The sequence below is a fragment of the Citrus clementina genome, unplaced genomic scaffold, assembly GCF_000493195.1.
Source record: "Citrus clementina cultivar Clemenules unplaced genomic scaffold, Citrus_clementina_v1.0 scaffold_1, whole genome shotgun sequence".
Lineage (NCBI taxonomy): Eukaryota > Viridiplantae > Streptophyta > Magnoliopsida > Sapindales > Rutaceae > Citrus > Citrus x clementina.
Window position 1 is genome coordinate 5,291,723 of NW_006263303.1, and position 144,179 is coordinate 5,435,901.

General features: G+C 33.1%; 12 protein-coding genes and 1 non-coding gene across 24 annotated transcripts in view; 5 read left to right on the forward strand and 8 right to left on the reverse strand.

The window, feature by feature from the left end:
• Positions 1-1,061: 1,061 nt before the first annotated feature.
• LOC112095458 lies at positions 1,062-1,907 on the forward strand. The gene has a single exon (XM_024177396.1). The coding sequence runs from the start codon at positions 1,062-1,064 to the stop codon at positions 1,905-1,907; it is 846 nt and encodes a 281-aa protein (XP_024033164.1).
• A 25,234-nt stretch (positions 1,908-27,141) lies between these two features.
• LOC18055655 lies at positions 27,142-35,312 on the reverse strand. Of its 4 annotated transcripts, XM_024178189.1 has the most exons (16): positions 35,246-35,312; positions 34,928-35,088; positions 34,737-34,814; positions 33,897-33,946; positions 33,735-33,788; positions 32,871-32,923; positions 32,100-32,172; positions 31,730-31,791; positions 31,100-31,168; positions 30,621-30,726; positions 29,710-29,780; positions 29,174-29,274; positions 28,850-28,945; positions 28,224-28,291; positions 28,037-28,082; positions 27,142-27,428 (listed from the first exon to the last, which is right to left on the reverse strand). In XM_024178189.1, the coding sequence occupies exons 2-16, from the start codon at positions 34,994-34,996 to the stop codon at positions 27,348-27,350; spliced, it is 1,077 nt and encodes a 358-aa protein (XP_024033957.1). In that variant the 5' UTR covers positions 34,997-35,088; positions 35,246-35,312; the 3' UTR covers positions 27,142-27,347. The 4 variants fall into 4 exon arrangements, 3 of the variants coding, with proteins under 3 accessions (XP_024033957.1, XP_006451060.1, XP_024033956.1); XM_006450997.2 differs by lacking the exon at positions 35,246-35,312 and having other exon boundaries at positions 34,928-35,238; XM_024178188.1 differs by lacking the exons at positions 28,850-28,945; positions 35,246-35,312 and having other exon boundaries at positions 34,928-35,238.
• Positions 35,313-36,510: 1,198 nt separating this feature from the next.
• LOC18055656 (nudix hydrolase 20, chloroplastic) lies at positions 36,511-42,565 on the forward strand. Its single transcript, XM_006451000.2, has 9 exons — positions 36,511-36,870; positions 36,978-37,042; positions 39,156-39,339; positions 39,508-39,588; positions 39,893-40,018; positions 40,962-41,041; positions 41,224-41,339; positions 41,549-41,669; positions 42,341-42,565. Exons 1-9 carry the CDS (start codon positions 36,553-36,555, stop codon positions 42,408-42,410), a joined length of 1,161 nt encoding a protein of 386 aa, XP_006451063.1. The 5' UTR covers positions 36,511-36,552; the 3' UTR covers positions 42,411-42,565.
• Positions 42,566-42,708: 143 nt separating this feature from the next.
• Positions 42,709-57,529, reverse strand: LOC112095461. Its single transcript, XM_024177409.1, is given in 11 exon segments — positions 42,709-42,841; positions 43,016-43,030; positions 43,864-43,969; positions 44,340-44,408; positions 44,992-45,053; positions 45,362-45,467; positions 45,911-45,924; positions 46,756-46,809; positions 46,918-46,967; positions 57,270-57,347; positions 57,461-57,529. Coding segments are annotated over 11 exon segments (756 nt in total).
• A 4,667-nt stretch (positions 57,530-62,196) lies between these two features.
• LOC18055657 (nudix hydrolase 20, chloroplastic) lies at positions 62,197-66,444 on the forward strand. The gene is made up of 9 exons (XM_006451007.2): positions 62,197-62,638; positions 62,739-62,803; positions 62,921-63,104; positions 63,266-63,346; positions 63,606-63,731; positions 64,893-64,972; positions 65,156-65,271; positions 65,480-65,600; positions 66,224-66,444. The coding sequence occupies exons 1-9, from the start codon at positions 62,321-62,323 to the stop codon at positions 66,291-66,293; spliced, it is 1,161 nt and encodes a 386-aa protein (XP_006451070.1). The 5' UTR covers positions 62,197-62,320; the 3' UTR covers positions 66,294-66,444.
• A 292-nt stretch (positions 66,445-66,736) lies between these two features.
• On the reverse strand, positions 66,737-73,142 carry LOC18055658 (3-hydroxyisobutyryl-CoA hydrolase-like protein 3, mitochondrial). 4 transcript variants are annotated; one of them, XM_024177566.1, is made up of 11 exons: positions 72,728-73,142; positions 71,338-71,439; positions 71,079-71,123; positions 70,781-70,833; positions 69,631-69,765; positions 69,431-69,527; positions 68,503-68,632; positions 67,931-68,109; positions 67,637-67,764; positions 67,418-67,519; positions 66,737-67,106 (listed from the first exon to the last, which is right to left on the reverse strand). In XM_024177566.1, exons 1-11 carry the CDS (start codon positions 73,005-73,007, stop codon positions 67,005-67,007), a joined length of 1,353 nt encoding a protein of 450 aa, XP_024033334.1. In that variant the 5' UTR covers positions 73,008-73,142; the 3' UTR covers positions 66,737-67,004. The 4 variants fall into 4 exon arrangements, with proteins under 4 accessions (XP_024033334.1, XP_024033332.1, XP_006451071.1 ...); XM_024177564.1 differs by lacking the exon at positions 71,079-71,123 and having other exon boundaries at positions 72,728-73,141; XM_006451008.2 differs by lacking the exon at positions 70,781-70,833 and having other exon boundaries at positions 71,059-71,123; positions 72,728-73,141.
• A 3,341-nt stretch (positions 73,143-76,483) lies between these two features.
• LOC18055659 (strigolactone esterase D14) lies at positions 76,484-78,360 on the reverse strand. The gene is made up of 2 exons (XM_006451009.2): positions 77,854-78,360; positions 76,484-77,053 (listed from the first exon to the last, which is right to left on the reverse strand). The coding sequence occupies exons 1-2, from the start codon at positions 78,243-78,245 to the stop codon at positions 76,624-76,626; spliced, it is 822 nt and encodes a 273-aa protein (XP_006451072.1). The 5' UTR covers positions 78,246-78,360; the 3' UTR covers positions 76,484-76,623.
• Positions 78,361-89,599: 11,239 nt separating this feature from the next.
• LOC18055773 (fe-S cluster assembly factor HCF101, chloroplastic) lies at positions 89,600-96,403 on the reverse strand. 2 transcript variants are annotated; one of them, XM_006451016.2, is made up of 15 exons: positions 96,217-96,403; positions 95,977-96,117; positions 94,957-95,099; positions 94,821-94,871; positions 94,358-94,513; positions 93,789-93,932; positions 93,565-93,707; positions 93,303-93,372; positions 92,819-92,914; positions 92,635-92,724; positions 92,454-92,507; positions 91,822-91,945; positions 91,381-91,505; positions 90,648-90,770; positions 89,600-89,964 (listed from the first exon to the last, which is right to left on the reverse strand). In XM_006451016.2, the coding sequence occupies exons 1-15, from the start codon at positions 96,284-96,286 to the stop codon at positions 89,896-89,898; spliced, it is 1,599 nt and encodes a 532-aa protein (XP_006451079.2). In that variant the 5' UTR covers positions 96,287-96,403; the 3' UTR covers positions 89,600-89,895. The 2 variants fall into 2 exon arrangements, with proteins under 2 accessions (XP_006451079.2, XP_024034384.1); XM_024178616.1 differs by lacking the exon at positions 90,648-90,770.
• A 376-nt stretch (positions 96,404-96,779) lies between these two features.
• Positions 96,780-105,511, reverse strand: LOC18055774 (VIN3-like protein 1). Of its 3 annotated transcripts, XM_024177959.1 has the most exons (6): positions 105,039-105,511; positions 104,406-104,495; positions 104,017-104,084; positions 99,000-99,636; positions 98,243-98,553; positions 96,780-98,147 (listed from the first exon to the last, which is right to left on the reverse strand). In XM_024177959.1, the coding sequence occupies exons 3-6, from the start codon at positions 104,045-104,047 to the stop codon at positions 96,943-96,945; spliced, it is 2,184 nt and encodes a 727-aa protein (XP_024033727.1). In that variant the 5' UTR covers positions 104,048-104,084; positions 104,406-104,495; positions 105,039-105,511; the 3' UTR covers positions 96,780-96,942. The 3 variants fall into 3 exon arrangements, with proteins under 3 accessions (XP_024033727.1, XP_024033726.1, XP_024033728.1); XM_024177958.1 differs by lacking the exon at positions 104,406-104,495; XM_024177960.1 differs by lacking the exons at positions 104,017-104,084; positions 104,406-104,495 and having other exon boundaries at positions 105,039-105,142.
• A 15,969-nt stretch (positions 105,512-121,480) lies between these two features.
• Positions 121,481-123,078, forward strand: LOC18055776 (UDP-glycosyltransferase 91C1). The gene has a single exon (XM_006451028.2). The coding sequence runs from the start codon at positions 121,592-121,594 to the stop codon at positions 122,993-122,995; it is 1,404 nt and encodes a 467-aa protein (XP_006451091.1). The 5' UTR covers positions 121,481-121,591; the 3' UTR covers positions 122,996-123,078.
• A 95-nt stretch (positions 123,079-123,173) lies between these two features.
• On the reverse strand, positions 123,174-125,095 carry LOC18055775. Of its 2 annotated transcripts, none has more exons than XM_006451027.2 (2): positions 124,411-125,095; positions 123,174-123,452 (listed from the first exon to the last, which is right to left on the reverse strand). In XM_006451027.2, exon 1 carries the CDS (start codon positions 124,856-124,858, stop codon positions 124,412-124,414), a length of 447 nt encoding a protein of 148 aa, XP_006451090.1. In that variant the 5' UTR covers positions 124,859-125,095; the 3' UTR covers positions 123,174-123,452; position 124,411. The 2 variants fall into 2 exon arrangements, with proteins under 2 accessions (XP_006451090.1, XP_006451089.1); XM_006451026.2 differs by having other exon boundaries at positions 123,213-123,452; positions 124,407-125,095.
• A 9,853-nt stretch (positions 125,096-134,948) lies between these two features.
• LOC112095973 lies at positions 134,949-135,052 on the forward strand. Its single transcript, XR_002904133.1, has one exon. It is a non-coding gene; the product is annotated as a small nucleolar RNA R71 (small nucleolar RNA).
• An 8,361-nt stretch (positions 135,053-143,413) lies between these two features.
• Positions 143,414-144,179, reverse strand: part of LOC18055777 (heavy metal-associated isoprenylated plant protein 45) — a 1,855-nt gene continuing 1,089 nt past the window's right edge. For both annotated transcript variants that reach the window (XM_024178289.1, XM_006451029.2), the window contains 2 exons: positions 144,111-144,179; positions 143,414-143,830 (listed from right to left, as the gene is read on the reverse strand). The exon at positions 144,111-144,179 is cut by the window's right edge and continues 7 nt beyond it. In XM_024178289.1, coding sequence (XP_024034057.1) covers positions 143,700-143,830; positions 144,111-144,179 — 200 coding nt within the window. In that variant the 3' untranslated portion in view covers positions 143,414-143,699. The remainder of the gene's footprint in view (positions 143,831-144,110) is intronic.

Consider the following 144,179-nt stretch of genomic DNA (forward strand, 5'->3'; position numbering starts at 1 on the left):
ATGAGGATGATTGTGAAGACAATATTCCTGTGAATAACAGAGGCAATAGAGCTATTCCTTCTATGATTCGATCGAGAAGGAGAATTGACTCCCTTACAAGTCTTGCTCCAACTTTGCCTTCGAACATGGTTGCTTCAAGTTTTGTTAGCAGTTGTGACTCAAATGATATCAGCGTGGGTAAGCTATTTGCTGAGAAGAATGAGCTTATATTACAACTACGCAAGGTGGCCTTTAGAGATAAGTTTGATTTCAAGATTGCACGGTCTACTACGACACGTTTCGAGGCTCACTGTTGTTCAGAATCATGTAAATGGCGTATTCGAGCAACTAGAAGTTCGAGCGAGCAAAATGTTCCTTGGGTGGTGAAGAGAATTGATAATGTACACACTTGTCATAATGAGGTATTGGTTTATGGACGTCATCAAGTAAGGAGCCGGGTTGTCGGTCATATTATCGCAGAAAAATATATTCAAGATAAGAGGATTTATACTCCCAATGACATAAGAGCAGATATGCAAGAAGAATACAATGTTCAGTTAACATACCAGCAGGCATATAGGGCGAGAGAAGTTGGTCTTGAAATAGTTCGCGGCAACCCTGCAGAGTCATACAACTTGCTCCCTAAATACTCTCACGTACTAACTACAGCGAATGAGGGTACAGTCACTCACCTTGAGCAGGATGGAGATGGTAATTTCCTGTACTATTTTGTAGCACTCGGATCTTCCATCAAGAGGTTTATGCAGTACATTCGGCCGGTCATTGCTGTAGATGGTACTCATTTGAAGGGACTATATCGTGGAAGCATGTTCGTGGCAACATGTCTTGATGGTAACAATCAATTATATCCGTTAGCCATTGGAATCATGGATTCAGAAAACAATGATGCTTGGGAATGATTTATGATGAAGTTACACGGAGTGATTGGTGATAGACTTGAGTTGGTAATTATCTCTGATCGATGCACTGCCATAAGGAGAGCTGTTTTTAAAGTATTTCACAATGCAACTCATGGCGTTTGTTTTTACCACGTCAAAGGTAACATTAAGTCAAAATTTAGAATGTCCAAAGCTCTTTGGGATGAATTTGAGCCTGCCTTTATTAATGCAGCAAAAGCATATGGCCACGAGGAATTTAAGAGACAACTTGAAGGGTTGTGGATGATCCACTCGAGTACGGCTGATTACCTAGAAAATAATGTTTGTACGTGTAATTGGGCAAGGTCTCAGTTTGAAGGTAAGAGGTACAACATTCTTACCACCAAGATCGCGGAGAGTGTTAATGCTTTCATGAGGGAACCTCGAAAATTTCTTGTTACTCATTTTGTTGATCACTTTAGGAAAACATTGCAGCAATGGTTTTATGATAGAAAAATTGTGGCTGAATCAATGACTACTCGGCTAACATCATGGGCGGATGAAATAGTCACTGAGATGAGAACTATAGCTGAAAGAATGATAGTTCGGCCGGTGTCTCCGTATCGCTTTCAAGTTATAGGCGGTGGGCTTAAGGAAGGGTTGGTTGACTTGCAAAAGAGAACTTGCTTCTGCAGAGTGTTTCAGCTTGATCAGCTTGTGTGTGCTCATGCAATTGCGGCGTGTCTAACACACCGGGTGGATTTTATTAACCTTCGCTCGGACTTTTACACTACAGAATCGTTGGCGATGGCTTATGTACAACCAGTGGAGCCAATTGGTGATGTGGCTGATTGGGAAGTTCTAGATGAAATTCAGGAGATGCAAGTATACCCACCAGTTGAGGCACCACCACCTGGCCGTTGTAAAGAGCTCAGAATACCCTCGGCTGGCGAGGACGTTGACCGGCGGACTATAAGATGCGGCCGGTGTCATGAACTATGCCATAATCGTAAGCGATGTAAGAATCCTATTGCGTCGACTCGAAGTTAGTTGTATTTTGTGTGTTATTCGTTGGTTAAAACTATTATTATTTTTGTGTTTCGTTGGTTAAAACTGTTATTGTTTTTTGTATTTCGTTGGTTAAAACTGTTATTGTTTTTTGTGTATTGTACATTTATATTTCATAAAACTTTATTTATTTTAAAGTTCAAAATGTGAGGCATTAAAATTATATAAACTTAAGTGCGCAAATTAAAAAAAAATCAAATTTCAACATTAAAATTACTACATAGGTCTACAATATAATATCGTCATTAAATATATCAACCGCAATCTTCTTTCTAAAGTACTCGACATGACTAGCGTTAAACTCCAATCTAAACCCGAACATTAAATACATCGTAACCATCAATACAAAGACACCGCAATCGCCAGTGCCTCTTTCTTGTTGCGGGGCGCTCTTAACTGCGATAACTTTCCACGGGTTTTCACTCCGTAACTCAGGTCGGATATTGTAGAAGCCAACATATTCCAACCATCGAGGGAATATAACTTCAAGTGGCTTGAATTTCAACTTGTACCTTTTGTTGTCGCGAAATGTGAGTAATGAGTCATAAATCCAGACTTTATTTTTCCGAAAGTCAACTCGGGCTAGTACCCAATACGCGCCGTCCAAGTTAACAGTGATAAGTAACTGCATATAAAAATTGAAAAACATGTTCGTTATATATGCAATTGAAATACAACAAAGAAAAAGCAACAACTCGAATATTTTCATTATAGAGCATGTGAAATGTAATAAGATACATACCATATCGACATCCGTCATTGATTTGGACATTGTGTGCTGTCACCCACAAAGATAACTATTCAAGCAGTCGTCGAATACTAATGAATCGACCGCACAATCCTCGTTGTTCCATAACTGATTCAAGAACACCTAGTACATAGATAACCAAGAAATGCATAAATGAACAAAACTTGAAGGCAATACTTAAAAATCAAATTAAATAGTATTTATAAGTTTTGTCGGCACGTTACCCAAAACAATGTGTCAGTATGTGTGACACGTTAGAGTAAGGCATTTGGATACTGCCGTTGTTTCTCGCTAATCAAGCGGAGATACTTGTGAATATGCTGTATAGAAACAGAAATATTACGATTTAAAAAAAATTTATACACAAATCCACAACAGAATACACCACGAGGAAAATATAAATACCTCATCGCCTAGCCATCCCATCGAAGATATATTCAAAATTATTTGAAAGAATGACCACGGGTGCTGGACTCTCCGACGGACTCTGCTATCACCAATGAACCATCGATCAAACTCAGCAAACAGACGAGAGTCCTCCAATCCTCTCAGTGGATTTACATCCACACTCGTACTCATGTCAATCGCATGCTCCATGATTTGGGATCGCGGTAAAGGCCGGACGTTCTGTCCTCGCCTGACTGGAGGAATCATGTAAGGACTGTTATAAACATACGACGGTATGTACGCGCGGCCGAACTTACTAACGCCCGGAGGCACCTCTGTGAACACCTGCACGCTCTCCCCACTAACATCCCCATAGAAACTATACAATGACGTGGGCGTAGACAAATTTTCATTGCCCACGTCAGTATACACTCCATAGTCATCCGGGGCCTGTACATTCGCCAAAAAGAACATATTAAATAACTATCAAATTAAAAGTTAAACGAACATAATTATTAAATTTAAATTAGCTTACCGCATACGAGCGTGCAGTGGGAGAATCCTTATTTGGACGCTTAGAAAATGTGTCGATGAAGCCAACAACGGTTTCTTTAAAATCTTTTAATTCTGACTTTATTTCATACACGTTACGATCAATCTTATCCAGCCGTCGTCGTACGTAATCATTAAATTGCTTTGTCCTCAACTATTACAAAAGGAAAAAATAAATTTAGAATAACAATAAAAAAATAATAATTTATAAAGGAAAAATATCATATATTATTTATAACCTCAGAATCCAGTGCGTCATCAGCGTTGTCTGTTTGCTGCTGGTGGTCATCAACAGCCACCTCATCATTAAAAGTGTCATGACCCACCTCATCCTCAAAAGTGTCATGATGCTGCTCTGGTATTGGGTTTGGTATGTCGTCATGATCGTCATGCTCGTCTGATTGCCTTGTAACTGACGGCATCGCGTTGATTGAGGGTTGGTGCTGTATAAAGTATCATTTAAAATTAGTAAATGAAAAGTCAAAAATTTCGATTAACAAAATTTTAGTACTTAGAGTATACCGACCTTATGAACCCAGTCTGGAATGCTTGGCAAATAATCTTTCACAGAGAGCCAATATTTTTTGCTACTCTCCTTTGAATTTGGCTCAAGAGTTTGTAAAATGTCCCCCTGCCATAAATTCAATTGAAAATTTTAAATAAGTATACATTTCTTAAATTTAGTAAAGTTAAACAAATAAGTAATATATATTACTTACAAGACGAGATTCGTCGTTGAAGAACGAATAAACCTTCGCAAAGTTGATTCTCGAAGATGCCATGGGCTTCCATTGCAGAATGCGGGGAATCTTATTCTTCGTTTTGACGACCCATGTTGATGGCAACCCTCCGATTGCTTCGTAAATCCAAGCCTACAACAACCAAAGTGAAAAATCAAATAAAACAACTATAAAATATTTAATACTATAAAACTTATTAATAAACAAAAAAAAGCACCTGAACCCCAGACGTAAAGCCGTAAGGATTGTATTTTTCAATATTATGATATGGATTTTTCAACCGAGTCTTCTTAAATTTCTCGTCTTTCTCGAACAGTGCATTGTCAAGACTCTCATAAATCATTTCCCACGACAATAGACCCCATGGACGCTTTCGGAAGTACTGGATATCATCAACTTGGTCAAGCCAATCAAAATGAATTTGACAGTGATTTTTCTTGCATTTAGTACTCTTTCCGCAAAATAAAACAACGCAATCTTTAATGCGTCCATATCGTCCATTTTCTCGAATTTTAACTCCTTAAATACTGCATCGAATTGCTTCACATTAATCTTACAATGCACCCCACCAAAATACGTATTCCGTAGCCTCTGCTCCATTTCATCATTTTCTTGATTGGTATCAACACCAAATGAAAGTCCAGTAACCAAGCACCATTCGATAATTGACAAGCGAATCAAATTCTTACCAATTGGAAACCATAACTGATCCTCATGGCTATCTTCTTCATGGGCCACTTGCCGCAGTAAAAGATTGTGCAAAATTACCCCACTAAATGGAAAACTTCGACACTCCAAGAAATGCCCAAATATATCATTTTTGAACATACTCAACTGCCGTTTTGTTAATTTTTTCTCGATGGCTTTTATGACCGAAGATAATATACACATGCTCGAAATTCGACCAGGAAAGTGATCAGCATAACGAAAATACATCTTGCCTACTTCAATATCCGGTGATTCTAATTTCGCCATGTATCTGTAATATTTATAAAATTATTACATTACATTTACAGAAAAAAAAATTGACTCGTTAAAAAAAAAAACTCTAATTTTTGGTGCGACAGCAAGCCGCGCATGGGCGCGCGCGTGCCCTGCCCCCCTCCCTCCCCACCCCCAAAATTAAGCGCAATCACTCCAAAATCGAAAACAATACTCCCAAACACCACCAACCACCACAAACATCATCACCACCACTATTATTCTCAAGCTATAACTATTATTATTCTAAAATCTCATTTTAAATTAATGAAAATAAGAAAAATAACTAACCTAGGTTTTGTTGAAGGTTGTAGATCATAAATCGGATGCCGGTGAGAGATGGAGCCGCCGCCGACGAGGGTTGATGTCGCCGCCAATGATGGGAGTTAGATCGGTTTGGGAGAGATGAGTGAAATGGAGTGTTGGGGGAGAGATGAGGGAGGGGTATTTTGGTCTCAAATGTTGTTTTATGGCTAATGTTGATAGAAATATTTTTGGGGGGTTAAGATGAAAAAAAGCAAAATTTTTTTGGTTATTACTGTAAATTTCCCATTATAATAAGTCAATTCCAAAGAAAGTTGTGATAGAATACGTGACCCTCCTATGTAAATTTTTTTCTATAAAGAAAATATTTATATTGGTTATATTCTATAACTGACCATAACTTTGATTATCAATCATGAGACTGATTAATGTGGATCTAATTATGTTGCAATGGTGGTATGATATCACACTATTTTGTTATTTTGTGACTCTATCTGTAGATTGCACTTTACGTAATCTAATGGCTGAAATTAGGAAGGGTAGATGGAATTAACCGATGGCTACTGCATTATTCAATCAGTTAATGATTATAGTAAAAATGAAAGATTCTTTCATTATTGGCTTCTCTTCTCTCTCGAAAAAACAAAAAAAAAAAAGAAAAGAAAAGAAAGAAAGAAAGTACCAAAAAAAAGAAAGACACTTATTCTAAAAAATAAAAAATAAATAAAAATAAAAATAACGTCTTTCCCGATCAAATTTCTCATAGAGCAATCATTTCGTAAGTTTATGCTATACATATCAGAGGGTTAACCCACTTGGAGCCTATGTTTTTACTGTCTTGTTTATCTCGTCAACACTATAAATATTGTCATTTTTTCATATTTTCTAATCCTTAATTCCCACTTGTTTGAGTTTGCTTGGCTAAGTGAATTTTTTTTGTCATTGAACTTACTTCTCTTTTACCAAATTGATAAGTGCTAAGTATTGAATTTTATTTGGCCATATCACATATATTTATGAAGCGTTTACCGATCGGTAATTAAAATGGTTGGAATCATAATGAAATATTACAAACTATTAAAATGACCTTAGTTGGTTTTTATTATTATTGTTGTTGTTGTTGTTGTTAATAATAATATCATCAACAACAACAATTATTTATCAAAGGGATAGTTTTAGGCACGAAATTGGCAAAAAAATATAAAATCCTTTTGAAAGCCAAATATTATATGTATAAAAAAAAGTATACAATTAGCCTTAAGGCTAGGCAAAATTGACCTCATTCCAAAAAAATCGATTCAGTTTGACTTTGTGGTTATGATTTGGTATTTTCTCCTTAAAACATGAACCGAATAGAAACAAAAAACTATTACATTTTTTATATTAAAATAGTGTCAATTGCCTTGATTGAAGAGGACATAAGAAAATAAAAAACTACAAAGGTTAAATATTTGAAGGACTTGACTGAAAATTTTGGTTTCGGTTTGATTCCTTTTTTTGGTTTTATTCTTATTAGTTTTTTTAGAATTCAGTATTGACCCCTTACCTATCCCTAATTAATAATAATAACAGTAATATTAATAGTAGTAGTAGTAATAGTACTACTACTACTACTAATGATGATAATAATAATAAAATTATTTATAATATATTAATCAACACACATGTTATGGATGATATGTCGTTTTATCGTCTTGTTAACAAAAGACATGTCATTCCTTGGATAATATAAGAGACGACATGCAATCCATGAAATTCATGCAACTGACATGCGTATCTAGTAGGCGTAACTAGTATGTGCCAGCGCATATTGTAAATGACTCATCGTTTGTGTTTTGATAAAAGCGATATGTTATTACCTTTATATATGTATTGATGACACGACATCTTCTCGCTTTATTCACAGATGACATGTCACTTGTGAAGTTGAATTTCAACTTATTTTAGTAAAATTAAAACATTTTTTTAATAGTTACATGAAATAATAATCATTACAATTGCAATTGAAAAAAATAAAGAGAAAAACAAAAAATACTAGTGATCACAACATTTGAGTTTCAATTTTAAATCCTAAGACTCATTTATTAGATGATAAATTTATAATTTATAAAATTATTTATTTACCATCCAACAGATGAATTACTCAATTTTAATAGTAATTATTAAAACAATTTCAATTAAAACTACAACTATTAATTACAAACTTTGGCTATATAAATATACCATAATATTGTAGATTTGAAATCCACAAACTTTATTTTTTCTTATATATTTGTTATATATGAAATTCTTGAAGAATACTCTAGATCTAAGAGAAAAATAAGTCATATGACACATGCTTTATTATTAAAAAATATGCTTATCGATTAATTGGGGATGGTTGAGGGCATGAAATGTGAAAAAAATTATGAAATCCTTATGAGATAGAAATATTATTTTAAAAAAGATACAATTAGTATTAAGGTTGAGTAAAATTGAACTCGTTTTTGAAAAATTGGTTCAGTTTGAATCTCAAGTAACATTTTGGCTTTTTTCTCTTAAAATTGGAACCAAATAAAACAAATTAACATTTTTTATATTAAAGTAGTGCGAGGTGGCATGATTTAATAGGACATAAGCAAATTAAAAAAATAAAAAGTTAAATTTTGTCAAAAAATTAAAAAAGTTATAAATATTTGAAGGATCCGATGAAAATTTTGATTTCAGTTAATTTTTTTGTTCTATTCTTATCAATTCTTTAGAATCCAGTATTAACCTGCTGCCTACCCTTAATTATTATTAGTAATAGTAGCCGTAATAGTAATACTAAAAGTATTTAAATCGACACATTGGTTATGCTCGGTCCGTCGTTTATTATTTCCTCACTGTAAGACATGTCATTTAACATTCGTTCAACTGATATAGAAATAAACAACATTTAGTCTAGTACATTCCTACAACCAACATACATAAATAGTAAATGACCTGGTGCACATTGTAGGTGACTCGACCTATTGCCAACCTTAATTAGCATTTTGCAATCAACATTATTTTTTAAAAAATTGTTGTAAAATTTTACTTCGAAAATGATAATCGTCTATTTGTCAAGGACATTACTCCAATACTTTAATGGTGCATTATCAATTAGTAGTTGGAATGGGCTGACAACAGAATGGTTTGGAATTGGAATCATAATAAGTTGTTTATTTTGACTGTAGGAATCAAATTTAAAATATGCTATATTTCTATTGGTTTGTTTACTTTGTCTAAAAATCAGAATGGAATGTTAGAAGTTGCCTTAATTATTGTTGTTGTTGTTGTTATTATTACTACTACTATTAATGACAATAAAAATATTTTAATTGGCACACAAGTTGTAGATGACTTGTCGTCTATCGTTTCATTCACAAAGGACATGCCATTCCAAAAATAAGCAAGCAGATAACATGTTGTCCAACACATTTAAAACAACTAACATGTGTAAAAAATATGCGTTGACGCATAATTTAGATGACTCATCGTTTATGTTTTAATCATAAACGACATGTCATTACCTTTATAAATGTACCATCAACTCGACGTCAGTACTTCTTAATAAATGATGCTTCATCTATATAGTTGAATTCCAAATGATTTTATGGTATGTTTACCAATAACTAATCAGAATGGACTGTAATTAGAATAATAAATAGAAATCAGAATAATTTATTTACTTTAACTTTAGAAATTGGAATCAAAATGAGTTGTTTTGCAATTGAAGTGTTTACTTTATTTTGGAATCAGAATAAATTGTTCCAAGTTATTAAAATGACCTTAGTTGATTATTTTCATTATTTATAATAATAATAATAATCATCATCATCATTATTATTATTATTAATTACAAGAATAAAAATAATAACACTAAAAATAATATAATAATATAACATTATTTTAATTTAGGACAAAGATGAATTGATTCTATCTCTTGAGAATGTAAAAATATCATTTATTTGCATTCATAGATTTTCATTTCAATTGCTGGTTAGTTAACATATTATTTATCAAACTCTTTATCAATAATATTTCCTTCAATTAAATGAAATTATCTTTGCTGGTTAACTATATTTGATTTATTGTTGTAATAATATTTTAATTAAAATTTTACGGTTGAATATATATTTTAAAAAATAAAATGGTGCCATCAATTTAAATTTCCACAGACAAAATAAAATTGTTATTGCCCGGCTCCATTTTCAAGCTCATGCTACAGGAGTCAATTACCCACATTTAGGTCCGCACCATGCCATAAATAGAGTAAACCGTTGGATTCAAACTAATTGAAAAGAAAAAATACTTAACACAAAACTAATGAAACTATAGGTGGAACATAGTAGCCATAAGCGCGAAAGTTAATAGAATAGTAGGAACAAATCAAACCTCTATCTAACCAATAATGTTGGAATGTTACATAGTAATTTACCTAAATATTAGGAACACTCAACACAAAATTAGTGAAACTATTAGGTGAAACATAATAGCTATACATTGAGAAAGTTTAACAAATTATAGGAACAAATCCAAAAATAGAATTTATAAATCATATTTGGTATCTAACCCAAAATACTAGAATGTTACCTATTTATTTAGAATACTGAATATAAAGATAATGAAACTATTAGGTGAAACATGAGAATCATTAAACGAGAATTTTAGCGAAGTATAAAAACAAATCAACCGAAAAAGAGAATATCAAAATATTACCTAACTACTTGGAATACAAAGCACAAAGGTAGTGAAATTATTAGGTGGAACATGATAACAATAAAATGAGAAAGTTGAACAAAATATAGGAACACATAAAATAAAAATAAAAACTAAAAAGCGTTTGCAATATTTAACCCATTGATTTGTAATATTTCCTATTTAGTCGGAACAGTCCACACCAAAATAGTGAAACTATTGGGTGATACATTTATAAAATTAAATTGAGAAAGTTTAACAAATTGTAGGAAAAAATCATGAAAAAAAGATCCTATAAATCATATTGGTATATTACCTATAATAACGAAATATTAACTAGTTAGATGAAATACTCAACACAAAATTATTGAAACTGTTAGGTGGAATAAGAGAACTATGAAATGAGAAAGTTAAACAAAATATAGGAACAAATCAAACAAAAAAAAAAGGAACCTAAAAAGCAAATGTGATATGTTCCAACCTAGTGAAACTATTAGTCAAAACATCAAAACCATAAATTGAATAAATTTAACGAATAGTAGGAACAAAATAAACCAAGAAAATAATCTATAAATCATATTTGGTATCTAACCTAGAGTATTGAAATTTTACCTAGTTAGTTGGAATGCATAACACAAAAGTAGTGAAATTATTAGATGGAACAACGGAACCATAAAATTGGAAAGCCTAACAAAATATAGGAATAAATCAAACCAAAAAAAAAAAAAGAACCTAAAAAGCATATGCAATGTTTATCCATAGTACTAGAATATGAACTATTTAATCGGAACACTCAACGCTAACCTAGTGAAACTTTTAGGTGAAACGTCAAAACCATAAATTAAAAAAGCTTAACAAATTGTAAGAACAAATCAAATAAAAAAAGAATCTATAAATCATGTTTGATATCCAAACTAGAAGATTGAAATATTACCTGTTTAGTTCAAATACACAACACAGAAGTAATAAAATAATTATGTGGAATAGGGGAACCATGAAACGAGAAAATTTATGGAACTATAGGAACAAATCAACCCCCCCCCCCCCCCCAAAAAAAACCAAAGAGCATATGTGGTAATTAATCCATGGTACTGGAATGTTACCTATTTAGTTAAGAAACTCAACACAAAGCTAGTAAAACTATTAAGTGAAACATCAAAACTATAAAATTGAGAAATCATAACGATTTTGCGTGTGTGTGTTTGTGTGTGTGTGTATCATATTTAGTATCTAACTCAGAATATTAAAATGTTACCTAGTTAGTTGGAATATACAACACAAAAATAGAGAAATTATTAAGTGGAACAAGAGAATCATGAAACGAGAAAGTTTAACGAAATATAGAAACAAATCAAACCCAAAAAAAAAATTTAAAAAGCATATGTGATAATTAACCTATTATACTGGAATATTACCTAGTTAGTCGACAAAGGTAGTGAAACTATTAGGTGAATAATAAAAATCATATATTTAGAAAGTATAATGAATTGTAGGAACAAATCTATATATATAGAATGTGACTAATTAGTTGGAATACTTACACGAATTTGGTGAAACTATTAGTTGAAATATTAGAACCATAAGATGAGAAAGGATAACGAAATATAGGAAGAAATCAAATAAAAAGAAAAGAACTTAATAGCATATTCGGTATTTAACCCATCATGGTGGGATGTTACCTATTTAGTTGGAATACTCAACCTAAATCTAGTGAATTTATTAGGTGAAAGTATAGAACCACAAAATAATAAAGTTTAATGAAATGTAGTAACTAATTTAAGCAGTTGTAAAAACCTATAATATGCGCTAGGGATCTAACCCATTTCATTAGAATTTGAGCATTTGACCTTGTTAATTGGAATATGTAACACAAAACTAGTTAAAAAAAATTAGTTGATGCATTAGAACCAATAATGGAGAAAGTTTTATCAAATTCGGAATTTATTGAATGGAAATAGAAGTTATAGAAGCTTAACTTGGAATTTAAGCCAAATTGTTGGAATGCAAAGATAAAAGTAGGAATTATAAACATAAAATTAGTGGAATAATAAGTTGAGATACATGACCTGGTAATTGAGAAAGCATAACCAAATTAAGAAACATAACAAATAAACTTGAAACTATTACCCTATGTATTGATATTTAACCAAATTATCTGGAATATAATTATTTAAGAGGTTTTTTTTTTACAATTCATTATTTTTTAAATTATTTTTTTCAAATATCTTACAGCATTCTACTGTTTATCTGATAATTATTTTTAATTTTTCTCTATTTTTAATATTCTTTCTTATACAAAATCAATTAAATAAATGTAAAAACTATTTACAACCTGTAGAATACAGGTTGTCCAAGTTGCCTTTTCACCGATCAACTAGTCGCGTGTCATACACTACTGTACTCTAGGATGACTCCTTATCAAAATGATGAGTCAACCTACCATGCAGCGTTGTATCTCATACAGCGCGTGCATGCAACCGGTACAACCGGTTTTTAACCGGATAATATAATGAAAATTATATTTTTATTTGTTTTTAATGTGAAAAAATTATGAAAAAATTTGAAAAAAAAGGATAAAATTGTAATTAAATGAGGAAAAAGATTGTAATAATTTTAAATTTAAAAATAGTACAAAAAAATAAAAAAATATAAACATGTCACAAAATGGTTACATTACTACTTATTTTGTTACATTCCAATATTTATAATACATATTTCAAGTTTACTTTTCAAATTCTTATTTTTCGTGGTTATTTATCTAAATTTTGGTACGTTGTTTCAACTCGTTTTCCCACTAGTTTTTGGTTCCATACATCCACTCTTTTCATTAACTTCCAGCTTTTTAGGTGTATATTTCAAGTTATTTTTATATCTCTGTAATGTATTAAACTTTATCTAGTTTTTGGTAAATTATTCAGATTTATTTTTCTACCACTTTTTTATTCTATATTCCTACTATTTTTATTGAATTTCAATATTTTGGGTAAATATATCAAGTTTAGTTTTTCAATCCTTATTTCTCATTTGAATTTATTAAATTCTTGGTAAATTATTTCAACTTTTGGGTTAATTTCTTCAACTCTTGTTCCTACCACTTTTTAGTTCTATATTCCTACTCTTTTTATTGAATTCCAAAATTTTGTTTGGATATTTCAATTTCAATTTCTAGATCCCTACTTTCTGTTGGAATTTATCAAATTCTTGGTAAGTTGTTTCAACTCATTTTTCCATCAGTTATTAGTTCTATATTTCTAGTTCTTTCATTAAATTTCCAGTTTTCAGTTTGATATTTCAAGTTTATTTTTTAATCTCAATATTCTATTAGACTTTATCTAGTTATTGCTAAGTGGTTCCAACTTATTTTTTCACTACTTTTGGTTCAATATTCCTACTATTTTTATGGAATTCCAATATTTTGGGTAAGTGTATCAAATTTTCTTTTTAGATCCCTACTTCGCGTTTAAATTTATCAAATTATTGTTAAGTTATTTCAATTTTTGGGTTAAGTTATTCCACTCTTATTTTCAGCACTTTTTAGTTCTATATTCCAACTATTTTCATTGAATTCTAACATTTTGCTTGGATATTTCAAGTCATTTTCTGGATCTCGACTACTTGTTAAACATTATCAGATTCTTGTTAAGTTCTTCAAACTTTTAGGTTATGCTCTTCAACTATTGTTTCCACCATTTTTTGATTCTATATTTCTACTCTTTTTATTGAATTCTAATATTTTTTGTGAATATTTCGAGTTTATTTTTTGATCCCTACTTGTTGTTGGATTTATCAGATTTTTGGTAATTCTTGCCGAGTTTCAGGTTAAGCTCTTCAACTATTTTTTTCCAGCACTTTTTGGTTTTATATTTCTACTCTTTTCATTAAATTCTAATATTTTACATAGATGTTTCAAGTTCATTTTTTAAATCTCTATTTATTGTTGAGGTTTATCAAGTTATTGGTAAGTACTTACAACTTTTGGGTTAAGCTCTTCAATTGTTATTTCCACTATTTTTTGGTATTAAATTTCTATTCTTTTTATTGAATTCCAATATTTTAGGTAAATATATCAAGTTCATTTTTTAGGTCTCTACTTTCCGTTAAAATTTATCAATTTTTTTGTAAGTTCTTCCAACCTTTGGGTTAACCTCTTCAACTTTTATTCCCATCAAATTTTGGTTCGATATTTCTACTCTTTTTATTGAATTCCAACATATAGGTGAATGTTTCAAGTTTATTTTTTAGATCTCTATTTTTTATTGGAATTTATCAAACTCTTGTTAAGTTGTTCCAACTTCTGGGTTATGCTTTTCAACTCCTTTTTCACAATTTATTGGTTTTATGTTCCTGTTCTTTTTATTGAATTCCAACATTTGGGTAAATATATCAAGTTCTGTTTTCAAATCCATGCTTTCCATTAAAATTTATCAAATTCTTTGTAAGTTGTCCCAACTTTTGGGTCAACGTTTTCAACTTATTTTCTTACCAAATTTTGGTCCTATATTCCTACTCTTTTTTATTGAATTCCAATATTTGAGTAAATGTTTCAAGTTTATTTTTTAGTTCTCTACTTTTCATTAGAATTTATTAAATTCTTGTCAAGTTGTTTCAATTTATGTGTTAAGCACTTCCACTCATTTTCCTTAATATATTGGTTTTATATTCCTACTCTTTTAATTGAATTTCAATATTTTATGTGGATGGTTCAAGTTTATTTTTTAGATCCCTATTCACTATTGGAATTTATCAAATTATTGGTAGATACTTACAACTTTTGAGTTAAGTTCTTCAACTATTATTACCACCACGATTTGGTTATATATTCCTACTTTTTTTCATACTAAATTCCAATATTCTGGGTTAATATTTCAAGTTCGTTTTTAAGATCTCTACTTCTCATTGGAATTCATCAAATTCTTTGTAAGTTATTCCAACTATTGTGTTAACCTTTTCAATTCTTTTTTTCACGATACTATATTTCTACTCTTTTTATTAAATTCTAACATTTAGGTGAATGTTTCAAGTTCAACTTTCAGATCTCTACTTTTCATTGGAATTTATCAAACTCTTATCAAGTTATTCCAACTTTTAAGTTCTGCTCTTCCACTTTTTTTCCACCATTTTTTGGTTTTATATTCCCACTCTTTATATTGAATTCCAATATTTTGATTAGATGTTTCAAGTTTATTTTTTGTATTCCTAATTTCTTTTAATCAATTTCAACTTTATTTTCAGGATTTTTTGGTTACATATTCTTACTCTTTTAAGTGTATTCTAATATTTTGGCTAATGATCCAAGTTTACTTCATAAATTCATTCTTTCCGTTATAATTTTTCAACTTTTTAGTAAATTATCTCACTTCTAGGTTAAGTTATTCCTACTCTTTTACACCTTACAATGGTTTTATGTTCATATTATTTTCATTATATTCCAACACTATAGATACATGTTACATGCCCTTTTTTCAACTAATAATAATATTAATTTTTTAAAATAACAACAATATCAATAAGGCCAATTATATATAACCCCTTATTATTTTAACAAATATCAATTTACTATACAATACTGAAATTTTTTTATTGCAACCCTTTATCATTTTCAACGTTTTGGGTCCTTAATTTAAGTCCTTTTTTTTAATCTTCGTTACTTCATGAGTTCTTCTAAACTTGAATTTATATATACTTAAGCTTTTAATCTTTATACATATTTATTATCATTTAATCATTTTAATTAATAGTATTTTGTTATATTTTAAAAAAATTATGCATTTATTTCCATCTTTCTCTTTACTTCTCAAACTAAATGCTTTAATTTTTCATAAATTCAACTGTAAATAAATAAATAACAATTGAGAATGATTGCAATTGTAAATGAAATTATCATGCCCTATTAAGTTATCCAGTGCACTAAAAAATTAATCAAATCAAAATTTTCATCCATTTGTATATAAGATTTTTTTACAAGCTTCTGGGAAAATAATTTTTTTATCAATTCATTTAAAATTGTTGTCATTCTATTTATTTTCAAATAATTAATTTCTTTGACTTCAACCAAAATTCATTTTAACAGCTTTGCACGCAATTGTTATACTCCTCAAACATTTTATTTTTCAAATTGTTATGATCAAATAAATTATATATTTATTATACGATTATTCCATGAACCATGAAAATTAATATGTTATATCAAAGTTTTAAAGGTTGGCAAAAATGTTTTGTTTGTACTTGAAAGAGAAAAAAAGATTAAAAAAATCTTTATTAATTATTTTGAGAGATTATTTTAATCAATTAATTTGATTATCCATACTTGACCTTTTGACCTCAACACAAACGTTTTTTCATTTATCATTTCTCATTTTACTATGAAAAATTTATAATTTGAAAAATAAAATTCTATTTAAAAAAAATGTCTAAATTCAAGTTTTAGATCATGATAATTTTAAATAAAAAATTAGAAAATTCTAATTCTTTTGAATCCATTTTAATTAATTTTAATTATTTACGTTTAAAATAACCTTATAAATTTATTTTCATCTTTCTCTTTACTTTTAAAAGAATTTCCTTCATTTGTTATAACTTAAACAATAATACCATATAAGGATGCAACCAATTGCTATGCTTCTCAAAAAATTTTATTTTTTAAAAAGTTAAGGCAAACGTAAGTTATAACTTACAAAATATTTTAAATTAATAAAATTGATGCTAATTTATTTGTATTAAAACATCATTTTTTTTCTATCAGTTCAACTTGATTAGATTTCTTTTTCTTGAACTTAATTTTGTATATACTTACTTTTGATGTTTTGATATGTTACACCAAAGTATACTTTTTTATCTTAAAAATAAATTATATTAAGTCAAGTTTTCAATTACATAATCAGTTCTTCAATTTTTCTGACTTGACTAAAATCATTTTTAAAAGTTTTTTACAGCTTAATTTGGTACTAAGAAAATATAACACTTTAACAACAACATTTATTGGTATGAATTTGGCATGTCTTGATTGGAATGGCAGGTATTCTTGATTTGTTGCCATTCCTTTACAAATAAAATAATAAATGCCCTATTAATTGTTTGTGATGCACTAAAAATTTAAGTATACTAAAATTTTCATTCATTTAAACAGATGTAATAAGACAATTAGAATTTTTCACAAGCTTGTGACCAAATAACTTCATAGAATTAAATCAAGTTTACAACACAACTTTCACAAACTAAACTCCAGCTGCTGCTCATTTTAGATTTCAAGTGTCTACACATAAAAAAGAAAAAAAAATGACATTAGCAAACACAATGCAACCATAAAATAATAACAATATTTAGAATTTCAAATGCATGATCCAAACTCTTAGCTAGGATCAAATAAATTTGATTTTCAATAGAAAAATTCAGACTTTTAATCTAAAATAAACACAAAAATATATTTTCACTAACATATATTTTTTAAGGGATTTATTAACAGCAATATTCAAAATATAAAAATTACTCTCTACTTGCATAATTATTCGATGCAACTTTTATGTCTACTTTCATTTAACGACCAAGTGATCTTTGGAATAAAGAGAAAGATAACAATACATCAACAATTAGTAAGATCAAATGGTCTTTTATTCTTAAATTTGTTGGCATTTATTTGCAAATAAAATTATAATGTCCTATTAATTTATCCGATATACTTAAAAATTAATGAAATAAAAATTCCCAATACACAAATGACAGCGTCTATCACTAAAGCAATTTGTGACAATAGTGAACTGACGTGAGGGCCACTAAAAAGTTAGAATTGCAGAAGGAAACGAGCCTAAAACCACTTCTGCTAAGAATTCTTTTTACAAGTTTGCGAGAAAATAGCTCTTTACGAATTTTTAACATCAACAGAACTAATACAAAATTAAATCAATTTATAGCTTCCAAAAGCTAAACTTCAGATGCGACTAATTTGAGATTTCGATTTCATGGATCTCTGCATACAAGGGAAAAAAACAAATGATACTAGAAAAAAAGGCCCCAAAAAAATATATATATTCAAATTTCAAATGCATGATCTAAACTCTTAGGCAGGATTAGATATATATTGTTTTCAACAGAAAATTTGAAACTTAAATATAAAATAAACACAAAACTACATTCTAATTATAACATTTTTTTGATGAATTTTTTAACAGCAATATTTAGAATATAAAAAATATTCTCAACTGGCGTACTCATTCTTTAAAACTTTTATGTTTACTTTCATTTAACGACAAACTGATCTCAGCGATAAAGATAGAAGAGAATACATTGAAATAAATAAGAATAAAATTTCAGTACAAATTTATGATTGCATGAATAATATACATCATGAAATAGCATCCTAATGAAAAGATCAAAAAACGCAAAAGAAACTAAGCACCTAAAAAGAACTGACAAAAATTGTAAGCATATAGATTCATTCGTGAGTAAAACTAAGCACCTAAAAATAACTGGCAAAAATTTATCAGCAAATAGATTTATTCTTATAAGTAAAATACAGTCTAAATCTAAACCTTGTTTATTTTGGATGTATTTTACTATTTGTTTACTCGTTTATAATAGTTTCCACAACTTTTATAATTTATTTTGGACATAATTTATTACATCCAAACACATTGTTCAGGTAACCAGAGCACTAATAAATCACTAGATTACTAATTACCATTGCATTTGAAAGAGTAGGAATATCTCTATTAATTTTATAGACTAATTTTAAATTTATCAATCAGGTAACAATGTAACTGCAAGTTTCCATGTGCACATAGCCCACTCGCGTCTAACCAAATCTATCTCTCCTTGGTGTAACTCTTTGTTCCATAAAATTATAAAGTGATGAATATATTAATTAGGCAGTTTCAAAATATAAAATAACTATTTCATAATAAATGACACTACATTTTCCAAAATAGAGACAACCAAAAAGCATTTAGCTACATCATTCATATGACATCCAATACCTATCCATCATACACTCGAAAATGAAAAAACTGAGGCCTAAAGTTTAGATTACTACCTCTTAATAAAAAAAAATAATAATAGCGTGCTTGGATACTACCTTGCAAAAATTGTACTTGCATATTACCAAAGAAAAAAAAAAAGATGAAGTATAGACATAAGAAAAAAGAACTAAAGAAGATTCAAAACAGCACCTGGAACTTTTCAGGTGCACTTTTAGCAGCAAAATTACAGCAAAACAGCATCTAAAATTTTCAAGTGTAGTTTCAATTACAAAAACAGTAGCAGAACAACCCTTGAAAAGTTCAAGGTGTTGTTTTTGCCATATAACAACAGCTAAACAGCACTAGAAAACTTTCAAGTATTGTTTTTCTTTATAAACAGTAGTAAAATGTCACCTACAAACTTCCAGGTGCCGTTTTTCTACATAAACAGCAGCTAAACTGCACCTGAAAGTTTCCAGGTGCTGTTTTCCTGCATAAACCACAGTAAAACAGTACCCAAAAACTTCCAAGTCAAGTTTTTACTGTATAACAGTAGTTAAATAGTACTTGGAAGTCAAACAATAATTAAGCAACACTAATACTTTCAGGAGCTTTGTTTCTACATAAAAAGCAGCAAAAACAACACCTGGAAGTTCCAAATGCTATTTTTACTATATAACAGCTGCTAAGCAGCGCCTGAAAACTTTGAGGTGTTGTGTTTCTGCAAAAAAAGCAGTAAAAACAGCACCTGCATAACAGAAATCAACCCATTGATAAAATTTTTTGCTCCACTTAATTCAGCATCAAAAACTTATATAATTGAAGCAATCTTATGCGAACTTCATCAAACATCATATGTGCATGAACACATCATTCCAATTCCAAACATAATCCAACTCTAAATCTATGAGATCAAATCCAAAACACACAATCTCTAATCAATCACACAATTACAATCACAAAAACATATTTTTTCTTAAAATTAATCTTCTAATAAAATATTTTATTGATTTAGTGAAAAAAATAAATAGAACATGCTTACCGTAGAGAGCTGCAAGCCTGCTATGCTGACATAAAGCCAGAAGGAAACAAAGACAGTCATTGTGCTTTTCATTTGTCTGCTCTACAAACTAGCCCCGTTACAAAAGTGCCAAAAAGAGAAGAAAAGAAAGTTTAATTACAATAGAATTGCAATGAAACGTGTTTATAATAATAGAAGTGTCAAGTTTTACAGCATTTTTAGGCCATAACAGCTTTAATAGTTAAAAATAAAAAGCAAGTAGTTCTTAAAACATAACATGCAGAGATCTTGTCATAACATCAAAATTCCCAAGAAAAAGAAAATGTACCAATCAGACGTCCCCAATATTTTTTACTGCTTGTCCATTCTTGTCACTTTTCCTGTAATAATCACCATTCTCCTAGTAAATGTCCAAGATAAACTATAATTCTAAATTTGAAAATCGCTGAGAAGTAGGAAAAGGGAATTAATTCGAAAGTGCTACCTCAGGAATATGCACCAACAATCTCTAATAATAAGTTGAGCAAGATCAAGTAGCTTAAAATGATGTGGTGAATCTGGCTATGATAAAGGGGGGGAAAATGCTGAAATTCAAAGATTTCTCGAATTTGGAACTGCATAATACCCAAATTCTTGTTCCAAAAAAGAAAAGTGCAAGAAATGAAGAGCATCCAAAAGAACCAACCAAACCACTAGCTTCGCCGGCACCCCTCCAAAATACGTGGACATTTTGCAATAAACTAAAGGAAAAAGACCCCCAAAAACTTTCAATGCCATTGAAGATTATAAGTCCTTTATATATTGCAGAATTGGAGACTTCTAAGTAAAAAAAATCACAAAGAATCACATGAAGCTTTTGTCTCAATACAATATGTAAAAGATCAAAGCAAAAAGACATGCAACTCCATTGAAAGGCTTATTTATTTTTTAATAACAAAACTAAAGAATCCATTAAAATTGATCTTAAAAATCAGCAGCTAATTGGTGCCCATAAAAACGAAGCAGCAATAATCTAATATCTAGTCATGTAATTATATATATTGACAGTAAGAAGAAAAATATCATCACTCACTACCGAAACAGTACTTCAAAACCTAACTCAAAATCATAAAATTAACCAAAATAAATAAATTTCTAAACATGCAAGCAACCTAAAATATCCAACAATAGCTATAAAATATAAAAAATGCCAAAACATAAGGTAATAAATTAAAAATCAAAATTAAAGCGAAACTTTAGCACAATACGGTAGTGTGCATAAATATACAGTGAAATTTGCAGAGTGCTAAAGTTGTTAGCCAACCAGATTAGAACGAAGTGGCAACAACAGCGACAGCAAAGAAAGAAGGAAGCAGCAGCTCACATTTATGCCAAAAGATCCGAGTGCTAAAGTTGTTAGCCAACCAGATCAGAAGGAAGTGGTAGTGGCAGCGGCAGCGGCTGCCAAGAAAGAAGGGAGCAGCAGCAGCAAAGGTTTTGTGCAGCGGCAGCGAAAAAATTGATTGTTGGGTAGAAACTAGAAATTAGGGTTCGAGGGTGGGGCTATTTATATTTTTTTATTTTTTAATGAAAAACTGATTTTGTTTTATATTTTTTAATATAAACTTTAACTTATAAATATGATTTACTTAAATTGAAAAAATTTAATATGCATAAATAGATTTTGCCAAAAACTTTAATATGCAAAACAAATTTCTTAAAGCATATATATAGACTACAGATTATGTACACATTTTAATAATAAATGTCTAATATTGATAACAAGTATCTCAGTTGAGTTCATTTTAATCAATTTAAATATTGGCCAACAAAGTAATAATGGTTACTAACAACATAAAAAAATAAGTTTTATTATAAATCATTAATTTTGATACTACTAAATTCAATCGATAAAAAATTAGCATTACATTTATGGTGCGTTTACTTCATGGAATGGAAATTGGGTGGAATGGGAATGAGTTGGGAATGAAAATGGGTCGAGAATGAGAATAGACTAGAATATGAATGAGAAATGAGAATGAGATTCTAATATTTACTTAGCTAAAATAAATGAGAATGTAAATGTGTTGGAATGTCATTGATCTATTTATTTGGCAAAATAAATAGGAATAAGAAATAAAAATGAGAATCAATTTACCAAAATACCCATAATATTAAATAATGTAATTTTCATTAACTAAATATAGTATAACCTCTATAAATTAATAATGTCGGGACCATAGAAATTTATTAATTTAGAGAGATATTAATTAATCTATAAATTAATAAATTATTAATTTACAGAGTGTGTTCACAGTACAAAGAACTAACATTTAATTAATTGAAAATTCATTGTATTTTACAAATATAATCAATAGAATTTAAATAAATTCATCAAATAAATAATGTATACTTGATTAAATAAATTCATGAATTTTACTAAATGTATTCAATGAACTAAACTAAATGTTAGTTATTAAATTGTATTAATTGAATTTGAACTAATTCATCTAATGTACCTATCTACTTGATTAACTAAATTCATGTATTTACATAAATTTATCTAAGTGTATTCAATGAACTAAAATAAATGTAATTTCATTAAACTGTATCAATTGAATTTGACTACTTATCTACGTAATTAAAGAGTATTCATATATTTACATAATTTAGCTAAGTCATATATCCAATGAACTAAATTAGAAATTAAATGTATTCAATGAATTAAGTTAAAATTATTGTCTATATAAACAAACACAAAGTATTCTTTTATTTCATAGTAACTTGTTAACTTGTTAAAAATTAAAGATGAGATTCAACTAGATTTAAATTTCAAGAAAAAACAAGTTAGAATAGACTCATATTTTAATAAATTGACATAGTCTGTCACATTTGTAATTTCAAAGTATTTATAATTTCTACAATTATTAATTTATGATATAAATGTGACCATAGAGTTATATAAGAGTTCTCTGAAAAATTATCTTATTAATTTATCGAAATTATTAATTTAGTTTCAGGGCCTAAGTTGGGACTGCAAAAAATTATTATATTATAGAGATTATTAATTTATCGAGTATTAATTTATAGAGGTTATACTGTATTTGTATAAATATTATTATAAAAATGATATTAATTAAAAAAATAAAATTAATAATAATAAATGTTAATAATGATAATACTAATAAAAATACTAATAACAATAATTAATAATAAAGTTAATAAAATTTAATAATAATAATAATGACATTTAAAATAATAAAACTATTTGTGCTTGAACGAGGATAATTTGGAAAATATGAAAAAATTATAGAGATACAAAATTTTGTGGGACCCACACATTTTATTTATATTCTCAAATTACATTTTACTAAGTAAATATGTGTTTCATTTACATTTCTTCATTCTCATTTCCTAAATACTCAAGTAAACACACCATTAATGTATGGACATGTCTATTATAAGTATTTAAGAAAATATTATGTCTATTATAAGTATTTAAGAAAATATTATCATTTGAAAATAGTGAATCAATATAACCATCAAAATAATGCAGTATAAAAGAATAAATTAATTTCACATAGGTTTGTATGAATTAATTTGCATAAGAGATTGAGATACATTAAATCTGCCTATATATATTATATAATAATATTGGCCACTAGCAATAAATTAATAATAAAAAAATAATATTTAATTGATAATTATAATGTTTGGTATAATTAACAAGATAATTAATTTAAAAAAAACAAGATACTTTTTTGATAATTATCCAAAAGTTAGACAAAAATTATTCTCGTATTAGTGGGTAGAGGTTTGAATCACTTTATATGTATTATCGGATTGATTTCTTTCAATTATTTGAAAATAAATCTGATTAATTAGTGATCTAAATGTTTAGATTGCATTGACCTATACAAAATTAATAAAATATTATGATAAATTTTTATGCAAAAAATTACTAAATTTATAAATGTATTAAAATATTTAATAATTTACAATTATATTTATTTATTTATATTTCAATAATATTTGCAGTAGTAATGTCACATATTTTGAGGAAAAAAAAATATAAGTTTCATTTTTTAAATATATTTTCATGTAAAGTTGAGGGAGTATTTGGTAGTTTTATAATTTAAATTGATAACCTTGTTATATACTTAAAATAACGGTAGCTGTATGATATTTACCTTTAATTTTTTCACACTAATCGATTACAATAAGAGATAACCGGTGGCCGGTTATAAAATTAATTAAAAAAATAATAAAAATTGGCTGTACCAGATACAGCGATGTATTGCAGGCCGACCCCAAAATGATTGACCTCTTAGAAAGTACTTAACGTTGCACACGTGTACAAAAGTTGTTTAGTAATTATTCTGTATGAAATTGCGAAATTGCGAAATTGCGAAATTGAAACACTCATTGGTTAGCAACCACGTGATTCATACTCTATCCCGGTCTCATTCCTCAGGTTGAATAAATTAGATATGAAACATGAATAATGGGGTTAACCTAATGCTAAATATCTAAAATAAATAAGAATAAATTATTTTCAGAATGTCTTTTAAAATGATTTATTGCATTATTTTATAGGAACATGATTCTCTCCTTATCTGAGCAGTGCTTTTAATGATCTTTTAACATGTATTTTTTTAGTAGTAGTGTATGGGTAAAATTTAACTTCTTTTACTTTTTTATTTATTAATAACCAATCAGTGATTGAGTTATTTACTCAGAATATGATCAGATTATCAAAGAATCCTGATCCTATTTTATAACCCGCGTAGTGATAAGCACCACTTTTGATGAATCTTTTGGTTAATGTGACGCTTCTAAATTCAACGGCCATAAAGATTGCAGCAAAGTTACTTATTTCACTGCGAAAGCACCCAATTGCAACCATTTTGGATCTTGCAGTTAGAAATTCACTGTTACATCCATCCATCCAATGAAAACACAAATCAAGAAGAAATAAGAGTTAATTTTGTATCCTTCTATTGGATTCAATATTTTACATATTTATAATACATTTTACATAGACCAAATAATGTTGTACGCGCCACTACACAAATTTCAGAGAGAAAAACTGGATTACCAAGTAATCAATAATTCTTTTCCCGAGAAAATTAAGAGCCACCATTTTCCCCAAGCCATGAGGATTGAAGAAAGTGGCATGTAAGATTGTAAGGTAATAATGATTGGCCTGCAAATCCAGCAATATATATATATATTTGGTTTAATATAATAACACTACCGATGAATTAATCTCACGGGATAAAATCACCCAAAATTGTTAAATTATACTCCCATTATATCAAATCTCATCATCGATCTAAATCAACCCCTCTATATTTACATGATCAGAAAAACTTTCACGCGTCGGTTCCGTTCCCCTCCCCTCCCCTCTTGAAGTTAAGAAACTAATTTTTATGGAGAGCTCTGATTCCGCCACGTGTTATTAACACCCCGTCCGTCACGCAACTCGCTCTTTGATGATCAGAAGAGCAATAATTAATCAGACATATCGTGATCGTGCCAGCAGAGGAGCATAGATATGCAGCGTCCGAGGATGTAGAATCGGGTCTTCTGTTGCTTCACCATACGCGCACAGCGCTTTCGAATCTCAGTTTTCTTGCTGTGGCTTTTATGACGGCGGGATTCGGAGGTCAGGTAAATGTAAGGAACGGACATGCTGCTGCTGGCGGTGGTGGAAGATGTTGTCGTGGGCAAATTTGATTAGCGAGAGCTTCTTCCTACAAGCGGCCTCTGCTGCCGCTGCTGTTTTTCGTTTGTGGCGGTTATATAGACGGGACGCCTGATGGGGGAGGCTATGGACGGCGTGGTCCCATGTTTGAAGTTTAATGTCAATTGCATGGAAACTTACACTTTCACGATTTGACATTACTATCCCCATTTAAAATACCTTCATTTCCTATTTTTCACCCTCCAATTTTCTTGTGGTTGAGAATTTAATTACTATCTTTTTTTCGCCTTTCTAAAATTAAGATATCTTAAATGTGAGCCTCCAAATTTTGATTTCGGAAATTTATAAAAGCTTAAAAACTAATTACAATGTAATTTTTATTTAATTTAAATAGTTTTTTGGATAAACTAATTTTGAATATACTAATTTTTTAAAATAATGGTATACATAAACAAATTTCCTCATATAAAATCCACATCTCATCATTAAATTATTTCATATCATAAATCTTTATATGCTCACCCATTGCCACTTTGAAGTTACAATAACATATGTATTATATGGGATTCTATACACGTGATATTGTTGATTGTAATTTTTAACTGCTCATTTTTATTATAAACTAATCAAATTTAGAAGCTTCTTTTAAAAAAAAAAAAAGGAAGATTGATCAGCAAAATAAATTCCGGGTTATTTTGGTCATTTAAAAAAATAAATTTATGTCGGTCAAAGCTTTGTGGGGCTCGCTCAAAAGGAAAAAGACCTGAAGGACGAAAAGGAGCAAATGTATAGTATAGCCCACAGGCCACAGCCCCACACCACTTTCAACATCAAGCTTCGCATGTATGACAACGCACTCTTGTCGTTATTTAACCACGTTTTCCTTTTCGGCACAAGCTTCTAGGTTGGCTGCCCGACTGCTCAAATTCGACTTATCTTCCTCTCGTCGTTGTCTCACTCACCAAATTAAAAAAATAAAAAGAATTGCTAACACTGTACTTGAACTTAGTGGCGAGTTTTAAAGTCGCCAAACTGACACGTTTTTGTAATTACGTAGAGATCCTTACTTCTTCAGAGTTTTTAAATCATTCTTATCCGTTGCAGTTTGCGAGAAAGATTACGTTCAGAGCCGACATTCTAGTAGCAAATGGTAAGCATATGGGAGCCAGGTTTGGTACCAATGAATAGCGTCGACAATATATTACAATACAATTAATATACAAGTAAAAAGTTCAACAATTGTCAACTTATACAGTAGGATTAGGTCTTATCCCGCTAATCAGCTGCAGATGAACTGCTACGTGAGTTTTGCCTAACCGTTATAAGAAATATTTATTTACCATTGTTATCTATTATTAACCCCTCGTTTTTATTCAGAAATCGCATCTTGTTTACGTTTTAAGGTGGTAATATTTGTCGAGTAGCCTCTCAGTGTATTCTCCAAATGTAAGAGCACCATTTGATGGTATCACCTGAAATGAGTCACAGGAATATGGTTAGTTAAATTACAACCACATTCACCTAACACATTCATACTACATTGATAGTCATTGAGGCCTTGACCTACTGGTGGGCTTTTTTCCTCAACAAAGCTGAGTTTAGAGACTCAAAATATTTTTCTTATTACACATGTGATTAGCAATAGATATCTCTCTAAATATTAGTACGGGTAGATGTAGACCTCTAAGTTATAAAACAATTTTTATGGTAATATATCTAAATACAAATGTGAGTAGTAGTAGATATCTCTCTAAATATTAGTAGGAGTAGATGAGGACCTCCAAGCAATAATACATTCATATGGTAATATATCTAAATTGGTTATATTATTGTAGATCATAACCAATCGAAAATATATATATACATTCATAGGTCTTATTAGCAAAAATGAAGCTAGCTACACCATTTTCTTTTAAATGAATGGGGAGGACTCAATAATGGAGGAAGAACAGAGGGAGGGGAGGGGGATGACAGATGAACTACTTCTATCACCTCAGTATATTTCTATAGAGTTTTCAGATAGCAAAGACGGGCCAAACATTCTCAGACCGTCATAAAGGTATAGGGTTTTGACACATACCTCTTTATGAATATGTGCATCCTCTGGAAAATTAAGCTTTTCGTCCCTGTAAAACGAAAGTCTCAAAAATGAGAATTTTAAAAGAAAATACAATCTATAATGCTGTTTTCTCCCATAAAAATTATACTGGCATAAGTGAGGCTAAAAAAATATGTATTATACAAATCAACTTTGTGAATAAACCTACCAGTCAGGTTGCATAAATAATGCAAATGTTGATCGGTCAATACCAGAGGCCTCCTCTCCTCTTGGCGCCTACCAGAAAGCAAGAAATATTATCACAGAATATGGCAATGGAAACGGGATCTAAAATTTAGAACATAAGAAATTTATAGGTGTATCATGATTGTGCCCATAGAAGTTAAACCATTGGCAAAACTTAGATTATGCCTACACACTCTGTAATGAACTTAACTTTGTTGAAGCTATCATTTTGGAAAACATAGTTAAACCTGAGAATATGCAACCTCCCTAAACAGTAAATCAAGTCTGTCTTAAGTCAAAGCACCGGTCCACTGAAAAGAATCAAAGTTCAATACCTTAGAGATAGACTGGTTTATATAAGCTTCAATGTATCAATTCAAGAAAGAAAGGACTCCATAAAACATCTTACATATTATTGGCCTGCTAATTATAAAAATTTTGACATGACAAATATCACATCTACATCAAGAGTGGATTTGAGGACAAAATAAGACCTTACAAGACAAACCAAATTTACATTGTTTGAGTCAGTTTTATGACAGTATATGCATGGTATGGTGAAAATTTTCCAAAATCTTCCCGAAACACAAAATGAATTATAGAAAGTACCCGGACACAGTGAGGTGTTGCACAAAGATAACTTCTTGACAGTATTTCAGTGGTTTCCCCAATTTGGTATGCTATCTCATCTTCTCTAAAGACAACCTTACGGGCAAACAGAACACAAGTTACAATGAAATAGCAAATATATACTTCTAAAGCATATAGCAAAAAAATATTTGAGTTCAATAACTGATAAGAAGGTTGCAATCAACTTATTACAGAGCATCATTCATTTGCTATGAAGAAAACTATGAAACAAGCCAAAGGCGATGTCGATTATCATTAATCCTTTTTATGCATTATTCGAATATCATGATCAAGAATGTATACTTTGACAATTTGATCAGTCCGAGTTCTTATATATAGGCCAGCAGCACTATCAGGGCAAGGTATTACTGTACCGTCTTTCGTAAACATGCCACAGGTCAGACCTGCATATTGAATTGGAAAGATAGATACAAATTGTAAGAAAAGGCAATCTTAAAATTGATATTTCAATACAAAATGAAATTTAAAATTAAAGGCTAGACAAAATCAATGAACTGATTTCTGTGCTGGAGTGGGGAAAACAATACTTTGAGAAATTGCACATTCCTAACTACACATCAATATTGACACAAATTTTGCCAAGATAAATTGCAGGGAGAAATATTAAGTGACATATAAAGGACATGTTTTTAGTGACATTATTATGTTTATGCAATGGAAACCAGTAAATACAGCATCATCATCAAAACCATGAACATTGTAACTTTTGCAAGTACGCAGGGGGTCAGGAAGTTAGAATTCCACAAAAAAATTATCATCGAGCTTGCCCGTGCACTGAGGCAAGAAAGAATGATTAGGGGACCAGAAAAATTCATTACCTGTCAGTGAAGCATGGTCTGTGTGCCATCCACACCAAGAGGACATCGAGTCACCATCTCGGATACAATTGCTGCAAGTCACAGAACTCGTTATAATCATCTGTGGATGCCATAAAAAATTGATTAAATATTGAGAAACAAATACAAAAATACTTTGCTATGTACAGTTGCTTTTTCTTTTTCTTTTGGCAGCTAATAACAAAAAATGTCTTTTATCCTAAACAATAAGTATAGGTCATAGTTATGACAAAAATAAAGGGCTGGAATTCACATGAATCATGCTTAATTACCATGGCTGCTAACTAGGCCAAAATTATCATGACAAGATCAACAGAAAGATAAACGTAGAAGAACTGTCAGATGCGCAATGTTATATGTGTCATTCCATATACCTGAAAGATGATTGCTTATTCATAAAAAATTGTCCAAATAGAAAATGCAAAAATTGAAGAATCCCAACCTAATCTGGTATTAGCCATTGTGCCCACCAATTAGACTTACATCTGAATGATGCTCAGATTTATCACTATAAATACCAAAGCTTGCAGAATCTTGAATGCTTAAGTGATAACCAGTAGGCTTTTTCTTTTTTTTTTACTCTTTTTAATAAGAATTACCATATGTTTGCTTTATATATTGCCTTGGGATGATAATGTCCATCAACAAATTGATATCCAGTTCCATCCATATAGACATGTAGATCTTCTTACTCTGTACCAGAATATCTGTGGAAAGTAAGTAGAATAAATTCAAGACCCAAAGTTTTACACTCTAGGCTCTGGTTTGGTTAAGTCATATAATTTTCGGAGAATACCACATGTACCAAAAGCAACCCTGTCAAGTAAACTCCTCTATTTACATTTCAATTAAACCACATAATTGATCTATACAGGGAAAACTGATAGAATTACCTCTGCTGTGCAGGAAAATAATAAAGAAGACGGCCTTTGTGACACCGGGAGTGAAGAAGTATTTGTTCAAGGCCCTCATTCTCTTTCATTTTCATTCCTTTAGATACTGCTCAAGTGCTCATAAAAAAATATTGTAAGGGTCTTATTCAGCCACATATACATAAATAATTCTAGACTCCGAAAAAGTTGAAACTATTTACTTTTAAGGAATGAAGCATGCATCAACAATATAGTTAGTTGAGACTCATGAATCCTCATTCTAAATCCAGTGAGAAACATTTCCCAAAACTAAGAAAATTATTTTTCTACTTCCAAGAAATCCTTTGAATACTTCTGCAGAATGGTAAGTACTTTTCAGGGCAAAAAGACATGTACCCATAGTCAGCTGTTAGTATAACATATCTAAAATAGAGTCTAGAAATCACAATAATCATTTCCAAAGTATGTAAAAGCCAGAGTGTCATGCCTAAGGAATTTACCATATTGGTCGCAGTGATATGCCAACATCAACCCAACATCTACAATCAGCTTTCCAAGGGCTTTGAAAGCTAGACACCAACAATTAACCTTCAGTAAATGTAGAAAATAATTGAAAAGTGAACTTGAAAAATAAATAAATGAATAAAAAATCCAAAATAGATGAAAACTGTGAAAGGAACACAAGAAGATGGGAGCGGAAAACAAGTGTAGCACCAAACAATAATTACACTCCCACTTATAGCTTCATTTTCAAAAAAATTGGCAGAGACTCATACCAAAAGATTAGATTACTCTGAAAATATGCTCATTTATCTGCTTCAAAAATTGGCTGAACCTACTGTCAGTTTAAAACAACTATTCCGATATAGAATAGAAGTTGACAACATGAAAAAAGTGTAGACTGCATACAAAGAAGTTTCTTCCCTGCAGTACACACTTGCGCTCACACAAAGACACAAAAATAGAGAATCATAAATTTGTATAACTGTTTAAATACAAGCTCTCAGATCATGAATCCAAGAAATCACATAACTATGATAAACAAACCTCTCAAAAGACAATTTCCAGCAAGCAGAATAAGTCTCTCTTAAAAGCCAATAAAGGAATATAGTAATATTTTGTGAGCATACCCACTTCAAGTTCTGGTAGTGCACTATGAGGCCATATATTCGAACCACAATATGATGGATACCTAAAAGACAGAGAACGGGAAATAAATAAAGCAACAAACCACATCAAGATTTTGCATATCTAATCTAAATATGCGCAAATGAACATAAGATGCATATAACACAGATCTTTCAAAAGTAAAAAAATCATCCCAGCAAATGTATTATTGTCTTCCACAGACTGTATCATATGAAGATAGATATAATAAAAAATTTTGTTATCCACTTTATCCACACACTAACAATCAATTTTGCCATCCATAAAATCTCCAGGAACAAGGGAATGACAGTCAACACTACAAGCACTTGAAATGCTGTTAATATCTCTTACCTTTCGATTAAATGAGTCTCTGTTGTAGGCACATCTAACAATGGATTCGCATAGAAGGAGCCCTTCAACATATCTGCACAAGATTAGAATTAAAGAGGTTAAGACCCTACTTGCAGGCATAAGCTGACATCATGAGAAATATAAAAACTAATCATAGTAAGGCATAGAACACCAACACTTCCTAATAATATGTATCAACATGAACCACATCCAAAGGCAGGGGCAGAACAAGCCAATCTTGGCTGGAGGGGCCAAAGAATTTTTTCAAGCCTATAAAATAGGTATTTTATTAATATATGTTTATTTTAATATAAAATATTGAGTATTAAACTTTTTTTTTTTTTTACAGGGGCCATGGCCCATGCCAGTCCCTTAATAGATCCGCCCGGACCGCCCCTGTCCAAAGGTAAACAAAGCCGATGTGTCATTATAACTGCAATCACGTCTAGCTGCCAGTGTTCAATCCATTTTATGTTTCAAATTCCTCAAAACTTCAAATGACTCCATCCCTCCATGTCCAAACTTAGGAACTCCCACTCTATTCAATCATTTACATAAATATCATGGGAACATGAATCCTGAAAAATATACAGACTGCTCATATTATGCTGTATTTTATTGATTGCAATAATCATGCATCACAACAGGTGAAATATCTCAAGATTGAAATCAGCTTGGCCTGTGTTAGAACAAGATGACCAAACTCAAGAACCTGCATTCAAAAATTTCCATTAGAAATAATAGGGTCTTCTTTATAACATGAAAGCATACCAGGGTTCCCGGATTCAAGCTTCTCTTTACCATGACTCCATCCGAAGTTGTACCTACAAACAGAGAGTGAAAAGAAGAAACAAAGAGTTAGAGCACCTCATATACTGTGAGATTATGAACTTGGAAATATATTTCAATTCCAATGCAAGAATACCAAGCCTTCCACAAACAAAATCACCAGAAAAAAGGTTCTAGTTATTCATGATAAACACAGCATTTCCATGGGCTGCAGGCCATGCTAAGTATTGCTGTTAACAGCTTTAGGTAGGATTTAAGGAAAATATACTGTTCTTTTTTCATCAAATAGTAAATACGGGACATGACCAAAAATAAATAAAATGAGGAAAGAGATACTTAGGTAGGACCATGCTAATCATCTACACCATCAAAAGACCTAATGATCGCAGAGGATAAATGGGTAAACTCCATCACCTGAGTTATGTAGCATATGATGCACTCATGAGGACATAACCATGTGAAGACAGCATTATTCTATTAGTGAGTAGAACTCTGAATGGCATTATCATATGTGTCAGGACCTTCTGGAATCAATGAAGAGTTCAACTGACATAATACCCTTCGAGTATGAAATGAAACCGTTAAGTACCAATAAGGTGAAAGTTTATCTTTTCCAAACAAGCCTAAGGAACCCAATCAGTATAAAGGGAATAGAGGTATAATAAGATCCTTCCCACATAAGTTTAGAGCTACCCAGAGCAATTTAACAAACCTCTATGCTAAGTGGAGGCCAAATACACATCCAAAGCAACCAAAATAAGCCATCAAAGGGAATAAAGTAAATAAAAGAAGATGAACAGTGAAATCAAACAACAATACAGGAGTTATTGGAAAGTAGAATCAGACCTACTGTGATGATCTTCAAGATCCTTTTTCACATCTTCGGGAAGGTTAGCTAATCTGATAAAACAGAATCTTGTGAACAACTTATGTAAAGTTTCTTAGTCCTAAATAATATCTACCCGCAAGCTCAACCTGAGCATTGAAAATCTAGTTTGAATCTTATACCTAGGTGCAAGATGCAGGAGATTTTGACGCAGTGAAGAAAATCCAGGAACCTAAAACAAAAACAGGTCAACTTCAAACAGGTAATACGAGCATATTGAAAGCAAAATGACTGACTAATTCCTGAGCAAAGACACTAGTTGTCCAAATTTCAAATGCAAAGACACATACAAAATACATAAATATAGAGGGGGAAAAAAAGAGTTTCAAAAATGGGAACGGGACTTCATCAAGCTTGCTACTTCATTTTTTGTTACACATTGCCACAGGTTTCATCATATTCAAAAGTTCTATTCGTTATACCATACTTGGCAATGAAACCATACAAAGCCAATGGGCATCTTAGTTCCAATTATGTACTTAAAGTTCACATGTCCACAAAAACTTGGGCATTGTGGATGGTTGTTCGCCAATCATAGCTTTTGAAGTTGGGTAAAGACAAATTGGTAATATAAAATTTTCATCAAACAGCTGTGGGTTAAAATCAACTTAGCTTTCAAAAGTCAAAATGAAATTAAAATGTTTACCAGACACTAAAGCTACTTTGCTTTGAAAGCACAGCTGTTAAACGACAATACCAAATGGAGCCTTAAATGACCTATTAATCTTCCAACATTTTTTTACAAGTTAACACAGAGTGACAGTAATTCTCAGGATATATCAAATTCAGTTATCGCTATAATGATATCTCCTAAAATTTCAGTATCACTTATTTGTCAGCCAAACAGAACATTGAAAGACTAAAATATGATCAGGTATATACATATGTGCAAGTGCAACAAAATGGACAAATATATATGAAAAGAAAAAATAGAAAATTCAACTGCAAAAATTATTTCATACGTCTGTAACAGATAGAATTCCGAGACCGTTGGGTCCAAACCCTTGTTCAATCTTCATCGACAAGTCAGCATTCTTGTCCTGTTTCAATCAATTCAAACAACCGCCAGTAAATTTCAAACACGTGTGTTTCACACTCGTATACGCAACGAGAACTAAGGTCTGAAGGTGAGCGAGGGACACAGAGACTTTACCTTGAGCTCCGAGTACGAAATTGTGACGGTTCTGAGAGTGGGGGAAACGGCTGCGGACGAGCAAGTCATCTTCTGACACGTAATCCGGTGGGAAGCACTGCGATTGGAGGGCGGGCCAAGGATGAATTGAGTGCCGAAATGAGTTTTATAGACAAGCGACCCTGAGAGAATCGGATTCATGCGCGAAGTGAGTGTGATGGTCAATTCAAATGAGATGAAAACAAAAGGAAAAACACAAGCAAAAGGAATAAAATAGCAAGCGGTGTGGTTTTGGCTCTTCGCGTTTGTTCTTTAAATTGATTATCGGCCGGCCCAAACCTTTTACGTGAGTTGCGTAAGTCGTTCCTATTCGCCGTCGTTCCCGCTAAACATTACAAATTTATAATTCCCCGCAATTAAAATTACAAAAAAAATTCACAAAAAGACAAGGAAAAAGTGATTTATACAGTTAAAGCTATTATTTTAATATAAAAACTATCATCTAATTCCCTAACTTTTCTTCTTTTAGTGTGATACCAAAAAAATAATAAATAAATTTCGGATTATCCTTAATTATCTATAAGTTACCTTTTATTTTTAAAAGCTTTAAATTATTTTACTTTTTGTTTTAAAAATAAAGAGCAAATAATTGTATATTGACAAAAATTATTTTGTCTTCTTAACAAAAAGTATGCCATATTTAAATTTAAAAAGTAAATAAGTGAATTAAAAATAGCCAATTTCAATATAATAATTCTTTTATTCATTATACGAGAGAAATTTCAACTTGGTTCCTCGTGTTTTTTATACCAATTTACAATCTTTACCAATTGAATTAATAAGTAGAATGACATATGTGTCACGATATAAAAATGAAATAATTTTTTTTATGATTGGATTGACATATTCTGACTTATTAATAATCTTATATTTAATATTTTTTATGTTGAACTATTTATTAGTGTCATATATGTTTTCTCAATTCATTTATGACCAATTTAACAACAATTTCATTATATTTATTATGTATTAAATCCATCTTTATTTTTTTCGGTAGAAAAATGACTGAACAACTTTTTAACCTCTTTTTACTTAGCTTTTAATTATTTAATTCCTAAAAAAATAGACATAATTTCTTATTAAGTTAAGTATATATTGCAGGTCGAATTCGAATCTAAGACTCAAGACTTTTTTTTTTTTTTTTTGATAAGTAAAACTCAAGACTTTAAAGTTTAAATCTTATGAAAACCGCTTTTTATTTTCTGCTAAAACTAAACAATAACTCCTACTCAACATTACATTTTAAAAAATACAAGTACACACATTAGAAAAAAAAAAAAAAAAAAGAACCATGAATGCTAAATCTCAATCACATCAAGGAAGAAAAATGATGAGATGTGATTATATGAACGGTTGAACATGCTCGCAATTCACATAATTTATGTAATTTATTTATTTTTTATTGCTTTTTATTATAATATACTACAGACGTGGACACTTAAAGTGATGGTTGCCTTATATTTTATTATTTGAATATGTAGTTTATCCAAGTATTTATTTCAATTGAAAAATAATATTATTTCGAAACGGTTTTAGTTCTCAAGTTTTGTTCTAAATTCACACCCCTCTCTCTTGCTGAAAACTCAATGGCGTGCAACTTTCACCACCTCACCCAAACTATCCGACTCTCTTTCCCACCTCTTCACAATTTCAAAGCTTCTGATGCTTTTACGAATAAGAGTTTAATCACCACATTTCCAGTACGTTTCTCTTTTCACAGCTCAGCAAAATTAACTACTTCTATTCGCTCTTTACGAGTCGATACCCCTAGCATTAGCTACAGAAGCAGCTGTACCTTCACTTGGGACGACGTCTTTCGAGTTTCTCAACCAGAATATTCCCCTGACGATTCTTCCGATCTCCGTGGCTACTTCGAGAAAATCAAAATCTGCAATCGTGGCTCAGTTACTATCTCAAATTCCTCATTAAACAAATAAATTTTGTAACCTTTATTTTGCTCCACTTATTTCACTTTCTTATCTTTTTAATTATTATTATTATTTTGTTTTAGGAAATGCAATCCGAGTTTTTTCCTTTTATCATCGAGGACCAAGTTGCTGGTTACACACATAATCGGTACAATTTCTCTATCCTCATAATACAAAGTAGATTATGTCTATTTATTGTTAGGACTTAGTTACGGTGTAATTGTGGTACCGTATAATAATTATTTTCATTCATTAAATATAATTATTATATTTAAAAGTAAGAGATTAAATGGCCGAAAATAACTGTGGTATGATATTACAGTTGCACCATAGCTGCTGTTAAGGATTTTAAATTCTGAATAATTTTTTTTTAAAGAAATTATCATTACATCATCTTTATTTTACAATATATTCATTCAACTATTACAAAATTTTAATATATTTTCTATACCACCTTTCTTTTTAAAATTTGTATCAATTAGTCATTTTTGTATTAACACCGTTAAATAATTTTAATAAAATGACAAGTTTATCCCTAAATAAATTTTAAAAAATATTTTATTTTATAAAAACTTTGAAAAATAAAAAAATTGTAATTATAGAAATACCCTAATTTAATAAAAATAAATTCTAAAATTAGAATTTTTACTTTTTATAAAAATTATTTTAATATAAAATAATTGCAAAAGTTTGGAATTTAATAAAAATATCCTAAATTTTTAAAATTTTGGGATTTATTTTTTAATAAGTAAATTCAGTTATTATAATAAAATTTTGTAACGTTATAATTTTTAATAAATAAATTTAATTTTTTATTAAAATTTTATAAAATCTAAATTTAATAAAAATCAACTGAGTACCTTTATTTGAGATTTATTTTTATTAAATTTAGAGGTATTTTTATAATTATAAAATTTTTTATTTTTCAAAGTTTTATAAAATAAAATAATTTTTTAATTTATTTAAAAATAAAATTATTTAACGGTATTAGTACAAAAATAACTAATTGATGCTATTTAAAAAAAAAAGATAATGCAGAAAACATTAGACTTAGCAAAACCCTCGATCCGGTCCGGGTTTGGTACTGCCCAGGGCCAGATCGGATGAGTAAAACAGCTGCCCGGACACGGGTTTAAGCCCGATTTTTATGTGCGGGCTAGGTTCAAGCCGGAACCTCCAAGGCCCTGGTTTTTTATCTGGTCTTCTAAGCCTGCATGTGAATTAACATATAATATATACTAATGTAAATACAAATTTTACAAAAATAATAAATAAAATTTACTTCAATCTACTTTCTACTACCTACATTCATTTAATTTCTAAGCTGAACTCATTTAATATATATAAAAAAAAATTAAATTCAACAACACAATAATCACTAAATAAATTTAAATAACATTCAATATATCATAAGTTCATAATTATGATATCAATTACCAATACAACATATAAAAATCTTAAAATATTTAACATCTCAAAAAATAGTTCATAAAAAAATCAAAATACTAACAACTCAAAAAATAGTTCATAAAACAGTCAAAATACTCTCATGTGAAATACTCGAGCATAGCATATTAACATTCAAAAAAAAATGATAAATACCAAATAATCATAATAATTTCATCATTTTTTTAACTAAATCGGAAAATTATATGAAAGGCAAAATTAAGAAGCAAAAAATCAATAGCCGGGGTTGTGGCTGATCAGCTGATGGTAAGAGTGATGGTGGTTGTGACGACCAACGGGCTGACGACGGTGGAGGTCGAACAACTCACTGTTGTTGGAGATGGAGCAACCGAACAAAGCCGCGTGCCAAGCCAAGTCGGCGACCGAGAAGAGATGATCCCGACGGGTGACGGTGGGTGGTGGTTATTGTTGGGTTGGAGTGTTGGAGGCGTGAGCTACGTGGCAGCACTGCTGCTTAAGCTTTTCAAACTGTCGATGGGGATTAGGGAATTAGGGATTTGGCAATTTGGATTGGGTACTTGGGTATCTAGGCTTTTGGTATTGAGCCCGGAACCGTGCTCGGAAATGTTCTAGTTTGAGAATTTCATGCCCGAATTCGTTTTTTTTTAGTGTATGCGGTTTGGGTTTTGTTTGGACCGGATTAGCTGAGTCTGGTCTGAATCCAGCCTGAGTGGATTTTTTTGACACTTTTAAAAAATATGTTAAAATTTTATGGTGATTAAATGAATATAAGGTAAAATAAAGTTGGTACAATGATAATTATACTTTTTTTTCCCGTTTTTGAATCTGAGCAGTTTCGCTAGTCACCTAAGGAAATACGACGACGTATTCATTTACTCTGGGAACAACGGAGGTCGATTTGGCAGTCACGTGAAGTTAAACTCAAAGCTGAAAACAGCCGATGAGAGGACGAGAGTTGTTGGAGAAGTGATTAAATGCTTGGCCGAAGAAGAATTGATTCCAGATATACAAAATGAGGTACTGCTAGCTTTACTTTTGATGCTTATATAGGAATTGAATAGATTTTCTTTCACTTTTGAATACATGCTTTGTGCTTCTGACTATGTCCGTATAATGTGTAATTTCTAACTGATATTTGATTTTTTTGAGATTGATTCATTTTGGATTTCATTGGTTTATAATCAGCTCTATCCTGTAGCGTCAACCTTTGGTTCTCCGATCTTCTTCTCGCTGGATCGTGCCGCTGCTCCTTACTTTGGGATAAAGGTGAGTTCATGACTTTTGCTTTGCATCAATGATCTTGTATTATTTTTTGTGGAAAAGAAGCTTAGACACGTTGTGCATAAAGTTTGAGATACAATAAGTTATTGATTATGAGATGTTTATTGTGGATATGATCACACGAAACAGTTGTCTTATTGAGTGTCTATGATTGGATCTAGTCACTGTCATACTTTGTCTATTTTATTACTTTGTATATTACTTTGCTTTCTGGTAAATGAATGAATAATAATTTATTTGGCTATTGATGGTTATATGGCTGATCCTTTCTTCCTGAATTTGAAAATAGGCTTATGCAGTTCCCTTGAATGGTTATGTTGAAAAAGATGGGCAAAAATTTCTGTGGATTGGAAAACGAAGTCAAGTCAAATCTACTTATCCAGGAATGCTTGATATTCTAGCTGGTGGAGGATTGGTTTGTAATAGTAACCTTTCATTGCTTTTCTTAGGTTTATAGTATTGGATTCTTCTTTTGAATTGTATTGAGTTTATTTTAGTTTTGAAAAACACTAAAGTTGTCAGCTGATTCTCCCAAGTCCTTTTTGTGATCGGACAAAAGTGCCAAACATGTATTGCATTGGTAGGGCACAGCTGGATCCTCATATACTTGAAATTCACTGATGACCTTCATTTGAAATTGGAATAGGTTGCTTACTAAGAAATAGATTAATAAGGTTTTTCTTCGGCAGATGACTCCAATATGACTGCAGTTGATTATTGTAACAAGATTGGCTTCTGAAGTGCTACTAAGGCTTAAAAATCAATTAGTTCTTAGAAATTCTCAAAATAGTAGGAAGAAGGCACGACATTACCCAATGGCTGTTTGTCATTCTGATTTAGCTTTATGCTTTGCTTCTAGAATAAGAGGGAAGAGGCAAAAGGTCATTCTGAAAAATGCCATTTCTATGGTGCCATTTATAAAGCATGCAAGCAAAAACGTAGGGGGCAAGAGAAACTTTGCGGACATTTGTTTCTTGGTTATTTTTCGGTTGGACTGATTTATCTCTTTACTAGCTATATATGTTTTAAAGTTTAAACTGAGTGGTTTGGGCAGCTTGGAAATATTTGTCCATGTTAGTCTGTAATGAGAAAATGATCTTGAAAAGCCTTTAGTGAACATGGAAACTTGAGCCCAGAACAAATATCACATGGGCAGCAAACCCTGTGCAATTGGAAAACATTAGGCGTTCCTCCTTGTTGCAATACTTGGAGATTCCAGTTCAGTTGCTGCAATTGGACAATAGAATTTATAATAGTGAAAACCAAGGATTCATTTCATTTAAAAATGTGTTCTCTAATCTTTATGCTCAGTTATCCGAGCCAACTCTTCATCTATATAATTGTGATGGTGATTGCAGCCCCATGGTATTGCTTGTGGGGAGAATATTATCAAGGAATGTGAAGAGGAAGCGGGAATCCCTAGATCCATATCCAATAGGTAAGCTTTCCTCATGCCACATTGATTCTAAATTTTAGGATTAATTGCATTAACTATATTATATTGGCTAAAAATGTGAACTTTGCTAAAGTTCCACTCCACATGTCAACATTCTGATTAAACCATGGTTCTTTTGTGGATGATTGGTTGTACTAATGGGTCCAGATATACATCTTTCACAGAGCTAGACCAGTGGGAGCTGTTTCCTATACGGACATTAATGGGTTTAGTTACAAAAGAGATGTTATATTTTGTTACGATTTGAAGCTACCTGAAGATTTTGTTCCTATGAATCAAGGTAACTGTATTAAAGCTTGATCACACTGACGCTCATTTTCTTCCTTCGTGAGAATAAGGTATAAAAGCAATGTTTCTTGATCTACAAACTAATTTTAGCATTCCTACTGTTAAATATTTGTACATTTCAATCTATAACATTCATCTGCTGCAGTTTTAGAAGAGAATTATATCTATTCATTGTAATAGCTTTTATTAAACATGTTGCAGACGGAGAGGTAGAAAGCTTCCAGTTGATGCCTGTGGCACATGTTGCAAATGTCATACGGAGAACAGAGTTCTTCAAGCCAAATTGCTCCCTAGCCATCATTGATTTCTTGTTTCGACATGGGTATTAGCACTTTTCTTGATTGCTTCTTGTATCTCTCTCAGTTTGAGACTTTCAGTAATCAGTTAAAAAGATTAAAATAAATAAAGAAAGAAATAAAACTAGCATATGTGACAGCCGTATGAAAAATAAATAAATAAATAGAAAGCATAATCACTTCTTTCTTTCTTTTTTTATTAACTGTCAAGTTGTGGCAATGGTTGCTGCTTTTCTTATGATAGTGGACTCTTCTGCCCTGTAGAAATGATAAAAGCAATGGTGTGTAATTGTAATGAATCTTAAATGTTTGCTCTCCACTACTGATATTCCCATGTGTTTCTCTTTAGTTTTAGGAATCTTTTAGATGTCTTTGGGTTTTCTTTTTCATGATTTCATACATTTATCATTTATGCTGATTAAAATTGTTACATATTAGGCTTGGCAAATTGCTCCAGGATTTTATTTCTGACACTCATATGCACTTCCAACTATTTCAATGAATCTCGAGATATGTCTTTGATTTTTCTTGTAATGTCCATACATTGATGCTGGTTGATATTAGATATATTTGATGGGATTCATGCTCAAAAGGCGTTGTTGTAGTTCCTTCTTTGCTATTATGAAAAATTCAGCTATAGCATATCAGTCCATCCCAGTTTGATTCTAATCTTTTACCATAATGCTGCAACTTGTAGGTACATTCGTCCTGAATATTTTGGATACTTGGATCTACTACAGAGTTTGAGAAGGGGAGACTTCTCCTAATTATTTGTCTTCGTGCCTGTCTTTTTTCTTTTTCTTTTTTAATCCTCCAAATATATTGGATTGACTGAATGACAACTGGTGTTAATTAAAGGCGTTATTTTCCTGTCGCGAAAGAGATAGTTTGGGCATTATACGATGTGAAATCATAGTTCTTAAAATGAGACTTCTGAATGAAACTAAACACATAATATGTAATTTAGGGTTTAAAAAAAAAAATGGAATTTACCCCGGTTATACCCGGAATCTTGGCTATTAATCTAGTTATGCCCTCGTATTTCGAAATTATCATAATATGCCTTTAGAGATGAGTAATGTCTAAATTACCCTCAAATATCTCCACTTTGTCATTGAATTTCTTCTCCGTTGGCCGCAATAGCTCCATCGAGATTACCCTTATCAAGCAGAATGATTTATCTCTTGTTGGTGGTGACCTAAACAATAAGTATAGGTCATTGTTATGACGAAAATAAAGGGCCAGAATTCACATGAATAATGCTTAATTACCATGGCTGCTAACTAGGCCAAAACGTCATGACAAGATCAACAGAAAGATAAACATAGAAGAACTGTCGGATGCGCAATACTATAAGTGTCATTCCATGTACCTGAAAGATGATTGCCTATTCATCAAAAATCGTCCAAATAGAAAATGCAAAAATTGAAGAATCCCAACCTAATCTGGTATTAGCCATTGTGCCCACCAATTAGACTTACATCTGAATGATGCTCAGATTTATCACTATAAATACCAAAGCTTACAGAATCTTGGATGCTTAAGTGATAACCAGTAGGCTCTTTTTTTTTTTTTTTTTTTTTTTAATAAGAATTACTAAATGTTTGCTTTACATATTGCCATGGGATGATAATATCCATCAACAAACTGATATCCAGTTCCATCCATATGGACATGTAGATCTTCTTACTCTGTACCAGAATATCTGTGTAAAGTGAGTAGAATAAATTCAAGACCCAAAGTTTTACTCTCTAGGCTCTGGTTTGGGATTTTTTTTTTTTAATATTGTTATACAGGACTATAGGTATTATAATTAATATTTACAAACAGATTTTACAATTGGGACCTTCTTCGTGGCATGTACTCCTCTGAAGCGCTGCCCAAATTCTTCAAATCCTCTCAAATATTCGAGGATTGTTCACTCTACTCACATTTCGTGAGGAATAGACTGGCTCCACTCAATTATTTGATAATTGAGGAAGGATTGTAAATAAGCTTCATAAATGCTTTTATGGAGGCTCGAACCCTTGCACTCATTATTCTAGGTGCAAAGGTTCTCCCACTGAACCAAAGGCCCATTGGTAGGCTCTGGTTTGGTTAAGTCATATAATTTCGGAGAATACCACATGTACCAAAAGCAACACTGTCAAGTAAACTCCTCTATTTACATTTCAATTAAACCACATAATTGATCTACACAGGGACAATTGATAGAATTACCTCTGCTGTGCAGGAAAATAATAAAGAAGACGGCCTTTGTGACACCGAGAGCGAAGAAGTATTTGTTCAAGGCCCTCATTCTCTTTCATTTTCATTCCTTTACATACTGCTCAAGTGCTCATAAAAAATATTGTAAGGGTCTTATTCAGCCACATATACATGAATAATTCTAGATTGTGAAAAAGTTGAAACTATTTACTTTTAAGGAATGAAGCATGCATCAACAATATAGTTAGTTGAGACTCATGAATCCTCATTCTAAATCCAGTGAGAAACATTTCCCAAAACTAAGAAAATTATTTTTCTACTTCCAAGAAATCTTGTGAATACTTCTACAGAATGATAAGTATTTTTCAGGGCAAAAAGGCATGCACCCATAGTCAGCTGTTAGTATAACATATCTAAAATAGAGCCTAGAAATCACAATAATCATTTCCAATGTATGTAAAAGCCAGTGTCATGCCAAAGGAATTCACCATATTGGTCGCAGTAATATGCCAACATCAACCCGACATCTACAATCAGCTTTCCAAGGGCTTTGAAAGCTAGACACCAACAATTAACCTTCAGTAAATGTAGAAAATAATTGAAAAGTGAATTTGAAAAATAAATAAGTGAATAAAAAATCCAACATAGACGAAAACTGTGAAAGGAACACAAGAAGATGAGAGTGGAAGACAAGTGTAGCACCAAACAAGAATTTCACTCCCACTTATAGCTTCATTTTCAAGAAAATTGGCAGAGACTCGTACCAAAAGATTAGATTACTCTGAAAATATGCTCATATAAAGGAAAAATAACGAAACCAATATCTGCTTCAAAAATCGGCTGAAACTACTCAGTTTAAAACAACTATTCCGATATAGAATAGAAGTTGACAATGTAAAAAAAAGTGTAGACTGCATACAAAGAAGTTTCTTCCCTGCAGTACACACTTGCGCTCACACAAAGACACGAAAATAGAGAAGCATAAATTTGTTTAACTGTTTAAATACAAGCTCTCAGATCATGAATCCAAGAAATCACATAACTATGATAAACAAACCTCTCAAGAGACAATTTCCAGCAAGCAGAATAAGTCTCTCTTAAAAGCCAATAAAGGAGTATAGTAATATTTTGTTAGCATACCCACTTCAAGTTCTGGCAGTGCACTATGAGGCCATATATTCGAACCACAATATGATGGATACCTAAAAGACAGAGAACCGGAAATAAGTAAAGCAACTAACCACATCCAGATTTTGCATATCTAATCTAAATATGCGCAAATGAACATAAGATGTATATAAAACATATCTTTCAAAAGTAAAAAAATCATCCCAGCAAATATATTATAGTCTTCCAAACAATGTATCATATGAAGATAGATATAACACAAATTTTTGTTATCCACTTTATCCACACACTAACAATCAATTTTGCCAGCCATAAAATCTCCAGGAACAAGGGAATGACAGTCAACACTACGAGCACTTGGAATGCTGTTAATATCTTTTACCTTTGGATTAAATGGGTCTCTGTTGTAGGCACGTCTAACAATGGATTCGCATAGAAGGAGCCCTTCAACATATCTGCACAAGATTAGAATTAAAAAGGTTAAGACCCTACTTTCAGGCATAAACTGACATCATGAGAAATATAAAAAATAATCATACTAAGGCATAGAACACCAACACTTCCTAATAATATGTATCAACATGAACCATATCCGAAGGTAAACAAAGATAATATTGCATTATAACTGCAGTCATGTCTAGCTGCCAGTGGTCAATCCATTTTATGTTTCAAAATTCCTCAAAACTTCAAATGACTCCATCCCTCCATGTCCAAACATAGGAACTCCCACTCTATTCAATCATTTACATAAATATCATGGGAACGTGAATTCTGAAAAATAGGAACGTGAATTCTGAAAAATATACAGACTGCTCATATTATGCCGTATTTTATTGATTGCAATAATCATGCATCACAACAGGTGAAATATCTCAAAATTGAAATCAGCTTGGCCTGTGTTAGAACAAGATGACCAAACTCAAGAACCTACATCCGAAGTTGTACCTACAGACAGAGAGTGAGCGGAAGAAACAAAGAGTTAAAGCACCTCATATACTGTGAGATTATGAACTTGGAAATATATTTCAAATCCAATGCAAGAATACCACGCCTTCCACAAACAAAATCACCAGAAAAAAGGTTCTAGTTATTCATGATAAACACACTACTTCCACGGGCTGCAGGCCATGCTAAGTATTGCTGTTAACAGCTTTAGGTAGGATTTAAGGAAAATATACTGTTTACTTTTTTCATCAGATAGAAAATACGGGACAGGACCAAAAATAAATAAAATGAGGAAAGAGATACTTAGGTAAGACCATGCTAATCATCTATGCCATCAAAAGACCTAACGATCACAGAGGATAAATGGGTAAACTCCATCACCTGAGTTAAGTAGCATATGATGCACTCACGAGGACATAACCATGTGAAGACAGCATTATTCTACTGGTAAGGCTGTCAAGGTTGGTGAGTAGAACTCTGAATGGCATTATCATATGTGTCAGGACCTTCTGGAATCAATGAAGAGTTCAACTGACATAATACCTTTCGAGTAAGAAATGAAATCGTTAAGTACCGATAAGGTGAAAGTTTATCTTTTCAAAACAAGTCTAAGGAACCCAATTGGTATAAAGGGAATATAGATATAATAAGATCCTTCCCACATAAGCCTAGAGCTATCCAGAGCAATTTAACAAACCTCTATGCTAAGTGGAGGCCAAAGACACATCCAAAGCAACCAAAATAAGCCATCAAAGGGAATAAAGTAAATAAAAGAAGATGAACAGTGAAATCAAACAACAATACAGGAGCTAGTGGAAAGTAGAATCAGACCTACTGTGATGATCTTCAAGATCCTTCTTTACAACTTCAGGAAGGTTAGCTAATCTGATAAAACAGAATCTTGTGAACAACTTATGTAAAAGTTACTTGTCCTAAATAATATCTACCCGCAAGCTCAACCTGAGCATTGAAAATCTAGTTCGAATCTTATACCTAGGTGCAAGATGCAGGAGATTTTGACGCAGTGAAGAAAATCCAGGAACCTAAAACAAAAACAGGTCAACTTCAAACAGGTAATTCAAGCATATTGAAAGCAAAATGACTGAATAATTCCTGAACAAAGACACTAGTTGTCCGAATTTCAAATGTAAAGACACATACAAAATACATAAATATAGAGGGGGAACAAGAAGAGTTTCAAAAATGGGAAGGGGACTTCATCAAAGTTGCTACTTCATTTTGTGTTACACATTGCCACAGGTTTCATCATATTCAAAAGTTATACTCGTTGAAAGAAAACTTGAGCTGTTTGTTTTGAAAGAAAAGTTGCAGACAAAATTTTTATTTCCTTGAATCTGGACAATTATCAAAGTCACTTTACAACTGAATTAATCACAGCTTATATACTCACAAGTTAGTTATACACACAAGAATTATTAATAACAGACTTTAACACCTTGTGCTGACTTGTTATTTCATAACTAACTCTAATGACTTAGCATTGCTGAGCTGGCATGATTGACTAACTTCACTTGCTGAAACTAACGGCTTCTTCACCTTTCTATTCTTCATAAGCTCAGCACAATGAGCTTCCTTAACAGCCCCCCTCAAACTCAAGGGACACGTCTACACATTGAGTTTGTCTCTAAAGTAGTTAAAATGAATAGATGAGAGAGGCTTGGTCATGATATCAGCTATCTGTTCTGCACTAGGAATGTACTGAATTTGCAGCTCTCCAGCAATCACTTTGTCTCTGATGAAGTGTAAATCAATCTCAATATGTTTAGTTCTTGAATGGATAACAGGATTGCGAGCTAATTCAGTGGCACTAATGTTGTCACACCAGACAGTAGGAGTTTCTGTACAGCTTAAACCAATTTCAGAAAAAAGAGATTGTAACCAGCTTATCTCTGCACTAGCTGAAGCTAAGGCTCTATATTCACTTTCAGCACTTGATCTGGCAATGACTGACTGCTTTTTAGATGACCATGATATTAGATTGTTTCCCAAGTAAATGCAGTAAGCACCCACAGACTTTCTGTCATCAAGATCCCAGGCCCAATCTGCATCAGTGAATCCTGTGATCTTCATCTCTCCATGCTGAACAAATTTAAATCTATAATCTTGAGTAGACTTCAAGTATCTAAGCACTCTCTTACAAGCTACCAAATGCTGCAATGTAGGAGTGGAAACATACTGGCTTAACTTGTTGACAGAAAATGCAATTTCTGGTCTTGTTAGGATCAGATACTGCATTCCCCCCACAATGCTTCTATAATGTGTAGGATCAGTGATATACTGACCAAGATGACCTGGAGTTTCCTTTTGTAGCTTTATTCCAATGCTCATAGGTGTATCAATTCCTTTGCATTCAAGTAGCTGAACTTTGGATAATAAGTCTCTTATGTATTTTCTTTGTGACAAATAGATGCAACATGCATCATACAAAACTTCAATGCCCAGAAAATAAGACAAATTACCCAAATCTTTCAAGGCAAAGACTCTGTTCAGTTCAGTTATAAAGGTTTCCAATGCTGCACTATCTGGTCCTGTAATTAAGATATCATCCACATAAATCAACACCATTATCATGAAGTTGATTGTTTTCTTTATGAATAAAGAAGAGTCTGCTCTTGAGTTTATAAAACCCCACTGTAATAAGCAGCTTTTTAACTTCTCATACCAAACCCTTGGAGCTTGTTTAAGGCCATAGAGAGACTTGTGGAGTTTGCACACAAAATCTGGTTTCTGATTATTGACAAAGCCTGCTGGTTGATCCATAAACACCTCTTCTGTCAACTCTCCATTAAGAAAAGCATTATTTACATCGACCTGCCTTATCTCTCATTGTTTCATGACAGCTAGACTAATCACCACTCTGACAGTAGCTGACTTTACTACAGGGCTAAATGTCTCAAAATAATTAACCTCTTCAATCTGCTGAAACCCCTTAGCTACTAGCCTAGCTTTATACTTGGCCAAACTTCCATCTGAATTTTGTTTGACTCTAAATACCCACTTGTTGCCAACAATTTTTTGACCAGCTGATCTAGGAACCAGAGACCATGTTTTGTTACTCATTAGAGCGTTGTATTCATCCTTCATGCTGCAAGCCATTTAAGATTCTCCATAGCTTCTTTGATAGATTCTAGTTCTTTATGAACAAGTGTGACATTGTAGAGTTTTGGTTTAAAAATCCCAGCTTTGCTTCTAATTATCATGGAATGTGTGTTTACTGGTGTAGTAATGTGTTGTGTATGTTCTGGGGCTGAGATAGATGGAATAGTGTTTAGTGATATTTGATCATGAGGAGAAATATAAGGCTCTGGCTCTGTATGTGGTTGAACTGTTTGTGATGAAGAGTGAGGATCAATGTTGTATGCAGAATTACCTGAGTGATGAGAAGTGCTACTGGTAGGTCTTGCAGAATCATGATTATAGTAGTTGTTGTCATCTGATATTGGAGATATTAACAAAGTGGATATATGATACACTTGTTGAGGAGTAAATGGTAGGTTTGAACATAAATTTGATGAGTTTGAAGTGAAAGCAAAATCTGATGAGTAAGCAAACAAATTCTCATAAAAAATAACATGTCTAGCTATATAGGTTTGACCAGATGGATGTAAACACTCGTACCCTTTATGAGAAGGGCTATAACCTATGAAAATACATTTACGAGAATGATATGCAAACTTATGCTTGTTGTGATCTCTCAAATAAGGATAGCATGCACAGCCAAAACATTTGAGCATCTTGTAATTTGGTTTATGACTGAAAAGCTTTTCATATGGTGTAAGAAATTTCAAAGTTGCAGAAGGCAACCTGTTAATATGATAAACAGCAGTTTGGAAAGCTTCCCACCAAAATTGTAAGGGTAACTTAGCTTGAGCTAAAAGTGTGAGACCTAACTCAACTACATGCCTATGCTTTCTCTCAACTACCCCATTTTGATGATGTGTATAGGGACATGAGTGCCTGAAAATAATGTCATTTTGATTCAAGAATTCAGTAAATGCTCGGTACTCTCCCCCCCGGTCAGATTGCAACTTCTTAATTGGACATTGAACCTGTTTTTCAACTTGCAATCTGAATAATTTAAAAATTTGTAAGGCTTCTGATTTCAACTTTAATGGGTAAATCCAAGTGTATCGGCTAAAATCATCAACAAAGCTGATATAATAGATATGACCAACTCTAGAAGGTGTAGGTGATGGTCCCCACAAATCAGTATAAATGAGTTTAAGTATGTGAGAAGTTTTGGTTTCAATAATAGGAAAATGCAATCTATAAACCTTGCCCATTTGACATGCCTCACATATTTGCTGTGCAGATTGTTTGATAAGATTGGTAGAGAGATTGATAGTTTTATCATTCTTAAGCAAATGTATTAGTACATCATGATGAGGATGACCAAATCTTCTATGAAACAAATTAATTTTATTAACTGATGCATTACAATGAGAGACAACAGTTTGATAACAAGACATAGAAGTTGAATGATTATTTTGAGCACCAGTTGTAACAGGAAATGAAAGATGACAAGTAGATAGCATAGACAAAGGCTTATTTGAAGAAACTTGACTCAAGAAATAAGAGGGTGATGTCTGAGATGACTTTAACAGCAACTTGTATAATCCTTTTTTAGCAAGACCTTGCAAAAGCACCCGTCCCTTCAGTGAATCCTTTACATAACACACATTGCCAACAAATTCAATGGAAATGTTATTATCAGTTGTCAACTTAGATATACTTATTAAGTTCTTAGTAATTGAAGGAACTAATAAGATATCTTTAAGTGTTATAGATGTGTGCTGGCAGGCAGTATGAAGACATTTATAGTTAAAGCAAGCATCACCAATATGAGTAATGATCAAACCTTGTCCATTTTCAATAGTAAGCTGGTCTAAACCTTTGAATTCTTCTCGTACATGCATGTTTGCCATGTTATTGGTAATGTGATGTGTGGCACCATTGTCCAGATACCACCATTCATCTAATGAATCTTCCAGATTTACAACATAAGCTTCAGGCAGAGTAAATGCTTCTGATGAATAAGAAGAAACATGGGAGTAATGGACTGGTTAACAGCTGGAGTTGACACCAGACAATTCATAAGGATCTTCAATAGCTGACTGGTGGTATGAGAATGGCTCAAAATTAGTCATATATGCTGCTTTAGGTCCCATCATTTTTCCTCTACCAAATTGTTTTGGAGAATGAGAGTAATTATCACCATATTTATACCAGCAAGCATCAACAGTATGACCTTGTTTGTGACATATTTGACACACAAGTATTGACTCATTAGATTCACCAGTAAAAATGCTTGAGTTCATTCAAGGTAAAAATATATTCCTCACATGTGGTGACCTAGGAGGATGTGTAAACTGTTGATTCCTTCCAAAGCTTGCAGCATGTCCTCTGCCAAAACCACCAGCAGTACTACTACCAGCTGGAAAACCTCTGGGATAAAAGTTAAAGAACATGCCTCGACCAAAATTTTGACTTCTTCCTCCAAATTGACCAAAGGATCCATTACCATAAGTATTTCTCCTAGGAATTCCCCTCATATGTGAATAGTTTGCATTCATCATACTGTGATTAGCATTAAACATGGCCTGAGAATTATGAGAATTCTGATTTTGTTCAAATCTAGCCTCATGAGTCAACAAAAGTGTATATGCATCATCATAACTCATTTTATTTGCTGTAATTATTGAAGCTAAATCCAGATAACCAGATCCTAATCCATTAAGAGTTCTTATTAGCATATCTTTTTCAGTTATATTATCACCAGCACAGGCAAGCTTATTAGCAAGTATCTTCATTTTTTAGCAACATATTCTTCAATCGACATTGATTCTTTTATTAAGGTATCTAATTCATATCGAAGTTGCATTACCTTTGCTTCAGATTGGACTCCAAATTGCTTTTCAATCGATTTCCAGACATCAAATGAAGTATTATAATTGAGAACTAAGCTTAGAATACCTTCACTTATAGTTTAAAAGAGCCAGCTCAGCAAAGTCTGATCCTAAGCTCTTCAATTGACATATGCTGGATTCTCAGTTCTCTCCACATATCCATTAGTTCGAGCTTGAGACAAATACTGTTCTGGAATATTTTGATTTTCTGAGATAAATCCTTTAAGTCTATTTCCTTTGATCAAAGTCAGAACTTGCTTACACTAGAGAAGAAAATTAGATCGATCAAGCTTGACGGTTGTAGCAAAATTAAATGAAATTTGATGAGATTGAGTTTGATGAACAATCAAATGATTTTGATTGGTTGTACTGGAACTAGCCATTGTGGCTCTGATACCATGAGAGAAAACTTGAGCTGTTTGTTTTGAAAGAAAAGTTGCAGAGAAAAATTTTATTTCATTGAATCTGGACAATTATCAAAGTCAATTTACAACTGAATTAATCACAACTTATATACTCACAAGTTAGTTATACACACAAGAATTATTAATAACAGACTTTAACACCTTGTGCTGACTTGTTATTTCATAACTAACTCTGATGACTTAGCATTGCTGAGCTGGCATGATTGACTAACTTCACTTGCTGAAACTAACGGCTTCTTCACCTTTCTATTCTTCATAAGCTCAGCACAATGAGCTTCATTAACACTCGTTATACCATACTTGGCAATGAAACTATACAAAGCCAATGGGCATCTCAGTTCCAATTATGTACTTAAAGTTCACATGTCCATAAAAACTTGGCCATTGTGGATGGTTGTTCGCCAATCATAACTTTGAAGTTGGGTAAAGACAAACTGGTAAGAGTAATATAAATTTTTCATCAAACAGTTGTGGGTTAAAATCAACTTAGCTTTCAAAAGGCAAAAGAAAATTGAAATGTTTACCAGACACTAAAGCTACTTTGCTTTGAAAGCACAACTGTTAAACAACAATACCAAACGGGGCCTTAAATGACCTATTAACCTTCCAATGTTCTTTCACACGTTAACACAGAGTGACAATAATTGTCGGGATATATCAAATTCAGGCATCGCTATAATGATATTCCGCTTAAATTTCAGTATCAGTTATTTGTCAGCCAAACAGAACATTGAAAGACTAAAATATGATCAAGTATATACATATGTGCAAGTGCAACAAAATGGACAAATATATATTGTTAAGACTATTAAGTCTTCAATCTCTACAAAACTCACAAATCTTGGTGAGTAGAAACACCAAGAACACAATCGAAATGAATTACTAGAACAAAGAAACAAGATAAGAACCAAAAACAGGGGCACAAACCAACACACTTGAAGGAAAAGTTACTCGTTGTTATTGATCAAGAACTAATCCAATCATTAGTGGATTTACAGAAGACTTTACACATATCACAATGAAACATATCTTGTGAAAAATGATGAACTAATGAATACGAAAAGGACTGTTAAACATGCACCATCCATTAGCTTTATATATACTGATGTACTGGACTTGTTATAACAGATGATAACGAATTCATGCCACGTCAACAGACAATATCTAATAGACCCATCAACTGAAGTCAATATGCACAATAGCTCTCAGCTTTTCTATTTTCTTCATTTCAGTCCACACATACATATCTTCACATTCTCCACCTTGCAGTTGATTTAGTTGATCCTTTCAATAACACAGCACCTAAAAAACTTTCATTCAACTACAATTCACACCTGAATTTAGTTAGGTTGGGCGAGATGCCCATCAGATTCACACAGAATTCAAATTTTGCAATGGGAAGAGCTTTTGTAAGAGCATCATCTGGATTCACACCAGTATGAATCTTGAACACAATTACAGTTCCTTTTCCAACATCATCTCTGATGAACTGGAGCTTCACATCAATGTGCTTGGTTCTTTTATGATACATATGATTCTTTATCAAGTGTATGGCACTTTGGTTATCACAGAAAACCTTAACAGTTTTCTGACTTAACCATAACTCATTAAGCAAACCTCTTAACCACATGACCTCTTTTATTGCCTCCGTAGTTGCAATAAACTCAACTTCAATTGAGGATAAAGCAACTACAGACTGAAGTGATGACTTCCAGTTAATCATGCAACTGTTTAACACAAACATATACCCTAAGGTTGACTTTCTTCTGTCAAGATCTATAGGAAAGTCAGAGTCTACAAACCCCATGACTTCACTTATGTCACTCTTAGTCTTCCCATACAGCAAACCACAAGTAGAATAGCCCTTGAGATATCTCATTATTCATTTGACAGCATTCCAGTGAACCTTGCCTGGTTAACTGAGAAATCTGCTGATAACATTTACTGCATAGGCTATATCTGACCTGGTGCATACCATTACATACATCAGTCTCCCTACAGCCTGTGCATATGGGAATTAATTCACCTGAGACTCATCTTTTGATGATTGACCTGCTGTCAACTTGAATTAGGGATCAAGTGGTGTCTAGACAGGTTTACAGTCTTGCATCTCAAACCTCTCCAGACCTTCTTAATATATTTCTCTTGACTCAAGAATAAAGTGCCAGCAGATCTGTCCCTTGTAATGTCCATCCTAAGGATTCTTTTGGCATTGCCGAGATCCTTCATTTCAAACTCAGCCTTCAACAGATTTTTCAACCTCTTTATCTCCAACTTGTATTTGCTTGCGATTAACATATCATTAACGTACAGAAGCAAATAAGCAACTCCACTTTGATCTGATCCACCAAAGTAAACACAATTTTCATATTTGCTTATGTGATAGCCTTTTAAGACCATAAAATCATCATATCTTCTGTACCACTGTCGTGGGGATGGGTTGAGTCCATACAAAGACTTATACAGTAAACAAACATAATCCTCCTTTCCCTTACACTCAAAACTTTCAGGTTGTACCATCAATATATGTTTTTCAAGATTACCATGAAAGAAGGTTGTTTTTACATCCATTTGCTCAAGCTTCGAGTCAAGTAAGGTTACCATGGCTAATAAGATTTTTATTGAACTGTGCTTAATAACAGAGGAGAAAATTTCATTGAAATCTACACCCTCTCTCTGTGTAAACCCCCTAGCCACTAGCCTTACTTTATATTTGGGAGGTTTAACATTTGGAATTCCTTCTTTTTTCTTGAAGATCCACTTACAACTGATCAACCTTTTATTACCTGGATTTAGAACAAGTGTCCAGGTCTGATTTCTTTGAAGGGACTCTATTTCATCTTGCATTGCCTCAAGCCACTTATCACAATGCACACTTCCAATAGCTTCAGAGAAATTAGTAGGCTCTTCAATTGACACATCATCAGCACACAACAGTGCATAAGCAATTAAGTCAGCATAGCCATACCTCACTGGTGCTCTGACTTCCCTTTTAACTCTATCTCTTGCTAACTGAAAAGTCTGCAAGTCAGCTTGTGGTAATTCTGATGACTCATGTTCCTCAGCTTCAGCTGTAGTCTTCTCTTCATAGTCAGCTGCCTCTTTTCTACTGTCTTTATCTCCAAACAGCTCCACCTTAACCTTGGAAGTTCCAAATTATTTGATATTTGTTGAATCATCTTGTAGTCCAGTATCATTCTCTGCATTTTCTTTCAGTAATGCAGATTCATGAAACACAACATCCCTGCTGACTATACACTTCCCTTGCCCTCTACACGAGATTCTGTACCCCTTAACCCCATCAGGATATCCAACAAAGACTCATTTCAAGGCCCTAGCTTCCAGCTTGCCTTGATTGATGTAGAGATAAGCAGGGCATCCAAACACCCTGAGATTTTGGTAATTTGCAGGTTTTCCCTTTCACAGTTCTTCTAGTGTTTTAAAGCCAATTGCAGAAGATGGGCTTCTGTTAATTAAATAACTTGCTGTATTGGCAGCTTCTACCCAGAAGCTTCTTGGAAGCTTTGAATTTATCAACATACATCTGGTCTTATCTACCAAGGTCTTGTTCATCCTCTTAGCTAAGTCATTCTACTGGGGGGTGAACCTGACTGTTTTATGGCTTTTTATGCCATGTTTTTGGCAATATTCCTCAAATTGTTTGCTATAAAATTCCAAGCCATTATCAGTTCTCAAGCATTTGAGCTTGAATCTAGACTTATTTTCTACTAAAGATTTCCATACCTTAAACTTTTCCAAGGCTTGATCTCTAGTCTTGAGTATGTAGATCCATACCTTCCTTAAGTAGTCATCAATTAGTGACATGAAATACCTACCACCACTCAAGGATGGAATTTGAGCAGGCCCCCAAAGGTCAGCATGTGCATAGTCCAGAACTTGCTTAGACATATGCTCCCCCTTGTGAAACTTAGACCTGTGAGCTTTGCCAAAAATTCAGTTTTCACAGAATTCCAGCTGTTGGATTCTATCTCCACCAAGTAGCCCTTGTTTGTTGAGCTCTTGCATCCCTTTGACACTCATATGACCAAGTCTAAGATGCCACAACTTGGTTCTATCTTCCTTAGAAACGGCAGAAATTCCCTATTGATCAGGCACTGATGAGCCTTGCAATACATATAAGTCATTCTCTTTAACCTCATTCATCACTATCTCAGTCCTCTTTCTTATCTCTAAACCACCACTTTCTGATTTAAAGAAATACCCTAAGCTATCTAGCATGCCTAAAGAAATTAAATTTCTCTTTAGCCTAAGAGCATGCCTCACCTCATGTAGGGCTTTTACAGTTCTATTAAACATCTTGATCTTTACAGAACCAATACCAATAATATTACACACATTATTGTTTCCTATTAAGACTCTCCCACCATCAATAGCTTCATATTCGTAAAATAGGGTTTTATCAGGACATAAGTGAAAAGAGCACACAGAGTCTATGACCCATTGACGTTTAGTATTGCTGTTTGAGGCCACAAGTAAATCAGCACTACGATATCCATCAGAGGCATCATCAGAAGCTGCAGCTGTATCCCCTGACTTTTCTTGACTTTCTTTCTTTTTCTTCTCAAGACAATCCCTGATGTAATGCCCATCATTCCTGCAATAGAAGCATTTTCTCTTCTTTTTCTTTTTGTCTGCATTTTCTTGATTCTTTCCATATTCTTTTCCCTGATTTTTGTTCTTCTAATCTTTCTTCTTTTCTGATCTGGCAATCAGCCCATCACCATTACTTGTTTCAAGCCCATTATTCTTCTGAATCTCTTTTGAACTCAGAGATGCTTCAACATCTTCAAGTCTCAATGTTGTTCTGCAATAAAGCATTGTATCTACAAAGCCTTCATAAGACTTTGGAAAGGAACTCAGCAAGAAGAATGCTTTATCTTCATAACTTATTTTCACATTTTCCACCCCTTCAAGATTAAGAATATATATGAAAAGAAAAATAGAAAATTCAACTATAAAATTTATTTCATACATCTGTATCAGATAGAATTCCGAGACTGTTGGGTCCAAACCCTTGTTCAATCTTCATCGACAAGTCAGAATTCTTGTCCTGTTTCAATCAATTCAAACAACCGCCAGTAAATTTCAAACACGTGTGTTTCACACTAGCATACGCAACGAGAACTAAGGTCTGAAGATGAGCGAGGGACACAGAGACTTTACCTTGAGCTCCGAGTACGAAATTGTGATGGTTCTGAGAGTGGGGGAAACGGCTGCGGGCGAGCAAGCCATCTTCTGACACGTAATCTGGTGGGAAGCACTGCGATTGGAGGGCAGGGCAAGGATGAATTGAGTGCCGAAATGAGTTTTATAGACAAGCGACCCTGAGAGAATCGGATTCATGCGCGAAGTGAGTGTGATGGTCAATTCAAATGAGATGAAAACAAAAGGAAAAACACAATCAAAAGGAATAAAATAGCAAGCGGTGTGGTTTCGGCTCTTCGCGTTTGTTCTTTAAATTGATTATCGGTCGGCCCAAACCTTTTACGTGAGTTGCGTAAGTCGTTCTTATTTGCCGTCGTTCCCACTAAACATTGCAAATTTATAATTCCCCGCAACTAAAATTTTTAAAAAAATCACAAAAACAGAAGAAAAAAGTGATTTATACATTTAAAGCTATTATTTTAATATAAAATCTATCATCTAATTCCCTAACTTTTCTTCTTTTAGTGTAATACCAAAAAATATATATATATAAATTTCAGATTATCCTTGATTATCTTTAAGTTACCTTTTACATTTAAAATCTTTAAATTATTTTACTTTTTGTTTTAAAAATAAAGAGCAAATAATTGTATATTGACAAAAATTATTTTGTCTTCTTAACAAAAAGTATGCCATATTTAGATTTAAAAGTAAATAAGTGATTTAAAATAGCAATTTTAATATAATAATTCTTTTATCCATTATATGAGAGAAATTTCAGCTTGATTTCTAGTGTCTGTTATGCTAATTTACCATCTTTACTAGTTGAACTAATTAGTAGAATGGCAATGTGTGTCACGATATAAAAATGAAATAAATTTTTGGGTTATGATCATTTTACTACTTCAAAAATTGTCAAACATCAAATGAATATAACAAATATTGTCTCCTATCATTTTCCTATTATATCTTTATAAAAATATCATTTTACTATTTTTTCGTTACAACAAATATCATTTTACTACTTTTCCATTACAATCGTTAATTGACTCATTAATAACCAATTAGTTGACTAAAAAAATACCAATTTTACCCTTCATGATTAAAAAAATAATAAGATAAATTTGTAATCCATATATCATAATTCCAACAAAAAAAATTATGTTGGTATTATATATCCATTTTAATAAATATATTACAAATTTATTTTGTAAATAAGTTTCAAGTATTTTTTTTTTAATCATGAAAGGTGACATTGGTATTTTGTTAGTCAACTAACAGTTATAACGAAAAATATAGTAAAATTATATTTTTATAAAGATATAGTAGGAAAATGATAGAAGATAATACTTGTTTTAGTCATTTGATATTTGATAATTTTTGAAGTAGTAAAATGATAATAACTCTAAATTTTTTTATGATTGAATTGATATAATCTTACTTATTAATAATCTTATATTTAATATTATTTGTGTTGAATTGTTTATTGGTGTCATATATGTTTTCTCAATTCATTTTATAACCAATTTAACAATAATTTTGATATATTTATTATGTATTAAATTCATCTTTATTTTTTAGTAGAAAAATAACTGAACAACTTTTTAGCCTCTTTTTACTTAGCTTTTAGTTATTTGATTCCTAAAAAAATAGGCGTAAATGTTATATTTTGATTCTACCCATCCCTAGGTTTTTCTTTCTTATTAAGGGGCAAAACTATCTTACCCCTAATGTACCGAACACCATTTTGGTATTTTCTTTAGCAGCCCCTATAGTTTTCTGTAAATAATAAAAACTATAAGTTTTAAAAATTTTATACAATAAGCCCCAATTAAAATATAATAATTTCAAAATTCTAAAAAATTTATTTGGCATTTTCTTTAACAATCCCTATTGTTTTATGTAAATAATAAAAACTATAAGTTTTAATAATTTTATGTAATAAACCCAATTAAAATATAATAACTTTAAAATTCTAAAAAAAATAACCTCTCTATATCCTTCTCAATCAATTTTAAATTTAAGTTTCATTCTTTATAATTTTAAATTTAAGTAATAGAATAAATATTATATAATTTATTTATTTTTATATTAAATAAACAATTGATCGGTTTCATACGTGGGATAAAGTATAAGTAATTTTACATAATCTCAAATTTACTCATAGAAATTTATTATTTTGAAAATATTATTTATAAACTCTATAATGAATTTAAATGACTATCCAAGCATTTATTTAATATTTATTTATTTTTCATTTTAATATTGTCAAAATTTATATAAATCTTTTCTAATTTTATGTTACACTAAACACAAAATAGTATTGTTAAAATATAATTGGTATTTTAAGTAAATGGAAGTGGAGAGTATTTTAGCAAGTTAAAATAATCCATCCATATTTTTAATATATAAATATGTTTGTTTGCTGAATTACTTTTGATAATAAAATATTTAACGGATCAATGTGTCAAAATTTTAAAATTTAAACTTTTCTTATTCTTTTAGTAAACATAAGGGACCACATCGTTAATAACCAAATGATAACATCTTAGCCATTAGAATAGCCTTTGCTGGGTTGGATCCAATAATTGGATCACAAAAAGACAAAAAAAAAAGGTATGAAACAATAGTTGTACTATAGCCGGACCCTAACTTTAGCATATATTGAAAGTCGAATTCAATTATAAGACTAAGATTTTTTTTTTAAGAGAATTATTACTCATGATATCTACAACTATATAAATTATTGAGACCAGTTTTATATCAATTTTGATATGACACCGCTCAGATTTTCTTAACCCTCTTAAATATTTGAGAGACGATAAACTCCCCTCCTGAAAAAAAAAAAAAAAACTATCTTCACTCAAGCTCTGGAATTTTAAGGAATGATATTTAAATTAAACTCCTTCAATACGTCTGCGGGGGCTCGAGAGTGGGTCTAACCACTTGGGCCAAGCGCTGGTGGTTCTAAGACTAAGGCTCCGTTTGATACAGCTTATTAAATAGAGCTTATAGTAGTAAAACTTATAAAAGTAGAGCTTATACAGATAGAGCTTTTGGACAAAAAGTCATTGGGTGTTTGGTTGTCAATTAGAAAAGCATTTTTGATAGGGATGGCAATGGGGTGGGGTGGGGGTGGGGATGCCTACCCCATTCCCCACCCCATTAAAAATTTTTTGCCTCTATTTCCCACCCCATTCCCAAATAAATTTAGTGGGTTGGGGATGAGGAATCCTCATGTGAGGAATGATTCCTCTATCCCCACCCCATTCCTCATTTACTTATTTTATAATAGATATAAAAATATAATTTTAGTAAATTAAAAATTAGAGACTTAAAATAAAATCATCACCATATTATAAAGTATTTAAATTTTTTTAAAAATCTCTAAAAGTTTGAAACAATATCTTAAACTGATATTAAAAGTGAAAAATATTTAAAGAAAGCAACACCTTAAGAAAAAAAAGAAAATATAATAATATTTTAAAGTTAAAAAATATTGTAGGGTTTTCTTTTACTCATATCATGTTTATATTACATAAAAATTAAAAACTTATTAATTGACATTGTAGTTGATAAAATAAAAATTATTAAATAAAAATTAAAAACATATTTATATATAATGAGGATTGGGGTGGGGTGAGGTGGGGAGTGCAATACCAAACCCCACCCCGCTAATAATTTAGGAATTACTTTTCTCCCACTCCCCACTTCATTCCCCAAAAATTATTAAAAATTTTCCTCATTTGGGGTGGGGCTCCATGGAACCCAAACCCGTAGAGGATTTTGTCATCCCTAATTTTTTAACATTAAACTGTTTGGTTGTGTAAAACTAAAAGTATTTTTGTGTAATTAAATTACCAAAAAGGATATGTATTCATAATTATATAACATGTAATATAATGCATCCAAGCTATCAATTAATAAGAAAAAACCAGTTCAATCATTTCTTTAATTTTCAAAATTAAAAATTTCATAATTGATATATTCTTTTAAACAAATAATATTATCCAAATTAAAATGATAATCGATAATATAACTGAAATGTTAACGGAACATGAGAAGTGTCGCATTACCTGACATCCTCCTCACAAAAAACGTTGGTTATGACTATGATTGCTCTTTCAAGTGTTAGTTATGTATTAGGGATTGCAAAATTAAAGTGTTGGTTATTTTAAAAAAACAAAAATAAATAAAGTGAAGTGGCGGCAGGAATATATTTATATAGCGGCAACAATTTTCGTTGGGTAAGCTTTATATAAAAGGTATTATGTAATTAATTAAATATGTTAAGGATATTTTATATATATATATATTTTAGAAAATCTCTCTAATCTCTACTCTCAAAAACTCAAATTTTAGACTTTTACTAGCAGAGGTAAATTAACTTATTTAAGCTAAAAAAATTCTACTAAAAAAATAACCAAACACTATTAAAAAATTTTAAAAATACTTATGAAATTAAATAAGCACTTATGACTCTTAAATAAACCATACCAAACAGGCACTAAGATATTAAAAAAACAGCTTTTTTATGCGCATAATCAACCCTACATTTTAAAAAACACAACTATACACATTTAAAAAAAAAAACATTAGCCATTTATACTAAATCTCAGTGACATATACGATCAAGGAAGAAAAATGATGGGATGTGATTATATGAACAGTTGAACATGTTCGTAATTGACACGATCTGTGTCATTCATTTATATTTTATTGCTTTCTACTGTAATATACTACAAATGTGAAGACTTGAAGTGATGGTTGCCTTATATTTTATTATTTCAATATGTAGTTTATTCAAGTTTTCAAGTTTTGTTTTTAAATTCACACCCCTCTCTCATTCTTCTCTGTCTGTGTGTTGCTGAACTCTCAATGGCGAGCAACGTTCAGCACCTCACCCAAACAATCCGACTCTCTTTCCCATCTCTTCACAATTTCAAAGCTTCTGATGCTTTTACGAATAAGAGTTTAATTACCACATTTCCAGTACGTTTCTCTTTTCACAGCTCAGCAAAATTAACTACTTCTATTCGCTCTTTACCAGTCGCTACCGCTAGCATTAGCTACAGAAGCAGCTGTGCCTTCACTTGGGACGACGTCGTTCGAGTTTCTCAACCAGAATATTCCCCTGACGATTCTTCCGATCTCCATGGCTACTTCGAAAAAATCAAAATCTGCAATCGTGGCTCAGTTACTATTTCAAGTTCCTCATCAAACAAATAAATTTTGCAACCTTTATTTTGCTGCACTTAATTCATTTTCTTATCTTTTAATTATTATTATTTTTAAGGAAATCCAATCCGAGTTTTTTCCTTTTATCATCGAGGACCAAGTTGTTGGTTACACACATAATCGGTACAATTTCTTTATCCTCATAATAGAAAATAGATTATGTCTATTTATTCCTGTTAGGGATTTTAAATTCTGAACAATTCTTTTTTTCTTTTTTGATTCATTTTTTAATATGAGCAGTTTCGCTAGCCACCTGAGGAAATACGACGACGTATTCATATACTCTGAAAACAACGGAGGTCGATTTGGCAGTCACCTGAAGTTAAATTCAAAGCTGAAAACAGCCGATGAGAGGACGAGAGTTGTCGGAGAAGTGATTAAATGCTTGGGCGAAGAAGATTTGATTCCAGGTATACGGAATGAGGTACTGCTAGCTTTACTTTTGATGTTTATATAGGAACTGAATCGATTCTCTTTCACTTTTGAATATATGCTTCGTGCTTGTGACTATGTCCATATGATGTGTAATTTGTAATTGATTTTTTTGAGATTGATTCATTTTGGATTTCATTGGTTTATAATCAGCTCTATCCTGTAACATCAACCTTTGGTTCTCCGATCTTTTTCTCGCTGGAACGCGCCGCTGCTCCTTACTTTGGAATAAAGGTGAGTTCATGACTTTTGCTTTGGATCAAGGATACTTGTGCATAAAGTTAGAGATACAATAAGTTAGTGATCATGAGATGTTTATTGCAGATATGATCACATGAAACAGTTGTGTCTTGTTAAGTGTCTATGTTTGGATCTACTCACCGTCGAACTTTGTCTATTTTATTACTTTGCTTTCTGGTAATAGACTGAATGATAATTTACTTGGCTATTGATGGTTATATTGCTGTTCCCTTCTTCCTGAATTTGAAAATAGGCTTATGGAGTTCACATGAATGGTTATGTTGAAAAAGACGGGCAAAAATTTCTATGGATTGGAAAACGAACTCAAGTCAAACCTACTTATCCAGGAATGCTTGATCATCTAGTTGCTGGAGGATTGGTATGTAATAATAACCTTTCATTGCTTTTCTTTGGTTGATAGTATTGGATTCTTCTTTTGAATTGCATTGAGTTTACTTTTGTTTTGAAAAAAGGACAGTCGTCAGCTGATTCTCCTAAGTCCTTTTTGTGATCGGAAAAAGTGCCAAACATGTATTGCATGAGTAGGGCATAGCTGGATCCTCATATACTTGAAGTTCACTGATGACCTTCATTTGAAATTGGAATAGGTTGCTTACTAAAAAATAGATTAATAAGGTTTTTCTTCAGCAGTGGACTCCAATATGACTGCAGTTGATTAAGATTGACTTCTGAAGTGCTACTAAGGCTTAAGAATCAATTAGTCCTTAGAAATTCTCAAAATAGTAGGAAGAAGGCACAACATTATCCAAGGGCTGTTTGTCATTCTGATGTAGCATAAAAGAATAAGAGGGAAGAGGCAAAAGGTCATTCTGAAAAATGCCATTTCTATGGTGCCATTTGTAAAACATGCAAGCAAAAATGTAGGGGGCAAGAGAAACTTTGCAGGCATTTGTTTCTGTTATTTTTCAGTTGGACTGATTTATCTCTTTACTAGTTATATATGTTTTCAAGTTTAAACTGAGTGGTTTGGGCAGCTGGCAAATATTTGTCCATGTTAGTCTATAATGAGAAAATGATCTTGAAAAGCCTTTAGTGAACCATGGAAACTTGAGCTCAGAACAAATATCACGTGGGCAACAAACCTTGTGCAATTGGAAAACATTAGGTGTTCTTCCTTGTTGCAAGATCATTTGTTTCTGTTATTTTTCGGTTGGACTGATTTATCTCTTTACTAGTTATATATGTTTTCAAGTTTAAACTGAGTGGTTTGGGCAGCTGGCAAATATTTGTCCATGTTAGTCTGTAATGAGAAAATGATCTTGACTAGCCTTTAATGAACCATGGAAACTTGAGCTCAGAACAAATATCACGTGGGCAACAAACCTTGTGCAATTGGAAAACATTAGGTGTTCTTCCTTGTTGCAATACTTGGAGATTCCAGTTCAGTTACTGCAATTGGATAAAGAATTTATAATAATGAAAACTATGGATTCATTTCATTTAAAAATGTTTTCTCTAATCTTTATGCTCAGTTATCTGAACCAACTCTTCATCTATATAATCATGATGGTGATTGCAGCCCCATGGTATTGCTTGTGGGGAGAATATTATCAAGGAATGTGAAGAGGAAGCGGGAATACCTAGATCCATATCCAATAGGTAAGCTGTCCCCATGCCACATTGATTCTAAATTTGAGTACTAATTGTATTTAACTATATTATATTGGCTAAAAATGTGAGCCTTGCTAAAGTTCCACTCCACATGTTAAAATTCTGATTAAACCATGCTTCTTTTATGGATGATTGGTTGTACTAATGGGTCCAGATATACATCTTTCACAGAGCTAGACCAGTGGGAGCTGTTTCCTATATGGACATTAATGGGTTTAGTTACAAAAGAGACGTTCTGTTTTGCTACGATTTGAAGCTACCTGAAGATTTTGTTCCTAAGAATCAAGGTAACTGTATTAAAGCTTGATCTCATTGATGCCCATTTTCTTCCCTAGTGAGAATAAGGTATAAAAGCAATATTTCTTGAGCTGCAAACTAGTATTAGCATTCCTACTGTTAAATATTTATACATTTCAATCTATAACATACAGCTGCTGCAGTTTTAGAAGAGAATTATAACTATTCATTGTAATAGCTTTATTGAACATGTTGCAGACGGAGAGGTAGAAAGCTTCCAGTTGATCCCTGTGGCACATGTTGCAAATGTCATAAGGAGGACAGAGTTCTTCAAGCCAAATTGCTCCCTAGTCATCATTGATTTCTTGTTTCGACATGGGTATTAGCACTTTTCTTGATTGCTTCTTGTAACTCTCTCAGTTTGACACTTTCAGTAATCAGTTAAAAAGATTAAAATAAATAAATAAATAGAAAGCATAATCACTTCTTTTTAAAAAAATTTTTTATTACCTGTCAATTTGTGGAATGGGTTCTGTTTTTCTTATGATAGTGGACTCTTCTGCCCTGTAGAAATGATAAAAGCAACGGTGTGTAATTGTAATGAATCTTAAATGCTTGCTCTCTACTACTAATATTCCCGTGTGCTTCTCTTTAGTTTTAGGAATCTTTTAGATGTCTTTGGGTTTTCTTTTTCATGATGTCATACATTTATCGTTTATGCTGATTAAAATTGTTACATATTAGGCTTGGCAAATTGCTCCAGGATTTTATTTTTGACACTCATATGCACTTCCAACGATTTCAATGAATCTCGAGATATGTCCTTGATTTTTCTTGTAATGTCCATACATTGATGCTGGTTGATATTAGATAGATTTGAAGGGATTCATGCTCAAAGGCCTTGTTGTAGTTCCTCCTTTACCATTATGAAAAACTCAGCTGTAGCATATCAATCCATCCCAGTTTGATTCTAATCTTTTACCATAATGCTGCAACTTGCAGGTACATTTGTCCGGAATATTTTGGATACTTGGATCTACTACAGAGTTTGAGAAGCGGGGACTGCTCCTAATTATTTGTCTCCGTGCCTATCTTCTTTTTCTATTTGTTTTAATCCTCCAAATAAATTGGATTGTCTGAATGACGACTGGTGTTAATGAAAAGCTTTATTTTCCTGTCGCGAAAGAGATAATTTGGGTATTACATCAATTGGTTTTAAGATACAGGTTCCTGCGTAAAGATTGAGATATGGTGAAATCACAGTTCTTAAAATGAGACTTCTGAAGGAAACTAAACATATAATTTGCAATTAAGGGTTTAAAAAGAAGGAAAAAGAAAAAGGATTGGGCGGCGCTCTCATTAGTTTCCCATCACCCACGATTTGGGCCCTATTTGATATTCAGGTTGAGCTTTAAAGGCCGAAACACTAAGGGCAGGCCGGCCCGCCCAGCCCACTTGCCATACCTGTGGTGCTATTGAGAGAAAAGAAAATCGGTTATCAAGAACAAAAGGCCGCGCAATTAACTGGTGGAATTTTATTTTTACCCAATATTCTTCTGCACTTCAAGACGAATCGAGAGAAAACTAGACAAGAAAACAGTAGGATACCTTAACCGTGCCAAATGGATAAGCATTTGTCTAATGCATAATTATTATATTTCTTGAAGACGTAATTTTTTTTTTCCAGTAATAGATATCTAGGATCCACTTGCTTAAGATGTAAATATTGATCGATAGATATCTATGTTCCAGGCGCGTACTAGGACTGCTCTGTATTAGAGCCTCACACTTTCAATTCTTCAACTCCTGTGCCCAGTGGTTCAAATAAAGCTTCAACTTCACTTTGGTTGACTTCCTCCAAGCTTGCTGGGTTCCACTTAGGATTCTGCCAAAAACATGATAATCCACTGAGAAAACTCCATGCGCATTACCATTATGGGCCTCAACAAGTTTATCCCCTACTATGCATTACCATTACAGGCCTCCATAAATTTATGGACTACTATGTGTTTATGTAATTTAGTTAACACCTATTTAATGATATTTGGAACTTGTTAACCTTTAGAACGGGAGAAGCATTCTATAAAGGGAAAGATTATTTGCACCATTAGCTAGTATCCTCCTAATTTCATCGATGGAAAGGGATGCAGAATCAGTTCAAAAATTTTATTCAAGTTTTAATTGACTAAAGAGAACCTGATCCTTGTCCACCAAGACTGCTCGAACACCTTCAGCAAAATCACTTCGCAAAGAAGATCTTAAGGCAACTCGATATTCATATTTCATTACCCCGCTTAGCTGAATGGGAACCAAGTGCAGAAGGAAATATATGTTACTTTTGACTGTTTCACCTTTATAGGAGGAAATCATGGAGTAGAACAAACCAAAAAGATGAAAAATAGAATTCCAACTTACCTTTGATAATTCATTGTCAGTTTTTCCATGTGCTGATGCAACTTTAGAGAAGTACTTTTGTGTTAAGCAAAGAGAAAATGGAGCACCTTTCCCCATTCCTTGAAGGGCCTCATCAGCCCATTGTGCCACTGAAGGAAGACAAATGGAATCAGAACTGTGGTGAACATCAACACAAACCTAATCAACCCAGTATAATCAATGCCACTTTAACATCGACCAAAAAATTTCTGAGGACACCAATGTCACTTATTACATTGTTCTCATTTCCATAGACAAAACGGCTAAATAGCTTACCTGAAGTCTCGGCACTTGATTGATGTTTCTTTAGCTCTTCAATTATCTGCCTAACTGACTTTTCTGAACTGAAGCATGAAGTAATTTGAGGCAAAAGAAGCTTCAGTGGGGCTTCACCCTCAGGGTCACTGCTATATTTTGCCAAAAGTGCTACAATATCCTGATGCGGATCTTCGGAACTGTAACACCAATAATCATTTTGACCTTTTAGTGGCAGATGGAAATCTAAAAATTGCAACAATACGCAGATGTTTTGATAAAAAAACATGAATATATCCCAGATCCAGAAAGTAAATACATTACAAAATTCACTTTGTTAGAACAATTTAGCTTTATACAATAGAGAAACAATGTTCTAGACCTACCACCTACCATGAGAACACTCAGCAAGAACAATACAAAACTAAAAACTTCACAGAGTGATGGATCTCTTATTACCTCACCATTGCTAAAATAAAGGATATCAATAACTGGAATTTGTTTTAATTTAAGCAATCCAAGCACTAAATGTGGATTGATTTCCATTGAAACAAAAGATGGAATATAAGATAGAAAGATAATTGAAGACATACAAGGTAACTGCCAAAAGGGCCTCCTTCAGTGAACCTAAATTCCCCGATGGCACATAATCCGTTCCAAGTCCAGCAAAGAGTGCATCAGAAGGTGTGGAAATTCTCTTTCCCGTCATACCAAGATAAGCACCTGCAATATTTTAGGATTTCAAGTGACTGAACATTCAACAACAGAGCATCAACTAGAGTCACTAGACAATCAGTTTTCTGGAAGAAAGACGAGAAAGAAATCCAGCATGAATGGAGAGGTCCTAATAAATTCACAGAGGCCAAGGTCTCACCCAAACAAGCCAAAATCCCACCCCATTTTTTAGAGCAATTTTTGAAAAAAAGGGAGAAAAGCTAATTAAAACGACTTGCTCACTAGCTAGATATTATCCACTTTGGGCGTCACACATTTGTCCTTCACCCTCATATTTTTGTTCTTGGTATGGGTCCAATCCCACCTGAAAGACCGCTTTCTAGTTTAAGGAAGGTCACCCCTTCTAAGCTCGTTACTCAGATCCACCCAAGCAATGTGGGATGAAACAGTTATGTCAAATGAATTATTAAGGCAACAAAGATATAAGTTTGAAATATTTAGATGAGATGGTCAGATAACAGGTTGGAAGGTAGGAATACATTTAACGTGATGGAAATGCAAAATTGATTTTCAAACTGAGAAAGAATTAGGGGGTTCAAGGAAATTAGAATAGAGGCAATCCCTATGTTAGTCCCCGACCAAAAAAAAAAGGACAGTTTACGACAAATAGAGAAAAAAATATCACATTGTTAGGAGAAGAAAATCTTAATGAAGAAAGATTCGAAAGTAGCTCGCCTATGATCCCACATCCAATCTAAATGACTAAGAAACCATACGATACATGCAAATTCAATATCAGGCAACAAAAGAAATCTATATGCACCATTCAGATAAGAATAACCATACCAACAGATCCTCCTCCAGGACCTTTTGCTGCTATGTATGAAAATCCAACATCCGGGAACAAGCCAATTCCATTTTCTGGCATGGCTAGAAGAGTTTTCTGAGAAGTATTTATTTAAAAAAAAAGAGCTAAAATGAAAAACTAGTACAGCTTTTAAAACATGAAATTGACACCACTGTCGACATGTCAACACCATTCATACCTCTGTTACAATTCTGTAGCGACCATGACCGGATATGCCGATTCCAAAACCCATTGTTACACCATCCATTAAGCTTATGTATGGTTTCTTGTACTCAGAAATTTTGAATATTAGAGAATACTCTGCAGTGAACACCTGAGAGAAAATGCACCACAATGAGGCGTATTAAGTTAATTTAATGGAACATATTAAAAAAAAGAGGTTAACATAACATAACAAACTAATTAAGGAGACAGAATAGCAAGCAAACAGAAGCCTAAAAAGTCAATTTATGCAAAACCACACACAATATAAAATGAAACTTGATAAACAATGAGATTGAATCCACGTATTAAGAATGAAATGCATGCATCAAAAATATAAATCTATTAAACTGGTAGACACAAATTGCCTGAAACAAGTCAATGATCCGAATATAACATTTATGCATATGCATGTCAAATTTCAAATAGTCTTATTATCTCATTGAAGAAGAAAAAATACATTAATTCAATGTAAAACTTTAAATCAACAAAAAACATAAAACCATATTTTGATCCTCCTACAAAAACCCAATATTCATCCGAGAGTCTAAAAAGCATGTTACATCAGTCTTATGTTATACATAAATGATAAAAAAATAAATAAAAATTCTGCCATTCAAAATTCGAATATAATTATGTCAGGTATCATCAAATAAATTTCTCTTAAAAGAATTTCCACATCTTATTTTAGGAATACACCTAGGGATACGACATTAAGAGCTGATAATGACTGATTGCAACTGTAAGTGGTTCAAGGGAGATTGACTGCAGGTAACAGTGTTATTTGGAAAAGATGAGATATTGGAATCGAAGCAACAATGATAGGAAAAATAGTTATTTTGAACTTGACTATATTTTTAACAAAGCAAAAATGTGTTAATGGGTTGATGATTTATGGTTAGAAGGACTCTAGAAGACCTCAATCATTTCTGACAGTTGATTTTGGGTTGTGGACTGTAAGTGGTTCAAGGGAGATTGACCACAGATAACGGCGTTATTTGGAAAAGACGAGATATTGGAATCGAAGCAAATATGAAAAATAGTTATTTTGAACTTGACCATATTTTCAACAAAGCAAAAATGTGTTAATGGTTTGATGATTTATAGTTAGAAGGACGCTAGAAGACCTCAATCATTTCTGACAGTTGATTTTGGGTTGAGATCTCCTTCACATCACCACCTGCAGATAAACTAAGATCTAGGTTATGAACTAGACAGGCATTGAACGAGTCAAGTTATAACAGTAGCATAATAAAAAGAACAGCAAAGCAACATTAAAAAAGAATGAAAAGAAGATAAAAAATAAAAAAAAAGAATGGTGAGCAACAGTTCATTTAAAACAATCAACAACTGTATCTAGCAAGCAAGGGATATTCATAACAAAAGACATGCATTTTAAGGGAACCTTTGGTACAAGAGGTGTGTTCCTGTCTTTTTGAATTTCAGCAACAACCCCCTTGATGTCCATTCCTGCATTTGCCATTAATGGTTACCTTCAAAACCTGCCGTAGCTCTGAATAGCAGATAGCCCAAAAAAATGTATATGTATGCATGCGGACCAATTCACATGCATTTGTAGAATAGCATCAAGCTAACTGAAGCTTAGAAAAGTCCTTTAATAGAAAATGATTAAATAAATGACTGAAAGAAGCTGTCTAAAAGGAAACTTATTTTCGCTAATTACCAGCACAGAAGGCACGGGGCCCACTGCCCTCAATGAGCACACACTTTACCCTTGGATCTGATTCCCATTCGTCAAGAAAACTTTTGTATTTTATGTCCATATCTGCATCACCGAAAGCCTACAAGTTAAAGTAAACAACTAGAGAAAAGCATCAAAGAACACAAGCTAAGTACATAATTAAACAAAAAAGAGTTACAAATTAGCATACAGTCTGAAATATTTCTGAAATCCAAAAAATTCGCAAGAAGCTTTAATTTTCTACAGAAGATTTTGCGTGAATAACGTAAAGTTGTTCAAAACCTCACATCAAAAATTGGTTTCATCCAAAGTCCAACTCAGATAATAAAAAAAGTTAGGAAATTCAACCAAAACTCTTCAACTGAAAATTACCAGCCCTACTAAAGAGTAACAAAAATACAGTCAGTCTTATCATTCTTCTAATGATCTACATTATTCACACTTTTCATTTCAGAACAGAATGACCAGTCTTACCCAGGAGCCCGGGGGGGGGGGGAGAGGGGAATGAATCTCGCCTCAGTTAACACATGCATTTAATTAAATCACCGCTTGAAAAATCGAATCATATTCCATATTTGGAAACACATCATTCTTTTCACCCAGTAAATAAGAACCAGCACCGGTCAACATAGTAGAGTAGCAACAGAGAGTTAAAAAAGAAAATTTAAAAAAAAAAAAGAATATCACCACAGTTAACACATGCATTGGAATAAACCATTGGTTGAAAAAATGAATCACACTTTCATTTTCGGAAACACATCATTGATTTCACTCAATAAATAAGAACTAGCACCAGTCCACATAGTAGACTTAAAACTTTTTTCCTGTGGCACTTTAAAGAATCTCTTCATTCTTGAAATTATTCATTTATTTTACCCAGTAAATATATTATCAAGTAACAAATACATATAGTATATCACACAATTTTTCACAAGTCACATTTGTATCCAAGTTTAAATTCTAGTGTTTAAAAACTAGAATTTTGCCACATGGAAAAATCTCTCTTATTTTCTTTTCAACAATTTTCAGCGCGTACCTTAATTATGTACTAATGGAAATTATTAATTTAGCCTATTATTCTAAGTCGGACCTAAAAATGTTATCTTATAGAGCATTAATTTATATAGGTTATATTGTACGGATAAATAAATAATACTCTAATTTCAAAAAATTTTAAAAGCTTAAGTTACTACATAGTATTGATCGCCCTTAACATACTAAGAAAATCAGTAATTACAATTAATTAAAGTATTGATGATTGATTACACACGGCATCGCAAAGTAAAGCACGCCATTTTACGAATTAAAAAAAAAAAGCGACAACGTAGAAATGACCACTGAGCAAATCTTATAAAAGGAAAAAAGGAATGACCTAGATTCATGGCGTTGAGAGCTTTGGGACGATCAAGAGTGATGACAGCGACGCCGTTTGGATGAACATTTCCTTTGACGAACTCTTCGGCGCCGGCTGCAGCCATGGTCGCAAACGTTCTGGAATTACCAGAGGTTTGTGGATTGCAGAAAGATAATCTGATGAAACGACAAGTTGATTGGTGTCGTTGAGAGCGAGTGATTGTCGTTTGGTTAAAGAGTAGAGTTGATGATTTGGTAAAGATTTGGGAGACTGAGAGTGAGAGTGATAAGCTTCGCATGTTAAATTTTGTGAAACTGTTACTCCCCGAGTAAATGATAGTTTCGGTTGCCGTTGACTGTTGATTGCCCGTCAGATTCTTTTTCCTGTTAAAATTCGTATAAAATCCTTATTTATTTGAGGGTGAGGCGTTATTTAAATTCATTATAATATTTATTAAATTTTATTCCTCAATAAATTGATCTACAAAATTTTAAGATTTATCTTTCACTGAATAAAACATCTCTATGCTAAATATAAAATATTCCTTTTATATATGCTTGAAAAGTGAAAATCTATTGTTCACGCTTGTTTTTCACTAATTAAAAAAAATTAAATAAATGGGACAATATAAAGAATAAAAAACATAGAATTTATATGATCTAGCGCTTGCCTTACATCCACCGGATTTAAAAAAAAATCTTCACTATTTAATAATAATTACAATGAAATTTTTTTTTAGCTATTTGCCTCTAAATTTTTGCTTGCCCATTATGCATTAAGGACTTTCTATTTACAATACAAATTTTCAATATTCTAAGTCGTTGATATTCCTTATTGTAATTTGCTTCCACTAATTAATTAGAGTTTAATTCAGAGTCTATATTTATTTCATTCTCAAAGTTAGTCTGTACAGCTTCTAGTTTTTTTTTTTTTTTTGGTTCACCATCACTTTATCTTGTACGCTCATACTCTATTTTAATTAATTATTTTAACTTTTCATATTCCATATTCCATGGCCATCAATTGGTAAAACAATTGAAATCGTTGGAATCATGAGGCCAGGAAGGTTTCTTTGTTTCCAAAGAATATACATGCCTATCATGGCACGAATCAAGCTCAATAGAAAAGGAATACATTTAAAATTGCTAAGTATATACCTAAGAAAATAGTGGAAAGAAAAGTCTGACACCATGCGTAAAAAAATTATGATGCATGGTGACAACTTCTAGAGGAGGATGACTAGGTTTGTCGTTTCCTCTATCCCTTTCCAAAGAAATGGAACGAGGTATACCATAAGAGATCCGAAGAGATTTGAGTGACATTTCACCCATACGATTAACCTCTTCATCTATGCTCCACCCAATAAAAATTGGAGGAAGAAAATAAAAAGAAGTGGGGGCAAAATTTACAACGAATGGTTGAGTAGCTACAGGCCGATTATCATCTCTTCTGTAGGATATTCACAAAGTTCAACTTGAGAGAAATCCTAAGAATATGAAGACATTATTGATATAGTGATTAAGGATTAAAAAAAACAACAACAAATACTCACCAAAGATTTGAGTAACCTAACTTTAAGAAGAAATAGAAAGAAAGTTGGTTGTTGAATATGAGAAAAAAATGACCAATTTATATAAGTGAGAATTAGCTTGATTGGTGGGTATAAGAGGTAGCAACCAATATATATAACTAAAGAGATAGCTCTTTTAAGCTTTGAAATCAAGCTCCAAGAGAGTTAAGGAGCAACTGTTATCGAGAAAAGTGAAATATGTAGAGCCATGCAAAGAAGTGAAGCATACAGAGCCATGCACAGAAGTGAACCATACAGAGTCATGCACAAGAGTGAAGCATGCAAAGCTAGGGGTGGGCAAAATAACCGATCCGAAATAAATCGGGTTCGGATTGGTTCAGATTGACCATAATACCCGATCGGATGAAATGTTGCCAACCCGATCGGATCATAATCGGATCGGGTGAAATCCGATTCGATCCGACAACCCGAACGAGTTGGCTTAAAGAAGAAAGTAAACAACCCTCACTGATTATAGCACACATGCATCAAGCAACAAGCAGTCAAGCACCAGTGACGCCACAGAGCACAGGGCAACAGACCACACGCTACACAGCCTCACACACCACACAAGTATACGGCACACATCACAGAGATGGATGCACAAAACCAGTAGAGATAGAGGCACAAAAATAGTAGACCACACACTCAACGCACCCAGTCGCACCCAGCAGCCTCACTCCCCTCCTTCACGCCTCACGGCCTCCCCCTCAAGCTTCAACGAGAGACCACACAACACACACCAACCTTTGCTCCCCTCCCTCACGCCTCATGGGTCACTGCCCCACCCTCAAGTCAACACTCAACACCGCCAACGCCAAGTAGAAACACACACACACACACACACAACCACAGCCAACACATGCTTGCCACAATCACCGCCGACGCCAACCGCGACCAGATCTGCTGCTCCGCGAGGACCGCGACCAGATTTGCTGCTACCGCCTACCGATCTGCTATCTCCGCGCCTCCACACACTTCATCACAAAGTTTCTCCTACAAGTTCCATTCGAAATCCAGCAAGCGGCAGCCCGAATTTTTGTTTTAAGTTTGGATTTTTGAGTTTAGTTCAAATACGAACAGTTGTAATGTGTAATAAATTATATAACATATATTAAATCATTGATTAGGAATTGTTAACCGAACCCGATCCGAACCAAATTAAACCCAATTTTTTGATTCGATCCAATAATTTGAATCGGATCGGGTCGGGTTGTCAATTCGGGTTAAATTCGAATGAGTTTTTGTTCGCGAAATTCGATCGGGTTGATCCGAACCCGATTTTGCCCAACCCTATGCAAAGCCATGCGCAAAGGTGAAGCTGGTGAAGCTTGCAGAGCCATGCATAAAAGTGAAGTATGTATAGCCATGCACAAGAGTGAAGCACAGAAAGGCATGCACAAGAGTGAATCGTGCAAAGTCATGCACAAAAGTGGAGTATGGAGCATGAAAGAAAAAATGAAGCATGCAAAGTCATGCATAAAAGTGGAGTATAGAGCATGAAGCATGAAAAATTAAATAATTAATTGAAATGAAGTTTGCGTCTACAAGATAAAGTGACGGTGAACAAAAAAAGAAAAGAAAAAAATCTAGAAGCTTCAAAGACCAATTTTGAGAAGAAGATAAATATAGGTTCCGAATCAAACTATAATTAAGTGGTGGAAACATATCATAATAAAGAGATGTCAACAACTTAAAATATTGAAAAATTGCATTATAAATAAAAAGTCCTTAATGCATAATGGACAAGCAAAAATCAAGAGGCAAATAGCTAAAAAAAAGTTATTGTAATTACTATTGAATAATGAAGGTTGCTTTCTTAACTCTCGTGGCTATAGGCCAAGTGTTGAACCTTGTAAAGTTTTTCTTAGATGTTAGAATAATCGAAGGTAGCAAAATTATTTTAATTAGTAGCACTAATCCGGTAATAATGATTGGCTTCAACTTTGGAATGTGAAGCTCCCTCATTAATGACATGCGACTGAGTTACATTACCTCATGGGGCCCTGGTTTTTATCTTCTTAAGCCGGCCGAATATACGTATAAGATTTTGATTATATGGACGATGACTGAGAGTTTTATCACTTGGGACTTGGCTCTTCATAAAGAAGCAATGTTGCTGTGATCAGCTCTCTCTCTCTCACACACACACACATAGAATGAATCATATCAGTTTATAATTCTAGAATCAACTCAAAAAAGGATTGCAAATCACGACTACTTAATTTAATCACAACAAAATAATTACAAACAACAAACAAACACTCAAAAGGCCATCCAGACAAGCACGATTGGTGGCCTTGCAATTATTTGTATATCTTAGTAATTAATAATTCATTAAACATCAAAAGCCTAACACTTTATTCAACACATCAATAAGCTGAAGATGAGCAGTAAGCTGTGGGAAATGTCCATCGGCCTCTATGATCTCCACCGTTGATTTTCCCTTCATCTTCTCCTGCATGTAGTAAGCAACTGAGTTCGGCACAACAGCATCGTTACTGGGTTGGACAATAGTGCATGGTGTCTCGACCTTGTCGAGAATCTCTCTTTCGTCGCTATAAAACACAGTTTTGGCCAAAGGAAGAGCAAATTCATGTCTCATTCTTTTCAAGCAGTTTTCAAATTTCTCGACCGAGGGAGCATCTTTAGTATCCACAACAAGACGTGGGAAGCTTGAAGCCCAGCTAGCATAATTGGTTTCTACATTTGAGATGAGATTTTCAATATCCGAAGGTTTGAACCCACCTTCATAATCATCTGTGTTGATGTACCTACACATAAATTTGCAAGATAAATTTATAAGATCTCGTTTGCAGCAAATAAACATGAAAAAAAAATGGACCAAATAGTTATATAATAATTAAGAGATAGATTATTATTTTTCACAATCACAAATAAGCTTAAGCTAAGAAGCAAAAGAACCAGTCCAAAAATTAAGGAACTTGTTTGCTAATATTAAGCTTGCTAATGATTGAGGACACTAATACTTGAACCATGCGTTTAGAACTTCCATTGTCCACACAATTGAAGCAGAAGATAGAGAAGCCGGCAATATCTTTAACTAGATCTCTTGCGACCACATGTTTGTCTCGAGATCGAAGGCAAATGGATAACACCAAACGACAACTTTCCGTAGTCAAAGCAGTTATGTTAGGTAAAATATCAAAAACATGGGGGAAAAATAAACTAAAATGAAAAACAATCTGAAAATATTCTTCTTCTTTCCATTAAAGCCGCAGCAAAGTTACCACAGAATTTACAAAACATGTTTGTTTTAGTTTTATTTAGCCATGAGTCAATAGTTCACAAAAGAAGCTTTGTGCATCCAGTCACCTGAATTCGGATTCAAATGTTAACAAAAAGTTATAAAGATTACTATTTAGTGGATGAAGTTTCTTATTTTCATCCAAATTTAAAAAAATATATATAAAAAAAGAAAAGTAAAAGAATCGCCCTGAAAATAGAAGTCTTAGCATATGCGCAAGTATAGGGAAAAAAATAAATGTTTTTTTTTTGGTTTTATTTATTTATTTTTTGATGGCTCTCTAGAGAGAAAGGTATGAGTATGTACCTAGGAGAAGTTCCAATGAGTATGAGCCTTTTAAAGAGTTCAGGTTTCTTAACAGAAGCAATGCAACCAATCATACCAGACATGGAGTGGCCAATGAACAGGGTTGATTTCAAGTCATTTTCTTCTAAAAGAGTTATCAAATCATCGGCAAAAGCTTCGTATGAAGAATACTTGACAGGATTATAAAGGCTTTGATGATCTTTATTTAGTATCGCTCCAGAGAAAAGCCAGTCAAAAGCTAAAACCCTGTAATGCTGAGACAAAACGGGTGTGATTTTGTCCCAAATAGACTGGTCTCCTCCAAACCCGTGTGCAAGAACCAGAGTTTCCTTGCCTGAGCCTATGATTTTTGCGTTCATGGCAGCCGATAGACCTTGTTCTCGTATCACCATCTTTACTTCCGGGAAAACCAAAAGCTAGAAGCAAGAAAAGAAATAATATACGAACTGCTAAGCGTTGAAGGAGAGAGCTAAAGATATAGAGCAGTATTTGGTACCTTTTTCTGCTGTTGGTTTGGCCTCTATTATATAGAGAGAAAGAGAGGGAGAGGGAGAGAGAGAGATGGGGGCTTAGGCTTATTAGTAAATACTAATTAATTAAACACAAAAATGATATTCATTTATTTGATTTCTGTTGTAATAATAAACCCAAATAGGTAATAACCAGAAACCCTTTGATAGAATGGTTTTCACATATTTTCTGCCCTTTCTTTTGTCTCTTTCGTTTTCGCTACAATTATATCTCTTTTATTTCAGGAAATCAATCCTACCCTGTTCATAAATTAATTAATTAACCCTAAAGTTTGTGGGTGCTAGTTATTCTAGTTTAATCGGTCGAATCTCTTAAAATTATAAGATAAGTAGGAATTCGAACCGTGGTAATGTGAGTAAAAAGAATATTAAATTGGCATTTGGCTTGCTATGATTAAATGAAACAAAAAAAGAACTTAATGCTTACACTTTGTTAAATTTCATAAGAAAGTATAGGATAATCGATAAATAAAGCAATTAAGAATTTCATTAAAAAATAAAAATATTAGACTTGACCATCCAGTATTCTATTAAGTGTTATCTGAAAATTCAATTTAGACATATTAACATCATGGATAAAATATGTACTCTCATGATCTGATCATATCTGAATTGTTAAAGATTTTTTGACACACACATGTATAATATGTGTGTGTGTATATATTCGGATCAAGAGAAAATCTGAATCCTAACATTATATATATATATATATATATATATATATATATATATATGATAAGTTAGTTTGGTCAGTTAAGTATTAAAAAAAAGTTTGAATGTGATAAATTTCAACTTTTTTTTTCCTTCTTAATGACGATTTATTATTATATTATAGCCAAAAGAAGTGAAATCAAACCAATGACAAAAACAGATGAAAAAGGAGTTAAAAGATTTACTAAAATTGCAATGAATTACACATGGCAATAATTAGAAGAGACAATCTCGGCACTATACAAGCAAATGATGATCAACAAGTCAATTGGAATCAGAATTAATACTGTAGCCAGGGACCGATCAGATCAAATTAATTGTGGGCAGTTGGGAATTGGGATCATTTAGTGACTTTGCCATTTGAGTCTTGAGATATGGCAATAAGGAGCCCCACACGTTACCATACTCTTAGCTACTGGCCTAGTAGCTACGCTAGCTCCCTCCAGAAAGATCATCAATCATTTTTTTTTTTACACAAATAAGAATGCGCAGCAACGGAAAAGTGCAGTTGTTAATGTTGAAGTTAATGTTAATTGCTCAATTAAAGCGATTTTGAATCTCGTCCTTTCTATTTACGTTTGTGATTTGTAAATAATACGGGTTAGTAAAAATCTTATTGATTATTTAAACAAGGGCCGGTGCTACGTTACGTTTAACGTAACGTACGCCACACACAACAATAGTTGTGGGCTCCACTACGAGAACTGTTGCTGTGTGTGGATAGACGTTAAACGTAACGTAGCGGAATCCTTAAACAAGTTCCCAAAATCTCAAATGTAAAACATTTATTACGAGTTATAAAAGAAAGTGCTACCCCACTGTGAGTGTGCATTTTATATATATGTATGGTAAACAAACAAAACAAACTCATGATTCTGTTAGTTTTTTTTTATTCAAGTTTGAGTTATTTTCAGTTTTGAAATTAAAATTTTAGTGTATACAAAGATTTAGAACCGCGTTCAGTGTTAAATTTAAGGGTAAAAATAATTTTCCTCTACCTGTTTTGTGTTTCCTTCTAACCAATACAGTTTTTACAATAATTCCTTATCTCTTTTAAAAAAAAAGGGTGGGAAATGGTTGTTTCATGGTTGTGAAGCATTTTTCTTTAATAATTTTGACAGCAAAAATTAAAGTAACAGAGTATTATGAAGACAGTAGAAGTAAGATGAAAATGCTAAAACCTATAAGAAGAAAAGTGTCATGCATCTCCTTCTACATTTGAAAATTTGAGTAATTAAATATTTTTAATCTAAATTTCATTTTAAATAATGTGTAATTTATTGAATAGTAAGTAATTTTATAAAAAAATTAGGTGAATTAATTATATTATTTTATTAATTAATTGATGAATGTTAAATCATTTAAAATATTTTTTACGATAAAAAATTTAAGATATTTAGTACTATATTTTAAATTTTACAATATACCAAAGTTTACAGTTTATCGTATTTAAATGTCTGTTTGATTCGGAGAAAAAAAGAAAGAAAGAAATGTGTTTTAGCATAGTAAAGAGTAGCCAATTATTGAAAATTAATAGAGGGTTGGAAGGAATGCCAATGAAGGACGAGAGAGTCGAGGAAGGCGTGCCGCCTAGTGGGGGCCCATAAGAAGACAGCACAACGATGGGAAAAGGACTTCAATGGCCGGATGTGTTCAGACGCAAAAGGCTCCTTTTGTCTTGTTGTGCCTATTTGTTTTGGCTTTTTTATTTTATTTTATTACTCGTTGAGATAAGTCCAAGCCCAACCTTTTCCGCTCATCAATGTTTCTCTTGCCCCCACCGTGGTCTGGTCCTATCACAAAAATATTTTATTTCTACTTTATTTATTATTTGTTATTTCATAGGTTCCTACGCATCCACTTTTTTTTTTTATTATTATTCTTAATTTAATGATATATGATTGCCGCATGGCTTGTATAGCACAATGCTATAGGCTATAGCCTCAACATTATTGAGGCACTGATTCAAGCTTTGATGAGGCTCCTTTATTTTTTTATTTTTTGTAAAAAAAAAAAAGAAATTATGGAATAGAAGTTGATTTCTCATGGGAAGTAATTTTTTGAGTTAATTTAGGTAAAAAAATTTATTATGATGTAAATATATATTTTTATTTATAGTCCCATCAAATCTCAAATTCTAATTTATTTATAAATTATAGTCATTAAAAAAAACATTATATGTCTTCTTTTTTAATATTACATTATAAATTTACTGATAATACTGTCATTGGCCTCAAAGACCAGCACAATATGGTAAATGTGATAAATATATTAGAAGAAATGACTCTATGACTCAAACCTCTGCAAATACTTAAAAAGACTTGTGATCTATTAAAATTGAAGTCTAACTAGAAAAATCCCTAAAGTCCATTTCAAACAAAATATGTATAGTAGGAAGAAAAATATACCCCCACACAAGTAAGACGAGACACCAATATATGTGCCTATTACTTAATTATGAAGTGGTTCGCTGCTACATGTTATAAAATATTCATGTCATTAAATTATATTTAATTACAACGTTACTTTTTTTTTTTTTTTGTTGGAGGTGGGGGCTAATGGAATTGCCTGCGCAATCAAATTCAGTTTCAGAGGAAGCTATCCAATAACAAAATAATGAATCGCTCTCTTTTTTGTATAAATAATCAAGAAGAAATTTGAGTCTCGTATGTATGAGTAGATTTTAATTTCATTTAAAAAAATTATTAATTGAATTTAAATTGTTTTAAGTTCAAATTTTTTGACTATGCAACCACAAATTTTATTCTTAATATATATATATTGGAATCACTATGCTACCGCAAAATTGATTTAACGAATTCCAATAACTTTCTGAATAACTATCAATAAATTGTTTTACATAATATTGAAAAAAAAAATCAGCTTTGGAGCTTTTTTGGACAGCTAGCAGAGAACTTGAAACGCACAACCGGAGAGTAGAAAAGAGATGGCGGTCGACTAGTTTACGTGAACGTTTATCATTTCAAATCTATGGTCACAATCAGCGGACAAAGAAGTTTCACAACCGAAGATAACTTGTTTCATTTTGGTCCAACCAGAAGGTGAGTCAAATTAAAACACCTTTAAGATTTTTCCTTTTCCGTTCATATTGAAAAAAAAACGACGGCACGTGTACATCGCGTGATGTAGTGTCGAGTGTCAGACTGTTGATGTTGCCCCATCAATTGCGTGTGGACGGCGTAGATATATAGAAGCGCGATTCGATGAGCCTCACAAAGCTTTGGTGAGCCCAGTCCGCGCTCGTTGTAGGTCACTCCACGTCAACTGGGTGAGCCAAAAGTCGGTTACTGCTACATCAAAGATGATGTACTAAAATAGAAGGCAATCTCTATCTTACATGCACGTAAGATATATTCTCCTCATATAAATAGTGTATGTGTGAGACCTACATATTATTCATGTGAGGATAGTGTATCTTACATGCATGTAAGATAGAGAGACCCAAAATAGAAAGCTCAGAATTAGTAGAGTCCTTCACGCAAATGGTGAAATTTTAACCGAGTTATAAATGTTTATTTATCGGTTACCTCCCCTTAGGTTTATGTATTATCACTTACTTAACAATTTTCATTTTAATGAGTATTTACCTCATTTTCTAACCGTTATTTATCAGATTCAAAAGTTTTAATCAGATTAAGATTGTTTAACGACCTAATTAAGCTTCTCTTGAAGAACATTCACGTGAGCAATTAGTGGTTAATAAATAAAAATATAACAGTACTTGAACTTTAATAATACTTGATCATTAGTATTTAATAGACGCATTGTACGTGATCATTAAAAACATAGGACAGCTTCATTTGAACCATTTACGTTATTGGTTAAATAATAGACATATAGAGCACTATTTCTTTTAAATAGAGGGAAGAGTTCAAGACTTTATGCAAGCTCAAAATTTATAGATTGTGATAAATCTCGGCCCTATTTGATATATAATTCTAATTTATGCTCAGCAAACCCTTAAATTATATTATAATTGAATGAATTTAAACTTTTAGTGAACCTTTGATTGTAATATGTATATATAAAATAAAGGTCTAAGCCCTTTTTGCGTGGTATGTATTATCATTTATCACTTTAATAGCTAGTTAACGGGAAGGGAGGTGAAGGCCTATTACGTGAAACCCGTGGTCTAATTCATAATACAATAAAAATCATGGGAAGTAAGTGATAAGTGGCCATAATTCAGTCTTCGCTCGTGATAGATTCTATCCTTTTTGAGCTATTATTATCACAACGAGATTCTTCAATCGAAAATCACCACAAAAAAATAAAATAATAATAATAATAATAACAAACGAACGAATCCTGAAAAACAGATTTTTTTTAAGGGTTCCCCACCTCAACTTTGATATTGTAGTGATGCATTTTTAAATCGAAGTTTGTTATGAAATAAAAATTATAATTGTAAAATAAAATTTGATATTAGTGTTTAATAAATATAACCAGGTAGATAAGTTAATAGTAAATGTAATATAAATTTTTATTAAACAATAATGGTAAATGTTATCAGATATTTTACATCAGTAGTTTAAAAGCTACAGAAACACTTAAATGATCATAATAAATCGTGACCTAAATTTTTTTTTTTTTTAAATCTCAAATCTTATCTCGATCAAAAACTATAATAATATAAAAGAATGTCCGACGAACTCCGAAGAGAAATTCATTCCTTCAATATACTTTTTATAATAAATGCCGACATCAGATATGGAATATTGATAACAAATTCTTCCGGATGATGCTTACAGAGTATAGACAAACCAGAGCAGCCAAATTTTGGATTTTACAAACATGTCCTTCAACTTAGAAAATCTAATAAGAGCGTAATATTATATTACGTGAGAAGGACAGCATCAAAAGTGAATTTTTGGCTCATCTATTGGGGTTTTTTATGTTGTGTGCATTAGATTAACAGATACGTATCTTAGAGTACTCATTTTCAATTCTTCCAATTATAAAGAAATCTCAAGTGGGTTTTACTTATAAAGTTTAAAAATGCATCCACACCATGGATTATTCTTTGGTAATGAGTACATTAAATTAATTACCATGTCTATCTCTTTCTCTCAGCTAAATTTCCAAGAAACAGGCCTCTTAAAGTAAGCATGTGAAAGTGTCTTGTTTTGCCTAGCAGTACATGTTCAAACAAAACATGCTTAGCTAGCATCTTGCAACTTGTCGCCTTAAAAGGCCGACAAAAGAATGAGACACTGCGTTCTTTCATCTTTGGACCAAAATTGGAGCAGAATCCTCTGAAAGATTTTGTTGACCAGTTCTCGGCTGAAACACTGCAACAATATAACATCAATGAATGCTGCCGTGGCTCTTTTTAATTTTGAGCAAGATTAATGACTCTTATGTTTTGTACACATTCAAGAACAAAAATATTGACTTCTTTTACCAATTATTATCTTTGCTTTTTGGACTTACTGCTCTCAAGTCTAGATAACTCCTCAAACAAGTCCAATTAATCTTTAATAATAGGGGAAAAGGATGTATGCATAAGACGACGACAACAAATAATCATCAATGAAACGTGGGGAGTGAAATAATGTTAAGGCTATACATGTCGTATGTGACATTTACTGGTTATATATTATGATCATATATAGTCGGAGCAAATTAAAAAATGCTTGAAGATTATTTATTGAGCACTGTCAAAAAAACTTTTAGAGGAATATAATAAGACATATTTGGATGATTACATAGGTTGATCAAGAGAGGATTCAATTTCTATTTACATAATACTTTTAAAAGAATTTATTAACTAGATGGATTTGCAGAGGACATAATACACCTCTCATACCTAAGTGCATGTATGAAATTATTGGGTAAATTTTTTAAATGTAGGTGTGGGCAGATCCTAATATAATTTTAAACTACTTATCTTCTTAAGAGTTGAACTTGAGCGACTAACCAAAAAAAGATGTTAAAAGCCACAAAGTTGTTCGGAGACTGAATTTCAAAATAATCACTCATTTGAAAGTTTACTATTAGATTGTGGTCATATTTGAGATTGAGATGTTGTATTTTTTAAGTTGCAGTTATTGTAGAAAAAAAACTATAATTAAGAAACATAAATTAATAATATGTAGTGAATATAAATTTTAAATAATAATTTTGACAAACTTATTAAAAATATAATAAATTTTTCATTATACAAGTGAAAAATCATATTAATATAACTTTCAAACTACAGCAGTAAATGTTTACTAAATACTTCAGTGCTTTAACTTGTAAGTTACAGCTACTCAACCTCAATTCTAAATATACCATATATTGATATTATTTATTTAATAATTAATAGTGTATTGTGTCCGCATGGTGATAAGAACATCCCACGTCAATTATGCTTTGTTAAAAAAAAAAGATAATTTAAAATTGGACTACTTGACAATCATAACATAAATTCCAAATCTCCTCCGAGATTTTCTTCCCAAAAAAGAAAAATCAAAAAGAAAATATATATAGTTCAATTAGGTTAATTTTTATCTTCAACATCACTGAATGGACCGAATAACCACTATGAAAAAGACTCCACAATATTGCTATGATTACGTTTTTGTAACAACTTTTTAATGAGTGGATTGGTTGGCGTATCGATAACAGTAACCACCTTTTTACATTAATTACGGTCATTAATTGTCCGAATAGCAACAAAGTCAAGGCCCACCAACTCCAACTACGTGCGCCTAACCGTGACTCCTACCTAAATCCTCACAAGTTAATACAAAAACGGAAAAAGTTGTTTGAAAGTTAAATTTATTCGATGCCAATCGAACAACTCAACTGGCGCTAACGTTATATCTTTAGAACTGCCTGAGCAAGTGGTCCGACCACCGACGATGCTATATTCTCGTGAACTTACCATGCATAATTGATTAATTATACAAAGTCTTAATTTGATTTGATGACCCCTACGTTGTTTTTTTTATTTTTTAAATCACCAAAAGTGGGTTTCACAATTCTAAGCTATATTTCATATACCTTACATCTATTTACATGAATAATGAGTGGACTCCACACCACACATTATTCGTGTGAGTGGATGTAAGGTATATGAAATGTAATTTAAGAAATCTTTCAAATAATTGTATGAGAACTACAGTTGAAAATGATTATATTTTTTTGGTAGTTGTTTTTTTTTAAAAAAATTTTTCATTTAAGAGGTTGAGAGGTGGATAAAATTTAAATTATTTTCTTTTTTTCAAACCATTGTCTCGATCTCCAAGATTCAAACTTAGAGACTTCTATTGTCTTAGAATTCAAACTTGGTGCTACTATTTTCACCAGAATTCGAATTCGATGGCCAACTAAATTAAACCTCTTAAAAATTTCTCAGTCAAGCCCTGTAGATATGTTGAAAAGCAACATTAAAACATTATAAGTACATAGCTTATACATAAACAAGAATATACAAATTAAAATCCCTTGAACAAATCTGCTGCGTGTATGCATTACCACCAATGCGGATTTGATTTTCTTGTAGACACACACACACACACACATGAGAACGGAGAACGTCACTGCCAATTTGATTGCTTTAATTGTCTTGTATGAAAACTTTCCCACCACATTATTATCAGGGGCGGAGCTAGTATAAGGCTAGAGGGTGCCATGGCCACTGTAGAATTTTAAAAAATTTTAGAGTTTCTAAAGAAAATGTGAAAAATTAGTGTAAAATATCTGTATTGACCCCTGTAGAATTAGAATTTTACATATATAATGGCATCAAAATTAAAATTTTAAATTGGACCCCTATAGAATTTTTCCCCTAACTCCGCCCCTGATTATTATCATCATCTACGATAGACGGTGCTATGAAATCCGATACGATGATGGTCAATGCCATAAATTTATACGTGCGGTTCAGTGAACCCGAACCTTATGGAGTGAGATCAATAAATAAGTTAGTTTGAATGTTTGAAGAAGGCCCGGCAATGTATTGAATAATGGGACAAAACTAATAGGTAGTTTTGAAGTATTTAAAGCTAAAAGGTGTGAAAGAAAGCAAAAGGCAGCTGCCATGCCACCAGTGGCCTAACCCTATTGGTCTCCAGCCATGCCATGGACAATCAAAGAAAATGACACTGTCTTCAAGCATTCATAACTGCGTTTCTTCAATCATGAATATCGAATTCGAAAATGAAGATTAATGCAAAGAGTTGTGTCAAAATTTAGTTTCTTTCGAAATTAAAGAGGACGGTTCCTAACGTTATAAATAAATAATAAATAAATGATAGGAACCGGCAGATCTTTATATATGTGTGTGAGGCTACTGTTAATTTGTTCAAATAGAAACGACTGCACGGACCGTACAAACAGATCAGACGAGCTTTCAAGTCAGCTAAAGCAAGCTAGCTTCCAGGTTTAGTTGGTGCTTGTAAAAACTGCTTTCAGATTGGCACGACTTTTCTCGTCGTTTTCCTTTTACATGGCCTGCAAATTAAGTCTCGAGGGGAGTAGTTTGCTCACCTACTAGCTAATGATCAATTTATTACAAACATAAAGCATATAAGGTTAATGCTAAGTTACATGCATGTACCTTACAATCCTCTCACATGAATAGTGAATAATGTGGGTCCACTCACTATTCATGTGAGAGGGTTGTAAGGTACGTGCATGTAACTTAGAGGGATCCAGCATATAAATGTTGGAGGGCCGGAGAATATCTAACATTTGCTGTGTCTATTCCTTGGACTAAGAATATAATTAAGGTTGTGATGTAGGAAGGTTTTAGAATATTTTAGAATATTGTTATTTTAGTCCCTTTTTTTTTGTTATTTTTTACATTTTAATTAGAGTTTCATTAGTTATATGTTTTAATCTTTTATTTTTAATATAATTATGATTTAGTTTTCCTATTTGAGTTAACTTATCCTATTATAAATAGGGAGGTCTTGTTATTATTATCATCATCATCATCAATTCATTTATTTAATAAAATTATCCCCCTTTGTTTTTTTAATAAAAAATCTCACAATTGTTGAGTCATTTAGATTAAAATAATATCTAAAATCATTTTAATTAGACCATTATCTAGTCACGTTTGCCTACAATAACATCTAATTTCAGCTCTAAACAACCAGTGTCAGCTTGACAATGTGGTTTTTTTTATCCTATCAATTCGTTACTTCTTTAGTGTCAGGTTAAGTCAACTCTCAAGTATTCTTGGATTAACTTTTGAGTATGAGTTAGACCAACCGACTTCTATATGGTTCACACTATCTTTTCGCATGATAAGTATTAGTAAAAAAGACCAGTCAAAGAGAATATCTCACATCCACTAAGAACACAGACAACACTCAACTCTTTAGTTAACTCATGATCTGTATGGACATTACCTGTAGGCTTCAAAATTTACAAGTTCAAAATTTGCAGCCATTATAATTTTAATCAACTTTCTACTTTCCTACTTTTTGTTTAAGCGCGCTAATTTACTTGACTTGATGTGCACAACAAGGCCGTCCAACTTCTTGCATGTGTCAAGTGTGTTATTGTACTGTACGTACATTGGGTATTTGGGTCCTCGATAAATCATAAGAGTATACTTGTAACTTAGCTCAACTAGTAATGTTTTACAATAATACAATAAATTTGAATTTGAATCAGCTTAAATGAGTGAAGAGTTGGTTTGATTTCTGTTCATGACAAAAGAAAAGAAAATGACATAGTTTGGGGCAATAAATATCCTAACTTCTACAATGTCCACATTCCCACAATAACTACTAAAAAAGTGACATTCAATGCTTAATTAGGAGCAAACTATAATGACATTTGAGACATGATTGAGCTATAAATAAAAATTTTGATGCAATAGATTAAAGGAAAATACTCATGTGAGACAATTTTTTGCCTTGTCACCATGTTTCTTTATTTATTTATTTTTTTAATTTTCATCAACAACTAATTACAACATGTACGTATATATAATCCAACATTTCTCTTAAAAATAGGATTAAAAAATTTAAAAAAGTATCTTGTTATTTGTTAACAAGAAAGTGAAGGAAGATAATAAGTGAAATATAAGCTAGAAAAACGCAACGCTCAGTTTTTTTATGCCACCTACTTATTTCCGGATTTATTGATGAGTTACGGTTACGAATTTAAATTCAATGCTGAACGAGCTTTGTGCTAATTTTTTTTATAAAATTAGATTGGTAATTATTTGGATAAAATTATAAATATAATTATAAAAATAACTAGCAAAACCACATTTGTACAACGATTATAAATATAATTTGTACATATGGGTGACAAAAATGTCTTGCTAGGCCTACTCAGGACGGTGGTGGCAATGGTACCAATGCTAGTTTAATTCACTTGTGATCGTGACAACTATGTAAAGCCCCATGTTGCATGTTAACTTGTCTGTAACATGTCCTGTTCTTTTTCTTTTTCTTATTTTAACCTGATGAATAAGTTTCCTATTGTTGCAGGCTCAGGTTTGCAAATGGCAAAATGATGATGAATATGGGCAAAAACGAAATTGCATTCATCTATTAGAATTTCCACTATTGTGTTTCTGATACATGATGTTTCAAAATAAAAAAAGATGAGGAAAGCAAAGCAGAAAAAGGGAAACAATACCACTAAATTTTCTTGTCAATTTAGGAAGCTATCATAAGGTACTATCAGACTCCAGTTTCTGTCCATTAAGAGCCGCTTGATGTGATAAATCCTTGGTAGTAGAGTCAACATTACTAGCTAGGGGGCTCAAAACTCTTCCATTCCCATCCACACAATAGTAAACTGAGTAATGGCAACAGAATCATGCCTACACAGGCGTTGGTTGAGGGACATCGACCAACCGCTCCATTGTCTGCAGTTGATCATAGGGTGCTATCTGTACCATAACCAAACAAAAGAATCAAATGAGTGTAGAGGATAAATGTAATGCTTAAATGAGCTAAGTACTGCACATGCCTCAGCTCAATATCCGAAGAAGACAGTAATATGAATTTAGACAGCATTTTTGAAGGGTAAAACTTAAATATTTAAGTAAAATATATATATATATATAGAATCTGAATTTGTAATGTTAAAAAAAAAATGCAAACTTCAAGAAATTACTTTAAGTCACTATTTTAAAGCTAATTCCCCGCCATCAGGCCAATTTTAAAGTTGATAACAGAGTCAACTTCACCTAATATTCACTTGCTCAGTGTTGAGCCAAATGCAATAAGGCATATTTCCATATTAGCCAGTGCAACTGTTTGGTTGGCCGTAATTGTATAACAGTATTTGAATTTTATATTAGTAATTGCCCATTACGACTGGCAATAAAAGCATTACATGATGGTCAGCGATCTAGAACCCTCTGCCCACAGGCATAGAGTTCCCATAGCATCACTATGTAATGCATTTGGTCAAAGGGAGGTTTTCAATTTCATAAATGAAACTTCACCACTGTCCTTGCATAACTGTAGTTCCTTTCAGAAATCCCACTCTTTGAACAGTAAAGATGCCATACCTATGCATCATAGAAATTTCTTAACTTTTGCTATGAAACAAAATAAGACAAACCACCTGGCTAAATCCATCCGGCCATGTAATTGACACGGCATAGTTTCCCATAGGCCGAATTTCTTCGGGTTCAATATCTTCTGGAACATCAGTGTACTGAAGCTTTTGGTCACCTGTCCATTCATCCTGTAGTGAATCCAGACCAAAGAGAAGGGAGGGGTATGTGAAAAAGTCAAGCACATGTTGGAGAAAAATAATATCCAAACTTGGGGAGAATCAAAGCTTATGACAACAATCACTATATTAAATTCTTTCTTCCAATAAAATATCATTTTGTTTGCTACCTAATCCATCAATAGTTCATTACTTTCTCTTAGAAGTTTTCAATTACAAGTTTTCAACTTCAACCTTATCTCTCAAATTTATTCAGGGTGTGTGATATCAGGATTGCTTACAACTCGTTCGTGATCATTTTCCAAGTTATCTGAAGAAATTAAAGCCTAGGAAATAAATGTCAACAAAGAAAAGCACCATATGGAAGAGTGTATGTTTTATACCCAAGTGAGAAATCTGTAGGTTCTCTACCATTTCCAAGAAAAGAGAACGCATAGCTTATGCTATCTATAACATTCTTGGAAAACACATTGTGCTTGTCTGCAAGTCCCAGGCCACAATTAAGTTTAGGTAGTATCAAATTTATCGCTTAGGGCCTAGGTTTCAGATGCCAATATATTACATCTCTACATATATGTAACCAAACTGTTTTTTTTTTAAAAAAAAAAAAATCCCCACATACCACACTTTGGGCAGAACGGTCATTCCTTCTCACAGTTGCAGGATGCAGAAAGAATTCTTCATCTGATTGTGGTACCTTAACTTTGATTGCTTTGATTGATTTATCATAGATGACAGCAGTTGATACTAGAATGAAAAAGAGAATAGAAACAAAATTATTTCCTCAAAAGTAGGTTGAAGGTTTTGCATCATAATCCACAAAATCTAAACATTCTATCTCAATTTCAAAGCTTATATTCTTGCACATGATTACGAATTTTGGAGAATTGATGAAAATTCTTTGTAGTAACGGTGCTGCATTGCAGGTCCAGATGTAATTCCAAATTTGAAATTTAAAATTATTGGTAAGATGTGCATAAATAGAGGCAGGTTTATTTCAAGTACCTCACTAGATTATGGTTTAACAAGTTCACGAGACTACATGTGGACAGGAGATACATACCTTGTTGGCGAATCTTCGCGCACTGCTGTACAACACATACTCCAAGATCCTGAAAGGTATTGGCAACTTCACCGCAGGGATCAGCCGCGACTTCAGGCATTCCACTATCTCCAGAAGCAGATAACTGCCAAAGTAAATGATACAAGAACTTTAAAAGTGGCAATGCTTTCCCACCACAATATAATTTTCAAAGTATTATTGATTCATAAAATTACAAGGGCAGCAGTGCTTAAGAAAAGATAGACATGCATGATTAATATTTGTTTAGAATGCCAAGCCAATTTACTTGATTTGCATAAAAGGATTCCATGTGAATCTGAGACAATACTTTAAATGAATTGCCGAAAGAAATAGATGAATACTGCACAGGAGAAACTCTTCCATTGCTAAAAAAGAGTTCTTTGGGAGAAGAATGAAGTCAAGTTTACATCCTTGACCAATGGGTACTTGATTCATACAAAAGTTGCAAATTGCACACCATGAAGATTAGAAGGGGGAAAAAAAAGAAAACAAAAGAACAGACAAATAATTTTGACGAATAATTCAGAACAAGTCATAGCAGAGTAGCTTAATCACCCAGATACGTCTCAAAGTAATAGCTTTTATAAGCAAACTTATATCATATAACTCACAGTTGGTCTGATGGGAAGATCAAAGAGATGAGGAATTCCAAACTGTTGGACAACCTGCAAACGTATGGGCCGAATTTTCAAAGTAAACAGATAGTAGCGACAACACCTGAATTGCCATCAATAAAATATTTCCTTTTTTTTTTTCAAATCAAGAAAACTAACAGTTGGATAACGTGCATACCTGAGAACCAGAACCTCTGCCAAATGGATAATAGCGTTTCCCATCAGCATCAAAGTGGCACATGTTCTCAACTACAGCTATACAAGGTACCTATATGAATGAATAGATGGCATTTATTCTTATAGATTTGATATGTAATATTAATGTTGAATCGAACAGATGATCACATAGTAGAATATCACACCTTAAGCTTTGAAAACATGCGAACTCCTTTCGCAACATCAATGAATGCAAGCTTTTGAGGGGTGGTCACAATAACAGCAGCTGTTAATGGAACAACCTGAAATTTCCATTATATATACCTCAAAATCTACAAGTAAAAATTTAAAAAACTATTTAAACAAGAACCTGTGCAAAAAGCAATGTGAAAAATAAATAACCTATGCAAACATGCTTATCAGAAGCACAAAAATACTAATTGACAGACACCGACCAAGGAAAATTTAAGAATTCGAACTACACTATCAGATATATATAATAGTTTTCTGGTCCAGGATTTTAAAGTGCGGAAAGTTGAGCAAACCTTTAAAACCATGGGATTTAAGAGGCCTAAAACTTAAAGCGCATAAACCGCACGGTTTATACGTTTTCCTGGACTTTCCCACACTTTAAAATCCTGGATTGGAACACAGATATATATTCATAACGAGTGCAAGAAAAACCAGAACCTGACATAAAGTAAGTTGGATGTCACCAGTTCCAGGAGGCATGTCAATAACAAGGTAGTCCAGCTCTCCCCTGCATATCCAGGATATATTATTTAGCCATAGAATTCATGAGCAGCACTTGAAGTTAACCATTTGTTTTTTATCACGGAGATGCATACACAATGCGTAAGAGGGGAAAAAAAAAAGAAAGATTTACTCCAGAACTGTAACTCTTACAAAGATCCAAACTAGTTCATGTTTAAGTATTAATAGAAACACATACCACTCAGTTGTTGTCAGAAGTTGGTTGATGACCCCAGAAACCATTGGACCTCGCATTATTGCACGACCTTGCCCGGAAAATCCAAAAGACACCAACTTGACTCCCAGGTATTCAGTTGGAATAATTGTTCTCTTCTCTGGATTCTGCAACAAGTTTTCATATTGTCACAATTGATCACTTCGCTATACCACATCTACAAATATGTTAGAATTTTCAAGGTCTACCATCTCTAGCAGTCGATTTTCTGGAGAGACCATTGTTGGTAAACTCGGACCATAGACATCAGCATCAAAGATACCAACCCTTGCACCCATACCTGCTAAAGTGTAAGCAAGATTTACAGCTACTGTGGATTTCCCTACACCTCCCTGCACAATTTCATTAAGTATATTCATGGAAATGCAGGAAATGCGATATTGCAACAGTAAGTTAAATTACGTATTCTCATAGAAAACTACAGGGCCATTATATAAACACGCTAATGCTGTATTTCATCTGAAACATTTCTAATAAGTAAAAAGTCTCGTGGTAAAAAGGTAAAATAAATCACAAAAATAATAGAAACTTGTCAACTTTGCCTTCACAGTTAAAGGCCATGAGAAACTTGGGAGTTCTTTTCCAATAAAATCCCAGGGATAAACAATAATTCTTTGAAGATAATCAAATAAGCTAGAAAGCAATAATGCATAGATAAAATTGGCTCCACACAATTAACTAGTGGATAGCCACCCTGTCCAACATGTTAATGCACATATTGAGGAAAGAAATAAGAACGGTAAGCAGGCATGTCTACCTTGCAACTTGAAACAGCCACAATATTTGAAATTTTCTGTAAACCTTCTGGAAGTTGCTCTGCAAAAATAGGTCTGGCTGGTTGTGCTGACATAGTCACATTAACTTTGTTGACCCAAGGAATTGCAAGCACCACCTCATTTGCCCTTTGCTCAAACTGACATGCAATCATAACTTATTACACTCTTTATATCATAAGGGGCTCATACTGTCAACTTAATCAATCTAAGCTAAAACACAATCAAGTTATACCCATAAAAATTTGTAGATACAGCCAAGAAAATTTTTCCACAAGAAGGATGAGGAAAAAAGAAAGTTAAATGCAATTTGCATTTTATAATAATCCCCAAGTTTTTTTTTTTTTAAAAAGCTAAATAATCTTCAGCAAATTCATGAAACAAATAGTCTACCATTCCAAACACACGTCACTTCTTGATCAAAACAATGATGATTGTGTCATTTACCATGTCCTTGATTGGACATGCTGGAGTTGTGAGCTCTAACCGAAAGGAAACCTGACATTCAGAGTAAAAATGTTGAAGTAAGGATACTATCCTTGAAATGTATGTTATTAAAACTCACACTTATGCTCTAAATGACCTCTCCCAGAGCTTCGTTGATTTGCATATCTTTCACAAAACCACATGAGACAATATCTGTTCCAAAGTCTGGATCAATAATTTGCGACAAGGCTTTCAGTACATCATTCTCAGCTGTTCCAGTAGATACTGCAGAAACACCAGCTAAAGATAAGGAGGAAAAGGAAACGTGTAGAAAATGAAAATGATAAAAGTCAGAAGAAGCAAATTGCTAATAGAAAGAATAGAAATGATGACGTCAACATTACAAGAAGCATAAATTCATCATCACACGACTAGAATGCAACGTATTAGCCTTTTCAAAGTTTAGCACGTTAGAGATTAATACTCTTATTGGGTGCTAGAACTTGATACTCTTATTGGGCCCTTGGGTCTATTTGTCAAATCCAAAAGACTAGCATATTAGTTGGAATCATCTATCCTGTGGATTTTCCATTTACTAGCTAATGTGGAACTGTCAACCTCCATCTCAGACAAAAAGTCCACCAGTCCAGCACTGAGACCAACACAATCTGGCTAGGAATCTAGCTTTGGTTATCATGGTTAAGTTACAGCTTGACCTAAAAACCTTAAGCCGGTAGCTAACAGCCCAAACAGTAGTTTTAAGCTCTAACATGAATCAGTTTCTTAGAAAAAGAGAAAGAAGATAAAGGTATCAAACTTATCAGATAACAGTCATATGAAATCAAAAATAATATTGACTTTAATAAGAATTTCTAAATTTAAAATAACCCTATGCGTCCTACATCAAAGCGGCATATCTTACTTGGGGTATGTTAGTAGGTAAAGTGTTAAGTAAACACTCACACTTCCGATTGGCACATAATGTGTACCAACTGGGTACCCACTTATACTTGAATGCTAGTCTGCTAGTGATTCCAATTCATAGCACAGCACATCACTTCAGTCTCAAGCATACCCTTTAATTCAGCGAACAACGTAATATTTTTACACGGATATGGAACTTATCAAAACAAAGTAAAGAGCTTTATGGTTTGTCTTGGATAAGGAAAAAGACTACCTTCAACAGAAGTAGCATTAGTTGAGCCACAGCCAAAAATGGACGGTCTATGTGATACCCAAATGGACTTTTCCAACTTTGAGGGGTGCAAAGAGAAGTTGATAGCTGATAACTGAAGAAATCTGTCCGGTGGAACTAAAGCTATAGAGGAACCGAATTTCAAAGGGGGAAAAATTAATACAGTGAGAGAGTATTAAATTAGCAACAAAGAAACAAAAGAAAGAAAGCGTAGGAAATTACCAAGTATTGATGGTGATTTACAGCCTTGAAAAGGGAGATGAGGCCAACATGGAGCATGAAGCAGTTGCATTTTAAGATAGATAGATAGAGAGAGAGAGAGAGAGAGAGTGAGAAGTGGTGTTGCAAGAACTGGGAGCTGGGAAGTGGAACGTTGATGATGGATTGCAAGAACTATGTGAACCTCAGGTTTCAATATTCCAGTGAGATCATACCAGCTAAAATTTCCAATCCTTTTAAACCAAAACGGCGCGTTTTGATGAGTTGCCTTTATTTGCACGTCATTATTCAAACAGTTCAATCTGTATTATGTAATTTATGTTAAAAAAACGCCCGTATTTACTTTTTTTTTTAATACCCAAGTTTTATTTCATATTGATTTATATATATAATGATAATTTTCAAAATTTAAAATATAATATAAGTTTCCATATTTAAATATGATTTTGATGCATTGCACAGATTTTAAATTAATTATTAGAATTAAATTAAAATTTGTATAGTTTTTAAAGATTCCTATCTCAAATAAATGGCACAAATACTAAATTCTCTTTTCAAAAGGCACATGCTCCAACTGATCTCTTTATAGATCAGTCAATGTGAAAAAATGCTTGTACAAAGAAGAGTGAAACAATCAGAGGTAATCCTCTTTTTGAAAGGAAAGAATAATCATAAATCATGAAGCAAATAGCAACCCTGTATCCTTAGAATTGCTTTCCCTGCCCTAATCTAATGCCACAGCTTACTACAGAATCCATTCCGTGCCCTCTTGTTTGATACAATATCTGAAAATGAGTCAACCAATTGTCCTGCTAAGCTACTTGGATCATCAATCAGTGTTTGAATAAAAGTATTCACCACCCTACGTTCCTGCTCAGTCGATCTTAAGCTAAACCATGTCAGCAATTTCAATCTAAAATCCTGGTTAATGTGGCCCTCACATTCTAGCCACCGAATTATCTTCACACAATACTCAAAATTCTCATCTAGGCTACCTGAAGAACCATTTGAAATGTGGAATGGTGAACCATCATTAATCAAAGTGCTATCACATTCATGTGGCTCTTCGTTTGGATGTGCTCTTCTTTTCCCGCATAAATCTGCACGGGAATCAACAGCAGGCACTTCTCCAGCTGGCCCATGGTTCCAGGTTTGGGAGTCACCACTACCATGTGATCTTGCTAAACGGTTCTTCTCTATGTCATGGGAAGCAGCATCATCATCTGCCTCAACAGCCTGTTCAAAAGTGCATCCATTATCTTCATCTCTTGAGGACTCAAATGGTGGGGTTAGTTCTTCATTCAAGTCGGGAACAGATACAACATTTAAGTCCAGTCCACGAGAAACAGATGGCAACCTTTCTTCTTCTGCATTTTCAGGCTTGACCATTTTCTTTGCTTCACCTCCACAGCACTTTTCTAAATCAGCACTGCAAAACCCTTCAAGACAGCCTTCTTGTTGAGCCCAAGCCAGTCGCAAAAACTTTCCAAGGTCTCGAACCTTGAATCCAGAAGAATTCGACCCCATCATACTTCTGGATTCCCTTTCAGCAAAAGAACCACCCTCAACATGTGTATTTGATTTCTTACGATTCAAGGCCACCGTAGAATTAGGATTCCTGTGAATTATCTCCACACTCTTGGTGAAACACTTAGCCTCAGAGTGACCAAAATCACCTGCCTCTGTATAAGAAACAATCCGAAAACTGTACTCCGTGCATGGCTGCAAATTTGATATCAAAATCCTTCTCTGAGCCCTCGGAAAGACACAAATAGGCTCTTTTGTGTGCATCTCTTCTCTACTCTTGCAATACCACAGCTTATACCCCTTAATGTCGTTAGCTGATACGGTAGACAATTCAATTAAAATAATTACAACGGAGGAAGATGTCACTTCTTCAAATAGGAACCTGCAAGCAGCAGGAAGTGAATCCTCTGCCAAGGAAAGAGTAAAATTTAATTATTGATTAAAATAAATTTCATATCTATCATTTACAAATCAGGTGAAAAAGAGTTATTATGGGTGCTACCTCTGCATTTTGGATTCACATTAGAGACAGTTGCTAGCCATTCATCAGCTTTCTCGATGGCAAGCAAACAAAGTTTCAGCACATCACCAGCAACAGAGAGTCTGCTGACAATCCCACGCGCCATCTTTGCAGACACTCCATTCACTGGACCCACTTCTGTTTCTAGTTTGGACTTTGCATCTTTTATGATATCATGCAATTCTTTGAATCGTGAAGTCCCATCTAGGAGCCTATAGCTTAAGTAAATCCTATAGCAGAGTACATCAACACGACGGGCATCTTTAGCTACAATTAGCTGCTTCTTCCAACATCTGCCAGTAACAATCAAATCAGACCACAACATTCCCATCAGTCCAAGGGTGGAAAATCCTATTACAGGAAAACAAAGAGCAGTGCACAGATCTCATTTTTCTTCATGTTTTGGTTCAATCTCATAACAGGACAAACAAGAACTCTCCATACTCAACAACAATTTAGTTCACTCACCCTACATCTAAATTGCGATGCAGCAGTGTTTGATAATGCAAATGATTTTTTCATGCCAATCAAATCAGTAGAATGGCTTTGCCTCAAATATGTAATGGAATAACTTTATACAATAGAACAAACAGCATGTTTTGTGAAGAAAACTAATTCTAAGTTATCAATCACATCACTCCAATGTTATCATGATTTATAAGGCACCGAAATGGATCTTGAATCATTCCTGGGCAACAAAATCAGAATCCAAAGATATGTAGGTGCAATAATTACTTACCCAAGTATCCCAGAAACTTTACCACAAGAAGCACAACAATAACTGCCATCCAGCTGCATCAATTGCCCAAGATCAACAACCCCAACCTTCTGGCGTTGAAGAGCACACTCAATATGACAAGATAACCCACAAGAGTCCTCCTCACCAGAATCAGATGTACAAACCAACCAAAGGCTAGGGTCTTTATTGTCATCAAATAAGTGACAGATGCAACAAGAACACCTCTTGCAAAAAGTGTCATCACTGGACAGAACAGCCCTACAGGCAGAATTTTTACAGATCCAAGAATTTGAAGATCCAAAATCTGAAGACTGCTCAGAAGCAGGAGGGAGTCGCATGGGGTTTTCTCCCTTCCGCTGTTGCTTCCTAGAAGGCTGATTATTGGGGCTAGAAGAAACTCTTTTCGAATCCTGCTTCTTAATTGTCTTGCTATTAGCCTTTGGAAGTTCTGTCATTTTGCTTTTTGAAGAAGCTGAGTTTTTCTTGTCCTTATCAAAGCAACTTCGGAGAAGTTCCTTCTTTGGACCGGATTTCAGAAACTCCTGGAGGAGTTCTGGACTTCTTGAAGCATCATCTGAGTGCCCAAGTTTCTCTGGGGTGCTCTGCACACTGGAAGAAAGGCTTTGAACACCAGAAACTGGACCAAAAACCAATACAAAAACATGAGCAACTCTTTGCCGAAATAGGTAAAAAGGTCACTTTCAAGTCTACAGCAAACACATACAAATTGGATAATCCAACCTAATACAAGTGTAAGACTTAGTTTGCACAATATCCACTATCTAATATGGCATTGAACTTTAACAAACCCATTCACAGTGGCATTGGCATTTGCAAATATCAACTATCTAATTGGGTTCATTCTGGAATCTGCTTGGATCACCAACAGCCTAAACTCATTTTCAAGCCTACCTTCCCAATTATTTTAATCAAACAAGATAAATGTTGGCCATATTTCTTCTCCTTTATACAAGCTAAATGTCGAACATAGAAGGACAACAAAGCTTATTACCAATCATTCTCATCACATGGTGAACAGACGTACAATCACATGAAAAAGCCCGGACAAACTCATGACACTAGATTTCCCCGTTGTCTCAAGTCACTGTCTAATACCAAATTTCAAAGTGATGTAATAGGATAAAGACACTGCAGTTACGTGATGAAGCAACATTGCATTGAGTTGCTGCATGCCATTGGGTTCTTAAAGAAAAAATGATAAGCTAATGTTGCAAGACAAATTTGAGCAAAGAGGAAGAAACAACAATATCAATATCAATGAGCAAAGTATGCTATAGTAAGAAACATAAATGCTATGCAAGAAAGATTGATTTTGACATATTCGACAATGTTGAAAACTGAGTCAAATCAAAAGCTAATAAGAACAGAAAATTGAATCAACTAGGCTTATGCTGGAAAGAATTGCTGCCTATTCCTTCATTTTTTTAGGCCAATTCCTTCATATAAAGTTCAAAAAGAATTTTTATAATATAATTAGTTAATTTAACTCAAATCAGTTCATATAGTGAAATGTACAACAAAAAATAATGTATAAGTAAATAATACCCATTTTGATAATCTACGAAACTAATACCAACTAAACTTGATTTTAAAACATAACAAGGTATCAGAAAATAACCAATCCCAATAAATTATCGCCTACAAAAAATTAATAAAGAAGTTGATCATGTAAACAAATTCACATCATATAAGAAAGAAATATTCTTGAAACCCTTTCGCTTAGAGAAGAAAAAAGGAAAAAGAAATCCTTGCATGTAAAAATGTATCTATGAAAGCAGCATCACATAGAAATCACAGATCTATATGACGAACCACATAACAAATGAATTTAAATTGGGAAGAGATTAGGAAGAAGGTCCTTGAACTGAAAATAATAGGAAAAGGAAAATGAACCAAACGGGAGGAACTGCAGCAGCATCCACAAGTGGGTTGTAGTCCTCACTCCTCAGCGGCGAGCAGCACAGGCATGGTATTTCAGGACTATTAGGTTTTTATATTTTCAAATAAAATTTAATTGGTTCAAGTATTTACTGCACCACATAGTCTAGGATCCAATTTTAATTCACTAGTTTATGGGCCTACCAGATTTGGATGAAAGACTCGTAATTATATTGAAAATTGGAAGCTGCTCATAATAATCAGCTACAAACTGTATTAAAAAACCGATCTGTTGCCAGCCTAGTTGCAATGACATCAGCTTTATGAATAATGACGTCCCTTCTGTATGTATATTTGATAACTAAGTATCATATCTGCAGAGATTTTGTATGCATCTAAAGCTGGGGGCATCGTTCAACATACAACCGCTTTAAGATGACAGATGATTGACAAATGCCCAACTTATTATGCTTGCCTGGCCAACTCTCTGTTCTTTATTTGACACTCTTCCATAGGGGCTTTATACATAGAAAAGTCAGACATTCCACACCATACGTCATCAAACTAAGAGATTTAATGATCTAGTTTGTATAATATTTTGTTATTTTTTTAACTTAATTTACCTAAAGTATATAGCTACCTTTCTTAAATATAAAAGTGCATAAGGGTGGCCAGAGGAAGGAGAATTCCTCCTCTTTGAAAAGTTTGTATCATAAAATTGGGCATATTTTATTTTGGGTTTCCTCTCAAAGTTAACAGCCTGCGAAGGCGTCGACTGTGTAACAAAGGTATTTAAAGCAAACCATAAATAACTAAGAACATATAATTTATTTTATCACGTCAAAAATTAGAAAATGCTCACAGAAGGAAACTACGATAAAATATAATAAGAAATAGCAAGAAAATATAGAAGTCATAATTATGATTTGGCTTTCACTATTAAATATTAGCCATCAGCCATCATATTTTAGGTTCTTTATTTTCTATTCTAGCTTGGAGTTGCAACTATTGGCCTACGTTACCCTTGAGATGGTGTATATAGTAAGCCATGAAATTAATTAGTTTATAAAAAAAGAAAATTCTCTAACAAAAAATGATGTGCAGATACAAAGATAGACTCCTAAATGAAAGTCACAAATGAATTTTAATTTCGTAATCATACCATACCCTTATCAACAATGCTATCATGTTCCATATTGGCCAAAAACAAAGCAAACAATGTCTTGTCCAAATTAGTAAGCACACGTCCATTTTCCTGATCAAACTTTATGTTGGACAACATAATATTAATTTTTGGCACAAACTTCCACTAAGCTTTACAAATTTGAATAATAACTTGTAAGTGTTAATACAGATCCATTATTTGATTTTCATCACACACACAAACACCCCCCTTCCCCACCCAAAAAAAGGGACTTGCTTGTTGTGCATTATGAATATTAAGGGAACTGCAAATGCATGTTCCGGTGAAGCGAATGTTGAAATTGCAAGTGCAGCTTCTATAGATGTCAAGAAATTTTTGATGATTTAAAACAATCAAGAGTTAACACAATAGATGAGACCAAGGCTTGGCTCTACTGGTTAGTGGGTAGCCTTATCAGGACTTTGGGTTCAAGTTTCATGTACTGTGCGTATGTGTTTAATTAATGATTAAAAAAAAGAGTTAATGCCTTAGACATGAGTAAGATAGCGTGAAATAGGGGTGGGCAAAAAAACCGTAGTCTTAAAAAAACCGAACCGAACCGACGGTTTTTTCTAATTCGGTTCGGTTTTTATTTTTAAAAAAAACCAAAAATACTGTTTGTAAAAAAAACCGAAATGTCGGTTCGGTATTCGGTTCACTTAGCTGAACCGAAAAACCGAATTATTTTTTAATTTTATTCAAATCAAACATGTGTTAATTTTTAACTGATTGTGTAAGATAACTAACATAAACTTGCAAATATTGGGTTGGAGTAAATGACAGTTGATTGATGTTGCTTACCAGTAAGTTTTCTTTTCTTTTTTTAAACTAGCATCTTATTTATATAGATTGTTTATTTAATTATTTATTGTTTAAATTTTTTTTATAGATCCAAATATTGAGTTGGAAAATGCCTAAAGTTGATGTTGATATTGATGAAGATGGGAGAATGTTGTTGGCATTTGTTTGCAATTTTTTTTTTATTTTGTGTTGTAAGTTGTAATTGTTGTTATTTTTATTTCTCTTTATAACATTATGATTATGTTTATATAGATGGAGTATTGGAGTTTGGTTATGTATTTTGAAATTTTAATATTTCATATTTTGGGAGTATCTTATTAATAGTTAGTAAGATATTAGTGATAAAATGTGTTTTGAATACTTTGTATTTATTGTTAATATTTGTAATAAAATTAGGATAAATTAATTGTTGAAAAAAATTATTACATTCATGAGGCCCAATGGGCTAAAAATTTAAAAATTCAAAATAAGCCCAATAGGCCCAGAACCGAAAAAACCGAACCGAAAAGAACCGTTTGAGTTCGGTTCTTATTCGGTTCCTTTTATAAAATAACCGATTTAAATCGGTTCTACTTAATTTCGAACCGAACCAAACCAAACCGAACCGTGCCCACCCCTAGCGTGAAATGGGAAAAGAAAAATGCAGTATGAAGTCATCTTTTGTGATAATCACAGCATAATTACATCATTACTTACAGCCACATACCAAAAATGCATGTTTCCATCAGTAACCAGTCACTACTCACAAACGAACAGCCCAGTAACAATGCAACATGCCATTCTCTTATTTCTCTCTCTGGATAGTTACTATATGGATTAAGCCACTTTTAGCTCATTCTTCGCTTAAGAGCCATAGAAGAAGTTCCTTAAAATGTGGGGTATGGAAAACCTACAAATTAGAGTTTTACAAAACATATCACTATTTCATTTTCCAGCTTTCATTTTTGTATATGAGGTTATTATTTTCATTTTATATGATGACATGGACCAACTTGGTAACAGGCTCATTGAAGACAGCCTTAGAGCCTTAACTTAATATATTACCATGCGGCATATGCCATAAACATGTTCGCAAAATAAAACAAAAATCAATGGCTATGAAAGTAGAAAACACTGGAAATATGAATAGCATACCTCTAGCAAGGAATTTATCTTCCAAATCCATTGCCTAAAGCTTCAATGTAGTTTGTTAGCAAGCCTCCCTGTAAGGGTGAATGAGTATTCAAGCCTTGGCACACTCATAAATTACAGAGAAGATACAATATGGAAAAAAGTTTTAAAACATAAATAATTAAATCAACTGTAATAATACACCAATAATGTATACTCCATCCAAGCAATTCCAATATAGTTGAGCTAATTTTTATCTTCTTTAAATGAAAACATAGGAGATTAAAATTCCATTACTTCTCAACCACTTTACCAAAAAAGTTTAAAATAAATAAAGGTTTTAACTGTTTTCTCATTTGCGACCATGGTAAATTTTCATTCTCTACTCTCCTATTTTATTCTTTTTCTTTTACCTCAGCCGCAATGCAGCTCGTGTTTGAAACAGAACAAGAGAGCAAGCACATCAGATTATACTGTAGAGCTGTAAACTTGACAATTCGAAGCTTCATTTAAAAAAAAAAAAATGCTTCAATAAGAATATAACTCCATCAAAAAAAAATAAAACTACTTTTCCTATCTATCATATAATTTCATGCAACAGAAACACAGCCAACTAAATTAAAAATTGAAAAAGAAAAAAACTCCAATCCCGTTTTAGAATCCCATCGAAACATAAAAAAGAAACAAAAAAAATCCCCAATTTACATATTCAAAACTCGACAAAACAGATTCAAAAGCTACATGATGCAGCATTGCTAATACTATTTCACAGGCTAATGTTCATACATTGTGCGAATTTAACAGTAAATAAATAAAAAGCGTTACAAGAAATCAAAATCAAATGTCAAAAAGCAAATAAATTTCCAAAACTAAAGCACGAAAAGTAACGTAAATTTAGAAACAAAAACGAACAGAGATGGAAACAGAAACAAGAACGGATCTGAACGCGTAGAAAGAATTTTTAAAAAAGGCATGATTTTTATTTACAGATAAAATTCAAAAACTATAAAAAAAAAACGAAAACAAATCAAAGAAAATTCATGTACCTGTAAACAATGGGGAGGAATCTAGGGTTTTAACGAGACAAAACCCAAAGAATTTTGCTTTAGAGAAGTCACGAATCCAAAGACAGAGAGAGAAACTTCGCCGTTGTTATTAGTTTGTTTTTTTTTTTTTTCCCTTTTTTTTCTGAGAGAGAAAAGCTTCTGCGAGTCGTTCACGTTTCCAAGTTAAGCGAATTGTGGGAGGTAAAGCACACGCTCAGGTACGGCGCGTTGACAGCGATCGGTGCTAATGTAAAATCAGGGTTGGTTCAGCGGAGCGGGGAAAAAGTGCATGAAGCAATGTCCCGTTCTAGGATTGGTGCGTGTATGACACGCGAAGTGATGGTGGGTGTGGGGGATGATGGTGATCCATTTAGTTTATCTAGTTTTTGCTTAGATTTGTCACTGCATGGCTTGGCAATATGGATCTGATGATCTGATCTAAACCGTCCGATCTAATCCTGTGACTAAGAAAGGGAGGGGGGGGGGGATTATAGTTTTGTTTGATACTGTTGACTGAAAAGACTAATTGAGGAGTAACTGATTAATGAGGCGGGTAATTTCCTGGAATTAATTAAAGGGACTTTTAGAGTCGTAGGAAATGGGATTCCTGGAAAAGCACAGGTCTAAAATTTGAATACGTGTCAGCAGAATCTTCAAATGAGTGTGGGGAAAGAAACAGTCAACAAAAGTTGGTTGCCATGTCAAACTCAAAACCAAGAGGTTTGGCACTTTTAATGATTCATTCACGCACATTTTATTGTGCCTTTTTTTAACCAATTAACACTTGGGCGGACACACCAACACCCCATGTAGCCTCTCATTGGCGGGTTTTGTGTTAAAGGTTCGTGAATTTCATGGGGCTGGTGAAGAATTGCTGGCTTTGTTGACCCCACCCGCGCAAAGAAGCTTAGAGCAATAATTTTTTATTATTTTATTTTCGAGAACCGAGATATTTTGTTAATTCAGTACGGTAGAAATCTATCCAGACCTTCTTCCATCTGTTTGATACAAATGAAATTCAGTTCAAAATTATCTTATAAATGCAGAGAAAAAGTAACTGCCAGAATACATTGAGAGGGACTTAAATTATCCACCTCAATAGTGAAATAAGAATATATTTTTTTAATAATATCTGTCATATTTCTATTAACTTTTTAATTTTAAAATATTATTATTTTTTTTCACTCTTTTTGTTCCCTTGTAAAAAAGTCTCGAGGGTTGGCAATTGAATAATGTTATGCTTTCCAAAATAACTCTACTGGGGCGGCGACAATTAATAATGTGAACACATATAGTGCCTGATTTTGGCCTTTATGGAAGAAGCAGGTTGCGCAAAATAGTGAAATTAAAATTAAATAGAATCTTATGATAATGTGTCGATAACAACGCAGTGACAGTGCCATGTCCAAAGAGTTGGACATGGGTTGTCCAACAAACAATTTATAGAAATATGATGTGACCGGTGATGCCACTGCTTAACTCACTGGATACCATTTATGGTTTGAATATGCATTTACTGAGATTGTGATACACACAATTTTCTTTCTTTATTTATTTCTTCTTTTTTTTCCTTTAGGGTTTGTAAATAGTTGTTGAAAATGTTTATGTACACATATGTGTAAACACACACACATACGATTAACACAATGAAGATTTATTGTATACTTCAAAAAGAAATAATTGCCCGCCTATGTGCCCAAAGTAATTATATGTTGACTTACAATTATCTCGTGTATGATTGATCATTGTATAACTATAATTATAAACGAGAAATATGACAAAATGACTATTATAGGTTACAACCATGATTTTTTGTTGGACATTTTAGCTCTCAGTTAGGCCATCAATTTTTTTCATTATCGTCTCTCAAATACATAATATCCATATGAATTTCGGTTCAGTACTCTAGTGTTTGCATGATTTTTTTTTTTTTTACACACTAATCTTTTTACAACATTCTAAGTTGTATCTATGATTACATATTAACCATACATTATTATAAAGTGCACAGTTTTTTTAAAAGATCATTGTAGCTTAGATCGGTATTAGATCCAAAAGAATTCAAATTCTCTATAAAAGATTACGAAAGAAACAAAGATTTGAAAAAAATATTTTAAAAATAGGGGTTAATTTTGTCCTGCACCCAACTGTTTCAACATTTTTCGCCACGCACCCATATGTTTTGAAAATACTCACTCCACACCCAATTCCGTTAATTTGACCGTTTATTCTAACGGTCAAAGGGCAAATTTAAAAATTCATATCCAAAATATTATTTGATGATGATAAATTAAATTTATTTGATAATTTAATTAATGAAATTATTATTAATTACCTTTAAATAAAATTTTTAATGTAAATATTAATTATTAAATTAACATTTTATCTCATTTTATTTTTCTCTAATTCAAGATAAGGGGTATTTCGGACATTTACTTAAACTTCAAATAGCTCCGTTAAACATAACGGTCAAATTAACAGAATTGGGTGTGAAGTGAGTATTTTCGAAATATATGGATGCGTGACGAAAAATGTTAAAACAGTTGGGGGCAGGACAAAATTAACCCTAAAAATAGAGATGAAACTTATGCAATGAACACGGCATTGAGATGCATCAAAATCGTAACATATCAGAATCTTTAGACCCTACAAAAAGGCAAAAAGGTGGCTCTGCAGTCCAAAGTAAAGGAGGGGGAAAAGCAGTTCTTGCTTAAAAGCATGAACTTTCTAGATCCTCTACGGAAATGGAAACGAAGGAATTAACCACTCAAATGACATCTCATAAGCAACTTCTTGTCACAAGCGGCAGCAGCAACAAATGCAGCTGCATGCAAATGCAAACGCTAATTTAAGTGCTTTTGCAACATTTATATGCCCAACAGCTTGCAGTAATTGCCTTTTTTGTATTTATCTTTTCTAATCTACGTGTATAAATGATGATCACATGCATGGGATTAATTGCCTTGCGCGGACCTGTGACCGCTTCACACCAATCATTGCTTTTTATGAGCTTTAGTTTTCTGTCGTTTGTAATGACAAGCATCACTAAAAAAAACAAGTCCACTAGAAATAGAGTTCCCTTAAGTGACTTGATTGGGTTTGTTCTCCATTTCAAGTCGCAGAAAAATCATCTTTGTTGAGAGAACTTGTGCCTCTCAGTTCGAGCGAAAACTTCTAGTTTGAGTTGCGGTACGGGCTTAAAGGTGCCTTCCACAATTGGATCCCTCCCCAAGATACCTCATGATTAAGACAAAAAAAAACCTCTTTAAATAAAATTCTACTTATTATCTGAAAAGTTATACAAATAAAAATTGTTCTAAAATATTTTTCAAATGATATTATCTTTCTCTCTCTTAATATTAAAGAGGAAAAGATAATCTTATTTCAAAAATATTATTTGGATAGTGTTTTAGAGTTTTCAATTGAGTATTATCTCATTCTTGAAGAATGAAATTATTATTTTAATTGAGAAAAAATTTAATTAAAATAATATAAATATTTTTTAATTTAAAAAATCTTTTAGAAAATGACTAATTAAGTATACTTTAAAATTTGACACATTTTGGTGGTAGTTTTGGGCTGTTAGTTATAACTTAGACATAATTTTGTATACTATTTTTTAAAGAGTCGCACAAAGCAGCTGCCCTTCAATTAAAACTTCCAATTGCATCGTAGTTTTACCAACAATGTTATAAAATACATAAAAAGAAATTTCTAGACTTTTAGCAGTAGCACACTGCTGTAAATATGGAGCCAAAAAGCACCATGCCTCGGAGAAAGTACAGTTGGAACGTCGTCGACCTTTTTTTGTTTTGCCCGCCTTCTTCTTCCTTCCCTTAATTAATGGTTATTTGTAAATGCCGATGTAATTGGGAGACATGAGAGTATGGTTTCGAATGGCATGGCACTCCCTGTCTATTTAATTTGCTTTAAAACAATTGTTCGTACGGTAAATAAATAGTATATTTTGCATTTTTACTTTTTAAGCAGTTTTTTTTTTAAATTTGAGTACCCGAGTTTGAATTCTAAAAAAACGTAGAACTAAAAAAATAATTTAAATTTTGTCCACCTTCTTGGTTAATTAATATATACAATTCATCTAATTTTTGGGTATCGGGGGAAAAAAAAAGCATGATAAAAGTTGACAATTATTGTCGAATTACGAGTTGAATTATGTATATTCTATACAATATCGAAGTGGCATTTCTAATGGACCGGATGATGATTATTGTTGGAACGTATATCTTACAGCATGCTTCTGGATATGCTCGTTTGTTGGCGTCAATCCGAAGTGGTGCTTCGTGTTGCCTAGTAATTGTGGCCTTGTGCGAGTAGATATATGAGCTACTGCTCAGCAGATTTTTAGGGTGTACTGCAAATGTAGGCATCTAGACTTACAGGGTAATTTTTAAAAACCTCTCCTGAGGTTTGAGCTTGTTGCAAGTAGATGGCGAGAATTTATTTATTTATAAAAAACTCTCTACCGTCAGTTAACTTTAACATTGACCGTTAGTTGACTGTACAAAGACAATATTACCCTTAACAATAGTTTATAGACAGAAATAACTAAAAAAAAATTAAAATTGTTGGCGCGAAAAGCACAAACTCTATTTTTTGACAATTTTATCCTTGTCAATTCTAAAGATTTACAATATCATAGGTAAAGATTATAACTATTTCATTTTCAAGTTTTTAATTTTATCTTTTTATAGGAACTTTAAGAAAATATTAATAATTTAAAGAGAATTTTTTAATTTTTTAATTTATCTTTCTTGTAGGAACTTTAAGAAAATATCAATAATTTAAAGAGGGTAAAATAGCCAACAATTTTAATTTTTTTTAGTTATTTCCGTCTATAAATCGTTATTAAGGGTAATATTGTCTTTGCACAGTCAACTAACGGTCAATATTAAAATTAACTAACGGTAGAGGGTTTTTTACAAATAAATAAATTCTCGTCATCTACTTGCAACAAGCCCAAACCTCAGGGGAGATTTTTAAAAATTACCCAGACTTCCAACAAATTTCAGTTCATAATGTATCTGTAAATATAATTATACAAAAAGGGAGATTAAAAAAAAAAAAAAGGCGTTTCATTCACACCACTTACAAACCCTTTTTCCTGACTATTTGTTGCAAGCTGCCCGCCCAAGTGAATTGGGCTTGGGCTTTGAACCCCGGATCTTGCCCACTGGGCCTTCGTCCAAAAGTAAAGAATGCTGGTTATAACTTATGGGCATGTTTGGTTATGGTATTAGAACTCCTCGTTATATTAAGTTTATACATACTCATGTTTAGTAGTTAACATAGCTACAGCAGCATTGCATTAATGGGCCCAAGCTAATTGCCGCATTAGCTTGCATCTTCTTTTTTTTTTTTAACTAAATTTTCTTATTATTATTATTATTATTATTATTATAGATAAATATAAATTTTGAATTTAATATAATATTATGTAATTTTAATTTTAATTATTTATTTTTACATTATAATTATTGATATAAATTAATAAACTTATAATTTATTATTCAATAATATAATATTATATTTATTATTTTTACATTTTATTAGTAAATTTATAATTTAATATAATTAATAATTATTTAAATTTGAATAATATTAATTTAAAATTAATAATAATATAAAATATTAATACAATTTAAATATATGATTATAATATAATATATAATTTAAATTAATTACAAAAAAATTAATACAATACAGTGCAACACCAAATATTGAATAACATTATTATAATACAGTACTGATACAATACAATATAATACAATACAATGTGCCAAACACACCCTATAATTATCTGGTTATCTCATGATATTTGCCCCACCTCCTTGGTAATTTTTTGAAGCAAAGGTGCAAATGAGACATAAACAGTAAAAAAAACCATCGCAAATATCATGACTTGGCTTTTTTTACCAAAAATTTCCGACTTAACCATGCTCTAAAATGCCATGAAGGGAAATTAAATAGCACTATTTCTTTTCTAATCCAAGAAATCTAATTTTTTTAGTATAATTTATTTTTTGAAAATTTTGTATTAAAAAAAAAGCTAAAGACCTTTTTTGGGGTTAAATATTGATTTAAAAAAAAACAATGCTCTTAATACCAACAAAAATAAAAAATTCCTGGGTATATGCCGAGAGTTGATTGCGAATTAAATTTTTATTTGATTTAGAGATTGAAGCCTAAATAATTTAAGCCAAATTCTAAATTTTAAACTAACTTATTCAACTCTAAACTTTAAAGTCCGTAACTGCAGCTTGAAGCTTTTATTAACAGTATCAAACGTACAATGAAATTTTAATTTGTTCCTCAGTTCATCAAATACCATAAGCACTTGAGTTCCAAGATATAAAATATGAATCACAGTTAAATTGGAAGTAACTAAGAGTGTTGAACAATGAAACAAAGAAACCGCATATAATAACTATTAATATACGATAGCCAAACAACCACAACCATTTATTAAAAAAAAAAGATACATACAAAACTAGGTTATCAACATATGAGGCCTGAACTAGTGCTGCAATCTCATACCATAATCTGTGGCGTGCTTCTATTAGTAGAGGTAGGGAGTATGTGACTGCATGCAAACAAATTCTATTATCACTTCCTCAACACCAAGCACTTTCAAAGCACTACTTAGTATTAACAAGACGAATGTGTTGAAATAAAAAAAGAAAGAAATTACAACCGAGAAGAAAAATGTTTATTTCATAAAGCTATTGCAAAGCTATAAAAATATAGTACACATTTTTAAGTCATGTTTGGTAGGAGTGGACAAAATAACCAATCTAATCCAACTCGACCTGATCCAATCCGAAAAAAATTGAGTTCGAATTAGATCAGATTGAGCATAATATCCGATCAGATCAAATGTTGCCAACCTGATCCAAGCCAACAACTTGATCAAGTTGGCTTAAAAAAAGGAAATGAAAAACACACACGTATACAGCACACACATATACGATATACAACTTGACAACTCTATAAAACAAGAGTTATCATGACATTTCTAAATTTAAACTAACATTACTTAAAGAGTAAATGATGTGTTTTTATTACATTTTTAGTTACATTTTGTATGAGAATCTATTTAAGTTTAATTTTAATAAATTGATTGTGTTTTAGATCACTTTGTGGCTCTGACTATGTGAATGATTGTAGGTGACCAAAAAGTTCAAGCGTAATGATGGATGCTGCAGCAGCAGACTGTAGAAATGACAAAGAACTTGTTTGCAGATAAACTAAAACAAGTCTGCTCAGAGAAGATGTGGTACTAATTGCTGCAGCAAGCCAAGAGCAAACACATACAAGACTACTCACATGTTAACCGATAAAGCATGCTGCAGTTGTTACTGCACTGTCACTATCATTAGCAAACAAAATAGTGACAGACGGCACAAAAAAATATGCGATCCGAGGTTGCCAAAAAAAGAGACACGCGGCCACATGCGTTTGGTTGCCCTAATTTCAAGATATAAAAAGAGCACTTGTGAAAACAAAAAGGGGGTTGTCACAAAAAAAACAACTGAGATAAAAAGAAAAGGAAGAGAATAAGAGAGAGTTGAGGGCTGCAACAAGAGATTTTTGAGAAAAAGAATGAGAGATCGCACAAACCTAAGAGAAAGACGGCTTGAATTTAGCGTATCTCAATTTCTACTTTTTATTTGCTTATTTTTATATTTCTCTAGCAATGTATTTAATGGCAAAAACGTGTGTTGTTACTATTTTATCGCCTGTTATAAACTAAACTTTGATATAGTTGGGTGTTAAACAAACTTAATGGTTATTTGACTTATATATGTGTGTTGCTTAGAATCTATTGTAGCAACACACATATATAAGTCAAATAACCATTAAGTTTGTTGACCACCCATTTAGTAGATACTAGTTAAGAAAGAGCCTAAAAAAAGTCTGACTTAGTGGAAAAAGATGAGTCTTTATGTGTTTCCCAACAAATGCCATGTGTGACATTTTATGCGATTGAGAAGCAAATCTGAGATATGTACACTATTTCGAAATTTCAAGAATTTCAACAAGAGTTGATTGGGAAGATATATTATGAATTTGTCAATTCTATGGGTTGTGAATATATAGTTAGAGAGAATGTTAAAGTTGGAGACAGTAAAAAAAAATAACTTTTTTTAAAGTACATTTTGAAAAAAAAATGGTGAAATTCATTGTAGTTGTTCAAGGTTCCAGTTTAAATGAATTCTTTGTAGACATGACATTACAATTATAATACACAATGACATAGAGGTACTTCCAGAAAAGTACACCTACGAAGATGGAGAAAAAGATGTGTGGAGATGTCATAGTAGGATGAAGACAAGTTATGAACAACATAGTTGCACAGATGAACAAAAGCGATATGAGAAAATCTTTATTAGTATTGCATAAATTACAAATATGGCTACAACAAATGTTGAAAGTTGTAATCTTGTTTTGAATTGGATTGAGAATGTACGGAAAGATCTACCGAAAATAATTTAGTGCGGAGGTAATGAAGCAACTATTTCTACAGGCCAAGGAAGTTGTAGTAATGTCGTGGGAATTTCAACAAATGATGTTAAGACAGTACGTGATCCAGTAGCTAAGCATTGTAAAGGTCATCCACTTTGTCAAAGAAAAAAGTCCAACAAATTTTCAAAATCTAAAATGAATTCAGCATGTTCTAATGCAAAGCTTAATTTTAAAATTTATTAAAGTAGAATAATCTATTTCATAAATGATGTTCAAATGTTAGTTTTGTTGACTTTTCAAGATGGATCTAGTGGCAACTGTGATCCAACTGTGATCCCAACACCTCAAAATCTTGAAGGAAATTCCGTTGATAGGAATATGTACCCACATGGAATTATGGACTATTGTTAATGTAAGCTTTTTCGCACTTTATGTATATAATTTTTTTATTATCGTTTCGTTAAAGTTCCATTATTATATGTTTGTTTTAGGATCTTATGAACTTGTATCATGTAATTGGGGATAATGTTTATCCAACATCTACACAAAATTCTTGCACGGTAAGTGGTGATAAATTTTGTATTTGCTTATCTTATCTACTTTAGTATTTGCTCATCTTATCTACTTTATTTTCTTTATTATAACAAGATATTTATTTTTTATAATAGCAACCATAACACCAGCTACATGGACATTTTCAGCAACCACTCTTTCAATAAGATAATGAATACAGAGTTAATAGGGAGTTTCAAAGTGATTTCATAGAATAATATTGTATTTGTATTTTAAGAATGAAGAATGCAAATGTCTGTTATATTCTCATTCATATTATGATACAAACCTTTGGCTATGAGTTGTGAGCTTGTGAGCTTGTGAATTTGATACATGGACTTATTCCTATAATGGCATATTTTTCCATTAGTGGCATATTTGTAGTTTTAGTCGTGTGGTATTGGAATGCTTCTGGGTATATGTGTTGATCTCAGTTACAACGCATTCTCTTGGCATTGCTCTCAAACTTCTTACTCAATATGCACCAATTATCATTAATTTCAAGTATAATATGAAAGTCAACTAATGAAATAACAAAAGCTAATATATTAATAAGAGAAGCTAATACATTAACATTAATGTCGTGAAAATTTGTTTGCATCTACTGAAGTATTCATGATATATTTCTAAAAAAAAAGGATAACGATATATTAGTTAAGTATACAACTTAAATATAATACATATTAAAACAGTTATAATTAATTATGGGACATATTTTACAATAAGACTTGGTTCTCTTTTTTGTAGTTCATTCTATGTCAATTGCCTTTGATCTTCACGTTGTCTTTGTTGAAGTTCTTTCTCAAACAATTGAAATCTAAGAGACAAGCATTTTATTTTATACCCCAACTTGCAGACTTCTCCTAATAAGATGTCAATTATAATCTCATTCATATCCCGATCTTTCATCTCTCCAAAGTCATTAGATTCACCGCTCTTCTTATCATTATCCCATTCAAAAGTCTCACATCTTTTGCACTTTTAAAACTTACGATTCAAATTTTCTCTTGTACATGAAGTTTGTAAGACCTTACTACTGTTGCAGTATTTTTCACAAGCTTTTAGCTGTGTTTGATTTTCGCTTGTGGTAGAAAACATAATGATTGAACAAATTATGTACAAATATAAACAAAAGCACATAATGATTGTCAAGGTAAGTCATTATAGCACATAATGATGATTTCAAATATAAACAACACATAATAGTAATTCTCAAATGCAAATACAAATCAAATGCTTTCTCTGTGCATGATCAGCTTAATAAGCTTACCAATAACTTAAATATACAACTCATAGTTTGTCAATATTTGAATTAATGAAGCTAAAGTTAAAATTAAGCAATCTTTATCCTTGTGAGTGAAATAGGCATCCTAAGTTAAGCTTCTGTCATTTTAAATGTCATTGTTCCGATCCAAGAGCAAAACTATTGAATTGAAAGCTTTTCAAATTATAATTTTATATAAATAGGGATAATGTTTCATTCGATTATGCTACTTTATTTGTAAAGTTGGAAAGTAATTTATAGAAATTTACTAAAGACACTAATTGGGTGTAGATGCAACGTAACTATGTCCAAGCATATATTTCCGATCATAAATTCAACAAAAAAAGGCATATAAAGGATGTGATTTGTAGCTATATATATATAATAAGCTCTAGTTATAGTGATCATGGTGCCATTTCCAGCACAAAGTCATCTCAATAAGCTCCTAAGACTAAAAAATGCAATTACAAATCAATCTATTTGAACTCATTTGCCTAATACAAATCAATCTAAACTAATTCATATGCCTGTTGCAACTTATATTTTCTTGCATAATCATCCCAAAAGCAACTCATGAAGTGTATATATCAACACAATTTAACAATATCTAACAGCAAGTTTTAATAGCAAATATCAAACAATAGAATAGCATTTTACAATTTGTAATAGAAAGTTTTAACAAAAACTGTCAACACAATTTAACACAATGGCAATTGAATCTTTACATATTCGTAATCAGCACAACCAAAATTTGGCAATAATGAAATAAATTACCTCCACAAATCGATTACGCAGCCAATGACAAGTGAAGTCGAGAGAGTGAAGTTGCAGTTATCGACAGGGTAGAGAGAGAGATAAAGAGAGCCAACAACTAGGTGTGGAGATACCCATAGCAAGAGAGAGAGAGAGAGAACGCCGACGGAGAGAGCACAAAGTAGTCAGATGTGTGAGAAACGCTACATTTTAGCATGAGTGCAGTGTGAGTTTGTGTGAGAGCTGTGTGAGACGAGTGTGTGTTGTGCGCTATAGTGACTTATTTTATAGTTAGTACAAAACACACCGTTTTGTGCTAACTGTGGTGCTTAACGTGGGATGAATCTCATTTTTTAAAAAAATAATAATTGATTGGAAAAAAAAAAAGGAATCAATAGCTAGCTCTTTAGATGGATAAATTTCAAATTATCCATTGTTGAAGCAACAATTTTTAAAATATCTATTTTTTAAATTGTTATAATTTTTAATATATTTTTATTTTTATTTAATGGGAACGACTTTAGCACTAAGTGAACTAGGCAGTCACTTAAATCTCATATTTAGAATGACCCCTATTTTTCACGGCAATTATTCTTTGAAATTTCAAAGATTTTCTTTTAAGTTATGTATGTAGGGAAAAATAAATTTTTAGGCATTTTCTTGTTATTATTCCCATTCATAATTGTGTAAAGTTTAAATTTTTTTTCCTCATACAAATACTATATTTGATAATTTCACGTTGAAACAAAGGCAACATTTTTAAAAAAAATCTAAATATATATGAATTTATCTAAAGTCTGAGTGTGTCTAACTATAAATATATAAACAATATATTTGTTTTTCTTTTTTAATATCTGGATACAAGTGGCATTTGATTGTTTTTATAAATAAAAAAAAACTTAAACATGTTTATTTGACATTTATTTCGTTATAAGTCAAAATAAATAAAGGGATTAGGTTTTTATAGTATAAGAAAACAAATATATTTAGGTGGTGTTTGGTTTCAAGAAAGGGGAGGAGAGGAGAAAAGGAAAAAAAAAAAGGAGAGGAGTGGAGAGGTGATGAGAGAAGAGGAGTGCAAAAATTCATTGCTATTGTTTTGTTTTACATTAAATTTGAGAGGAAAAGAAATTACATATTTTTTATTTGGACAAATATACCCATTATCTTTAATGTTAATATTATTAATAAATTTAAAAAAATAATTAAACTATGAATTAATTTAATATAGAAAATAAATTAATAACAAAACATTTAATTTTTTATTATATTTTTTATTCATTATTATTTTATAATCAAAATAAGTAACATTGCATAACTAGTTATATATTCAATTTAGTTTCTAAATATTTATAATTATTGAAAACAATAATATATTAGCCTATTGAAATACCTAGTTAAATAGAGATTTTTTTTTAAATTACAACACCAGGTCTTGGACAGTAGTTGACCGTCGCAGCCGTCACCTATGACCGCTGTTGGCCACTATTGAACGTTATTTTTTATCTCGTTAAATACATAATAATGATCATATATGGATGATTTACTCATTGGAAGTGTTAATTTGACAGCAAATACAGTATATGGTCGGAAATATGAAAGTTAAAATTTTTCCAAACATTAAAATAAGATTTGAGGTAAATAACAATGTGTATTAGCATTTCTAACTCCAGAGAGTTGTAGATCGGCTCATAAGGATTCCATTAGTATCAGTTTGAAAGGTGAAGCGCTTCTCTGGCGAAAAGCCCACGAGTCTCCGATGACTGTCCAGCAATTCACTTTACTACTTTTTCGTTTTTCAAATAAGTTCATCATATTAATTTAAGAAACTAAATGTAAATTATTTGCACTTTAACTTATTTAAAATTAATTTTATTTAGAGGATAGTATTAGAATTTTTATATTCCAATAGATGAGGAATTTGAAATCATTATCCATTGATAAGTAATGCAAATTACTCAATCTGATAGAAATTGAATTTCAATTAAATTTGGTTCAACCAAACAGGGGAAAGTGGAAAAGAAATCAAATTCTTTTCCTCTCCCCACTCCTCTACGCTTAAGCAAACATGGCCTTAAAAGAATATTTTTAGGATACAGTATTTACTTCACATTTAAATAAAAGTAATAAAAATTCACTTTTCTTATTCATAAGTATTTGTCAAAAAATCAAATGTAAGTTACAAAAATAAACAAACAAATTTAAAAAAATATTTTAAACTACTAAAATTTTAGATTTAAGATATTTAACAAACATATCCTAAGATTTATATCTTTTTATAAAAGTTCTATATCATACTATCTTCATGGTACAATTAATGACTGTAACCCTTAATCCTTTCGTTTGTTAATCCTTCCAAGGAACATATTAAATGCTTTCACTTTCAAGGAAAAAAAGAAAGAAAGAAAAATACTCCATCAAAATTATTAATGTTAGAATTGATATTTTGCATTCCATTAAATTATATTAAAAACCTAAAAACCAATAGACATTGAATAAACAATAATCTAAACTAAAAAAATTTCTTACTTTTTTCTCTATAAAGAAAATTCTTCTTTTTGAAATCCATTGCTATCATCTTATGATTATTATACTCATTCCAGTTAGTCAACTTTCCAAGTGCTATCATTATAATTATTTTATTTTAAATTATTATTGTTCTTATTTTTTTTAAAATTTTAATTTATATTTTACATTGACATATGACAAAAAAAAAGAATAAATTTTGAGCTATTTTATATTTCTTTTAGAGTTGATGTTGTTGAATATATGAAGGCCTAAAAAAAAAAGGTTCGCTTAAAGCCTAAGTGAATTAATAAATATTTTTTTGCCTTCCTAACACAAATAAGAGAAAAATTGAGGTTTTCAATAATTTTAACATATTTTGAATATTATCATTTGATGAGAAGAGTAATTCGAAATTAATCTTCAATAAAAAAAAAAATCAATCGCTCTAATTTTTGCAGGCAATACAATGGCCCCGTTTAGACCTATATTTGGGGAAAAAATTTCACGTCCTTTATAGGCGTGGGGCAGGTGCGCTGGCGACAAACGGGCTACAAGCAATGGGGTCCTCTTGGCGACGTGGTCATAACAAAGCTGAAACAGACGTTGATTCACTGACAGCAAAGATGTGACATGCACATACTTACGTAGGGATGGCAAAATCTGGGTTTGGATCCGGGTTTAGTCTTTCCGGATCCGGACCCGGATACCATTTTTTTTCAGGATCCGGATTTTAATCTGGATTTTTTTACCTGGGTCCGGGTCCGGGTTCAACCCAAAAAAATCTGAATTTTGAACCCGGATCAATGAATCAATATTAATTTCTAAAATTCTAAAAATAAAAAATTAATACATTTCTAAACAATAACACATTTAGATTAATCAATAAAATTAATTAAAAAATAATATAAAAATTAAATATCCGGGTCCAGGTTCTGGATGTCCGGGTTAACCTAAACCCGGACTCGGATCCGGATATATCCGGGTTATTAAAATTTATTCCGGACCCGGATTTTTTTATATTCCGGTGCGGGTTCAACCCAGTCCGAATTATCCGGGTTCGTCCGGGCCCGAGCCGGGTCCGGGTTATTTTGCCATCCCTAGACTTACGTATAGACCTGGGCCTACTAGTCACCCACCACCCCTGGGCCTCTAAGGATGATAATTTTTTTTCGATGGGATGGGATCCTGCGGGATTTTATCTCATTTAGGACAAGATTAAAATATATTTTTGTCTTATAAAAAAATTTAAGGATGAGATTAAGATATTTTTTTATTCCAATTACATATGCGGGACGAGAGTGAGATTGACAAATTCTGTCCCATTCCGTCTCATTACCGATTAAAAATATAAATTTTTTCAATTAGAATGGGATCCGTAGGATTTCATTTTTTTTTAGACGAGATTAAAATATATTTTTATCTTAAAAAAAATATAGGAATGAGGTTAAAATATTTTTTCATCCCATTTATATATACAGGATAGGACTAAAATTAATAAATTTCATATCATCCTATCCCATTCCATTGCCAATCCTATGAGCCACTACTCCAAACAGTTTAAAATAATAATTGATAGATACAATCATGCAAACAACAACAACAAAAAAAAAAAAGGAAAAAGGACGAAGGACGAAGGACGAAGGAAACGACAGCCAGGTGGTCATTAATGAGCTGAATTTCAGATTATTGCCGCAAAACAAATAATTTTTAAAATATTTATTTTTTAAATTATTATAAATTTTAATTTATTTTATTTTATTTAAAATATAAAAAATTGAGATAAATTTAGCTCTAAATAAATTAGGCGGTGGTGTAGGATCCCATATTTTTAAAAGACTCTAATTTTTTGGTGATTATTCTTTAAAATTTTAAGAATTTTCTTTTAAGTTACATAGGCAGAAAATTAATTTTTATTTTCTATATTATTGTTAATAGATTAGAGATCTATAGAATTGACTAAAAAAATGATAGTAATTTAAATCTTTATTTGCAATCATCCGGTTTCACATTTAAATCTTAAAAAAAATAATTAAGGTTTAAACCCAAGCCTAGTATAATAAATTATCATCGGAGTTCAAAACAAAAAAATCAAACCTGGTCGCATACCCACATTTTACTATAAAAATTCTAAAATACTTCTAATGTATTACAATTAATTAATACATACATGATATATGCGGTTGAATTTAATATAACATTCACTGATATTTTTTATTTTGTTTGTTGCTTGCATTATCAATATTCTCGTTGTTACTATTTGCGAGTTTGTCATAATCATGTAAATTAATCTGATTAAAAAATCTTCGGACATATGCCAAGAGTTGAATGCGGATTAACTTTCTGTTTTATTTTAGAAAATGAAGCCTAAAGAATTCAGTTCAAATTAAGATATTTTTTAAATTAATTTATTCATCTCTAACTTTCTGAATGCAGTATGTAGATACAAACTATAAAGTAGAACAATGAAGAGGTGAAGCAAGAATCCCACGAGTTTTTTTAATTTTTAATTTTTATTTCTTTAATGGAAATCCAATGAGAGCTTAAATTACTAAACTGCAACCGTGGCTTGAAGCAGCTTTCTAGTAACAGAATCAAAATTACAATAAACTTTTACGTACCTTGTTCCCTAATGCACCAAGACCATAAGCACTCGAGTTCTAATAAATGAGTGAATCATAATTTTTGCTCTTTCACAAAAATTATGAACTTATAGATTAAAACTCGTTAATTTGGTAGAATATAAAAAAATTAACTAAATTAAAAAAACTTAAAAAATTTTAAAAATAAAAAAATTTATTCAAATCAAATCTGCCGGCCATAATTGACAACAGCTGCTTGTGAATGAGACCACTTGCAATGTTGTTATGTTAAGTAGGCCAATTAATCAATCACCCACCGCTTCCAGTACCGCAAACTATGTTTAGTAATTGACATAAAATAAAAGAAGAAGAGGAGCAAAGAAACAACAACTAGAGCCAATCTCCAAGCAAATATGGATCTTCAAAACAGACAGAAGCTTCACATAGCAATGTTTCCATGGCTGGCTTACGGCCACATCATGCCTTTTTTCCAAGTCGCCATGTTTTTGGCTGAAAAGGGTCACCACGTATCTTACATCTCCACCCCAAAAAATATTGATCGCCTCCCACAAATTCCCACTAATTTGTCCTCCCGTTTGAGCTATATACAGCTTCCTTTGCCTCAACTTGATGGCCTGCCAGAGGGAGCTGAGTCAACTGCCGAATTACCCATTCACAAAGTTCCTTATCTTAAAAAGGCCCACGACTTGCTACAACTTCCCTTGACAAACTTCCTCCAAGATTCACGCGTCAACTGGATCATTCACGACTTTATCTCTCACTGGTTGCCTCCTGTCGCCGCTCAACTCGGCGTCAACTCAGTCTTCTTCAGCATATACAGCGCCGCAACTCTTTGTTTTACTGGCCCGCCTTCAGACGTGATCGCAGGTCGACGCCAGAAGCCAGAGGACTTCACGGTGGTCCCTGAGTGGATAGACTTTCAATCTAATCTCGCTTTTAAACCCTACGAGACGTTAATCAACCAGGACGGCATGGACGACTCGGTGTCCGATTATCTTCGCGCAGCATTTGTGCTTCAAGATTGCCGAGTCGTGATTCTCAGGAGCTGTGCAGAGTTTGAACCCGACGCTCTTCGTTTACTCGGTAAGATGCTCCAAAAACCGGTTTTGCCGGTCGGCTTGCTCGCACCATCACTCCAAGATTCCGCCGCGGGTGAGCATTGGCCGGTGTTAAAAGACTGGCTTGACAGTAAGGAAAATAACTCGGTGGTTTATGCTGCATTCGGGACTGAGATGACTCTCAGTCAAGAGCTGCTGCATGAGTTAGCTTATGGACTAGAGAAATCCGGGTTGCCTTTTATTTGGATAATCAAGAACCGCCCACTTGTCGAAGGGGAATCGGGCCTGGATCATCTACTCCCACCCGGGTTTCAAGACCGGGTCTCCGGTACGGGCTTGGTGTGGACGGATTGGGCACCTCAGTTAAGGATCTTGGCCCATCCATCTATTGGTGGGTTCTTGACTCACTCTGGTTGGAGTTCGGTCATTGAGGCGCTCGGGTTGGGACGGCCGTTGATTTTACTCCCCGGGAGTTCGGATACTGGGTTGGTTGCTAGGTTGATGCACAGCAGGCGGCTCGGGCTTGAGGTAGAGAGAAATGAGCAAGATGGGTCGTTTACGAGGGACTCAGTGGCCGATTGCATTAGGCGAGTCGTGGTGGACCAAGAAGGTGAGCCACTTAGAGCGAATGCACGGGCAGTGAGAGATATTTTTGGCAGTACGCATTTGAGCTACAAGCATTTGGACGAGTTCACTCGGTTCATTGAGAATTATACCGCTTCAACTAAGTCTCTTTGATCCGTGGATGCTATTTTTCATTTTGCAGTAAAAAGTATTGAAGGGCAATGTAATGGAGGGAAACCTTGTTCCTCAAGTTTTATTCGCATAACATCATATCTATTGTACAATGCTTTGGCATCACCATCTCTTTGAAATTTCTACCTAATTTTTTAGCTAAAAATTTACAAAAGGTATATACGATAACACAGTTCAAAACAATCAATACCCAGAATAATTTCAGAACTCCAATATTACCATTATTCATAACGAGAAGAGACTGACACAGCCATAATAAAGGCTGAAATCCATAACCGAATTTACAGATTACATGCAGGAAAAGAAATACCATGAGGATTTCATCCACCTGGTTAAGATTGACATAAGCAGTCTACAAACCTACAAATTCATTGCCTAGTGGCTAGTACTCCCTGCTTTATGTTAATATAATATTATTTCCTGCAGCTAACGGCAAGCCCTGCAAAGAAATATGAAAATTCGTGACGCGAGTTTGATAGAATTTTTCGTCCAATCATCAACACCATAACAAGCCGACTAGAATGTGAATTATGCATAACCAAGTAAAATTATGCATGATGCGGATGAAAGCATTGTAGAATGTGAATTACGAGTTAAATTAAGCATATTGGTGTATAAAAAGTATTAATGTGTACTATGCTTACTATCCTACAGAATGGACAATGGCATTTCTAACAAGCTCAAATAGGAAGTCTATTTTTAATATGCATGTCTTGGACCTCGTGGTAAAATTTGTAAGAAGAAACGGTTGCTCTCTAGTCTCCGCATGAGGCATTCAGCAGATAAAACTCTATTGTCTGCAGAAAAGAACTAGAGTTTCCAGGCCCAACATTATTGCGATAAAATTTACTTGGCCTTAATACTAAAAGTGTTATTTTGCAACTCAACATCAATTTCAGCCGCCAAATTCAGGCATAAACACGCATTCATATTTTCTAAAAAGGATCTTAACAACTCTCCCCATTACTAACTATAAAGTAGAACCATGAAGATGAAGCTGTTAGAAGCTATGATCTAATAAGAGTTTGATTTATTACGCTCAACTCTGGCTTGTACTGTTCTCTGAACAGCATCAAATTCACAATGCAATGTTATCATACTCCCTCGTTCATCAATACCACAATCACTTAAGAGTTCCAGTACATGTACGAATAACGCTTGAATTAAAACCACTGAATTGGGATTTGGGATTTGCCATTTCCACTTCTTATTTCCTTCTACGGTCACTCGACAAGACTTTCAGTTCCCTCGTCAAACTACAAACTTGCCCCTCCTACCACTTTCTAATACATTTCTATTTATTCCGATAATAAAAATTAAAACTTTACTCTAAAATTGATCAATGTAACAGCAATTAATTATTTTTAAAAAATTGAATTTTAGAAACCCAAACCTACATCAAGCAGCTGATTTATGGCCGTCACACTCGGGACTTTCATCAAAATTCTTACTGGGATACTTGGCCGTGACCATTCCAATTTCAAACACCAGATTATCCCCACTTGATCGGATCCCCGTGATGGCCCACCACTTGAAGAAAGCCCGGACCCGAATCCCGTCCAGCTCCGCGATCCGACCCTGCTCGATTTTCCCCCTGATTTTGTTTGAGTACGTGGCCAGGTAGTTGTCCGGCGGGAGCGTCAACCTACACGCACCTCCCAGATGAACGAAGAACTCGCCCGAGGTTTGGTTTAGAGTGTGGCTCTGAACCGAGACAGGAAGGAGCCCGATCGGGAACCCGTAGTTGGTTAGCTCCGCATGGGCCAGGGTCGGCGGGTTCGGGTCCGAAGATGACAGAGGTATCAGGACGAGAAGAATAGAGAGAAGCAGGGGTGATTTGAGCATTGTGTCTTTTTTTATTTTTTATTTTACTTTTTTGCTAATTTTTTAGGAATTGAGGATCTTTTTAGTGCGTTTCCAAATGTTAAATCGTTTGGATTCTTTCGGTATCGGATTTTATTTATTTATTTATTTCAAAATTTTGGAGGAGGAAGAGAAGAATGTGGATAAGGAAAGGATTGACTATGGCCAGGCAAATGACTGACGTGGCAAACAACGAAACTTCGCAAAAGAAGAGATGCAACGCCAGCGTTTTGTCGGACTCGTCCAATTATGACATTTGAAAGCGAGCGATTATGATGCGAAGTCCAAAACCGAAAGGACGAGGATACTAATTGGGCTGGACAGGCCCGATGACAGCTTGGTTTAATGACCCATGTGATTTTTTGTAGGGATGGCAATAACGAGGGAAGAAAAGGGTTCCGCCATCCCCCTGCCTATTCTTTATATTTTATATATGGTCTTTCCTCGTCGATCCTATTAGAATTATTTGGGAGGAGGCGATATATAGGGTTCCCGAATGATAGCAAAGAATCTAGAAGGTTTCAATTTCTAAATAATTAATATATTTTTAATTTTTGAATTTAATTTAATTATATAAAAATAAAAATAAATAAATAAAATTTGACAGTATATCTTACATTAATATTAATTTATTAAAAAAGTTATACTACAAAATATAAATTATCATAATAATTATTTTAATAAATCTTCATAATCCTATAACTAAAAATTAATAATTTTATATCAATAATGAAATAATTGAAATAGATATACATACTTAAATAAATGAGATGAGGAGGTAATGTCCTATTGAGCTATGATGAGATGAGGAGGTAATGTCCTATTGAGCTATGATGAGATGAGGACGAGATAGGTGCTAGTTGAGGCGCGAATAATTTGGAAAGAATGAATGAGACTATGAGCGATTGGTTAAGGGTTTGATTTATGGATTGTGCGCTTGTCGGTTATAGTCTTTGGGCTGTTGTTGAGTTTAAATCACATTAAAGTCTTTATATTAATTAATACTTATGTCATATGTATAAATTTTTTTATATTTGTTATTTACATCAACATTTAATATTTTACAATTTAAATTGTATTATTTATTCACTACTAATTTCAAAAAATAAAATTAAAACGAGAAATTGGGAGGGGATGAGGTGGAACTTCATCCTCCTCTCTTCTCCAAATATGAAATCGGGTCAAAATACTTACAAGCGCATAAATTTAAAAATAGAATAGTAGTAATGAGTTCGAACTCACACTATAAATTAAAAAATTTAATTTAAATCTAAAATTAATATTAATCTTAACATAGTTGAGCAAATTGAGTTTTTAAGAGAAATCAAACTAATTAAACTAAGAAAACAATTAAAGCAAATGAAAATTTAATAAGACAAAAATTATCAAGGTTTCAGAATCCATTACTATTTAACTAGTAATTATCCAATTATTAATTAATCCCTAATTTTAGAGTGACAATTCGAAATCAATATATGTCATCTTATGGATATAACAATTAAGTCCAATTAAAATTAATCTTGTGTACGTTATTTTTCTGCTTAATAGTATGATATCTAAGTATCCTATATAAACATATCGAATAACAAAGAGTCAAAGTTTCCTAAGTACTCTGTGTAAATAATTTAATGAAAGACACAGAATCAAAGATAATCATGTCTATACTTCATAGATCTAACATAGATTTAGTCAAATATTAATCCTAACAATCAATAATGTATGACAAAATTTGTGAAAAGATTTAATAACATTCAACTAATCATGTGAAACAATAACCATAAACATTAAAGTACACATGTAGAGAATTAATTAAATAGAAAGATAATTATTTTATTAAATAAAGTTTCATCCTTAATCTCAGTATAAAAAAATTAGTTAGACATACTTAAATTAGAAGCAACGAAATTAATAAAGTCAGCCATGGAAAGCCGAACTATTGCTGTTGCCGCTGTTCTCTTTTCTGCCGAATGCTTTCTCCTTTTTTTTTCTCCTCTCTGGCGGCTCCCTCTCCTTCTCTGTCCAAAGGCCAAAAGCTACCTTATATAGTCCTCAAAATTGGCCCCACCTTTTTAAATCTAAAGCCAAAAGTCTTGGCCTTTAATTTGTTTTACTCTCCCACTTGCCCACCACTTAGAATTGCATTAGGATTTCTTTTTTTAATGCCATGCACATGCTGATAGTAATAGCAATTGCTTCTCACGTGATGCATCTCTTCTCTTTTTGAATTAAATCTCAATAAATTGATTCTTTTAATTTCTTATCCTTCAATAGATTCTCAATTTAATCTCCTTAACTTCCTAAATTGAGTTTTTTCATTTTTTTTATCCATAATCTCCAATTAATTCCCTATTTAATAAAGTAATTCAATTAATTAAAAATGACAAATAAAAAAACTAACAAATATATAATTAAAGATAAAATGTGTATATAAATTACATCCATCAACTCGTTACTAGGCCAGTGAATGATAGATTTTGTATGATAAGCTTGATAAAGGGAAGAATACTTTTTTCAACTTGAGAATTCATTACTTAGGCACTCATATATACTCGTCGAAAGAATTCTATGACCGTCCTTATTTAGAAGACCATCATTATCACTTGTCAAGTTGATATTCGCACTTGCTTCATTTCGTTGAAGTTAGAACAGTGATCTCATGAGAGGCTACAACGAAGAATGATTTGCTTACTCGTCGAGCTCGAGCTAGACAAAACTTTACCCAGAGTCCGCTGGTTCCTTCCTCGTTGGATGTCATGCGAGGCGGACCCAACTTATGGATCCACTTTGACTAGTTGGCTCACGTGGATCAACGAGGGACAATGCTTCGTCTATTGGTTCGAATATATGATTTTGCTTGTATGCAAGCCTATATTTATATATTGAAATAAAGTTTCCTCGGACGCCTATTCCCTCAATTCATTGGGCTATAAGAAAAATGAATGAGTTATAGAATTGAACTTATTTTCTTTGGGTTGGGGATACTTTTGGATACAACACAAGTTCCAAGTGATGAGGTCTCTACAAATTAAATTTGTACGAAATCTCATATCGTTTAGATTAAAAAAAAAGGCGTCCATAATCAACCAAAAGTTCATTGACAAGAGAGATTAGTTAAAACCTATTAGAATTTGTAATGAGATGTTTGGAAACAAAGAAAAAACAGAGAAAATGAAATAGAAGATTCTCGATTTTTATTAACCAAAAGTTCAATACAGTTGATAAGCTTACTTAGCTAAGCTTATAAGCTATTATTCTAACTAATTAACAACTCTAGATTTAGTTCAGCCACTTAGCACTTGCCACATGTCAGTCAGTTATTTCCAACTTGACACGCTAGCTAGGTCTGTTTTAATGTACTCGCAAGCGCACGAATCTATTGTAGTATAGATCAATGGTGACGAGTGTCGATCCTGTTGTGCAAATTTTAATGTACTCGCAAGCGCACGAATCTATTGTAGTATAGATCTATGGTGACGAGTGTCGATCCCACGAGGAGGTGGATTTTAATTGTGTATAGAATTAATTTTGTAAATGGGTTGTTGGATTTATGGTGGAAATGATTTGGTATATGCTAAAACTTAAATTAAAATGGCGAGAATAAATTCTAAAATTGGAATTGTAATGGCGAGAATAAATTGAAGATAATTCTATTGAAATGACGTACTTGGGTATCTGGATCCGTATCAACATGCATCATGGGCTAAATAATTCGTATTAATGCCAATTAAATCATGAGGGGGGAATCCACACCTCATGAACCACGCTCTAATCAATATGGTGCTAAGGGCTTACCGTGCCAAATAATAATAACCTTATACTAGAGAGCCGGTGTAACCAAGGCGGTATCTAGACAAGACTATTATTATTTGTCGACGAGAAGTCAAAACATCCACAAAAACTAGAGGGGAAGAGAAAATAAATTTACCAAATTAAGCCCATGACACATGTTGAGACTTCACCTTCAACCCAAGCTTGAAAGAAAATTAGCCACTCATAGTTGAACTAGGGGCAAAATGGGAATTTATTAAAATACGAAGAAAATACAAGATGGAGAAGGAATTACAGAAAATGGATCCCAAAAATGGATTCAGAGATATCAAATTAGGGGGGGGAGGCCCCCTTTTTATAGATACATGGAGTAAATCATGGCCATCGGATTAAAAACAGTTTGGACGCTCAGGATTGCGCCACGTCATCAGTCAACAGTCCACGGTTTGACCACGCGGATGAACAGTAATACGGTTTGACCCGACTTTGAACAGTAACGCGGTTTGACCCGGATGAACAGTAACGCGGTTTGGTTGAAAATAATCCTGTGTGATGCATGCACCGTACGCGAGATTTTTCGTCCACTGATATGCTGCCACGTCACCATCAACAGTACATAAGAATTTTAGTCCAACAGGATCGTGACACCTCATCAGTCAATGCCACATCATCGGTCAATGCCACGTCATCATCCGTCTATGTGAACAGTGTCGTGAACAGTAACGTATACAGTACCGTACACGTGAATAGTACCGTATATGTGAATAGTGCCATTTTTCCTTTTATGCTCCTCCTAAGGTTTTCGACCGTCCTGAGTTCAAAAGTGATGTCCGTTTTGCCGTCTGATCTCTCCTTTATTGTGAAATGACTATAATGCCCCTAAAATACATAAAATACTTAATTAAAATAAAACACATGTAATTAAATCACAAAAAGGTTAAATATATAAAAGTAAGGGTTGTTAGTAAGACTTAAAATGTAAAATGACGGTTTTTTCCTTTATAAATATGCATTTTCTAACACTCAACAGATCCCACGAGGAGGTGGATTTTAATTGTGTAGAATTAATTTTGTAAATGGGTGATTGGATTTGTGGTGGAAATGATTTGGAATATGCTAAAACTTAAATTAAAATGGCGAGAATAAATTCTAAAATTGGAATTGCAATTGAGAGAATAAATTGAAGAGAAAATCTATTAAATTGACGTACTTGGGTATCTGGATCCGTATCAACATGCATCATGGGCTAAATAATCCGTATTAATGCCAATTAAATCATGAGGGGGGAATCCACACCTCATGAACCACGCTCTAATCAATATGGTGCTAAGGGCTTACCGTGCCAAATAATAATAACCTTATACTAGAGAGCCGGTGTAACCAAGGCGGTATCTAGACAAGACTATTATTATTTGTCGACGAGAAGTCAAAACATCCACAAAAACAAGAGGGGAAGAGAAAATAAATTTACCAAATTAAGCACATGACACATGTTGAGACTTCACCTTCAACCCAAGCTTGAAAGAAAATTAGCCACTCATAGTTGAACTAGGGGCAAAATGGGAATTTATTAAAATACGAAGAAAATACAAGATGGAGAAGGAATTACAGAAAATGGATCCCAAAAATGGATTCAGAGATATCAAATTAGGGGGGGGAGGTCCCCTTTTTATAGATACATGGAGTAAATCATGGCTATCGGATTAAAAACAGTTTGGACGCTCAGGATTGCGCCACGTCATCAGTCAACAGTCCACGGTTTGACCACGCGGATGAACAGTAACACGGTTTGACCCGACTTTGAACAGTAACGCGGTTTGACCCGGATGAACAGTAACGCGGTTTGGTTGAAAATAATCCTGTGTGATGCATGCACCGTACGCGAGATTTTTCGTCCACTGATATGCTGCCACGTCACCATCAACAGTACATAAGAATTTTAGTCCAACAGGATCGTGACACCTCATCAGTCAATGCCATATCATCGGTCAATGCCACGTCATCATCCGTCTATGTGAACAGTGTCGTGAACAGTAACGTATACAGTACCGTACACGTGAATAGTACCGTACATGTGAATAGTGCCATTTTTCCTTTTATGCTCCTCCTAAGGTTTTCGACCGTCCTGAGTTCAAAAGTGATGTCCGTTTTGCCGTCTGATCTCTCTTTTATTGTGAAATGACTATAATGCCCCTAAAATACATGTGAATACCATCACTGATTATTGCTCGAGGGAATCCAAAGCGTGAAACAATGTTGCTTTTTAAAAATGCTATTACCACCTTGTGATCATTGGTCCTACATGGAATTGCTTCTACCCATTTTGATACGTAGTCAACAGCAACCAATATGTATTGATGGCCAAAAGACAGGGGAAAGGGTCCAATGAAGTCGATACCCCATACGTCAAAAATCTCAACCACTAAAATTAGATTTAGTGGCATCATGTTTCTCCGTGTAATGCTCCCCATTCGTTGACACCTATCACATGAAGAACAGAAAGTGTAAGCGTCTCGAAATATAGATGGCCAATAGAAACGACATTGTAAAACTTTAGTCGCTGTTTTCTTAACACTGAAATGGCCTCCACAAGCTTGTTCATGGCAGAATGAAAGGATATTCTGAATTTCACTTTCTGGGACACATCGTCTAACAATTTGATCCGCACAATACTTGAACAAATACGGGTCATCCCAAAAGAAATTCTTTATTTCTGCAAAGAATTTAGCCTTGTCTTGCTTGGTCCAATGCTCTGGAAGTTTACCTGTAACAAGATAATTAACTATATCAGCATACCAAGGTAATACTTCTACATTCATTAATTGTTCATCTGGAAATGACTCATTCAATGGTAATGATTCTGTAATTGTGTCAAAATGGAGACGAGAGAGGTGGTCCGCCACAACATTTTCTGTCCCTTTCTTATCTTTGAATTCCAGGTCAAATTCCTGCAAAAGTAACACCCAACGAATTAGTCTAGCTTTTGCATCTTTCTTTGTGAGAAGATATTTAAGAGCAGCATGATCCGTGAATATAATTATTTTACAACCAATGAGATATGATCGAAATTTTTCTAATGCAAACACTACTGCTAGCATTTCTTTTTTCAGTAGTTGAATAGTTCAACTGTGCATCATTCAATGTCATACTAGCATAGTAAATAACGTGGGGAATTCGATCAACTCTTTGTCCTAATACTGCTCCTACTGCATAATCAGATGCATCACACATGAGCTCAAATGGTAAGTTCCAGTTCGGGGGCTGAATGATGGGTGATGATGTTAACAACTGCTTTAACTTTTCAAACGCAACAAGACATGAATCATCAAAGACAAAAGGTACATCCTTAGCAAGTAGATTGCATAAGGGTCTAGAAACTTTGCTAAAATCTTTAATGAAACGTCTATAGAAACCAGCATGCCCAAGGAAAGATCTTACTTCTCTGACTGTTTTGGGTGAAGAAAGATTAGAAATGAGATCCACTTTGGCTTTGTCAACCTCAATACCTTTGCTCGAAATGATGTGACCAAGAACAATACCTTGTTTTACCATAAAATGGCATTTCTCCCAATTTAAGACCAAATTCTTCTCGATACATCTCTGCAGAACTAGTGTTAGATGATGTAAACATTGATCAAATGAGTCACCAAAGACAGAAAAATCATCCATAAAGACTTCAAGGAATCGTTCAACCATATCAGAAAAAATGCTCAACATGCATCGTTGAAATGTAGCAGGTGCATTACATAATCCAAATGGCATCCTCCTATATGCAAATGTGCCAAAAGGGCAAGTGAAAGTAGTTTTCTCTTGATCTTTTGGTGCTATGGGAATCTGATTATATCCTGAGTAGCCATCTAGAAAGCAATAAAATTCATGTCCTGCTAATCTATCAAGCATTTGATCAATAAATGGTAAAGGAAAATGGTCTTTACGTGTGACAGAATTCAACTTTCTATAATCAATGCATACACGCCATCCTGTAGTCACTCTAGTGGGTATCAATTCATTATCAGCATTGGTAACTACTGTGACTCCTGACTTTTTGGGGACAACTTGTACAGGACTAACCCATGAACTATCAGAAATGGGGTAAATGATACCAGCATCTAATAGCTTAAGGACTTCTGTTCTAACAACTTCTTTCATATTAGGATTTAACCGACGTTGCATTTCCCTAGTAGATTTAGCATTTTCATCAAGGTGAATGTAATGCATGCAGTCTACTGGGTTTATACCTTTTATGTCCGCTATGGTCCATCCTAATGCCCCTTTGTGCTCTTTCAAAACATCTAACAACTTACCTTTTTGTTCGTCATTGAGGGATGATGAGATGATTACCGGCAGAGTGCTTTCTTCTCCCAAAAATGCATATTCCAAAGTGTTGGGCAATGGTTTGAGCTCGAGTTTTGATGGTGATTCTGATGATGGAATGAGTTGCTTCTCTGATGGTGCTAGTTGCTCAACTCTTGACTTCCATTTATTAGTGTCCATAGATGGTGCTGAGTCAAGCAGGGCGTTGACCTCATCGACCGATCTGTCAATATAAAAATCCAAACCAAAGTGAGTTAAACATGTTTGTAAAGGATCATCACTAAGGTTTGAAACAAAAGTATCATCAACTAATGCTTCAATTAAATCCACATCAACAATTCCATCATCTGCACTGTGAGGTTGTTTGGCAATGTTGAAAATGTTTAGCTCCATAGTCATGTTGCCGAAGGACAACTGCATATTTCCAGTCTTGCATTGAATGTGAGCATCCGCAGTTGCCAAGAAAGGTCGACCTAGAATAATGGGGATGTGCTTCATCGAGTTCTGTATTGGTTGAGTGTCAATTACAATGAAATCAACAGGAAAATAAAACTTGTCTACCTGGATAAGCACGTCCTCCACAATACCACGAGGTATTTTCGTGGACCGATCTGCAAGCTATAACACCACTGGAGTTGGGTGTAATTCTCCAAGTCCAAGTTTCACGAATACAGAGTAAGGCAAAAGATTTACACTAGCTCCTAAATCCAACAAAGCATTCTCAATTGTGTGGTTCCCTATACTACATGAGATAGTGGGGGAGCCTAGGTCTTTGCATTTTAAAGGAATTTTATGTTGGAGTATAGAACTAACGTTTTCTGTTAAAAATGTCTTCTTTTGAACATGCATATTTCTCTTTTTAGTACAAAGGTCTTTAAGAAACTTGGCATAAGATGGAACTTGCTTAATAGCATCAAGTAAAGGGATGTTAACACTTACCTGTTTGAAGATTTCAAGAATCTCACCTGTGGATTTTCCCTTTTTTCCTTTAGCTAACCTCTGAGGAAATGGAGCTTTGGGAACATATTCCCGTGGGTTGGTTTCTTCTCTCTCCTTCGGTGATGAGTCCTCAACATTCACAGGTACAATTTGATTTTCTTTTGTCACCGGCATCTCCACTTTGTTGTCGACTTCTTTTCCTTTTCGCAAGGTCATTACTGCTTTGACCTCTCCATGCTGCTGTGGTGAACTGGTACTTGTTTCATGCACTCCTTTAGGATTAGGCACTGGTTGACTTGGAAACTTGCCTTTCTCAACAGTCATTGCCAAGGTCTGAACTGAAGAAGCAAGTTGTCCCACCATCTTCTCGAGGTTTGAAACTGATTGAGCTTGTGAGTTGAAGCCCGCTCTCAATTCATTTCGTAGTCCATCAATGGTGCGGTTCTGTTGCTCAATCGTGGAGTGAGTAACATTCTTGAAATTTTGGAATGCATCCTCCCATGGTCTGGGTTGAGAGTAGTTCTGATTCTGATTGAATGGTCTAAATGGGGGCTGAGAGGCTTGAGGAATTTGTTGCATTGGTGGAGCTGGAGCTGCTGGTCCATTTTGTTGGAATCCTTGAGACCATGAAAAATTGGGGTGGTCTCTCCATCCAGGGTTATATGTGTTGGAGTATGGGTTGTAATTTGATGGCTTTCTCATTACACCTATGGCATTGGCTTGATCTGAGTATGAGTCATGGTCATGTGGTTCTGTTGATTTAGCAGTCGATAACGATGCTATTTGTCGAGCAAGACCTTCAACCATCTCTTTGACTTCTTTGATTCCTGAAGTTGATTCGCCAATGTGAACCTCATTCACTCCTTTAATTCTTCTAGTATTCCTGAGTGATCGACTCCGTTGTTGGGAATTATCCGCTTGTCGCTGGAAAAACTCCCAAATTTCTGATGCACTTTTTGACATTAGCTCTCCTCCACTTGTTGCCATTAGCCATTCTTGCACATTCGGTAGTAATCCCTCCAAAAAGTATTGGCATTGGTGCCATTTCTCATACCCATGATGTGGACACTTCAAGAGTAGCCCATTGAATCGCTCCCATGTTTCGAAAAATTGCTCGTCCTCTCTCTGGGTAAACTCTGAGATTTCCCTGCGAATAGCATTGGTTTTATGCACTAGGAAATATTTATTCAAAAATTTCGTTACCATTTGTTCCCATGATGCAATGCTATTAGCAGGCAATGTATTAAGCCATGAACGAGCTCTATCCTTTAAAGAAAATGGGAATAATCTAAGCTTTACATCATCATCTGAAAAATTTTCGTATTTAAAAGTTTGACAAATAGCATGAAAATCATTCAGATGATTATATGGATCCTCATTTTCTAGGCCATAAAATGTGGGGAGACAATTTAGCACAGGTTTTAATTTAAAACTCCTAGCAGCTACATTTGGGTATCTTATGCATGATGTGCTCAAATTAGCTAAGGGACTAAAATAGTCCTTAAATGGCCTCTCCTGTGGTGCTTGTAAATCCATTTCAAATTTATTTTTAATGTGTTTTTGTGTGCGAAGTGTTTTTTCTAATTCAAGGTCTATAGGTTCAAGATTAGGTAATAATGACCTACGACCATGCATGCAAAACAAATAAAATAAAAATAAAGATGGGAACAAAACAAATAAAAATAAAGAAGAGGGAGAAATTACGATACTAACCTTATTGCGCTATTACAACCTTACTATAAAAAAAACATAAAAACAAATACGTGAAATAAATCAACTAAAAATAAATTAATAAGATAAACAAACAAAAAAAAATTACAAAGAAAAAATAAATTGAAAATGAAATTACAGAATTTTAAAGAAGAGAAAAAGAAAAAAAAATACTAACATTTAAATGTAGATTCACTTTTTTTTTTCTTTTTTTTTATAATAAAAATAAAAAAAATACAAGAAAACAAATAAAAGAAATTATTCACAAAAATTAATTCTCTGAATTAAAAGTACTTACCTCCCCGGCAACGGCGCCAAAAACTTGTTGTGCAAATTTTAATGTACTCGCAAGCACACGAATCTATTGTAGTATAGATCAATGGTGACGAGTGTCAATCCCACGAGGAGGTGGATTTTAATTGTGTAGAATTAATTTTGTAAATGGGTGATTGGATTTGTGGTGGAAATGATTTGGAATATGCTAAAACTTAAATTAAAATGGTGAGAATAAATTCTAAAATTGGAATTGCAATTGAGAGAATAAATTGAAGAGAAAATCTATTAAATTGACGTACTTGGGTATCTGGATCCGTATCAACATGCATCATGGGCTAAATATTCCTTATTAATACCAATTAAATCATGAGGGGGGAATCCACACCTCATGAACCACGATCTAATCAATATGGTGCTAAGGGCTTACCGTGCCAAATAATAATAACCTTATACTAGAGAGCCGGTGTAACCAAGGCGGTACTAGACAAGATTAGTATTATTTGTCGACGAGAAGTCAAAACATCCACAAAAACTAGAGGGGAAGAGAAAATAAATTTACCAAATTAAGCCCATGACACATGTTGAGACTTCACCTTCAACCCAAGCTTGAAAGAAAATTAGTCACTCATAATTGAACTAGGGGCAAAATGGGAATTTATTAAAATACGAAGAAAATACAAGATGGAGAGAGAATTACAGAAAATGGAGTCCAAAAATGGATTCAGAGATATCAAATTAGGGGGGAGAGGCCCCCTTTTTATAGATACATGGAGTAAATCATGGCCATCGGATTAAAAACAGTTTGGACGCTCAGGATTGCGCCACGTCATCAGTCAACAGTCCACGGTTTGACCACGCGGATGAACAGTAACACGGTTTGACCCGACTTTGAACAGTAACGCGGTTTGACCCGGATGAACAGTAACGCGGTTTGGTTGAAAATAATCATGTGTGATGCATGCACCGTACGCGAGATTTTTCGTCCACTGATATGCTGCCACGTCACCATCAACAGTACATAAGAATTTTAGTCCAACAAGATCGTGACACCTCATCAGTCAATGCCATATCATCGGTCAATGCCACGTCATCATCCGTCTATGTGAACAGTGTCGTGAACAGTGTCGTGAACAGTAACGTATACAGTACCGTACACGTGAATAGTACCGTACATGTGAACAGTGCCATTTTTCCTTTTATGCTCCTCCTAAGGTTTTTGACCGTCCTGAGTTCAAAAGTGATGTCCGTTTTGCCGTCTGATCTCTCCTTTATTGTGAAATGACTATAATGCCCCTAAAATACATAAAGTACTTAATTAAAATAAAACACACGTAATTAAATCACAAGAATGTTAAAAACATAAAAGTAAGGGTTGTTAGTAAGACTTAAAATGTAAAATGATGGTTTTCTCCTTTATAAATATGCATTTTCTAACACTCAACAGTCTGTCCAGCTCAGCTGCAACTATATCTTCAACATCCCCCCTCAAGCTCAACCGAGGAAGTAAGGTTGAGCTTGTCACGTAAGTAGAGAAAAGGATGATAAGAAAGAGCTTTGGTGAGAATGTCAGCAGTCTGTTCTGAGCTAGAAATATACTGAACCTTAAGACATTGAGCAGCAACTTTCTCTCTAATAAAATGAACATCCAATTCAATGTGTTTTGTCCTGGAATGAAACTTGGGATTAGAAGCTAAAGCTGCTGCACTTTGATTATCACACCATATGATTGGAATGGAGGAAAGAGTAAGACCAATCTCAGTTAGAAGAGATCGAATCCATAAGACTTCAGCTGCTGCCATTGCTAATGCTTGATATTCAGACTCAGCACTGGATCGAGATACCACTGCTTGCTTCTTAGAGCACCAAGACACTAAATTTGGACCCATATAAACACAATAACCAGCCACAGACCTCCTATCATCTCTGTCCCCAGCCCAATCAGCATCACTAGAACAGTCAACCTGCAAACTACCATGATTGTAGAACTGTAAACCAAGACTAACAGTACCCTTTAGATAACGTAAAATCCTTTTACATGCCTGCCAATGAGTGACAGTAGAAGAGGATAGAAACTGACTAAGCTTGTTGACAGAAAAAGCAATCTCTGGTCTAGTCAATGTAGCATACTGAAGAGCACCTATGGTGCTTCTGTATAGAGTAACATCAGAAAAGGGTTCACCATCAGCTTTAGTAAAGGCCACTCCAGAAAGCATAGGAGTAGAACAAGGTGTACTGTCCTGCTTGTGCACCTTGGCAAGCAAATCAGTGATATACTTGGACTGAGAAAGATGAATACCAGATTTGTTGTAAAGGACCTGAACTCCCAAAAAATAATTCAATGCACCAAGATCTTTAAGTGCAAAAGCAGACTAAAAGTTGATAATAGTATGCTGAACAAGCTGAGGACTGGAGCCTGTAATAATAATATCATCTACATACACCAAGACAAGCCGCAGATGACCTTGTGTTCTCTTAAAGAAAAGGGAAGTGTCTGAAATGGAATTCCTAAAGCCCCACTGAGTTGTAAGAACTAATTTGAGTCTATCAAACCATGCCCTTGGAGCCTGTTTAAGCCCATAGAGTGCTTTATGCAACTTACAAACATAGTTAGGTCTGGAACTATCTATAAACCCCTCAGGCTGTTGCATATAAACCTCTTCAGTTAAGTGGCCATTAAGGAAGGCATTATTAATGTCTATTTGCCTGAGTACCTAATGATTTATTACTGCCATACTCAAGATAATTCTGATGGTTGAGGATTTAATGACAGGACTGAAAGTTTCATGGAAATCCAGCCCTTGAGTTTGATGAAACCCCTTAGCAAGAAGTCTAGCCTTGTATCTAGAGACACTGCCATCGGGATTATATTTAATCCGAAATACCCACTTATTCCCAATTACTTTAACGGGATGAGTAGGTTTGACAAGAGTCCAAGTATGATTATGGATTAAGGCTTGATACTCATCTGTCATAGCTTTATGCCAAGCTGAATCTTGAAGAGCTTTTGAGGTAGTAGCAGGTTCTGTAGGCTTAGTAGAATTGGCTATAATATAGGCTTTAGGTTTGAATATACCAGCCTTTAATCGAGTGAGCATTGGATGACCAGTAGCTGATTCCAATGGTGGAGTTAAATGATGGACATGTGAGGTAGATTGGTTTGAGTGGGATTGGATAGAGTATTGAGAAGAGGAATTTGGAGAGGGTAGAGAGGAACCGAGATCAACTGCTGTTAAGGATGAAGACTTGGTTATATCAAGTTGAATCAAAGGACAAACAGAAGATGAATGATCAGAAGATTGAGAGGAATGATCAGAAGAAGAGCAAGAGTGACTAACTGAAGAAAAATCAACTCCTGACTGAAAAGGAAAACATGACTCATCAAATGTAACATGGTTACTAACATAGATTCTACCAGAAGAATGAAGACACAAATAGCCTTTGTGAAGAGAGCTATACCCAAGAAAAATATATCTGGCAGTTCTAAACTCTAATTTATGATGATTATAGGGCCTCAGATATGGGAAACAAGCACACCCAAATACCCTCATAATTGAGTAATCTGGCTTTTTGTTGAATAATTTCTCAAATGGTGATTTATTATCTAGAATGGGTGTGAGTAGCCTGTTTATGAGAAATGTTGCAGTATGGAAGGCATTCCACCAAAACTTCAGTGGTAAATGTGCTTGAGCAAGAAGGGTAAGGCCTGTTTCCACTATATGTCTATGTTTGCGTTCAATCTTTCCATTCTGATGATGAATGTAAGGACAAGGGTGTCTAAATTGGATTCCCTACTCAGCAAGATAAGGAAGAAATGGCCTAAATTCACCTCCCCAATCTGTTTGAAGACATTTGATTTTCTTATTGAGACATTTTTCTATTATATGCTGGAATTCAATAAAGGTTTGTAAGGCTTGAGATTTGGTAACAAGAGGGAATATCTAGGTGAATCTAGTGAAGTCATCTAAGATAGAAAGATAGTAGTGATAGCCTTGAGATGACAGCAAAGGAGTTGGTCCCCATAGATCAGCATGCAACAATTCCAGTGGTTGAATGGTAGTGGTATTTATAGAGGGAAAATGTTGCATGTGACATTTTCCAAATTGGCAAGCATTACAAAAAATTGGTTTGAGGGCTCTATTGATATCGAGAGAAGGATTGAGATGCTTCAGAATTTGTTTAAGAGCATGCACTGTAGGATGACCAATTCTCTTATGCAAAATATTGTAATCAACCGATTTTGAGTAAGCAACAAACAAGGCCATTGAGGCTTCATTATTGAATTGAGAAGTATTTACATCTGTCAAAATATCTCTAGAGTGTATAAAGTTTGAAATATTGGAATGACTAATCATTGACACCGGAGAAGAACATACATTTGACACAGAACTGGAATTGGAAATGACACAAAAAACATTAGACTTGACTCTATTTGAAACTGCAGCATGAGACACTGCAACAAGACCTTCAACTTGATATAATCCTCCTCTAGCAATCCCCTTGAGCAAGATGATCCTTGAGTTCTTGTCCTTGACAAAACAAGAGGTTTTATGGAATTCAACAACAACATCATTGTCAGCCAGTAGTTTAGATACACTTAAGAGGTTTTTGGTTATAGCTGGGACATGCAAAATGTTATTTAGATAGATAGATGTTGCAGCATGTGTATTCAATATTGTGCAACCAACATGTTTAATATGCAGCCCCATGCCATTTCCTACATGTAGCTTATCAAAACCATGATAAACTGAGTAAGAAGAGAAGATACTTGCTTCCTTTGTCACATGATTTGTTGCCCCTGAGTCAATATACCAAGCAGGATTAGCTACAACTTCATAACCAGCAACTGGAGCAGTAGGAGCAATCTGTGCATTAGGAACAGTAGGAGGAATAACTCCATAGTTAGCAAATGGAGTAGCAATTGCACCATTGTATTGGTCTGGTAGTCCTTGAATCACAGGAAATCCTTGAGGATACATAACATTTGCATTCTGATATGCAACATTTCCTTGAAACATTGGTGCAGTATATCTAGGAACACCAATTGCAGCACCATAAAAACCACCATAACCTCTTCCATACATGTTCTGAGACTGACCAGGAAAACCTCTGTAATTGAAACCACCTCGAGGCCTAAAACCACCTCTTCCTTGTCTAGGAATAAAATTCTGATTAAATCTATTCCTACATTTGTATGCTACATGACCAGGTATGAAACATATTTGACAAATGACTTCCTTATCAACATTATATCCTCCTTTGCCATTGTCTATTCCAGTAAAATTTCCACCATTAAAACCTCTCTGATTAGCATTATTGAATTTATTGTAATTCTGTCCTTTCTGAGAAAAATTAGCTGACATATCGTGCATCAATTCATTTTGCACCTTTCCCTTACTCATTTCAACCCTAGTTTCATGACTAAGCATTAAGGAATACACTTCTTCAACAGTTAGACTATCTTTTTCCAGCCTAGCAAGTATGGTTGTCACAAGTGACTCATAGTTATCATCTAAACCGATGAACAAATGCATTATAAAATCAGTTGAAGCAAGAGGACTACCACTAATAGCTAAGTTATCTGCAATTTTTTTCATCTTATTGAAGTAATCACTTACTGACATAGCTCCTTTCTTTATGGTTTGAATCTGCATTTTCAGAGGCATATATCTAGCCTTTGACTGTGACATGAACATCTCGGCAAGTTTCTCCCAGATCTCAAGTGAAGTATCACAATCCACAATCATGATAAGTACATTGTCTACCATAGACGACAGCATCCAGCTTTGTAGAAGCTTGTCAGCTTTCTTCCAATCAATATAGGCAGGATTTTCACGTCTGCTTGAACTCTGAGCTTCTGACCTACTGGCAGCATTCTCATATGAAGAGAGGAAACGATTTGGACAGAGAGATTCACCTTTGATAAAACCTTCAAGACCATTTGCAATAATCGAAGCTCGAATTTGAGCTCTCCACACTAGATAATTTGTTTGATCAAGTTTTGTTGGTTGGATAAAGGAAAAGGAAAGTGAAGACGATCCTGAATTGTTTGGATTTGCCATGCTTCGTGGCTCTGATACCATATTAGAATTTGTAATGAGATGTTTGGAAACAAAGAAAAAACAGAGGAAATGAAATAGAAGATTCTCGATTTTTATTAACCAAAAGTTCAATACAGTTGATAAGCTTACTTAGCTAAGCTTATAAGCTATTATTCTAACTAATTAACAACTCTAGATTTAGTTCAGCCACTTAGCACTTGCCACATGTCAGTCAGTTATTTCCAACTTGACACGCCAGCTAGGTCTGTCCAGCTCAGCTGCAACTATATCTTCAACAAAACCATAATAAGAAAAAGTTATACTCAAGGTTTGAGTGTATCTTGAGTGCATGGGTTCGAGTGAGACGGAATTCCCCTTCTAATGAAGTTGGCTAAGGCTAAATTCTCTATTGTTGATTTTGGAGGGTAGAATCGGGGGTTCGTTGTATAAAAAAAGAAAAAAGGGGCGCAAGTACTTACAACAGAAGATTTGAAGACTGTTACTTGTTGTCCGTGGATCTGTGGCCATATTGGCATCCTAGCTAGATTCAGCCGATTGATTTATTTGCTTTTAAAGTCTTCACTCTGAATTATGTGACTCTGATAAATTATAAGGGAAACAAGCATTTAATGTCGGTGGGCTGGGCATGCAGTGCCATCCTGGTCTTTCCCACTTTACAGACTGAGCTTGCCATTTTATCTCTTCCATGCAATCTTCATTTGCGATTCTCTGGACCACATCGCAGAGGATGTGCTACTCTTATTTTCTGCTGCCTGGGCCCAGCAGTCTATATAGAGAGCTATCTTTTGTAAAATAGATGAGCCTGAATATTGAACGACACTTTCATTATATATATACCAGCCAAGATCTTGCAAGTAAAAGTATCAAACAAAATAAAAAATAAAAAATAAATGAAGAATAAAATCAATAACATAATATAAGAATTTACATAAAAAACTCTTATATTGAAAAAAAATTACGACTGTCGAGGATGACGAGAGGAAATTTACTATGTGAAAAATTAGTATAATCACTTTAGTATTTTTCCTCACACCTAAAATCTTAATGACATCCAATCTCTCAATAGACCTACCGTTTCTCTCACATTAAAAATTATCTACTTGCAGAGAACTAATTGCTATATTATACAAATAAGTGAACCCAACATCCATATATCCTTGCAGAGAACTAATTGTTATATTATACAAATAAGTAAACCCAACATCCATATATATAGTGATTATTTCTCGTAGGAGAAATATTCATTTTCTTATACTAGTAATATTCCTCTTTGAATAAGTCAAGTCCCAAAAGAGAAATTACTTATTACTTAAATAAGAATCATACTAAAAAGAAAAGTATTCGAAGAAATTCTTATTAAAAAATAAGACATATTCTCTAACCCAAACACACAATCTATATACATAATAGACACACACCACTTTATTATTATTTTTTTAATTTTTAATACTCGTGATATTTACACAATTCATTTGTTGAAGTAACTTCTTATACAGGGTTGTCGGTCACATTTAAACAATTTCTGAACTTCTACGCCTTTGAATAAAGCACAGAGCCACAGAGCTAATTAATCAAACAAAAGGCTTAATTCCTGTTATATAATGCAGATATTTTAATTTTTCTCTGCACAAGAGAACAAAAGATGGGAACATGACATGTACGGTGTATCATAATAATTGCTTGATAATGATAAAATTGCAAATTCTTTGGGATGAGTGGGATGTAACGTGCAAGTGAGAGCAAGTTATTCTTCATGATCAGTAGCAAGAAGCACTCCAAAGCTCAGCATTTTTTACTTTAGAAACACTCTCCAGCACTTCAAAAGGAATTATGTCCCCAATCACCACCACCATCTTGCTTGCCAAGTCTACTTTGTATGAGGTCACCCCTGATAATTATTAAAAATGGAAAAAGAAAAATGAATTACTTCACGGTAAGAGAGATACAAATCAATGTGAACACAAAAAAAAAAAGGATCAGAGCTGTTTTACTGCCAAAAGAAGATGCATGCCCACAGAGAAGTATATGATTTTCAATGAAAATGGTGACCTTAAATCTCATCAAATGAACTACTCCGATTCATTTTCAAAGATCTTGGTGGGTATAATATCTTTAAGATGATGAAATACAAAAGGTGATCAACCAGTTACCATTTTATAAGGACATACCTTCCAACTTTGATACATGTTTCTCAACTTTTCTTGCACAGCCATTGCAGTGCATGGACACTCTTAGCA

Bases quoted from the DNA above. Each gene is read 5' to 3' on its own strand.
- LOC112095458 (XM_024177396.1), top strand. From the start codon at position 1,062: ATGTCCAAAGCTCTTTGGGATGAATTTGAGCCTGCCTTTATTAATGCA.
- LOC18055655 (XM_006450997.2), bottom strand. From the start codon at position 35,107: ATGAATCCGATTCTCTCAGGGTCGCTTGTCTATAAAACTCATTTCGGC. The intron at 33,947-34,736 runs GTATGAAATAAT...TTTTTGTTTTAG, and splicing joins GAATTCTATCTGTTACAGAC to GTTCCTGGATTTTCTTCACT. The intron at 29,781-30,620 runs GTAATTCTATCA...TGTGACTTGCAG, and splicing joins TATTTTCCTGCACAGCAGAG to CAATTGTATCCGAGATGGTG.
- LOC18055656 (XM_006451000.2), top strand. From the start codon at position 36,553: ATGGCGTGCAACTTTCACCACCTCACCCAAACTATCCGACTCTCTTTC. The intron at 36,871-36,977 runs GTTACTATCTCA...ATTTTGTTTTAG, and splicing joins AAATCTGCAATCGTGGCTCA to GAAATGCAATCCGAGTTTTT. The intron at 37,043-39,155 runs GTACAATTTCTC...GAATCTGAGCAG, and splicing joins GCTGGTTACACACATAATCG to TTTCGCTAGTCACCTAAGGA.
- LOC18055657 (XM_006451007.2), top strand. From the start codon at position 62,321: ATGGCGAGCAACGTTCAGCACCTCACCCAAACAATCCGACTCTCTTTC. The intron at 63,732-64,892 runs GTATGTAATAAT...TGGTGATTGCAG, and splicing joins ATCTAGTTGCTGGAGGATTG to CCCCATGGTATTGCTTGTGG. The intron at 64,973-65,155 runs GTAAGCTGTCCC...CATCTTTCACAG, and splicing joins CCTAGATCCATATCCAATAG to AGCTAGACCAGTGGGAGCTG.
- LOC18055658 (XM_024177566.1), bottom strand. From the start codon at position 73,007: ATGCGAAGCTTATCACTCTCACTCTCAGTCTCCCAAATCTTTACCAAA. The intron at 67,765-67,930 runs GTAAGCTATTTA...GTCTTCCTTCAG, and splicing joins ATCAAGTGCCGAGACTTCAG to TGGCACAATGGGCTGATGAG. The intron at 67,107-67,417 runs GTTCTCTTTAGT...TGTTTTTGGCAG, and splicing joins TCTTGGTGGACAAGGATCAG to AATCCTAAGTGGAACCCAGC.
- LOC18055659 (XM_006451009.2), bottom strand. From the start codon at position 78,245: ATGGTGATACGAGAACAAGGTCTATCGGCTGCCATGAACGCAAAAATC. The intron at 77,054-77,853 runs GTACATACTCAT...ATTTATGTGTAG, and splicing joins CTCATTGGAACTTCTCCTAG to GTACATCAACACAGATGATT.
- LOC18055773 (XM_006451016.2), bottom strand. From the start codon at position 96,286: ATGCAACTGCTTCATGCTCCATGTTGGCCTCATCTCCCTTTTCAAGGC. The intron at 93,373-93,564 runs GTATGTGTTTCT...CTGGATATGCAG, and splicing joins CTTCTGACAACAACTGAGTG to GGGAGAGCTGGACTACCTTG. The intron at 92,725-92,818 runs GTGTGATATTCT...TCATTCATATAG, and splicing joins GCATGTTTTCAAAGCTTAAG to GTACCTTGTATAGCTGTAGT.
- LOC18055774 (XM_024177958.1), bottom strand. From the start codon at position 104,047: ATGGATTTGGAAGATAAATTCCTTGCTAGAG. The intron at 99,637-104,016 runs GTATGCTATTCA...TTTTTGGTCCAG, and splicing joins AGATAAATTCCTTGCTAGAG to TTTCTGGTGTTCAAAGCCTT. The intron at 98,148-98,242 runs GTAGCACCCATA...TTTCCTTGGCAG, and splicing joins TGTGAATCCAAAATGCAGAG to AGGATTCACTTCCTGCTGCT.
- LOC18055776 (XM_006451028.2), top strand. From the start codon at position 121,592: ATGGATCTTCAAAACAGACAGAAGCTTCACATAGCAATGTTTCCATGG.
- LOC18055775 (XM_006451027.2), bottom strand. From the start codon at position 124,858: ATGCTCAAATCACCCCTGCTTCTCTCTATTCTTCTCGTCCTGATACCT.